The sequence below is a fragment of the Ananas comosus genome, linkage group 19, assembly GCF_001540865.1.
Source record: "Ananas comosus cultivar F153 linkage group 19, ASM154086v1, whole genome shotgun sequence".
In the NCBI taxonomy this organism is placed as follows: domain Eukaryota; kingdom Viridiplantae; phylum Streptophyta; class Magnoliopsida; order Poales; family Bromeliaceae; genus Ananas; species Ananas comosus.
The window spans coordinates 2,275,331-2,419,509 of NC_033639.1; the positions used below are offsets into that span (position 1 = coordinate 2,275,331).

Here is a 144,179-nt window from a genome sequence, read left to right on the forward strand (position 1 = left end):
ATCAAGTTATATGTTTTCCACCTTTAATCAGCATATTTAAATAAAACTACTAGATTTTATTAGAAGTTATATGTTTATTGCTTATAATATAATATTTTTAAAAAAATAGTTTAATTGTGTTTTTGAAGAGAAAAAAAAAGGTGTAGAAATTTTTTTCAAAAAATAAAAAACTAAAGCAAGGTGCAGTATAGCATAATTAGGCCAATTTTTGAAAGTTGAGAAAGTCTTTAATCAAAAAGGTTAAGGTTGGGGTGTCATTTCAGAACTCGTTATATAGGTGAGGGTGTCATCTACAAATTTAAGTCAGTGATTTCAAAATATCCTAAAGTTCAAGGGGTTCACCATACTTTTTCCTTTTTTTTTTTTCTATTTCCTTCAGGTGAACAAAAATTCTCTCTCATTTCTACATACCATCTCCATTAATAATTGTTAGTCTTCTGCATCGACCGTTTCTAGTGCAAGTGATAAAGAGCTTGATGGTTGATACTCGAGACCCAAGTTCAAATCCTAGTTGATTCATATTTTTAGCTAAATTTATTTCTAAATGAAATAAACGAAGCAGATAGCATGGTATCTTTCTCTCAAAAAAAATTTGTTAGTCATCTACTAGTAAACAGTCTCATATTTGGACTCTCCTTTTCTTTTCTTTTTATTTTCTTTTTTATCCTTTTATTATTCACGTAACTGTTTAGTCTTCATTGGTGGGTTGGGGATTGAAAATTGCGAGTTTATTTATTGCGAGAAAGAAATTTATTTTTGGATATTCGAAAGATTTTGACAATCATAAATTAATAGAATAGCATATTTTATTCAAAAAATGGCTTATTTTATTATGCACAAGATGTTCTTGCATCCAAGTAGACCCTAATAAAAAATTGTTTGGACGAAAACAAAAAATATTAATAAAAAGTATGATCAAAAGTCTAGAAAATAATATTATATTTGACACAAATCTCTTTTTAAAAAATAAAATAAGTTATTATCAAGTAGGTAAAATGAATTGGTATACCAAATTATGGCACTCTAGATCATGACTTAGTAGCACCTGCACCAATAACTTGGTACTATTAGTAGACTAGGGTTGAGTAGTTTCCACCCTAGTTAGTAAATTCGTGAATTATTCATGAATTAGTCGCGAATTATTGAAAATCCGAATTAAACGGAGACCGTTTACGAATTTTTCCAAAGAAAGAGAATTATTCGCGAATTTTTGGGCCGGCCGAATTATTTGCGAATTATTACCGAATTATTAAAAATATGAATAAAAAACTTATAATTTTTATTTTTAAATATAAATTATCTTATATTTTATATCTTATATTTTATATTTTATACCAAATCCGTTTTTTAAGCCGAATTTTTCAACGAATTTAAAAATTAATAAACGAATTTTATGCGTATTATATCCACACCGAATTTTTGCCGAATCCGAATTAACTAACTATGGTTCCCACAAGGTAATAATATTAATCCAAATATTAGAAATAATTAAAGGGGCTGATCTAAAGGTCAAAAATATATATTGATCCGACCTTATGATAATTATCGTGGTTATATATATATATATTGATCCGACCTTATGATAATTATCGTGGTTACTGAACCACGATAATTCAAAAGATGGGAACCTAATTTTTTACACACCAACCCTACTACATCCGAGAGATCCCAACTCACCCACCAATCAACTTATCATATTAGCTTACCAATTTTTACTATTTTCTTCATGTAGATTGCCGTCTTTTGAACTATCGTGGTTTACAGAGCATGATAGCTATCATAGGGTCGGCCTGATATATATATATATATATATATCGATCCGATATGATAGCCATCGTGCCTCGCGAGGCACGATGGCTATCATATCGGATCGATATATATATATATCGATCCGATATGATAGCCATCGTGCCTCGCGAGGCACGATGGCTATCATATCGGATCGATATATATATATATCGATCCGATATGATAGCCATCGTGCCTCGCGAGGCACGATGGCTATCATATCGGATCGATATATATATATATCGATCCGATATGATAGCCATCGTGCCTCGCGAGGCACGATGTCTATATATATATGTATCTATATATATATATATACTCATCTCGATGATACGATAATCTCTATATCTCCTATACTATGAAAGCTGNTAAAAGTACCAAGTTGTTGGTGATATATATATATATATATATATATATATATATATATATATATATATATATATATCCCAATAATTCCACATCGGATAGGAATGGAGATGTGATTGGGTATATAAGAGGCTTAGACAATAGTAATAATAAGTGGGCTTAAGTATTTTGGACCGGTGTTAGGCCCCAACGAGTTATTATTGCTAGCCGGTCGAATCGTTATATTTGCTATCAGAACCGGTTCACCAGCTAGAAATATATGACGAGTCTCGGCTGAGCCGGGATCTGGATGACAAGGCTAGCGAGACAAGCCTCACATCGCCAAATGATCTTGGGCTGTGTGTGTGATTGGACTGACGAGGACGTCAGGGCCTTAACAGGGGGAGTCTGTCACACCCCAATAATCCTACATCGGATAGGAATGGGGATGTGATTGTGTATATAAGAGACTTAGACATTGATAATAATAACTGGCTTAAGCATTTTGGGCCCAACGAATTATTATTGCTAGTGGGCTGAGTCGTTACAATATATATATAGTAGGGCTACTATACTCTTATGAGTATTGGACCCTTCGTACTTATAAGTTGTTTTCGATTATGGAGCTTCCAAATCGACGATCCACTTCGTTAAATATGATCTAAAGTATTTGAAACTTCTAGAGAATAAATTTTGTATTTTTTCGAAATCATAATAAAATCCATCAAGCAGGCATAAAATAAACGGAGTCCTAAAAATGGATGATCGGACCCTTCAATTTAAGACGGGAGGTTATTGATCTTTATCTAGATAGTGAATAAAATTTTCCATCAAAAATTCAACATATTCCAATTCTTTTACAGCATTAAACTAGCAAGTATCCCGTACTAGCCGTTAAAATTTGTCAATTTTGTAAGCTTTTGATCGTAAGATAAATGATGTCGAAAAATTATGAAATTTGATTTCTAAAAGTTTTAAATGCTCTAGAAAATATTTAACGGTATGGATCGTCGATTCGGAAGCTCTATCATCAAAAACGACTTATGAGTACGAAGGCGATCGTACTCTTAAGAGTATAGTACCCGAACTCTATATATATATATATATATATATATATATATATATAGAGAGAGAGAGAGAGAGAGAGAGAGAGAGAGTCAGGCTACTATACTCTTAAAAAAGTACAATCGCCCTCGTACTCATAAGTAGTTTTCGATGATAGAGCTTCCTAATCGACGATCCACACAGTTAAACGTTATCTAGAGCATTTAAAACGTCTAGAAATCAAATTTTATAATTTTTCAACATCATTTACCTTACGATCAAAAGGTCACAAAATTAATAACTTTTAACGACCGGTATGGGTTACTTGTTAGTTTAACGGTGTAAAAGAATTGGAATAGGTTGAATTTTTGATAGAAAATTCAATTCGCTACCTAGATAAGAACAATAACTCCGATCTTAAATTGAGGGATCCGATCATCCATTTTTAGGACATCGTTCAATTTTGACCGTTCATTTTATACCCGTTTGATGGACTTTATTATGATTTCGAAAAATTACGAAATTTACTTTTTACAAGTTTCAAATACTCTAAATCATATTTAACGGAGTGGATCGTCGATTCGGAAGCCCCATCATCGAAAACAACTTATGAGTACGAATGGCCCAATACTGATAAGAGTATAATAGCCCTACTCTATATACAGAGAGCTAGGCTGGTATACTATCGATAGCACAGAGACCTCCGTGCTACCAAGTTGTTTTCAATGATGCGGCTTCCAAATCTACGATCGGCTCCGTTAGACTTGATCTACACTATTAAAAATATTTGAAAACCAAATTTCATAATTCTTCGTCATTATTTGGCTAGTGATCAAAAGGCCTCAAAATTGATAATTTTAATGATCAATGTGATGCATTTGGGAATTTAACGGTGTAAAATAATCCAAATCTGATGAAACCTTTATAGAAAATTCTTTTCAAAACGAAACATGTGTGTGTGACGCCCCGGGGTCCCTTTTTCAATTTAAAATCGATGCGGAAGTGCCCAATTTTTTTTTTTTTTTTTGAAAACCCTGACCACAGAGGACGTCAAATCCGCCACAAATACAGAGAATCCGTTGTTCACGCGGACAGAATCTCTCCTGTATTTGTACGGCGTCGCAGAAGTACAAAATACAACTACACAATATTTTCATATACATGCAATCACCACATCGCATATATCACTATCACATTCATTCCATTCACAAGAGTATTAAATATTTTCATATAATTATTTAATGCCATAATTAAAATTATTTTTAGTCTTTCATTAACCTTATTCTCACATGGGAGCAAACTTGTTTCAGGTAAAAGGTGGAAAAATAATTCCAGCCTTATACCGACTTATTCTAGAAATCTGAGAACTACTGTTCTCGGATATCAAACGGAGTGTTTGAAAACAAAGAGGGAACAATGATTTATTCCCCTCTTTGTTGCCGCTTAATATATTTAAATTATTATTTATTTCTTAAATAATAAAATAATTTATTTATTTATTATTTATTATTAATTATTAATAATTTAATGTATTTATTCATAAAATAATATTTATTGATTGGTCAAACATTAATATTTCTGTTAATTCTAATTAATTTTTTTTACTAGTTATCTAGCTAAAATAATTTACTAACTAAATAAAAAGTTAAATTATTTTTTATAATTAATTAATTAATTAATATATTTTTATTATCTTATACAATATTAATAGCTAATAAATTTACTAATTTATTAAATTATTTTTAAGTAATATTTTGATATTAATTAATTAGTTAAAATAATTTTAATTTAAAATTATAACTCTTATTTTCTTTGTTCCAATCTAACCATTCAAATACTATTTATCTTATTCCTAGAAACAACTCAATTTTCATCCAAACACAAAACTAGTTTAATTCCTGCTTATACCTATACTTGTACCTATTCATAAAATAAGCAGTTCTTACTTATACTCGAACCAAACACAGCCCAGATGAAAATAAATGGATTGATTCAAACTAAACATTACAGCGCAAAAGAACCAAACCACAAAAACTAAACGAAGTGTAAGATTTGGTTCAATTGTGAATATTTGTAGGTACATCTAAAACCAAGCACAACCAGTATATAGTATATACATAAACTAAAGGTTTCAAAACTACAATATAATATTGGGGCAATTGCTTATATACTCCTAAAAAGTTTTCGACTTTTCAATTTACCCATCTTAGAAGGCTAATATTGAAAATACCCTTTCTACGTTCCAACCTATTTCTAATATATTCCTAGAGTTAAAATTTATTAATTAACTCTGTTATTTATGTAAAATTACTATTTTACCCTTTCGAATATACCCTTCCACCATCACTGATTTTTTTATTTGCCCTTAAAATCATGGGCACAAAAAGTATTTTGACTTTTGATCTTTTTCAACATACCCCTCTACCGTCACCAGCATTTTTTATTTGCCCTTAAGTTAAGGGCAAAATTGATATTTTAATTTTTTTTAACTGTGGTATATATTTAATTCACGTTTAACCGAAGTTAACTTAATAGGAGATAACTGTGAAAGTATTTTGCAATAACGGTAGAACACATCAAGAGTATTTTAGAAAGAAAAAAAAAAGAATAAATTGAATATTTTCAAACGTGTGAGGAATATACAGACAATTATCTCTATAATATTTTAGCCGTGATATTTTAAAAAAAATTTGAATTAGATATGATATGCACTGAAACATTTGAATACCCGATAATTAAGATCAAGTACGAATAATCTCTAGTAGGGCTGGCAAATAAGCGAGCCAGTTTGCGTTCGACTCGATATTTGGCTCGTTCGAGCTCGACTCGAAATTAAATGAGCCGAACTTGAACCAAAAAAAAAAAGGTTTGAAATTCATTTCAAGCCGAGCTGGAGCATTACTCGGCTCGTTTGAATTAGGCTCGGAAAGCTCGAAAAGCTCGAATATATATATATAATAGAACTACTATGCTATTGAAAGTATAGAAGATCCAAGCTTTCGATTTTTTGATTCTTAGATCAACCCTTTTAATCATTTCTTATCTTTGGATTAATACTATTATATTACCTTATAAGGACCACTCAATCCTAGGGATATTATTTAATCCTAAGGGGGACCGCAATCATTCCAACCATACAATTCTTAATCAAAAGGTTAAAAATTCGAAAACATCAAATCCTCTATATTTTCGATAGCATGATAGTTCTACACTTATATATTAAAAAATATATAAATATAATATATTTTAATTATATATAGGCCAAGTAAATAATCTCGGTTTAGTTAAAATTGGACCAATGTTGTTGGCCCATAAAAACAAATCCAATAGACAAATAAAAGAGCAAAATTTCACTAAATTTATACATTTTTCCTTTCTTTCTTTCTTTCTTTCACAGAGCTCTAAATTTTCAATATGTTTCTCTCTTTTTCTTTTTCTGTCTCTCACCCTAAATAGCCAAGCCGAAAGCCCTTCAAGTTACCAAGTAACAGCATATGTCCGCCATTGTCTACCTTGCTATTAATTATATGCTTGAAAAAATATACAGAATATTTTTAAAATAGAAAATTATTATTCATATAAAATTTTAATTTTAGTTATATATGATTGGATTAGTTTAATCCAATATTTATCAATATAATTTATTTATTTTTGACCGCATAAATGAAAATGAATAATATGGAGATTGAAAGCGGAAGAGAAGACTTGTGAGGCCGAAAAGATTAGATATTCAACTCATAAATTATTTTTCTTCATATTATAATACTATATTTCATATAATTATTTTGTACTTTGAACTATTAAACATATTTTTGTATCAAATTATAGATAATATTCTACACAAATTAAACTATTGATTGTATAATGTTAAGAATTTCAAGCGGCTCGTTTAGGGCTCAAGCTCGCTCGACTCGAAATTAGGCTCGCTCGAGCTCGACTCGAATTAATTTCAATCCAAACTTGAGCTTAAATTTAGACTCGAAATTAATTTCAAGCCGAATTTGAGCCGAGGTAAGATCGCTCGAGCTTGGCTCGTTTCCACCCCTAATCTCTAGGATCCTTCAAAGCTCTGAATAACTAAAAATTTATTAGTGAATAGTAAGGTCAGTTTTCTCCTACTAATGCAGTTTAAGGTTATTATTCTGATACAAGCAACCAACAGAAGCACTCCTTTCGAATGAATCTTAAAACAGGACATAATAATCACAAGGGTCTACAGTGACTCGCAACGCAATTTATATGAACATTATATCAGAGAATTGATTCTAAGCATCCGCACACAAGTCCCAAATGCACTTCAAATCTTATACGACGGAGAAGGATAAACGATCCAAATTTAGCATGACAGTCCAACCAAAGAATTTCCGTTTAGCAAAGATAACATCAAGTCTGTTTATAGAAAAGAATACTGAAAAGAGATAACATCAAAACTCAGTTTCCTTAAAAACCACTATCTAGAAGTGAAATAAAATGCACTTTCCTGACAAACGATATTGTGTCGAAGTGAAATATAACAAAGACAAACCTAATTTCTAATGAATCAAACAAAAGATATATTAAACTTTCTTTTACTAAAACAAAGAAGCACAAAGCAAGTTTTCTGATGGACCAAACAAAATAAACTCTCTTTTACTCAAAAAAAAAAAAAAAAAAAAAAAAATTCTTTTGAAAACACTTTAGCACTATTTTCCTTGCACCAAACAGAACCTAAAGAGCACATAAAACCTAAAGAGCACATAAAACAGAACAATCCCCATGACGAGGCCTTGATAATCCCATACCTTCCAATAAAATTACTGGCAAGGTAAATTGCATCACTAGCCTCGTGAATTTTTTTTTCGAAAGTTTCACTTTGCCCCCAACCTTTACAAACTTTTAAAAGTAACTCATTTTACCTATGTTCATCATCTTTCATTGTTGGAGTTGATGGCAATGGTAACGTGGGCACCAAGCAAGTTAAATGCACAGTTTGCCTCCTAAACATTTTTTTAAAATTTTGTTTTGCCCCTAAACCTTTAGATTGCATAGCTGCCCCCCTCTAAGTTTTTTCAAAAGTTAAAAGGTATTTAAAAGTTAAGGTGCAAAATAAACCTTTTCAAATGGTTCATGAGGCAAATTGTGCAATTAACTTGGCAATTTGGCACCCCCGTCAGCAACACCGTAGACTCCAATAACGGAAGATGATGGATAGAGGCAAAATAAAACGCTTTCAAAAGTTTGAAGTGTTAGTTGTCCATTTTTAAAGGTTGGGCGGCAAAGTGAAAATTTGAAACAGTTCAGTGGGCAATAATGCAATTTACACCCTTTAACAACACCTGCTTATTCACCCAACATGTACAGTTAGACAGAATAAAGTTAGAATGTAACACACCACAACATTTTAGAATAACAGTTCAAGGATTCTGGTCTTAGTTACTTCTTACATCCCATTGTTAAGGTAAAAGTAAAACGAAAGTTGTTGTGATAGATACCCAAACAAACACTCCAGAAACAATAGCTATTAATTGAACCAGATGGACCATATGAATAATATGAGAATTTCTATTTCTTAATTTGCATGCTAAATGAACTGGAGTGGTCATATTCGAAAGATATGCAGGAGAGAAATGTAACTCCATAGCATAACAGTAATTGTTGCCGAATTTTCATAACGCTATTTTGGGTAATAAATGCAAAATTCATGGTTGAATGAGAACAAGCTTATGCGTAACCCAAGCCCACATGCAGAGATTCAGCTTAGCAGTTAAGAAACAACAACAGGATAGAAACATCAACTAGCCGTTAGAGACATGATGCTGATATTAACTTCTGCACTTATTCTACGAAAATATCAATTATCTTCCAGACCTCGTAAAGTAAAATGAATAGAGGTTCCAGTTTCAATAAGAAAATAAAAAAGATTAATCACTGTTAAATCCCCCAACTACTAATGCTAGTTAAAGAACTGAGGAATAATATGGACAGAAACCACGAAATCTATCTTCTACATAGGGTAAGCTGGAAAATTACAGAAATGCTGCTTTCCATTGCCCGCCGCCATGCCACAATTTTTTCAGTCATTACCCATCATAGAGTATATTAGAATATGACTATAAAACATACTCTATAATATTAGGCCATCAAAGAAAACAAAATAACAGAATAGCATCATAGAACTTGGACCATCAAATATGCGACTACAAAAATATCTTAGTAGTACAATATGCAATTTATATAATGTTAGACCATCAAAGTATATGAAACTACAGAAATACACTTGTAGAAATTAGACCATCAATTGACATAAATTACAGAAAAACCCTAGTGAAAAGGGCATGCAAGGAAAAGTCTAGAAACTAGAAATTATGCTTGGAATAACAAATCAAAACTAAGATTAAACATAGGTTTTGTGTAGATTGTCTGTTTGCTTGGTGGCTGGAAGAAATTATCAAACATGCAAACATCTACTTTAATAGTGTTACATACAAAAATAACAATAGACAATGTCTTTCTCTAGCGATGTTGCAGACTAGAGCAGACCACATTCAAGTAAGAGAAAAACTGCAACTTAGACCTGCTTCCTTGACCCTTGACCCTTAACATTACAAAAACAAGCGCACACAACTAGAAAACCTTGGCACTACAAACCTTAAAAGGAGAATCAATCAGCAAGAGAAGGCAGCTTCAGAATCAACTCTATTGAAAAGACGTACTTGAGACTTTGTGTAAGCTTCAGGAAAAATAGGACAGGCGAACTCAAAGCAGTAAAAAAAATTAACTCACAGGTCAATACTAGTCATAACACTAGACATGTTAAAACTATAATAACACAAAACGTAGGAGAAAACACAAGTCAATCTAAACTTAATGGAAAAGAAAAATAGAAGCTTTCTAGGAAAGCAATACTATTATGTCAACAAACCGAAGCACAAACTAAAAGTGTCTACAAATCAAGCTTAATTTTGTTGGTTGTTTAAATCCTGGAAATAAAACTACAAATAGCATCACTTAAAATGTTCTACATAACTACCAAAGTCAATTGAGAGTTTACAAATACAGCAAACTAAAGAAAACGAACCAGCCTTAGCTCACGCTTCCTGAAAAGGCACAAGTCTAACCTGCATAGAGATACATCTATTCGCCCAGTGCCAGTAACCTTGAATCCAATCTAAGCACCTGATTTTCTTCTATCTAGAAGTTGGTAGGAGTCGGAAGGTAGTTTTCCTATCTTGAGTATGGGTGGTAGCGACCAGCGCCACTACCACCACCATAGCCTCCTCCCCTAGCACCACCGTACAGTGCACCACCTGAGCCATAACCGCTGCCACCTGAAGCAGAATCATAACTACCTCCATAGCTAGAACCACCACCATAACCCCCTGCCTCGCGCCCGTATCCACCTAAGCCTGCACCTAAGCTGCCACCATACCCCCCACCAAACCCTCCACCATACGAACCCAGGCGGCTAGAATAACCAAGTGAGGATTCCCCACGATAACCACCTAAGCCACCACCATAACCACCATAACTGCTGCCGTATTCACTAGCAAGTCCTCCATAACCACCAAAACTGCCAGGCCTAGGACCCAAACCTCCTGGTGACCTATAAGATGACGGCCCGAAGCCGCCACTTCCATAACCACTATAGGAGCCGCCGAAACCATCAAAACTCTCGCCAAAAGGGCGGCCACCCCTAGGTTCACTATCATAAGCATGAGGAGGTGGGTTAGAGGGTTTCTTTGGTTCGGCCTTCTTGATCTCCACCTACAGGCAAAGCAAGAGCGTTAACCTGTATCTTGTCACTTAGCAATCCAAAGAACCTCAACTAAATATCTTAAGACCTGCAGTAAAATCAAACTAGAGGTAAACTATGACTAATTGCTTGCTTGGACTAGGTTCTGCTTCTCTTTTAGCTGTAGCCACCTCTAGTGAAGTGTTTGGCAAATAATAATGTGTAGAGTTCCTGCTCTGGTATGAATCAGAAATAAAAATCTGAGCCCCAAAGCAGAAGATCCAAATTGGACCTTTTGCTTCAGCTTCAGATAGAAGTTGCTAGAGATGTTTTGATACATGTTTCACTCGACACTTCTTAATTCACAAACCACATAACAGCACAACATCCTATGGCAGGGCCAAATAGGCCCTAAGATTACTGAGAGTTTAGTGTTAAAAGAAGTCTGGGTACCAACCACATCACAAAATGAACTGTACAATGCTTGGATCTCGATTTATAGATGATTCTGTAAAAACTCAAGTATGACAAGATGGGTTTCAGACTCTTGACTAAGTAATGAATTAGACTCACCTGTGTACCAGCTAGATCAATCATATTTCCCTTTTTGGCTAACAACTCATCTACAGTTTTTTCGGAGTCAAAGACAATAAAACCAAAGCCCCGAGAGCGGCTGGTTGCATGGTCACGTATAATCTCATGATCCACCACCTTTCCAAACTTGGAGAAGAAATTCTTGAATTCATCTGCCCAGATTCATTTCCATAAATAGTAACCAATCAAGACCTCGTTTGATAACTATGGCTGCCTATCTAATGGGGGGAAAAAAAAGCATATAAATACCTTCTGTCAGAGTAGTCGGAATCCCACCAACAAATACCTTCTTTGTCTTGAAATCTTTTAGCGGAGCAGCACCTTTCGGTATAGTCCTTTTAATTTCAACCTACAATTTTCCCAAGGCATCAGACGAGTTAAGTTGTTAAAATGTTGGAACACAAAAGAAAAACTAACAAAAATCCCTAACTGAAACAATATAATAAGTCACTTAAAATTAAGTACTTGATCTTCTAAAGAGCTGAGCCACCAACCAACTTGCTAAAGATATTAAGAAGAATGTAGAAATTATTTCAATTCACTCTAACACAATCAAATAACCATTTTCACCATCATTGTTGTCATCAAAACCCTTTCCCAATATAGGATTAGTTAACATCAAACATTAAATGGTTCCAGATGAATACAAATATTTCAAAACTGTAATACGGATATCAACTCTTCAAAAATCAATATCAAATCCAAGTCAAAGCATTTTTTGCCATTTCTCTCCCATATCACTCAAAGTTGGAGAGAATTGCCATGAAAGCTTTAAGGTTAGTTAATGGGCATAATAGTCAACCTCTTGGTTGAATTTGACTAATGCAATGAAGATGCAAACAATCTTAGAAGTTAAAATGTTATGCAAGAAGTCTGGCCAAGCGAGAGAGAGAACATCAAAAGCCAAACAAACCTTGAGTCAAATATTTATCTACCTTTGACTATTTTAATGCCCAAAAATCCTAGATAACACCAGTTTGACCTTTTTATTTAATTTTTTATTTTTCATCGGATGCAGTCAAACAAAGATTAGTTAGGATTTCAAAATATTTTTTTTTTGAAATTTTCGGAATTTTTTATTTTTGTTAATTTATTTTATATGTTTCTTTTAGATTTTTAGGATCTTTCATGTAGAATAATCTTATCTCCTAAAAAATAGGGATATGGATTTTTAAGTTTTAAATTAGAATTAGATTTATTTGTTTTAGGAAAGTCCCTAAAATCATGGAATTTGATTAGGATTTGATTTCTTATAAATAGGCTTGACATCTATTGTAGAAAGAGAGTTCTGGTTAATGGAAATTTATCTTAGATTTGTGTGATCTTTCTTAGTATCTATGTGATCTTTATCTAGCATGTGTCATTGATGACCCGCTAACAATTACATTTCCATATTTTAGAACTAAAAATAATTCTATATTCAAATACTTGCCTTAATGAATGTAATCAGAATTTAATTTCTAGAAACTAGCTTTATTTACCTTCTATTTTACATTCAAGATTAAACCAAAAGTTCTTTCATGTAGTCAAAATTTCATGTTTAAAAACTAGCTTTATTTGCATTCCATTTTACATTTAATTGCAGACCAACAGATCCATAACAAGTCTCTGTTTGGGACTGCTGTAAAACAAAGTATTGGAAAGAAACAGAGTGTATGATCTCTCCCTCCCTCCCTCCCACCCTCCCTTTGTCAAAAGGGTTAAATCTACTATCTACTATATAGTTAATTTTAAACTTTTTTTTTGTCAAAACTGTTTTAGATGTATTAATTGGTTACTTTTAGATCCATTTTGTATGGTTTTTTTGGGGGGTCAAAATTGCAAATTAATGTAGGAAAACATCGAGCAAAATGGTTAATTTTAGATGTGTTTTTCCTTTCAAATTGTACAAAAAATTTAACAAACAATCTAGATATGAAGTATTTCTATACTGGAGTAATAATGCATTAGAACAAATGAATTCTAGAGTAAAAAAAAACACTATAAAAATTTACAGAGTTTCCAAACGGGCCCTAATTCTGCCTTTCACAAGAATTAGCACTCATGATGGGATAATAACAGGCTTAAAGATGCATACATGTAGCAACACATACTGGTATGCTGTAGAGTACATGCTATCTATTGAGATATTTGTCAAATTATTCTTAAAGTGGTTCTTCAGCATTGTACTTTGTCCACAGAAAGCTGAAATCAATGTAGTTTTCAGAAAAAAAAAATATGCCCACAAATTTTCAATGGATACCAGACAGTATTAATTTCCCCATTCATTTCTTTTCTGCATTATGTGAAAACGCTAAAAGGCACAAGAGTAGAAAAGAATGAGCAAAGAGACAAGGATGTTTGAACAAGCACAAGATGAGAAACATTTCAAAAGATGAGTAAACAAAAAAGTTTTGGATGATCATCATGTACGGGGCATAAGTGAGGGAATTGGACTACTAGGCTACATGTTGTCATACCAAAAATAATAAGGATTACTTAAGGAAATAGAGAATCACAAAACAAATTGAATTGAAAGGTCTTACACGATTTGTGGCAAATATTTTGGTAGAAATGAAACTGAGGAAGAATTACACAAAAGTACAATATCTACCATTCTTGAAAGAACAAAGATCTAAATGGCAGCAATAAATCTTGTAAAAAAAAAAAGAACACTACCATGATAGTCTAGAAAATGTAATATAAACATACTTGTTTCCCATTGATGACGTGGGTGTCTTCAATGACTTTGTCAACAACTGAAGGATCATCATAGGTGATAAAACCGAAACCTCTCGGTTTTCCAGTGTATCGATCTTTCATTATCACAGCATCTATGATCTTCCCATACTTTCCAAAATGTTCCTCAAATGTCTCTGATAGTAGCAGCAAGATAAAACATTCTTAGAATGCAAACTTGGTTCATTTATGAGGAAGCAAATAGATACCAAAAACATGAGGCAAAACAAAAATGCCAAATAAAGGAGAAGGAAGAAGTAATGCAACACTCAAAACGAATAAGCAATAAATTTTGATATCAGGCAAAACAAAAATGCCAAATAAAGGAGAAGGAAGAAGTAATGCAATACTCAAAACGAATAAGTAATAAATTTTGATACAACTCTTTTGAAGTTTCCCACGAGTACAATTTTGTGCAAACAATGCTATGTCAATATACCTATGCTAAATTAAATGATATGATGATGCTTAGATTAGACATGCTTGACTTACTGACATCTCATGTATAATAGATATCAAGATTTTCTCTTTCTTTTTTTTCCCCTTACGGTAGCAGATCTTGTAGGGTTCCTTTTAGTAAAGGTCAGGTGTGGATGTGGATGTGACACCCCCACCCTCCATTACAAATGGCTTTCTCTCAATTTTATTAAAAAAACAACAACACATATGCAGTCAAAACTATTTTGGGGACAATCTTGCTGGAAAGGAATTTAACACCTAATAAATATGTTAACAAACACTTCAATTCAAAGTCTCATCTGCTGTGACTAGACCTCTACAAGACAGTTTACATTTTTGAATTAGATCATGTGATCCCAACCATGCATCATTTCAAATTTGGAAATGTTGATTAACAAATCGAATCTTATGTCAACAAACTGTTATGTGTTGACAGAGGAGACAAAAACCACCATGAAAGCTGATAATAACTAAAAGAGTTTATTGCTATTTGAGCATTCCATATGGTCACTGCATATACTATTCAAAAAGAATGTTATGTATGAATAAATTATGACCCTAATAAGTGAAACAAAGACGACTACGATTCCCTTGGTACTAAGTAGTAGCACCATTAATCTACATTCCACTTGCCATTTCACAGGTCAGATCAATAGGCTATAAATTTAGACAAGCTTAGATATAAGTTTCTTATTAATACGAGGATATGAAGATTCCTGGATCTAATTGTATCAGTTCACGAACAATACAACTAAATATATTAGAGTTCATAGAAGAGATAATGCCACAGTAACATGTTATTTACTTTACACACTCAACGGAGTACTATATAATTGCACTAAAGCCTTACGAAGAGCAAAAGTTTATTGATGCATCTAAACAGTCAACTGCATTGGATATCTCCAGGATAACTATTGATTGACGATAACAATTACTTAGACAAGCAATCAGTGAGTAGTTACACCCATTGCAAGAAAACATGCCAATGTTGACATCAATCATTTTACTATTTACAAGAGAACCAATATGCAAAGAGTAAATTTATGTACACAAAAGAGTTTAAGTGATTTCAGTTATTTGAAAATGGCATGGAATATTAAAATCAGAAGCCACAATTGTTCACTACTATACTGAAATGCAGAAAATAATATAGGTAATAAGCAACTCTTCCAAATGATAAACAATCAATAAATCAAAATTTTGCTAAATGACAACTGGATTATCAGACTACACATCTAGCATATGTAAACTAACCGTACATATCACAGTCACAGCAACTCGTTATCTTAACCTCAACAACATACAAGGACATATGTGCAAAAAAAAATAAAATACTTAAAAAAATAAAATAAATTGCGTACCATAAACTATGAGCTAAGCATTCGCTCAAATATTACCTCTACAAATAGAGTTTATAATAAGATAACATAACAAGCAAGAAATTCCATAGAACTAGAATGGTCCACACTGCTTAGTGAATACAGTTAAGACTATCTCGATCGGTCAAAGGAAAAGGCAAACTTTAAAGAACCCTAGATAGATTAGTTTCTGCAAAAAACCTTTTTTTTATTAATCTAAATTCTATCATGAGATTTTCCATCACATGACACTAAAGTACCATCTAAGGATTGAGACAGAAATAACTACTCTACAAAGACAGGAAAGCAATAGCATAAAAGAGAAGCAAGAAAACAAAGAATCAAGATTATAAACAAGCTCCGTATATATCAATCTTGATAATAATCTTAAGACCATAAACAACCTCAAATATATCGGTCTGAAGAGACCCGGATTTCTTATAGACAAAGTAAGCATCAATTTAATGTTACTGTAAAGAGATCTGTGAAAAGGACCAAAACAATCGCGAATTTCTAAAATAGTTAACAAAAATTACAATTGACCAGATCCGTAAAATGTCACAATCCACTATATGTCCACAACGATTAAGCAAACAATTAAGATATGAATAAGATATCGACAAACTTCACGAACCCTAAAATCTGCACTAAAAGAAACACAAAAACTCAAGAAGAAAAACACAGATTTACGTTTTCAAAAGATGAATTAAAGACACATCGCAACTTACCCATGGTGGTCTCCTTCGCAAGGCCCCCGATGAAAATCTTCCTGTTAACAAATCGAATACGGGAAAAAAAGATGATCAAACTCCACGAAACAGGAGGCAAGAACGAGGAGAAAAAGGAAATAATCTTACGCTGGGCTAGCGCCATCGTATTCCTTGAGCTTCGCGGCCATGGTCGTGACCTAGGGTTAGGGTTTCGTGCGAGAGCGGAGACAGAGAGAGAAGAGGGGCGATTAGGGTTTGAGATATGATTATAGAAACTTTGTTGTGTTGGAAACGAAAGAGGGTCTGCTTTTAAAGGTTACTGAGATCATGAAGCCACCGCGTGGGTTTCTCTAATGAAAAATCGATAGGAGCCGTCCGATCAAGAAGCGTCGGTTAGATTTTAGAGGGTGAAAACACAACGGATATAGATCCGATAACACTTAAACCCGTCTCCGCATCCTGAAGATGGTTTGGGTTTAGTTTGGTATTGAGGCCAAACTAATGCTATTCGATGAAGGCTTAGTTTGATACTGAGATCCATATGACGTCATTAGATAAAATAGAGTTGGGATAAAAGGGCTTCTCCATTTTCCGGTAGGATCGCAAAAAATATATCGTAACGGATTCATCGCAATATGTGGAACACAATATTACGTACGGAAATAAACAGGGTATTTTTTCATCGTACTTTCTTACCCCATATAACACAATCTCCCTATAATCCCCGATGCCAAAATGGAGTTGGAGTAAAAATATATAGAGATATGTTTCTGCGTTCTCCAGTGGAACAGCAGAAAATATATCGTAACCGACTTATTTATCGCAATATACGAAACACAATATTACATACGGAAATAAATAGGCATTTTCCTATCGTGCTTTCTCACTGCATGTAACGCAATCTCCCCGTCATCCCAAACGAAGCTTTGGCTGATGTTTAAACTGCATTTGAAAGAGAGAATTTTTATTATTCTTGGGAATAATTACGAATTTGTGTTTAAATATATTCAGAAATATTTATCAAGGATTTGTTCTTTTGCAGAAAGTATAAAACTTTAAGACTGCTAATTGCATTTAAGTTATAGAATCTGTTTTAGGAGTTTTTAAAGAGTTTATGATTATAATTTTTCTGGAAATGATCATGCGAGGAATTAGTCATTTGATAATTACAACAATTTTTACTTTTTTATTATTGGTGATGCGAGACTTGTGAGCTTTTGTTATATATTTTTAGTTTTTATCATGAAATCGCCAAAAGAGGAGATTATTACGGATTTGATGTTGGTAGTTTTTTTGAAGTCTGTCAAAATTTTAAATGGTTGAAAAATGAAAGATGAAGAATAAATACGTGAAGACTTGGACAACCAAGCTCACAACTTCTAATATAATTTTATAAAGTTTTTTTTGAGAGATAGGTAGCACGCTACCCGCTTCGTTTATTTCATTTAGAAATAAACTTAGCTAGAAATGTGAATCAACTAGGATTCAAACTTGGGTCTCGGGTACCAACCACCAAGCCCTTTGCTATATGCTCTAGGGACGGTCGGTTACAATTTTATAAAGTTAATAGTGATTTATGAATATATTTAAATCTTACAAAAATAATATAATTGAAAAACCAGAATTGAAAAGAAATTTTAAATAACAAAGCTAAACCTTCTTGTATTATATAACAATAACATATTTAGAATCAATACCTAAATTTTAATTTTAATTTTGCTACTTGAGCTTATATTATTTTACAATATGATTAAATTTATAAAATAAACTATGTAATTTTGTCTTAGTAAAATTTATAAATGACTAAATTACAAAAATCCTTGTAAATAACCGTTTTTTCACTTTCTCATCCCTAACTTTCAAATACTTATATTTTTCGCCCCTTAAAATTTTAGAAATATTTTCAGGAGGTACGGCATTAATGGAGAGGGCAAAATGATCATATTGCCCGTACTTCTTTTATAAGAAAAAAAATAATTTTTTAATATATTTTTGCTATTTTGAAGGGTATTTTCGATATAAATTATAAGAAATAGACGGAATAGTGATGGAACTCTAATAGAGGAAGCTAAATGCAACAACTTGAAGTATTAAGCGTATAAAATATAGGTTTTTGTAAGTTAGGAAGAAAAAGTGAAAACATAGGTATTTATAAAAAGTTTTTTGTAGTTTAGCCTTTATAAATTTTACAATTTGACAAAATTATGTTAGAAATCCTACAAATACTTTAAAATCTATAAATATAATAAATCTTTAGTTCTTAGAAGCTTGCGTGCTGCTCGCCTCTTTTTTCTCGTGTCTCTTCCTTTTTGCCTCGTGCCATTTTACTCTCGCCTCTTTTCTCCCGCGCCTCTTCACCTCGGTTCCTTCTTCATACGCCTCAGATCGATCTAGATTTATCAAGTACGATCTCATCTCCCCTGTCGTATGCTGAGGTCGCGCATATCCCGCAACCAGTAGAGGGTTGTCACACTTCTACCACGCCTCCCCTTCCTCTCCATAAGTACGGCTCGCGGTGTTGCCAAAGAGTGATGGGGTACGAAATCAGTGGGCACACATTCCGCTCCCCCACCCACTATTTCCCTTTTCTACGATGACTCTCCTCCTTTCTCTCTACTTTACCGCCTTCCTCCCTTCTTCTCTGTCATCTCCGCCACCACCAGAGTTTGGTCGCTTGATGTCAATAGCCATGGGTTGCCGCTTGATGTCAATAGCCATGGGTGGCAATAATGGCAGCCTACTCTAATTTTTCACTTGCCCTAATCCTACCCCCCCTTCTTCCCCTCCATTTTCCCCCTACAATGGCTTCCTCCCCTTTTCTTTCCTTCGTATTTATTTCCATTGCCCTAATTCTGCTTCACCAGGGATATGGATGGCCATCCTATAAATATTTTTACACTGTAAAGAAACTTCAACCTGCTAGCTTTCATTTTAAAGGTTGTTTTTAAGATTTTTTTCATTTGTAAAATTTTTATTTTCTATATATACATTTTTAATAGGTGCAAAAAGTTAATGTTTACTATTCTCATGTTCTTCTAGGTAGTCTGCCAATACTCTTCTAGGTTGGTATTTGCCTCGGCCTACTCCATGACAGGCACTTCTTTTCTTGTCTCTAGACTTTTTTTTGTTTCCACTTTTGGTGAGTAAGATGATGGTCTTCTTCCTCTAAATTATGGTATGCATTGCTGTTGGTGTCTTGCTCCTGTGTGGTAATTATTCGTGGCTTTGAATAGCTGAGAGTTTTTTTAGGAACTACCACATTATGGCTGATTTGTGGCTTTAAATAGTTAAAAAAATTTTGGAGGAACACCATTTTTAATATTTTGCTAAGTACTTTCGGATATACTTACCTTTGACAAATAAAAAGAACAATAGGGCTACGTATACTAATCATATTTTATCTTTTAATGTATGTTGATTAATAACTAACTACGCTACGGTTGAGAGCATAAATAAAACAAATGGTTGAAAAAAATAGGGCTGTCAATCCTATTTTATCTCTTAATATATGCCAACTAATAACTACGGCATATTATAATTTATCATGTAAACTATGGTTGAGAGTATAAACAAAATAAATGGTCGAAAAGTTCTTTCCCATTTTCAGTCAAAAAAAAAAAACTATATTTTCGCATATCTCCTACTCATGCACACCTATGATCCGCACTCGCCAGCTTTGAATTTAATTTTTTTTGTGGCGATTTATTTGTGGCCATTTAGAAATTGCATTTAAATATTTCGCTTTTGTGGATAAATTTAATAGTTTGTCACTATTTTAATTTGATATGAATTTCTAGATATTAATTATGAAAATTTTTTTAAAATAGCCATAAATTATGGGTACTTTTAGTGGTGAGATTTAAATTTCGCCGCCGAAAAGAGAAGGTGATTTCTGTAAGTGGCAGACTTTAAATTTGGCCATTAAAAGTACTGTTTATTTTTGTTTTATATTTTGCCACTATTCTATTCTAGTATTATTTTATACACATTATTTGTAGGAGTTTTTAAAAATAGCTGTAAAATATATTTAATTATAATGGCAATAGTTTAATTTTGCCACTAAAACATGTCGGTTATATTAGGGGCCATATATGTGGCAATAAATTTTGAGTATATTTGTGACAGTAGTTACTTTTGGCTACTAAAAGTAGTAGCAGTTTTTTATTTTGCCATTATTACTTAGGGCAGAATAAATTTTATCAAAAATATCTTAAATATTTTTATATTTTTTATTTGAAATTAAATTAAAATTTTTAACTTTAACATTTAGTTAAAATATAAGTTGAAATTTAGAAATTAACTTTTTAATTTTAGATTCTAATTTGAACGTAAATAAAAAATAAAAAATTTAATTTAAAATTTATCTTAAATATTAAATATTAAATTTTATATAGATTTTAAATTAAATTTTATAGATTAAAATTGGAATTTAAATTGTAATTTCAAGTGCAAATTTGAATCAAACCAAAAATTAATTTATCTTTTGAATAGTCCAATCAGTTTCAAAGTTTAATTTTTTTAAAAAATTATATATTACATAGAAATTCTTAATTAAGGTGATAATAAAAATCAAATTTATAAATGTTAGGGGTGAAAGTGGATTTATTCTAAAAAAGAATCTAAAGTTCTGTGTGCGTGGGGAATAATTAATTAGCCTTAATTTGGTATTGAGGTATATCTAACGCTATTGGATAAAATGGAGTTGAGAAAAAAGTATATAGGGATACGTTTCTGCGTTCTTCGGTGGGACCACAGAAAATATATCGTAACCAAATCATTGCGATATGCGGAACGCAATATTACGTACGAAAACAAACAGTATATTTTTCCAACATACTTTCTCATCGCACGTAATGCAATCTCCCCGCAATCCCAAACGAATTCTTAATCTCCTTTGCAGCCGTACTAAATTACTAATTATATAACCATATATATATATATATATATAGAACTAGGCTACTATGCTATTCATAGCACCAAGTAATTGGTGCTATCAAGTTTTTGGCCATTGGATTAGGAGATGTGTGGTTAGGATGATATGGGCCCCCAAGGGTTAAGTGGGTGGTTGGTTGAATAGCATGATCCAACGGGTGAAAATGATCAAAAGGATAGATCTAACGGTGGAAAACTTGGTAGCACCAAGTGATTCGTGCTATTAATAGCATAGCAGCCGGACTCTATATATATATATATATATATAGAACTAGGCTACTATGCTATTAATAGCACCAAGTCATCGGTGCTACCAAGTTTTTGGCCATTGGATTAAGAGATGTGCGGTTAGGATGTTGTGGGCCCCCTAGGGTTGAGTGAGTGGTTGGTTTAATAGTATGATCTAACGGGTGAAAATGATCAAAAGGGTAGATCTAACGGCGGAAAACTTGGTAGCACCAAGTGCTTCGTGCTATTAATAGCCTAGTAGCTGGACTCTCTCTCTCTCTCTCTCNTCTCTCTCTCTCTCTCTCTCTCTCTCTCTATATATATATATATATATATATATATATATATATATATATATATATATATATATATATATATATATCCATCTCCATATCTCTCTCTCGCCTTTTGCTTCATGCGATACGTATCCTAACCCCTCGCTCATCCTGCCCCTTCCCTCCTCTCCACCTCCTCTTTCTCTTCTATTCCTTTAAAACCCCCACTCGCCCCACCTGGCAAGATAGCCATAGTAGAGACTGGCCTCAATCTTCACATAGCGCTCACGTTGGCAACACCGCCCTCACCGTCGCGCGTTTGCTCCTCCTCAAGGTAACAACAATTGCAACCACTATTGGAAAGAAAAGTATTTGAAGAACTTAAAGATTATGTTTCTTGGTAATCTGTAATTTACAGTTTTTTTACGCATTTAGGGTGTGTTTGGTTTGATGTAAAAGTGGGTGGAAAAAATATTTTGATGGAAAAATAATTTGCGGATCGTTTAATTCTACGTAAAAATTTTTTTCATGAGAACTAAATTAAGTTATATTTCAATTAAATGAGTTGAATAACTTCAAGTTAAATTAAGTTGTATTCTATTTAAATTATCAAATAAATTACTAAAGACCCTTATTACTTTGTTGAATATAAAAATCTTTTAATATTTCACTCTTAGTACAGTTTTAAGTAATTATTTCATTATTTTCATTTATTCATTATTTGGAGTATTAGAAATAGGTAATTGTGTTTATTATGTTTAATTTTAAAATATATACTTAAAGTGTCCATCTAATCTTATAGTATTTTTGACTTGATATGTTTTGAATATTAGTTAATTGTATCTTTTAATATTTTGAATAAGTAAATAGATTATATTAATAATTCTAATCATTTTTCTTTCTCATTTTATATGATTAAACCTAGCGGCTCAACATATTGGATTTGGATTGTGTCAAGAACTTTATTTCATTTTTTTTCGTAAAGTTTTTTCTACCTTGGTTCTCAAATTTACTAGTACTAGTGTTGAACCCGCGCTTCGCCGCGGACAGTTTTAACATCAATATTTTGATGTGAATTTTAATATATAATAATTATGAAAAATGAGAAAAAAATAAAATTAAATATCAATACATATATATGTAAGAAAAAGCAAAAGAATAGTAGCCAAGAATGAATTGCTATGCAAAAAATAAGATGGAATAATAACAAAATATGTAATTATGAACTATGCAAAATATATATTTAGCTTGAATGATTACTAATTATTTTAATACATATATAAGTATTTTGGATTGATAACAAACTATGTAATTTTTTTATTTTTAAAGAATAGTAGCCTTTATTTTATTTTATTTTATTTTTTAAATCTTTTTGTTTGTTTTTTTTTAGTGCCCTTCTCTTCTTTTTTCTACCTTCTCTTAACTTTTTTTTTGTGTGCAACCTATGAAGTGTGTGCACTGGTTTGTTTTCCCGAAAAGTGAACAAAGGAAAAACGAAAAGATTTAAATAAATAAATAAGAAAGTGTAGGCGTTGGGAATTTATTAGGGGTGCAATTTTTTTACCTTTTTTTTATTTTGTATTTTTTTTTTACTATATATTCCTTAACAGCGAGTAAAGAAATATATAGTACAATAGATAACAGTTCTCAGAGATAAAAATGTTCATGCTTTCCGGGTACCCTCAGGTACCCAGTTAATTACGCAATTTTTAGTACATGCAGACCACCTCCGATTAAACTGGTCATAAAAAAAAAACCCTCTTCTAAACAATAATATTAATATTTTTTTTTGTTAAACCGTAATAATAATAATAATAATAATAATAGTATGTGCCAATCAGGTGTGTATTATATACATTTATTTAACACCTATATATATATATATATATATATATGTANTGATGTCAAATGGATTAGAAGTGAAGAAGACTTGATCAATTTTCTTAGCAGATATGAAGTAGATCCTTGATTAAAGTTCTAAATTTGATGTCAAGTGCAATTATGTTGTAATCCATGGTAATAGAATGTACAAATAGAATTTTTACTTGTACGAAGGGTATCCAGTTCATATTCTATAGTATACACAGTTTATTCTTGTATAGAGACAATCTTCTTAGATAATTTTATAAACTAATATATTGGATTGTCAAAATTTAATTTAGCTTATGTTTATGAAAGCTTTTTCCTTGCAGAATTTTTTTACTTACCGATTGCATGAAAAGATGGTGAAAGAATACTTGAAAAATAAAACAAAGAAACTAGTTGGTGGATATGTTATTTACAAGCTAAATATAAATGTCTGTATTGTTAGTGTATCCTAATGAAACTTGGCAAATAAGTACAAATTTTTCCACTGATTCAAGTGCTTCTGAGATTATTACCAGTTTGATAACCCTCTGTTTTCTCATTTTTCACCAAAAAATTTGGTTCCAGTTATGTTTGACTAGAGGTGGCCTATGTTAATCTAAGTTGGTTATTTAGGCATTGATGCATTGTTAAATCAAGCTGGCACTAGAGGCAGCCTATTTAGGCATGGTTATCAATTTCTGGTGGTACCTTATCAATTCTCTGGTTCTACCATAACTGTAGCAGCAGCATCAACTATAGCAGAAGCAGCAGCATCAACAACAATAGCACCGGCAACAGCATCAACAACAACAACAACAACAACAATTTCAGAAGCATCAACAATTTCAGAAGGGGGTAACGGCGTTTCCGTTACTTGCTCTGTTACCTCTCTTCTCCATCATATCCTCACGGATCCTAAAGTAGAACTAAGGGATAAGGACTTATGAGTAGTGCAGCTACTATACTCATAAGAGTATAGTAGCTGCACTTTATATATATATATATATTAATTGTGGAAGTTATAATAAAATTGATTTTTTTTTTAAGCTGTAAATAAGTCTTATTATAAAATATCATAATACAAAAGAAAGCAATTGGCCACCGTTTTTTTTTGTTTTCTTTCTTACTCCCAAAGCAATTAGGCTGGTTGATAGGTGCGACCTCTAGTTGAGCAGCGACTTGAGTTGAGCGGCGACGACGGCAATGGCAACGGATGTGGCTCGGGCGGCATCAGGTGACTTGGGCGGTGGATGCTGTGGGCACGGCAACGAACGGCGTCGGTGGCGGGCGTCGTTGGGCGACGTCGGGGGCGGGCACGACAGCAAACAGCGCCGGCTTGGGGCAGCTTCGAGCGGTGTTGGGCGACGTCGGTGGCAGGCACAACAGTGGACGGGGTCGACTTGGGGTGGCTCCGAGCGGCGACGGCGGGGTGATATTTGTGGCAGCCGCGGATGCGGCGGCGACGGACAGGGAAGGGAAGAGGAGCACAGTTCTTCCTCTTTTTATTTTTTTATTTTATTATATATATATATATATATATATATATATATCGCGCAGGTTCTACGCCGTGGAGCTCGTCCTCGGGCTGGAGCACCTCCACGGACTGGGGATCGTGTACCGGGATCTCATGCCCGAGAATGTCCTCATCCAGGACAACGGCCACCTCATGCTCGTCGACTTCGACCTCTCCACGGAGCTCCCCTCTCCCCCGCCAGCCCCCGATCGATCAAAACCCCCTCCTCCTCCTTCTCCTCCGCTCCCTTTTGCCGCGAGCAGGAAGAAAGATAAGAAGAATAAGAGGAAGAAGCGCCCCCCTCCTCAGTTGCTTCTCTTGCGACGCGGGAGTGTCCCCGGAGGATCGGTCCCCGTCCCCGTCCGCTTCCTCGTCTCCGTCAAGGCTAAGATAGAGAAGAGAAGGGAAGAGAGAAAGAGAGAGAGAGAGAGAGAGTATGGGCTAAGATAGAGAGGAGAAGGGAAGAGAGAGAGAGAGAGAAAGAGAGAGAGAGAGAGAGAGAGAGAGAGTATGGAAGAGGAGGAAAGAGACAGAAACAGGAGCCAGCTATTATCTTGGGAAGAGGCTAAACCTCGAGAATAAGAAGATATCTTGGGAAGGAGAGAGGCCTTGGGAAGAAGGCAAGGTTTCTTGGGAAGGAAAGAGGCCTCGAGAAGGAGAAGAGAGAGAAAGGAAAAACAAAGAAAAAAAAATGCAAGAAAAATGCAAGGTTGCCACGTATACTTTTAAAGACTGTCAAATAATGTATTGTTAAGGATTATATTAAATTTGGATGGAATTGAAAATTATGGTTTGATACATACAATACTTGATGTGAACATATTGGAGTTGGTTTAATTTAGTTGCGCTAATTGAACTACTTTCTACTTTTTAGTGAATATATCTTAACTAGTGTAGTGACCCGCGCGATGCGACGAGTAGATATATATTATAATTTTTTAAAATTTATTCTATAAGTTATTTTGTAAAGAGTAGAACATATTTACTTTAAAAGTTTTAGTAAATTTAAAGTATATTGAAAAGTATGAAGATTTTTTTTTTTAATATTCTAATTTCTAACACTGAAGCGTCCCGATAAGTATCGAACTACATTTATTTTCGAGAACTTTATATAGATGTCTTATTATATAGGTAGTAACGTATAGATTTAATCAGAAGCAACAGAAAATATATTTAGCAAACAAATTCCAACATATCCATTAGATTTCGCTAAGTATAGAGTTAGGTTACGTAATAGTTAATCATTTCAAAAATTCTAAACCCGAATATAAACAAATCTATCAAAATTCGCAACACAATTAAATTATTATATAATGGAGAAAATATGATTTGTAAACAAAAATAAACATAAAAACTTATAACATGTAACCAAAATAATGAAAACAAATATTAAAAAAATATAGAAATGTTTAAAAAAATATTTACCTCAAATTGAAAAAGTCTAGAAAAAGAAAAAGGGCCCACAAGCCACAAACCATGTTAGATGGCAAGTAAATAGATACTGGAGATAATAAATCGTACAATGAAGCAATAGGCAATGCACCTCCATTTCAACCGTGACACGGTGAGAGTTGTTTAAGAAGAATTTCTCTATGAGTGGAGAGAATACAGCTTTTGGTCCTTCTCTGGAAATATATAACTTTAAATTTAGCAATGACTCATATAGTAGGCTCAAATGGATCTTACCATATATATATATATATATATATATATATATATATATATCCATTTGATCCTATTCGCTTGCACCATTTTTTTTTATCTTTGTTAATTGAGGCTTTTTATTGTTGACTGGCACTCCAAAGTTGGGCGTATTGTTTTGTAGTTTAATTGGTATAGCTCTATGATGTTCTCTTGATGCATTTATAAAGAATTAGAGAAATGATTTGCCATGTGGCAGTTTTGGTGATTTTTCTGATGGTTTAGAGTTGTATTTATGTTCTAATTTTTTTAGCATAAAGCAGTTTAGGTAATTATTATAGCTAGTTGTAGTTTATGGAGATTGATATTTCAGAGTTTAAGTGTTTTCTTTTTACTGAAAAGTACAACATAATACTGGTTTTGGGATTTTTTGTTTTTTTAGTTGCTATAGATGTTTTTTTTAATGTTTTGTTGGTTTTTGTTTGGTGGTGGCTGCGATCTGTTAATTGCTCTCTCCCATGCCACTAATTATGGTTCTTAATTTTGTATTTGCATTTATGGAGATATAGATGATTACAAAAACACTGGTGTTTAATTAGATGGTTGGTTATGTTATACTTGGATATGTCAATAACCCCTTAATTATTTATTATATTCTGTTGATTTCATTTCATTTNAATGACTCATATAGTAGAGGCTCAAATGGATCCTTACCATATATATATCCATTTGTTCTGGAACATATGAACATCTATTAGAAAAACCTGACTTTAAACATGAATCGTAAAGCTATAAATTTTGTTCTTTCTTTTCAAAAAGTCAGAGCAAAATAAACCACATATTATGGAGCAAAGTACCAAAGATAGGCCTTGAGGAAATGAACCACTATTATTCTCTCTAAGGGAGAACTCAATCGTGTTCATGGAAGCCTTCACAGCATCGAGTGCAAAACCTTCCTCTGTTAGACTCTTAACAGTATTCACAATTAATTCTTCAACTTTACGAACGTCGTCTTTGGAGAGACCATTCATTCCAACGGAAAATATAGGTTGAGGAAACTCATTTCCAATTCCATTACCAATAATATCATCTCCTAAGCCACTTTCCAATAAGATCTTTCTTAGGGAAGAAGCGGGCGTCCCAAGCAAGAGATGATTCAAAATGCGAAGTTTAAGGTCAGTTTCTACATCTAACATCTCTTCAGATAAAAGCTATGATAGATATATCATGTACTTCCTTGCAAAGTCACCTTCTTTGCTGATAGGATATCTCTCAGTAATTCTCTTTGGTGCTTTGAACATTTTTTGATACTGAACCTTCAATGTTTCAGTAGAATCTTCTTTGAATAGATCAAGGTATATTGAAATCAGAAAGAAAAGAAGATTGGAAAAGAATTGTTTAGTCACAGAACAGACATTTAGCTAGAGTTAGTTTGCTAAATTTTAGTACTTGATTCTCAATCCTGTGAAACACCACATATACATGAAAAGATATTTAAAGTTGTCATATTGTCAACCACCTGGAGAAAAGTAATTTCTAACCAGCTAAGATACGTAATCGTTCATTTGGATCATCATCTCCATAAAATCATATCTTAGCATTGCTAGGTTTGTAGTGTTTACGGTGGAATTCCTGAAAGAAATGTCGAGCATATTTTAAGCATCCTCATACTGAAAAGATCATACATGCAGTAATGTAATTAACAGTATTTGAAAGACCTTGAACAGCTCTACGGATATTTCAAAATAATTATCAAATATCGACCCACATACCTTTGATAAAACAAAGATGCTCATCCATTCAATGTTATGATTAATTCCTCCATATAGCAGCCGCATTCCATAGCAGTCAATTAAAGAGTTCCAATTTTAATCTTCATGCTCATGGTAAGCTCGACCTCCATTCCTTCATCTTTACACAGAAGCAGGATCATTAATTACCTTTTATTGAAATATGTATACAACATAAGCGCGCAGGCATGAAGAAGGGAAACAAAGAAGTAAATGCCAAATATCAATGGCTCTTATAGTGAAGTCAATATAGTCAAACTACGGAAGAGAATATTGAGTAAAAGTAAAAACACATGACTACTATGATCATTAATCAGGTAGTGAATGTAAAAAGGGTGCAATTTGTTTACAGATGCTACGAAATAAAAAATGTGTGCTAAAATGTTATATCTAAATTTCGGACGGAGGGGTCGCACTACAACAAAAACGGTTTATAGCGACACTTTTAAATATAGGTACATGGCAAAAAAATGCTGCTAGCTAAAATTACCGACACTTTTAAAAAGTGTTGCTATATGTGGGGTCGCTAAGTATATAGTAACAGTTAAAGAGTGTCGCTATAACCTAAAAGAGTGTTGCTAATTTACCAACACTTATTTAAGCATTTAGCAACCGCCGAAACTCTATCTCGTTGGCTGCGGTGGCGGAGGAGGACGACAGGAAAGGCTCTTCGTCTAAAATTTCAGTAGATTGAGTGAAGAGAGAAGAAAAGATGGTAATTGATTTTTTCTTTTTTTTTTCTTTTCTGTTTGTAATCGGACCAAATAGACTGGGTGTGGTGGGTTGAGTAGAGTAATCTTTTATTTTTGGTTGGATTGAGCTTTATATTTAGGCATTAGTGGATATTTTTTTAAGTTTTAGCATAAATAGGACACTTACTCAAAAGTGTCCCAAACATGTGTCCCTATAACCTAATTCTGTTGTAGTGTCGGTGAGGGCGTGGCCGCGCGAGGGCGGCACAGCCGCGGAAAGCTCATCGGGCCGCCAGAGCCTCACGGTCTCGTTGAGTGAGCCCGTGAGGAGGAGCGCGGGGCGGGAGTGGGTGGCAGGGACCCACGTCACCGCCCAGATTGACTCGTCGTGGGCGTTCTCCACCGATCTGAGCCCCGCAAGCTTCGTGGCCGCACCCCACCCCCCACGATCGAGAAAGCTAGGGTTTCAAGGGAGGGGAGAGATCGAGGGGATAAAGGGGATCGAAGGAAAGGGGCGGAGAGGAGAGGAGAGGAGAGATAGGGGAAGCAACCGGATCGAAGCGGCGCAAGGAATAATAGGCGCTATCGAAGAGGCAGGAGGTACAGGGTGGAGACGCGTAAGGAGATGAAGTGGTGGATTCAATTAAGCTAAGACTTAAGGTAATTATGCCACGTGGATTCAATTACGGGGATTAATAGGTTTATATAGATTGTTGTGATTAATGATTTGTTTAAATACTAATTGAGGAGTATTAAATAGTTATGGCATGGTGATTACGCGTAAAATTTTTTTTTTTTGGATTACAAATGTAAAACATTAAATAGTATTGCGAAAATTTTGTGGCCAAAAAATAAATAGTAATAATTTGTTATATAATAGTAATAAAATCTGAAAATTCTAAAGTAAGCAAAATTAAAATTGGCCACAAATTACACATAACTATTTATGTCCAAAAATAAATTTTGTCATAAAATATATAATATTATTTGTAGCCATATAGAATTTTGCCATAATATGTTTTAAACCTTGTATGGCGAAATGTCAAATTTCATCATAAAAATAACGATACTAAATACAGTATAGTTAGAGATGCATGCAGTTGAAAATACAACAGTTATAACTACATGAATCTTGTTTGGCTGGATGTAGTAGAAAGCGCTGCAAGTATAAATAATTTATTTGGTTACATGCAGTTGAGAAATAATTTTTAAAATTTTATTATTTTATATATATGATGGTGAGATTACCTCCAATATAAAAAAAAAAAAATTTATTTTAAAAATATTGAGGAGGTAAGCATACCTTTTATTTAAAGTTACTCTCTCCAATTGCTGTAGTTGGAACTACGACCAATTTGTGCGTAGTTCGAACTGCTGCAGTTGGGCCTCCTCCTGCAGGAATTGGAGTTAAATACATTAAACGAAACACGAAATTTGCATTTATATGCAGTTACAACTGCAATGCAGCTGCAACTATATGCAACCAAACGGCCCCTATATGTAGCCGATATTAAAATTTGCCACAATATGTAAAGGATTATTTTTGACCAAACAGTAGATCAATGCTAATTGTGGTCATTTTTAAAATTTACCATAAATTATATGTTACTATTTGTGGCCAAAACTATTTTGCTCACAAAATATCATATATATTTTTTTATTATTATACATATTTATGGTCATCAGATTTTTTACTGCGGCAAATTTGGAAACTATTATGTCCAATAAAATTGCCACAAAAAGTATGTATTTTTGTAGTGAAATTGTTTTAACCACCATATCTTTTTTGTAGCGGTTCTACTATGGCGAGCCTATAGCGAAATTATTTTCGCCACAAAATATTTTTGTAGCGAATTATTATAATTTTGTGACGATTTTGTTCGCCACAAAAAATCAATTTTGTTGTAAGTATTAAGTGAGCCGACTTCGCTAGATGCGGAGTGTCTTGGTGATTATTTTACCCTCATCGGCCATACCCGACCAAGTCGAGCCGTGTGCCTTTCACTTATAGTCCAACTTTTTGTTATTAATAAAATACTCGTTATTTGTGCCAATTTGCAGGACCCCTTTACGTGCTTTCTCTCAATTCTCGGTCGTTGCCAATTTGCAAAGATGTGCTTCAGGATGGATTGGCTGGCTCGTTTGTGCAGGTGACGAACGAGAGTCGCGCGGGCTTTTCAACAAAAAGTCATTAGACCCGTGATAGTGCAGCTCCAAAAGCACATTTGTAGAAATGTCCTCTCAACTTTTACCCTCTTCCTCTTTTTCTTCCTCTTCGAGCCGCGGTAGCAGACGGCAGCGGTGGCAGATCATCGACGATGACGACAAAGAAGAAGAAGGAGGAGAAGAGGAGGATGCGAGAAGAAGAAAAAGGAGGCGGCGGAGGCCGTTGTCGGCCGACGGCGCCGCCGAGGATGGCTCGCGGGAGCAGACAGCGACGGCGGCGGCGACGATCGGATCATCGACGATGACGACAAAGAAAAAGAATGAGAAGAATAGGAGGATAAGAATAAGAAGAAGAAGGAGGAGGCGACGTAGGCTGTTGTCCGGCCTCCGCCGCACTTACCTCGCCGGCGGTGCTGCCGGGGATGGCAAGGTCGGCGTCGATCTCCTACGAGGAGCACCGCCCGATCTCCCACAAGGAGCACCGTCGACGTAGCCTCCATCGGCCGCTTCCTCCGCGACCGCGGCTCTTCCTTCTCAGTCGCGATCACCCGCCGCATCTCCTCCTCATCGGCGATGAAGAAGAGGGAAGAGGAAGAGGGAGAAGAAGAAGAAGGGGGTAAAATTATCAATTTATTTTGTTAATTAATCATGGTTAAGTATTTTAACCAAGGAAGGCAGTGCCGCCCCGTGCCGTGCGGCACGGGGCGTGCCGTGCCGTGCCCCCAAGAAGGGGGCACGGCACAGGGGGGGTCTCGGACCCCCCCCATGTGCCTCGGCACATGCCCCGTGCCGCTCGAGACAAAGCGGCACGGGTGCATGTGCCGCGGCACAGTGCCGCCCCGTGCGAGCTTTTTTTTTTTTTTTTTTTTTTTTTTTTTTTTTTTTTTTTTTTTTTTTTTTTTTTTTTTTNATTTTTGCTGTGGGCATCTATCACATGCCCACAGCCTTTGTTTTTTTTTTTTTTTGTCTTTTTCTTTAGCATTTGGTTGATTAGTTTGGTGTGGCCCATAATCACATGCACACAGATCAAAGAAATTTTTTTTTTGTCTTTTTCTTTTCCATTTGATTAATTGAGTTGCTGTGGGCATCATATCACATGCCCACAGTATAATTTACTTTGTCGTCTTTTTGTTTGGCCTTTGGGTAACTCAAAGGCTGGACTTTGATAACACAAAGGCCAAACAACTATAATGCACACACTCGGAGCTGTGAGATTATAAATTCATGCAAACCCGCCTCCTAACCTCTGCACGAATCTTTCTTTCCTTCGTATTCTTTCTTCCCCTTTCTTTCTTTCGCCGGTGCTTAGCAACCTTAGCTATCTTCTCCTCTCTTTTTTTTTTCTTTTCAGTTCTTACATATCTTCCTAAAATTATTTGTCCTTTTTTTTTCATCGCTTGAAAAGAAGTCACTTGAAAAGAAGGCCAGGACATCTCATATCGCAGATTTGCTTATTAGGTAAGTCAAAAAAAATTATAATTTAAATTTTTTATTTATAAATATAGCGGCTAATTTTTAATTGACATATCTGATCAAACACAGACATCCACTTTCTTTGAGCAAATTATTTTATCAAAATTTCTCGCACTGCAAATTATTTTATCTGATACAACATCAATTATAATTTCTTTTTTTGCATCATAAGATATAAAATATTGATAAAATTAAAAGCCAAATGAAATCAATTGATATTTAAGTTTATTTAATTTATTTGTCATTTCGTTTTATCTGTTATAATATTCTATAATTTTATCTGTTATAATTTTTTCAAACTTATCAAAAAATAAAAATAAAAATAAAAATTTTTTCAAATTTGGTACTTAATAGATATGATACCTTTTTCATCATATGATTCATATCATTCTTTTTCTTATTTTTCTGGAATAGATTTTATTTTATTTGTTTGTATGTCAATAATTATAGATCATAATGGCACCTAAACGATCAGAAGATTATGGTTGGCAACATGGACAAATGATTGATACGAATAGGTTTCATTGGAAGTGCAATTATTGTAATATGGTCGGAATGGGCGGAGGTGCCACTCGCCTAAAGAAACATATTGCTGGGGGTTTTTCTGAAGTATCAAACTGCCCTAAAATCCCTCAGGAAATAAGACATGCAATGAAAATTGAGTTAGAATCTTCAAAATTAGCAAAAAAGAAAGTAAGAGATGATCGAGATGAACTAGATAAACGAGCGGCAGAATATCCCCCTATTGACCCATATGAAGGTATAGGTGATCAATTAGATGCTGATACTAGAGCTGCCGTGGAAGCATCTGCACAAGAAAGATGGCAGCAAGATGAAGTCCAACGACATAGAGCACAATTTGGACGGTCTCAGTTTGATGCCGATGGTGGGTCTGGGTCTGGGTCTGCACAATCTGGTTTAGCTCGCAGTGGTTCTGTTAGCCGTTTGTTCGACAGATTTAAAAAAAGACCAAAAGAAAAAAGTGGAAGACATCCAAATATTATAGATATAGACCCAATGGCCATTCCACACTCAGATGCTCAACAGCAACGTATAGATACAATGTTAAAAAAAGATAAAAAATGTAGAATTGGTAGAGCTATAGCAAAGTTTTTTCACTTTAGTCATATTCCTTCCCATGCAGCAAGTACTCCATATTATAGATCAATGATTTCTACCATACAAAAAGAGGGTCAAGGAGTTGAACCTCCAACACCGTATGAGCTCTCTAACAAATATCTTGACGCCGAGGTCAATGATATTCATGAATGGGTAAAAAACTTAAAACAACTGTGGGAGATGTATGGTGTGACATTGATGTGTGATAGTTGGACAGGACCAACAAAAATGAGCATTGTAAATTTTTTAATTTATTGTAATGGCAAGGTGATATTTCACAAATCAATCGATGCAACCGGTCGATTTGAAGATGCTGACTATATATATGCATTATTGGAACAAGTTTTACGTGAGGTTGGTGAGAAATGTGTGGTACAAGTTATATCGGACAATGGTGCAAATTTTAAGAAAGCTGGCAAACTATTAATGCAAAGGCATCCCCATTTATTTTGGACTCCTTGTGCAGCGCATTGCATCAACCTAATGATGTCTGACTTTGGTGAGATAAATCGGGTGAAAAAAACTGTACATTCTGCACAACGTATATCTAAGTACTTGTATAATCATCTTTGGGTCCATGCTTTAATGGTTAGGGGTGGAACTGGGCCGGGCTTGGGTCGGGTAATACTATGCCCAAGCCCGGCCCAAAAAAAAATGTTGGGCTTCGGGTCGGGCTTTTACCCAATTTTATTTAAAAATTAAGGCCCGGCCCAAGCCCAAGCCCAATGCCCAATACCCATCGGGCTTTGTGAAGGCCCAATTTATACATTTATCATATAATACATAAATACTTTTACTTGTATAATAATATGTACCATATATTTACTCATAGATATGTATAATTAATTAATTATATAGAATAATACTATTTAATATATCCTAATATGGAACTAAATATTTTGTTAATATATAATATATCCTCATATATATATAAGTATATACCATTAATAACACTATATACTATATATGATATATTATATAATTAATTCTTTTTATAAAAAAAATATTATATATATATATATATATATATATAAAATTAAATATTTTATGTTAATAATTAATATATCGGGCTTTTGGGTCGGGCTCGGGCCGGACTTGGACATGCCCAAATAGGCCCAAAATTTTTTGGGCCTAAATTTTGAAGCCCGGCCCGAATCCAAAGTTAAATTTTTAATACCCAAAGCCCGGCCCAAACATGGCCCATCGGGCCGGGCCTTGTTTAGGCCCGGGCCCAGTTCCACCCCTATTAATGGTGAAATTCACAGGACGAGAACTCGTACGTCCTGGTATTACACGATTTGCAACAAATTTTATTGCTCTAAACAGTATCCTTCAAAATAAAAATGGATTAAAGTCCATGTTTGCATCAGATGAATGGCAAACATCTCGTTATGCCTCCACGGCTGATGAAAAATCGATTGAGCAAATAATTATGTCTACCAAGTTTTGGGATTATGTGAAAGAGATTGTTGATATTGTGGAGCCGCTATATGTGGTCCTCCGTTTAGTGGATCAGGAAAAAATACCTCAAATGGGACATGTTTATTATAAACTGAGGATGGCTAAAGATAATATTAAAAAAAATAATCCACTACGGTGCCAATCTTTTCTAAAAATTATTGACAGACGTTGGGACATCCAGATGAGCCGGGATCTACACTTAGCAGGTAAGTTAGATAAATTATAACAAAACTATTTATTACTGATTGTTTATTAGTAGTCTTGTATTGATGATGAAGTGATTTCTTTCTTAATGATAGGTTATTATCTTAATCCGTCATACCATCATCGTTATAATTTTGGATTTGATGATGAACTGTTGAAGGCATTACGAAACGTTATCAATAGATTGGAGAGGGATCCAACACATGCTGCTCTTGCCATAAGTGAGGTATAATATTTTTTCAATGTATTATTAGTTTGCTAGATGTTAATATGCTGATTTCTGATTATTATACTACCATAATAAAGGGAAAAATATTTCGTGAATCCTCTGGAACTTTTGGTGAAGCGGGTGCAATTAACGGAAGACACAATACCGATCCCAGTAAGTAACTCCATAATTTGGACAGTTTACAGCTGATGATAAATCTTATTTGATATATTTTTAACTTTTAATTGTACAGCTGAGTGGTGGCTACAATATGGTGGATCGGCAAAGCACTTAAAAAAGATTGCTGTGCGTGTCTTATCACAAACAACAACGTCTAGTGGATGTGAACGCAACTGGAGCACGTTCGCACTTATACATACCAAAGTGCGTAACCGATTAGCGTACGCTCGATTAGAGAAGCTAGTTTATGTCCACTATAATATGAGGCTCCGTTTAAGATGCATGCAAGAGGAGTATGATAAGGAAAAGGTATTAAAAACTTATGATCCCTTGGATGCAAGTTTTATCAATGATGAATCAGACCCCGTACTTGATTGGCTACAAGATAGAGACAATCAAGAAGACCCATTACTCGATGAGCCTGGAGATCCACCACGACCATTCAGAATAATTGCTGATGAAGCAGGAATTAGTGATGCTGAAAGATGGGCTGACGAGAACATAGGAAGCTCTCAAGGTAATGTGCAAGAACAAGCGGCTTTGGACGAAGAATCCCAAAATCCTGCACGTGACTCTGATGCGGAATTCGAACGTCTTATGCAAGGACCTGGATATGGTCGTTCACGTCGTACTCAGAGTCAATCTGGAAAGGAGAAAACGTCTTATACTGCAAAAAGGCCTTCAACGACAGTCCGAAGTGGTAAGAGTAAAAAAAGTATGACATCGATGGATCCATTAGATGCAGCTGATGCACTCCCACAAGATAATGATAGTGATACATCGACACCAGCAGATTCTGGATTACCACAGTCTAAAGATGAATGTAGTGATGATGATGATACCACTAATAGCAGTGAGGATGGTGGCGACTTCATTCCACCAACACAACAGGAGAGTGGAGGTGGTGGTGGCCTTATATTTACTGAAGAGCAAAACTTCACACATGCCACTCAAGATGCTGATCATGGGTCTCGACCACGTCAAACATCCGGAATGGTATATGACCGTCGAAAAGGTAGGAGGTCCTCACAACAAGATTATGGGGAGATGAGAGAAGGTTTGGAGGCAATATCAACTAGACCTCCACGAAGGGATGATACTTTGCAAACACAGTTTGATAGTACTTCAATATCATCGCATCCCTCATATCGACATGGTCTATATGGAGAGATATTTGATTATGATTCATCAATTTATGGCACTCAGAGTGAATCCCAATCCATCCCTGGACATAGTGAAAGCTCATACGGCGAATCTACATCCACTCATGCATATCCACATTATGGTTCTTCTTTTCCATACAATCCATATCCTTATGATGCTTCAGTTTATATGCCGCAGATGACTGTTGTCCATTATATCCACGATCCAGTTGCATATGCAAATTATCTCCGACAATACAATGACCTATATCGGGAATATATGACTTTCTCACAATACCAGCAATACTTATATCAACATTGTCATATAAATCTTGTATCTGCAACTGACAGTATGCCATATGATCAAGCGCGACAATCTATGTGGAATTAAGCAGTCATCTCTATGTAAAGATGTAAATTTAAATAATTATTATACTTGTGAATTTTATTATTGTATTTTAATTTTTATTCTACATCAGGTATAATTGTATTTTACTTACAAAAAGCTTACATGCATGTTAATTGATGAGTATAATAAGGTATATATAGCAAATATAAATAATTATTTATTTAAATCTTTCAAAATAATATTATAAGAGTTTATTGGAATCAAAAAAACTGAAAAAAATCCGTGCCAAAGCGTGCCAGTAGGAGGTCGTGCGTATCTGTCGGCACGCAAGCGTGCCACGTGTCGGCACGCAAGCGTGCCCGTGCCGTACCGTGCCAGGGCTGTAACGGCACGCCCCCGTGCCACGGCACTTTAAACCTTGATTTTAACTGTGGTTAATTACATTTTTTTAACGGAAACTAACGGTAGGGACATATCTAAATACATTATGATTTTTGTAGGGACAATTTATAAAACTTGAACTTTGCCGGAATATATCTATAATTTACTATGTTTGTAGAAACATGTATGTAATTAATCCTAAAAATTTTGTAATGTAATAAAGTAAAGAGGGTTGAATTATGAATTTATAGTTCAACCTATGATTTTCGTGCAATTGTTCTCCCCAAATCTCTCTTCCCGTTCTCTCTTTATTTTTTTCCCCCTCCTGTCCCCCTCCGCCCTCTGTTTCTCTCTCCTCACTCCCGATTGGAAGATGAGCGGCGGGGCAGCTAGGGTTTCGATCCCGGCGTCGGTGAAGAAGACGATCCAGAGCATCAAGGAGGTCGTTGAGAAGCATGACGACTACGAGATCTACGCCATGCTCAAGGAGTGCGCCATGGATCGCGACGAGGCCGTTCACAGGCTCCTCCTCCTAGGTCTTTCTCGTTCCCACCCTTCCCCTCTTTGGATTCGATTGCGACGCGGGGGGGCTTGTGTCAGATCCGCGGGATGTGGGTGTTCGCCCCGTGATTCGGCTTGAATCTTTTAGGGATTCATGTTATTCTAGCCTTTTATTTTTATTTTTTATTTTGACATGTAGATAATAATATAGATGGTAGAATGCGTGATCGGGGAAGAAGAAAGAAGTGATTTTTGATTGCTGATGCGTGATTGATTGGATTATATCTACTGCGTTTTGAGAACAGGGAATTTTGGTGCTATTAGGTTCCTAACAAATGGATTATTGTTTCAGGTCAATTCCATGAGGTTAAAAGGAAGCGAGACAAGAAAAAGGAGGTAAGGTTCTACCCTTTTGTTTTACTTTTTCCCACTCTTTTCTTTTCATGGTTTGAACTTTGAACCCTGTCAACAATCTCTCTTTGCTGTTTGAATAACCCTTTTTTTATTATCTATACTTGCTGTTAGATCAGTGTCTGCTTGTAATTTGAAAGAAAGAACTTGCTCGAGCCAAGCGATTAATCTTACATGGTTAATGCCATTGATTTTAAGTACCTTCTTTTTCCTTGTTTAGCCCATATTTTATGGTTTATTTTGGGATGTGAGTGGATATTCTATTGAAACAAAGAATACCATGATATGTCAATTTACCATTTGGATGGAGTAGTAAAGACCAAAGAGAGCCAAGGTACTCTTAAACTTCACCAACTTCTGTAGGTTGTCTGTTGATCCCTTTTAGTCTTACAACATTGAAGACGTAGCTTATTAGCATTTTGGCATTCCATTGGAAGAATATTTTGGACTGCATGATGTAGTGGCTAAAACTAGATAAAGGAGAAAGATGATTGAAGTTGCTTGTTAGCGTATCTACTTGAATAATTTTCGAACCCTCTTATTAAAATAACTGGAATATGACTATCCGACGGACGGGTCTTAAGATGGGACACAGATATGTTTTAGAGATGAAAGGATCATTTCATATTGTAGATTGTGCAGTTTTGGCATATATACATTTCCTTTGCCGACTGTTGTTTCATGTTTGGTAGCTAGCGAAGATGGATCATTAATTTGAGCTAACTTGCAGGATGTCAAACAAGTTGTCGGCTTGTCGCTATGTTGGGAAACTCAAATGTTTAGTTCTATTTTTTTTTAGTGCGTGTTTGGTTCGCACTATGAAAGATTACTAGGAATGAAGGGATTCCTAAGAATTTAATTCCTACTTATCCTATTACTAAGAAAATGGCATTTTAGTGTTTGGTTTGCACAGTTATATTTGTTGAGATAACCGGAAATATAAAATTGATGTTTTTGTTTCATCAATTAATTTCAAGTAATGTTAGTAGTATGTGAACATATTTTTCTTTTCAGCAATCATGAGGAATTTGTTTTTGGTTAAATTGAGAGAGCTTAGCTTAGAGAGAGAGAGAGATTTGAGGTTAAAGGTAGAGATAGTTGAAATTAGAGAGAGGGAGACTGAGAAAGGGAGAGTTTTTAGGTCAGAGATGAGAGATAAAGAGAGGGAGACCTTAGCTTAGAGAGAGTGAGAGAGAGAAATTTGAGGTTAGAGGGAGAGAGAGATTTGCAGTTAGAGGGAGATAGAGTTGAGATTAGAGAGAGAGAAGAGAGAGCATAGGTTAGAGAGAGTATAATTAGAGAAATAGGGAGAGAGATAAAGTCAAGATTAGTAGAAGAGACGTATAGATGGTGTTAGAGAGAGATAGAGTTTAGGTTTAGAAAGAGATGAGGTTAGAGAGAAATGAGATTAGAGGGCAAAGAGGAATGGTGGGTGATGGAGGTGGGCAGGGAGAAAAAGAGTCTGTCGAATCCATTAATATGATGATACCCACCCTCTCCCAAAGGATAATGATTATCCCAATTCATTAATATTTGGAATTTTATGATTATCCTAATCCATCAATATTAGGATACCCACCCTCTCCCAAAGGAATTAGATTGTCATTTTGGGGTGAATCTCATTCGCAAAAGAATCTAATATTACCAATCTGATTTTGTGGTGGATTTAGCTAAACACCGTCGTAGTCCTTCATTCCTGTTGGATTACCGGGAATTTTAAAAAGATACGCGAACCAAATGCACCTTTATATTATAGAGAGTGAAATGTGTAATCATTGGTGCGACGATGATCCAAGCCAAGAAATTCAATGGAGTGGAAATGATAAATAGGGAATCCATCATATTAGACATAGAAAATTTCTTGAATTTGTTTCTTTATTTTAATATCTTTTTGTTCTGCACATTTTAATCTGCTAGTTATAGCATTAACATTTTGGTAAACTTGAGTACAAGATTTTCCAGCATCCTTTTGATTGAATCAGTGTTTTCTTCATTGTATATGGATGGTTTGCTTAATCCTGCCAGCACAGATCAAAATTTCTGTTTTGAGCCATGTTGGCGTCTATAATGACAATCAAGTAACAGGAAAGAACCTAATCTTTCTACTTGAAATAAACTTGATATTTTGCCTGCCTATTTTTTCCCTTGAAGGCAAGCATGTGATTTACACAATATTATGTGTCAAATAAAATCGCCAACTGTGGCTTATGATGCTTGCTTGAACCTTAGGGTGTGTTTGGATCCTTGTACAAGGATCCTGAAAAAAAATTTTCGCTGGAAAAATAATTTTCCAATGTTTGGTTGCTCGTAAAAATTTTTTCCCGATTTTTTTTTTTTACAGATTTTCAGAAAAGTGGGCGTGTCTGAGCGGAAGACGAAACTTGGAGCTGAAAAAATCGCGGCTCACGGGTGGTCTAGCACGTGGTCCACGAGGTGAACTTCACCTCGTGGACCCGCGTGAGAGTGTCCACCCGTGGACCTACTCTTTCTCTCTCCCCTCATTCATTATATATATATAATGTTCTATTTTTATATAAATATATTATTATATAATATTTTATTTATAAATATTATTTATAAATATATAGTAATTTATCTTATAGTATTAAATATATATACTATCATATATTATATTATATACTTATTTTATAATATATTTTAATATATTTTATTTGTAAATATAAACTATAATACTAATATATATAATATGATAATTATTATATATCAATAATATATAATATATAGAATAAAAGAAAATGCATATAATTGTTTTCTATTTGTAACTTTTCTTTTTTTTTTTCCTTTCAACCAAACAACCGCAATGGAAATCTTTTTTTTTTCCTACAAACCAAACATTGCAGAGCGTAAAATTATTTTCCTCCGAAAATTCTTTTTCCACCGAAATTTTTTTTCAAAGTTTTACGTGGAACCAAACACACCCTTAATATCTTAAATTGGGATTTAGCTTTGATTAGGGTATTTAAGGAAAAAAAAGCCAACTGATCATTTCCTTTAAACCAAAACGCCATGACTAATGAACACTAAATGAAAATTAATAGTAGTCTACAAGTCACTAATGGAGTCTAGTAGCAGCCACCCTTATGCCACCCTTATGTCAGTTACTGAAACTGTTCTTTTAGCCTATCCAAGCTTAGAAGAGTAGGCGATACTTTTTTGGCTTTCTGCAGTTTTTTGATGAAGGTTTTAAGGTGGTATTTTGGAGGCTAAAAGAGGGAGTAGAGTGAGGTAGTTAATGAACAGTGAGGTAGTTAATGAATTTCATTTTTGGTTCCGCAGCACAACTAATTTGAAGAAGGAAACGAAGCTGACTTTGCTGCATCTAGCATTTGAATCAGCAAATAAAATGTTGAAACTCTGATTTCATCAGATAGTTATGCCGGAGAGGTTTTTGTTCTATCAAATGGGATTGTAACAAATGGCAACTGGCCAAGATCTGGATAGCAGATAAATTCTGCAAAGTTTAGTATGTGATACCAGGTTGGAGTATGTGAGCTTCTTAGTGCTGATTACAATTTTACTCTTATTTTGTAGTTGCATCACTGCGAATCAGATTGATTTTTTGTCTGTGTTTGGGGTGTTTTCGGTTGGACTGATATGGATGGCTAAGAGGTGATTCGATGGTATTCTGGCTTTTGCAGATTGATTTGTGGAGCTTCATGGCTATTTGATGGAAGAGAAGTGCTGCAACAATGTTTGATTTGAGAAAACAGGGAAAGTAAGAGGAAAGGAAAAAAGAGGATAAAAAAAATGTAGGAGAAGAATGGATGTTGGATGCACTCTGTTGTGTGACATCAACCTTGTACAGAGAAAATCTAGGCAGAGAGCTAAGAGGTTACTTCTATTGCAATCATATCTAATGCAACAGTTTAGTACTATACGAGGCCCAACCGCATGTTCTATATTTGATTTATAGAAAATTGACCAAATGCCCCTTCATTACATGACTAATGTGCTCATCTGCCATTAAAACTGCATCAAACTTTCTAATTTGCTAAAGCTAAATAAAGCAAAATTTAGTTGGGGTAAACTAGACTTGCTGATCTTGTCCGTATGGATTAGATACTCTATGCTTAATTCTTCCATTTGAAGGTTTAGTATCTGATATTTGATAAAATAAGTCTCGATTCGTTTTTGATTGCTGCTTACTATTGGAAGAGTTTGGTCACTCAAAAAATATTAAAATTCCAGAGCACAGTAGTCCAATGTAAAATTACTGAATTTAATTCTAGGCTGCCATGCATTGACAATCCTTTCTATAGTATGATGCCGGTTTGAATATATTTGATGCGGCCAATTTAGGGGACGTTTGGTTTGGCGTAAAATGAACCGAAAGATTATTTTCGGTATGAAAAAATGCTTTTCCGCTTGTTTGATTCCGCGTAAAATATCCATAAAAGTATTTTCACGGATTTAGAGAAAAATTGAAGTTTCTGTTTTTTGTTGTTTTTCGGCGGAAAATGAAAACTCTCTCACTTACCCTCCTTTGCTCTTTATATTAATATACTATTATATAATATTTTATTTATAAATATATATTTATATGTTATATATTATATTATATAGGTGATATTATATATTATGTGATATATTATATATTATATTATACATATATATATATATTAATATAATATAATTTTGAATATGTTAATTTTGAATATATGTAAATTACTAATATATGATGATAATAGTAATATGTATAGATATAAATTTTAATTATAATTTATATAATATGGTAGTTATTTATATAAATAATACATGGTATATAATAGAAGAAAATTATATAAAATTATTTTCATTCAAAGTTTCCCTTTCAGCCAAACAAGTATGGCTGGAAAACTATCTTTTTCCCCCAACAAACCAGATATTAAAGAGGGTATTTTTCTTTCCCACGGAAACTCTTTTCCACTGAGAATTATTTTTCATAGTTTTATGTTGAACCAAACATACCCTTAGCGTTAAAGTTCATGGAAAAGTGTGACTTAACCAAGCTGGGCTAAAAATCTCGTTGAGTTCGGCAATTTTTACAATTGACGCGGAAAATTTAAAATGGCCATAACTTTTTGCTCTAGCGTCTGTTTTCAGGATGCAACCCCAATTCAGAAAACACTTTTAGAGATCTATGTGTCAAATGGCAAAGCCGCTTTGGCCAAATTTGGGACCCAAATTCAACTGTTTAGGCCTCCGTTTTTGGATTTTTAGGTAAATTTTGAGAAGTTTTTTATTTTTTCTATTTTTAGTTTGGTTTTTTGGTTATTTTTGATCGGTTTAGGTTTTAGAGATATATTAGAATTTGTTATCTTCAGTCCTTCTAGGATTTGGGTATTGACCTTATATATATGTGTGGCGTTTGGTTAATGTAATTAGTTTTAGAGTTGATTAATCACATTTTCCTTTTTGTATATGCAGTAGTGTATGATCCCATCAATAATTTTTTACTATTTACATGCATTTTGGTTGGCTTGTTGCCTTACTAGCCAACTAGAATAGATCCACTTCTTTATTCATTGGTTATGTAGTGTTGAAAATTTTGCCGTTTTGACCTATGGCCCAGTGCTCCTCAATGTGGATTTATACATATGTACATTTTTGTTTATTATTGCAAGATCGGATGTTTACTAACTCTAAAAGCATCTATGTATACGTTTATGTGTGTTGTGAAAGTCTGTATTATTATTTTGCCATTATCTATTGTTGTTTTCATTTGATAACTTGCTAGCCTTTTTTTGATAGTATAGACAAGAATATATAGTTGGAACAAGGGAGACGAGATCCAAAGATTTTACGATAAACTAAAGAAGAGTAAGACCTGATATATATGTTGCTCTCGAGTTAAATAAGCTTTGGAATACAGATTAGCATACATCTGAACTGGCCTTATTATTTCCATTTTGAGTCTCCCTGCTATTTTATTTCGTTTTGATGATAGATGAATGCTGATTTATCGTCTGATGTCTTGTTGATAGCTGTTGTTAGAATTGTTTGGGTAGAATTGGTCCGTTATGTTATACCCTTATCTTTGAGTTATGATCTAGCTGACTTCATATTGCTGGGAAAGGCTTTTCACTAAGAGTAGGGCTGAATGTATGTGGTATAAATTCAGTTAGATTATGAGATGGGATAAAGGGTTGATAAATATTGGTGGGTAAGACATGAAATTAGCAATTGTAGTACTGTAGATCAACTATCCAGCATTCCAGAAATTGAAGATGTTGGATGAAGCGGAGGGGCTCAATTGAGATCATGTGGCCTAATTGAAGTCCTACATGATTCAGAAGAGCTTACAGATATATTTTGTACGAGGGGCTATATTGTTGCTTTATAGTGTCGATTGTTAGACCAAAATGAAGCAGCATCTTCACGACATGAACATTGTGGAGATGAGAATGCTATGGGTGGATCTGTGGTAATGTCGAATTGATTATGAGTGAAGATGTTCACCGTGAGTGAATGTTCTCAATTTACTATATTATGAAGGACTGTTTGTAATGGTATGGCAGCAACAATGTAGAGACTTTCATGTTACTTCCATAACGAGACAGTCTAGGCAAGTGATATGAAAATAGGGAGTGGGAAGCTGATAATGATTGACTTGTATAGAAGTGATTATGCAGTGAGTGATTATGCAAAATTTAGTCCTAATTGATTTAGGAGAGGAGATGGGTAAAGATGTAGGATAACTATGGACTTGAGGCTGAATCGACTTTTGTTTGTTTATGATAGTTTTGTACATGACTATTTCAAAATGTTTTCATGCTGTTGCTGTAATGTAATGTCTTTGATCTACTAAGAGGTTATCTTTCTTTAAAGATCTTATATTTTAAGTATTTATTAGTAACCTTGTTTAAAGTTGGAACATCATTTTCCTAATGAGTTAATGCTCTAGCTTCCTGAACCAGATTTCTTTTCAATTGTCACCTGTTCTTGGTGGGCATGTGTTAAAATTTAAAGCTATTTCAGTATAATCATTGCACTTTCCTCATATTTATTCCTAGTATTTCTTTTGTGACCAACAGAGCAATAAAGATACAGCTGATACTAGATGGAGGACAGGGGGGCAGGGTCGAGGAAGGGGTCGGGGAAATTTTTCTCCACGTTATATGGAACATGGTACGTACATACTCCACTAGTAAAAAGGTTGATGTTTCAATATTTTGTTTGTTAGCCATATCTCTTTAACTGCCAATTACTATTTATGGTATGTTCTTCTGTTTTTAATTTACAACACAATTAAAAGAAGGTTTTTTGTTGGCATGTCTTTTGACAGTTCTTAACCCTATAACCTGATGAAGCTAATAAATAGATGGAAATCTTAAAGTAATAATCCATGAGAATTTGTCCTGCTACTTTGCACTTCATGTAAATACAAATAAACATACTTTGATCTCTTTGCACAATGTTATCTTGAAAAATTTCTATCCATAATGCATCTTGTGCTGAGTAAAAGCAGCATTCTTTTGGCATTTTGTATCATCATTATTTTGCATATAGATTATTTTCGTCACATTGAATGTATACACTATGAATGTAAATACATTGTTATGTTGACAGCTCGGGCAGGTGTGGTTGCTGAAAAGAGTACAATTTCCCCAAAAGAGAACGGAATAGATCAGAGCAGAAATAAAGGCCATTTATCTTATCCATCCATCAGTCCTGACTCTGAGAACAAATCAAGGTATATCTTTTCAGTATATATCATAGGAATATGATTGACATTGTACTTTCTATGAGAATTTACAATCCCTTAATATTTGTTTTTACTGTTTCTCATTTGGAAAATATAGTTGATTGGATTTACTATGCTGATGAAGCATGTTGAATATCATATTGTGCATTACATTGACCAAGATCCATTTTCCTATCAAGTAGTTAGCTGTTATTATACAGTTCATTGCTTAGAATTGCTTGAGCATTTGTCAAGATCAAACCTTCATGATCAAACAGTGATTCAAGAATATAAGTGTGGATAGGAACTTTAGTGATATTTTGGAAACAATATGAGCAACTTCAAAAGTCATTAAACCTTGAAAAGAATGTTGTGCATTTATGTTTCTTCTTGTTGGGTATCTGCTTGTCTTTGTTTATGTCTTTATGACAAAATTTATGTTAATTTCTATAATTTTTGAAATCTTTCAATCTTTGGTTCGACTCTACTGTTCGAAATCGACTATTCCGAGTCGATCCTACATAGGATCCCAATATGAACAACCTTGGGAAAACTGTGTAGGCCTTGTATTTTGATGTACAGGCAGTGAAGAATTTGTTGGTTGTCATTCTTCTTGCTCAAACATGCTTTGCAGATGAAAGCAAATACCAAACATGGAAGTTCTTTTATATATATATATATATATATATATATATATTCCATTGTCCTTTGGCATGCGAGAATGTAACTTCAGTTTTTGCAATTGAAGAGTAACTCCAGTAAAATTGGGAACAGTACTTCCCTCCCTTACTAGGTAGCGGAAATTATCTTAACAGGCAGTATTTATTGCATACAATATAAAAATCTGTATGGATTTTATAGAGGTTAATATTATGAGAGCTGAAAAGGCTCTGCTCTTGTATCTTATAGTCTTCAAGTTTCTTTCTCTTGAGATTTCTCATCATTATCTCATTTGCATATGCCTACATGAAATAGGCTGTTTGGAGTCGACCTCTTGTTTTGCAGTTTTCTTTCCTACTGTTTCTTTCTCTTTAAATTACAGGTTAGTTTTCTCTCTAGTGTTACTAGTTGTCCTTTGTGTATTATATAGACAAGACTGAATTTCTTCTTATCTTCTTTTCAGCTCTTCAGCTACCCTGGTGAATGGTCCCAGCAGTGTTATTGTTTCAGTCAAAGAACATGGTGCCTCTAATGGTAATAAAACAGGCCCCATCCCATCAGACCTAGTTGTATCAACGAGAAAATCAGACTCGTCTGTATCAGGAGTGTGTGCTTCGGCTTCTGACCCAGTTCTGGTGCCGTCTGTTAATGTATGCAGCCCTAATAAAGCTGGCACTATCAAACGTGTCGTAGGAAGTCAGAGAACTGTTGGTGAGATATCCTTTAACAAGGTTGCTTCTCATGATAAATCCGAAACTGAATTGTCATCTGTTAGTGGTAAAGGTAATTAGTAAATGAGACATGCATATACAGATATCCCTGGTAGATTACCATTGCACATATATATCCTTGCAAAATTTGAATATCCTACACAGTATGCTCTTTTAAAAATGTCATTATTTTCATTTATTCTTTTATAACATGAAAAATGTTGCCCTCTAAAAAACTTATTCTTTTGCAAGACTAACATTTCCCATGAGTTGGACGAGTCCCCAACTTCAAAATAGTATACTATTGTAAGAAACCGCACTTTCGGGGGAATACATGAAACTTAGATTTTATTATGGTACAATGTTGATAGCTGATTTTTGCTGTGTTATATATGTTAAAGTACTGTCCTGCAATTAGCCTTATTCAATGCAAAACAATTTAACCGAAAATCATGTAAATATGAAATCTGCTAATTTTCAGGTATGTCTCAAACTGCTGCTGCATCTTCTCATGGTCGTCCCAGTAGTAGACCGTCTTCAAGTCAATCACAGAAATTAAGTGGTTCACAGAAAGGTATTTTTAATGCAGTCCTTAACGTTTGTGCCTTTGTTCCATTTGCCTTTGTTCCGTTTGCCAGTCTTCAAGTCAACCACAGAAATTAAGTGGTTCACATCAGTAATTTTTTTTGTTGTTGTTGTTGCTGCTGCTGCCTATGTAAGATAGTTTCATGTTCCGTCTTATTATATCAGTACTATGCTGGTCATCGGTAATGCATTTTAAGGACTTTTAAATGTCTAGTACAATAGACTAAGGATGAAACTAAATTTTTGGCGTTTCATCTTTTTGTGTTCAATGAAGTTTATGTTCCTCAAAGCATGAAGTACATCTGGCAGCTTTCTTGGTATCTGAATCTTGAAATAGTTGCTTCTTAGTGTTTTTGAGGAAGAGTCGAGAAAAATTCAAATTTAATCAAGGTCATGCATCCAGCATGGTTGATCGCATTTAAATGTTCACGGTTTCTCGATGCTGTTTCTCAGCATTTTAAGGCTAAATTATAGAAAATCCTTCTGTAAATACCCGCTTTTCACTTTCACTCCCTGGCTTTCAAAAACCTATATTTTGCCCCCATAAAATTTTAGAAATGTTTTTAGGGGGATACGATGTTAATGGAGAAGGCAAAATGACCAAATTGCCCTTACTTCTTTTATAAGAAAAAAATAAAATTTTAATATATTTCTATCATTTTGAAGGACATTTTCGTATAAATTATAAGAAATGGACGGAATAGTGATGGAACCCTAACGGAGGTGGGCTAAATGCAATAACTTGAAATATTGAGGGGTTAAAATGTAGATTTTTGAAAGTTAGGGAGGAAAAATGAAAAAGCGGGTATTTACAAGGGGGTTTTCTGTAATTTAGCCTTTTTTAGAGTTGTCAATTTTGAACCGCCTTGATCACATTTATATCTTCAGTGGATTTTGCTTTGTTGCTACATGGTATAACTAAATAGGAGGAAGGGTCAGTGAACTTGATTGTAAAGATGAAAATCCATAGCAATACATAATTTAAGAGTTCTCACCAATCCATGCGGCGTTGTCTCTTTTGTCCTTTCCCCTCTCTCTATCATATCTTCTAAGATCTCTCTCTCCCCTTTTCTCTCTCTCTCCTAGGCATACTCTAACTCTCTCTCACTCCTGCAACTCTTTTTCTTAGATTTTTCTATCATATCATATCTCTCTCTATTCTCCCTCCTCTCTCTCCTCTCATTCTCTCTCTCTCCCCTCCCCTCTCTCTTTATCATCTATATCTTCTATATATATATATATATATATAGCTAGGCTGGTATACTATCGGTAGCACGGAGGCCTCCGTGCTACCAAGTTGTTTTCAATGATGCGGCTTTCAAATCGACGATCGGCTCCGTTAGACTTGATCTACACTATTAAAAGTATTTGGAAACTAAATTTCATAATTTTTCGACATCATTTGGCTAGTGATCAAAAGGTTCCAAAATTAACAATTTTAATGGTAGATATGATGCGTTTTTAAGTTCAACGGTGTAGAAGTATCCAAATTAGATGAAAATTTAATAGAAAATTCTAGTTAACATCAATAGTAAGACCAATACTTCCGATTTGAATTTTGAATTCTTTATCACTGTTTTTTATGAGATTTTTATTTTTAGCCGTTCATTTTTAGACTACTCGTTTGATAGGTAAATGATACCGAAAAATTATGAAATTTAGTTTCCAAATACTTTTAATAGTGTAGATCAAGTCTAACGGAGCCGATCGTCGATTTAGAAGCCGCATCATTGAAAACAACTTGGTAGTACGGAGGCCTCCGTGCTACCGATAGTATACCAGCCTAGCTCTATATATATATATATATATACATTATTTGGACGCTTCCCATTGCATTGTAAACTGACTAAAAAATCTGCATCAAAAATAAATTTGTGTAGTACAATAAATGATTTAGACATTTTATATTATATATATATATATATATATATATATATATATATATATATATTGTATTATTACATTTTATTTTACAATATTAATTATCAAATATTACATCAATCATCTGATATTTTGTGCGGTGTATGGAGCATTGATTTGCACCAGGTGCAAGCAAAGATTTCTCCTCTCTCTTGGAATTATGAGTGCATCCTATTAATTCTTTGTACCAAGTGTATATTTGTACATACACCACATGCTTGAAACCTGTTAATAGAGATTTTAAAATTAATTCATCAAATATAATTTACATTATAAAATTTTATAGATCATATATATTTAATTAAATTTGATATTAGAACATTAATCATCTAATATAAGTTGAGGTGTATGGAGTATTAATATACACTAGGTGCATGTGATAGTTTCTTTCTCCAATCAATTTTAACAATACAAACACACCCTCACCTATTCTTCAATTTGAAATAAGTCCTCCAATTTTAAATTTTTTGTTAAATAATTTATTAAATAAAATTATTAGTATATTTTCAAATACTGAAAGTTAAGAAAATATTAATTAAAAAGTTATTTTTTATAATGTACATAATACTGCTTTATAAATTTTTTTAATACTTTTTTAGTCATACTTTTTTCAATCTTAAATTTTTAATAACTATATATTTTAATTGTCTAAAATACTAGCTACCCGCAGTGCAGTGCGGGTCTTATACTAGTAAACATTAGAGTAATGAATTGAACCTACTGAATGGGAAGTAGCTTCTTTACACGCTTAGAGAGATGGTAGTTTTATTATGTGTTCACTTATGCAGTGACAGTTGCTAAATGGAGTCGGAATACTATATGGTCCCCTTAAAAGCTGGTGGGCCTGATCTCTGGCTTTCTCATCCCTTCATGCTGTCACATATGAACCAAATATGGGTTCTGTATCTCTGGCTTTCTCATCCCTTCATGCTGTCACATATGAACCAAATATGGGTTCAAATACAGAGTGGTGTCTTAGTGATGTTCGAGGGAGAAAAAGGGACTTCTAGTGAGTGGTTGTTGAAGTTGGATCTTCATTTGCCTTATCAGTATTTTGTTGTTTATCAGCTTTTATACCTAAGTTAACGGCCATAACATTTCATTAGTTATGCATAGTATTGAATATTTTTAGTGCTAAACTTCTTATGTGCTTGGATACCAAATCATGCTTTATGATGGCTGACTACCTGATGGGTGCTTTTAGAACGTTGAGATCAGCAACTCCTGGTTCAGATTTCAGGTCATAATATACTGTAATACATGAGTTACTAGATCAGCATATAGAGAGGCACGTACAATGGAATTGATGCAGTGTTAGAACGACTTAAGTCGTTTGACATTCAAGGGAAATGATTAAATGCCTGTTTGGCCTGGATTATTATAATTGCTTCTTTGATGCAAAAGAGCAACATCCAGGCTTGTGGCGAATAAGCTTTGGGGCCGCATATATGAAAGCTTCATTGAAGCATGTCCCGTTACTGTAGTGGGAAGCTGTGATGCGATTTTACAGAGGAAGTTGCTAGACTTTCCCTTCAGAACTCTAGATGGTTAGGCGCATAACTAGGGAATGAAACCAAAGAAGAGGTCTCAAATTCTATTTTAGACCTGAATTGTTGCTAAAAACTGCATTAACAAGTTGATATTTGAAAGAAAATTATATTGGCTTATCAGGATGTCTTCAAAATCTAATTTTCTGGCTGGATGTGACACTGGCAAAGTAGAAACAGAAATAAAAGCAATTTCATATTGGATATCTTGCTTTTTATTACAATATTTTCCCAGTAAGCTTGTGTTTTTTTAGATAATAAATCCTATTTGCAGGTGTACTTTTTATCTCAGAACATGTCCATCGTGCCGAAATTGCACTCATAGTCGGTCTACCTGTCAGGAAACAAAACTGATTTTTGAGATGCACTAGTTTTGCTACTTAATCTCTATCATTTGTTTAACATTGGGTTAATTGCACTATTGGTCCTTCAACTTAATGTTAAGTTTCATTTTTGGTCCTCAAACTTTGGATTTTGACATTCAAGTCCCTGTACTTTCAATAAGGTTTCATTTTAGTCCCCGAGCTTTTAATAATGTTTCATTTTAGTCCTTACCTTAGTGTAAAAGTTATTGTTTCGACCTTGTCCATCTATATATCTGTATACCATGAATATGTCCGTTTTTTACCCATTTCATATTTTTAATTTGATGGTCTAACTTTTATGTGGAGAAAAGATTGTAACTCAATGTGTAATAGCATTGAAATATAAGATGGGAAAAGAGTTGATAAATCTATGGTACATCGATTCATAGATGCACTAGGTTGCTGTCTAATAGAAAATATCAACAAAGGACTAAAATGAAACTCTTTTAAGATATTAGGGGTAGCTAACGTCGTACTTGTAAGTTTGAGGACCAAAATGAAACTTGGCTGAAAATTCAGAGACTAGCAGTGCATTTCATCCTCTAAACAATTTATTTGTCAATGCTCTTGACTGTAACCTGTCTCTTTCAATAATTTAGATAACGCAAAGGAAGAAAATGAACTAAAGAATCATAGTCGTCTTTGATAAAATTCTATCATTTATTGATAACCATAGAGCTTCTGTATATCTTCACTGATCTCTTTAATGTCTATGTAACTCTTCTCAACATCTTGTGTTGATCTCTTTGATTTTCTTCTGTTCCTTATTTCTTTTACCATTCATTTTTGATGATTTCTTTTATTGTATTTACTAGGATCAGCTTTGATTATTTAATTTAATTATGACTTGAAGAATGTGCCTTCAGTTGTCAATCATGCTTTGCATTCTCTTTTTGACTTTTTTATTAGAAACTTAATTTGATATTTGATATATTGTGCTTTATGCCTTGATTTAGTGGTCTTTGTGAACAATTTATTGTTAAGCCACGTTTGCGATTTACATGATTAAGGCATATTTATAAGTGATATGCATGCCTCCCTACTATTGTCAGAATGCTTGTTGATAATGAGCAACGTATCCAGATGCTATGAGGGAGAAATGAAATGAGAAATGATTCTAAGATTAAAAAAATCTTTTATTTTATATGACTGCCTCACACCAAAGGATAGCATAGTGTCATCTCTGTGTAATGTTGTTGGCTGGGAGGGCAGAATAATTTTTATCGTTGATACCTTTGATGCATAAGCTTGGATGGATTGAGTTTAACCTGATCATTTGTTAAGCCTGATGGTCACAATGTGGTCCCCATGCTTTTGTAGATAATCATATCCAGTATCTGTTTCAATCTTTTTTTGTAGTTGGAAAATAATGCCTGTAGCTCTTGATTAAGACTTGTGTCATTGGTATTATCTGTAAACACTCAGATTGGTTTTGACATGTTCTCTTAGATACAGTGAAGCTTCAATCTGAGTTTTGATTGTATTGGCTTTCTTAGAAAGTTTATACACAAATACCTACAACTGCATGCATGTATATGGCTACTAATTTTTCCAGGTGAACTTAGTCAACATATTCATTTTTGTATGAAAGTGTTCTGTAGATAATGTCGCATGACTAGTACTAATTTGTGTCGAAGGATGAATTCAATGTCATGGTTTCTTTTCCATTGATCTATGTATAAACTTTCTATCATTTGTTAGTTTCCATTTCTTTATTAAAAACCTGTAGACAACGCTCCTTTTCAAATAATGGGGTGACCACGTCAATTGAACAAATTCTCTAAAATGGTTTTCCAGGTGCTGGTACAAACAAAGAGTGGAAGCCAAAATCAACAAATGCAATTCCTGCTCAAGTGCCTGGGATTTCCGGTACTTCTGATGTTAGATCTATTCCTGCTGATGCTGTTACTCTATCACTGCCTGCATCAAATTCGATGCCTACGGAGGAAACTAATTTGAATGTGGAGGAAAAGCTCAATTACTTAAAGTTATTGGACAGGCAACATGTTATCATTCCAAACCACCTGCAGGTCCCAGAATCTGAAAAATATGTACTCAGTTTTGGGAGCTTTGATGTTAGTTTTGAAGAAGCTGTGGGTTTTGTGAATGGTCTAGCGAGTGTTAGGAACTCTACACCATCTGGCTCTGATTCGTCTCAGGAGGTTGAGCAATGTGTGGAGGAGCCTTCTTCAAGGTCTAACTACCTTTCTACTTTCTTATCCATGTCAGAATAATGTACAAACTGTGCTTCTGTGTGCTTCTTTCTGTTTGTATTTTTGACCGACAATAGGATGGCATGAGGATCCTTATGAATCTCTTGGGAACATACTGTATATAGGTAGGCTCAAATGTTTTCTTGGGGTTACTAATTTGGGTTCTCTCTTTACTAAATTATTTGATAAGCCATCTAAATTGATTATCAACCCTGTTCATCATCTTCTAAATATCCAAACACTTCGATGCCAGAATTGAGGACTGTTGAGTGTAAACATATTTGGATATGTGAGAAGTAGATTATCCATACNACTGTATATAGGTAGGCTCAAATGTTTTCTTGGGGTTACTAATTTGGGTTCTCTCTTTACTAAATTATTTGATAAGCCATCTAAATTGATTATCAACCCTGTTCATCATCTTCTAAATATCCAAACACTTCGATGCCAGAATTGAGGACTGTTGAGTGTAAACATATTTGGATATGTGAGAAGTAGATTATCCATACATATAGCTTCTTAAGCCACCCAATCCTCTTAGGGGTATTTGGATTGATGAAGTTGCATTTTAGTTTTAAATAAGTTTATTAAGAATAGAAATATTCGTCTTGCCATCTATCATGATGGCGCTGAGAAAATCTGGTAGAGAGTTCACGGGCTTAACTTCTCAAAAAACGAATTCCCTTTGAAATGATTGAAGTCCATCTTTTGGATAAAGACCCAAAATCTAGTCTTCAAATAAATGGAGAATTTCACCTGCATTATGTAGTTGATGGTTAGATCAATATTTTTACTCTTACCAACTCGATTATCATTGGAACTACGATTACGTCAATCCAAATGTCCCCTTAGTTGGTCTCATTTTTCAGTTAATTTAGCTTATATGGTGATATGATCAAATATGGAATGAACCAAAACTATCCTTCTAGTTTTTATATTCATAAAATGTTAGAATTGGCAATAAGAAGGGATAGAGGAAATAATAAAACAGGATTAATACCTATTTAGAGTAGCAGCGTGACGGATCTCTTAATTTTGTTCTAATTATCTGTATTTGTAGTTTTGGTTTTTATTGCTTGTCGGTTTCTTCCCGTTACTTGTGAGATATTCCCCATTATTGGTGATTTAAATGAGAAATGCAATTGATAAAGAAATAAGGGTCCGCATTCTCTAATGAGTCTGGTGAAGTATTGTTGATACCGGTAAGCTCTAAACATCCTTTTGCTATAGTGCTAAAATTGTAGCAATCAGGAGACTGTTGTGTATGGAATGTTTGGTATATTAGACATTTTGTAGGCATAATTTCAGAGCTGTGAAATTCCTCTTATCTGATGTCTTCGAGTAAGAGTAGCTCTTCTTTCATGTGGATGACATTCTAAAACTTTCTCATTTTTCGAGCGCCACCCATTTTCTATAGTCAAGAGTTTCTTTGTCCTTACTTTGTTACTTTTGTACTCATGCACAGCATTCCTAACGGATCCTCAACTATCGAAGGAGCTGTGGATTTGGAGCATCAACAGTCACCCAAACAAATATCAGAAAACTTACCATTGAGGGATTCAGAGAGGCCCAACATTTCTGAGAAGGCAGAAGAGAATCATTCCAGAGAAGACACTGCCTTGGCTCCGGAGGTCCCACAACAGTCTGTTGTTCAAATTACACCATCTTATTCTAACTTTGGATTGGTACCTCCTGTGCTTGGAAATCAGTTGGCTGCCTTTGAAGGTTCAGAGGCACAGGCACATGACACCAGCCGCTTAGTGGTGAATATCTACAACTTTGAGGATTGTGCATCTTCAATGCTTCATTTTTTAGGTCCTTTGTGCAAGTTTGCTAGTCCTATGGCATCTATTAAACAGTTTGTGTTGGTGGATTTAGTTTGTTCTGCATGTGATTGTAATCATGCAGAATGTCCCTTCTTTAGATATTTTCTACTGACCTATCAGGTGGCGTGAGATGTTATCGCACCTCCTGCTTCTTCCCTTGATTCACTTGTCGGTTTCTTATTTGTCTTCTGTATATCATTGGAGCGAAGTTGACTGTATTTTCTAATGTCCTGTAGGCTCGAATGTATTGATAGTTTCTCAATTTTTTAACAAATTACACTATGATCCCCTATTTTTCCCACTTAAGCATGTACTCTCCTATCTTATCTAACTTTCATAGTGTTATCCTATCTGTTTCTCTCTATTCAAAATTCTTGCTGTCAGCATGTGAATATAACTAATAAGATAGAAAGTGTAATCATGATGTATTGCAGCTCTGGTTTTCTGCGAAGAGCAGAGAAAGCGTTTTTTTTCTCTATTTCGCAACTGTAATCGTGGACATAATAGGCATTTCTCGAAATTCAGACAACTGCTAGCTCACATTATAAATTTGGTTTATCTATTTTGCAGGTTCAGCAACCATTCGATATGCCCCCAAGTTATTATACCCATTCTTATCAGCCCACTGCCGGTACTGGCGGTCGATTCTCTCCTTTTGTTGTGCCTGGTGCTGCAACTAAGTACGGTGATAATATTTCAGTCCTACCTACTCAGACCAGTCAGCCTACTCAAGAGGTTTGTATATCAAGGGTTTCTGCTTTCGTTTATTGTACTTTTTTGATCACTGAACTAAAAATTTCTTTTTCCACTTGTTTATATTTATAGATTTAATCATCATTTGTATTTTCCATCAACCCATTATATATATATATTTTTACTTTAAAGCTGCTATAATTCAAATCTGAACAAATGAAAGGTGTAATGTGACAAAATCGCACTTATACTGCTGTTGAGTTTGCAATTTAACTTTCATTTGTCTTCATTTCGTAAATTAGTACTTTCCGAACTAGATGCATTTTTGTTTCGCTGGTTGTGTACTAATGCCTCGGGCTATGCAACTCCAGAATGGAAACTCGGTGGTCCTTCCTTCATCTGCGTCAACTCCTCCTCCCACCCAAGCTACAGGCCTGGTACAAAGTTCCATTCCTATTCCACCACAACCACTCCCTGTCTTTCGCCAACCTGCTGGTGTACATATGCCACACTATCCCACCAACTACATTTCAAACAGTCAGTACTTTTCCCCCTGGTTCTATCTTCCTCCACCTACCCTTCACCATTTCTTGAGTAATGGCGCCGCATTCCCTCAACAACCTCCAAGCGGGAGCTTATATGCACCTGGTGTTGCTACTCCTGCTACTGGTGTCAAATACTCTGTGTCTCAGTACAACAAACCTGTTTCTAATGTTGGTAATCCGACCCATATTGGGGTGCCTGCTGGCTATGGGACGTATAGTATGAACCCAGGAGGTTATAATACTAGTTCTGCTCCGGCCAGTGGAAGCTCAGTTGGAAATGATGATCTCAGTGCATCAAATATCAAGGATAATAATAATGGTTATATTACCGCACAGCAGGTAAAATTTCTGCTTCTTATTTTATATTTCTATTAATCACTGTTGATACAGAAATTCTTACTGTGCTGTTCTTTTTCAACCTGAAATCTATCAATAGATCTCTGCTTTTATAAGTTTGGTTTTCCTGATTCTACTCTTCTATCATTAGCTAAGATAGGACTTTTTGGCCAATGCCGTCAATGATTGAGAAACCTGAAACCTTGAGATGTTGTTTGTGTGTGACTCAATGGAATGTCACTTCTTTCGTCTTTTGTCCAAGTTAGCATACAAGTTTTATAATAATTTGCGTACCTCTACTTTTTGTTCACCGAATGGTTAACGGAGCACTTTACTTATATAAATTATATCAGTCTAACCGGAGCCGCACTTGAGAAGCTTAATTTGCACTATCGGCTAACGAGCGCTTGATAGTAGTGAGCTGGAAGAGAACATATCATAGGTTTTGATATTTGGAGTCTACATTTATCATTTGATCTGTTATGTGAGATTTTATTTATTTATTTATGTTTTTTGGGGGTGGCGGGTGGGGCGTGGGCAATTCCTGTTTTATTTTTTTCGAATAATAATCTGTTCATGAATTGTAGTTTTTCAATCTCCAGGCTAGTTCCTTCTTCGGCCTCGCTCCCCAGGGACAAGCTGTGGCTTTTGCACCAGCACAAGCCGGTCTTGGTGCTTTCGCTGGAATCTACCACCCGACTCAGACCGTTCATCCTCTATTGCAACAGCCTCAGACTGTAGGTGGAGCTGTTGAAATGGTGGGCCCCCCTTCTGCTGTTTATCAACAGCCACAACGTTCGCAGATTAACTGGGCCAATAATTACTGAGAAAAGAAATTTAGCAAAAGATACCTAATTTTGCCAGTGACATTTATCGGCTAGTTCTTTGGCTTCTTCAGATCTCGGAAGATATTCATAATGCAGCATATAGAGAGGTGGCCTGATCGAAAGGGTGTATATAACTTTATTTACATATTAAAGGCCCAAATTGCGGGAAAAAGGTTTGGGATTTTCCAAATTGAAATAGGTCGATCCACTGACTACTATTTCTAGGGACCATTTTTAAGTTAGTAAAGAGATCTTCGTCGGGATCCTTTTTATTTGCTTATTTCCGCTCTTGTTGTCACTTCCTCTCTCTTCGAAAGTTCTGTGGGTGGTGAAGTGCGGTTTTTCTCTTTCTTTGTCCATTCTTACGAGTTTACTTGTGGGGAAACTTATGCTAGGTAAGAAATTTAAGCCTCAAGTGGGATTTTCATTCTTTCGACTCTCTTACCTGTAAAAGTAAATTTTGATTCAGTACGACGATGTACCAAAACCAAACTGTTGTACCTGGTGTAATGGAAATAGCAACACATTCACTTAATTCTCATGTTCTTAATCCCGCATCTGATGCTCGCTTGGAATAAATTCATTGTTTTTTTTTTTTTTTTTTTTTTTTTTTTTTTTTTTTTTTTTTTTTTTTTTTTTTTTTTTTTTTGTTTCCTTTTTATTCCCTTAGGCAAGAATGTTAATGCAACAGAATGTTGGACTTTCTCATTAGTCAGATGAAACATTTTGAGTTTCTTTCTTCTCTTTTATTATCTTTTCTGTACCTCTAACTTGCATTGTTTGGTGCTGGTGCTGTTTGTTCGATTTGCGGATGCATGCTACACCTTTTTATAGGCTAATTAAAGCATAGAAAGCCTTGGTGGTGTCTGGTTTACTTTTTAACTGGATCTTTGTTGTATTGTGGTTAAGAAGTGTCCATTTGGTTTATTAAGGTGGACATGGATATTATTTGAATTGGCATATTCTTTTGCTGGTCTTCTTAATAATAGACAAACTGATGAGGTGTTCAGCTGTGGTTTTTTATCCCATTGGCTAAAGGTTGGAGGTTCGATTTCTAACATTCTGCCATGTTGTTTGTATTTTGAGGGGTAAAAAAAAAGAAATTAGGAGTTAAAAAAAAATTCTAAGGTCTTGTTTGGTGGTGCTGTTTTATTGTTTGAAACCTCAAATTATATTATAACTAGACATGATTGTTTAGTTTGTAATGCATCTCAGCTCGAACATGAATGATAATTTCACAAAAAAAGCAAAGAAGAAAAAAAAGTTGCTTTTAAGATTTTGATTTTGATTTTGATTTTTTGCCAAACAAATCTCTTCGATTGAAAGAATTCAAGTTATTCGGCAATATTTGTGATAATATCTGTTATATGTACTTCAAAATTTTAATAATATTTTATTTATTTCTGAAGGACTAAAATATTTTTTGTTGATTTTAACAAATTTTTTAGATGTTCCTATTTCTCCTTGGATTTGCTAATGAGATCGGATTTTAGGAAGGTATATCGGTAATTTTAGGATAAATTTAAAAATTTTGATTAGTAGTAAAGAGTAAATAAGCAAATGCCTCATTTTTATTATAGTAAAATTTTATTTTTTAAAGGAAAAAAAAGAAAGAAAGAAAGAAAGAAAGAAAAAGAACAAGGCCTCTCTTGAGTTATTCCTTATTTCGACTTAGGGATGATGCAAACGGGGGCGGATTCAAGGCCGGGAGGGTTCCTCCACCTCCTGCTTCATTTCTTGTCGGGGTGGGGTGGATTTGGGTTGGGTTATTTTTTAGTTTATTTTTGGTTCCCACTTATCGTCTCATTTGGGGCGGATCAGGGCGGGAGCGGATTTTTGACAGATTTTTGACGGATCGGGACGGATTGAAGAAAGAAAAGGGTCTTCCGCCTCCCGCTTCATTTACTCGGCGAATTCGGAGCGAGTTATATTTTTCGATATTTTATATTCCCACGCTGTGCAGATCGGGGCGGGAGCTCCACTAACCCGGATCCATTTGCATCCCTATTTCGACTATATAAAGGAATAAAAGATACGTGTCAAAAAGAAATAATAATAAAGTCTAAATTAGTGATTTTTCGACCTTATATTCTCTTACAACACGTAACTCTTGTGATATTAATAATTAATATTTACCAAGGATTTTAGTATCCTATGATCTTCTATAAATACGATAGGATTTTAGGGTTACAATGAACTCATACGAGTAAAAAATAGCAGTAGAAAGATACCAATGTTAGAAATATTTATTTAGATTATTCAATGTATAAGGAAAAAGTCCTTTCTCGAAAATACATGAACTTAAGTTTCTATTTTCTTCAGTGATGATCAAATGGCTTGTGTATAACAATGCAATGTTTAAAGAAACAAAAAGAATGCAAATATAAAGATGTTACGTTTAATGTCTTTGGAGGGCTACATATGGTGAAGTTTCTATCCAAAACATATAAAATTTTTGAAAGGGTAAATTACAGCACTGGTCCTCAAACTAATGTTAATTGGATTTAGCCCTTATATTGTTATTAATTGGTTTTATTGCTTAGTCCTAGAGTAAAGATGACCCGGCGTTCTCGTCATCGGTTAATAACAATATAAGTCCTGATATTATTATAAAGATGATAAAAATAATAGAATTTGATTTCCACTTGTCTAGTTCGAAAACTAAGTACAAAAAATTGAAGTTTTGTAACTTGAAAACCATTGAAGGAATTTGTCCATTAGAAAATATACATGTAGGTAGCTACTCAACTTCACATCTACTGTTTCTTCCGTGCAAGAGAAAGAAACCCTTAGGCTTAATTACACTGCAATTTATAATTTTTTTTATTTTTATCATCTTTTTTTTTTTTTTTTTTTTTTTTTTTTTTTTTTTTTTTCCAATGACACTAGTAGACTATTTTTTTCCCGATCCCTATCCTATAAATAATAAACATATAATTTTAGATGAAATTTGTTAAAAAAGTATTGGTTGAAAGTGGCAAAGCACATACGCAGCTCATTTTGATACAAAAATAGAAAAATGCATAAAAATAAAAGAAATAGTAAAAATAATTTGATAGAAATTTTCAACGGGTAAAAAAAAAAAAATTAACTAGTGTCTCTTAATAAAATTATTAAGGAAAAATTTCAAATATCACCTTTGTAGTTTCACACTTTCTCACTTTAGTACCCTGTGGTTTAAAGTGTATCAATTTAGTGCCCTGTGATTTTATTTTTATCTTTTTATTATCAATTTCACTAATTTTTTTTGTTAAATTAATGACAAAATTAAAACTTAATGGTATTAAAGTGAATATTTGATAAACCTAGGTGGAATATCTGAAATTTTTTTGTATATAATTTAATGAAATATTAAGAGAGAAGCTGGCGAAAAGATAAAAATGAAACCACAGGACACTAACTTGATACACTTTAAACCATAGCGTATACCCAATTATTAAATTTCGTCTAAAATAACCGATTTGTTAGAAATAATATACTAATGGGCAAAAAGAAAATATTTTACTAATATCTCTAAAAAACAAAATTGTGCAAGGTAGAAAAAAAAAATCTAAAATGTAGTGTAGAGATTGATAAAATTTAATAATGCACAACATCTTTGAAAAAAAAAAAGAAATATAGCAAATAAAAATAATATTAAAGTACAATATAATATTAATATAATGTAATTAATATATATTTTTTTGTGTACTTACACCAGAATGTTGGAGGACATATATATATTTGGAAGAGAAGGTTCTTCTTAGGAAATAGAAAGGTTGTGGGTCACCAAACAGACTTAAGAAAATGAGGAAGGGGCTAATTAATCTAGGCATGGCTTTGGTTGTTAGTTGTTACTCATGCTGCCTTTGTGTCATTATATCAACACATGAGGAAGGTCCTTCATGCCAAGTTCCTTAATTTGCTAGAGCTCCCACCTCTCTCTCTCTCTCTCTCTCTCTCTCTCTCTCTACATGCCATGGAAATCAATAGTGGAGAGGAGATTGAGCTGTCATTGGCTAACGCAGCAAACACAGTGGCCATAGCTAGGGAGACTAGTGTAGAGATTGACATTGAGGAGGACCGTTCATGGTCACCAAAAAATGGCCCACTTCCTATTTTTGTCAAGGTCTCTCTCTCTCTCTCTCTCTCTCTCTCTCTCTCTCTCTCTCTTTCTCTCTTTAGTATTTTGTAGCTTTACGTTGTGAGTATACTTTAAACCAATAACATATATTAATTTCACACTGAACCCCATATCCTTTTTTTTATTTTATATATAAATGTAAATTCTAAATATAAATTCTATGTGGTTGGATACATGAACTTCTATACTCAGGCATGCAATTCTTGGTGAGTTTATAAAATGAGATTTTCTTTTTTTTGAGAAAGGTAGCATGCTACTGCTTCATTCATTTAGGGGATGTACTGGGCTACAAACTGAGACAACCAGACCTCAGGGAAAAAAAACTAGTTAACACAAAAGTGGTCCCATTGCTCCCTGAGAGAGTGGATCTTGGCCAACAAATAACCCGGTGAGTGCTTAGTATCCTGAAAAATACGGCAATTCTGTTCCAACCAGATGACCCACCACGTAGTGACGACCGTCGCTAGCTCCCTCCTCTCTAGCGAATCGCCTTTAATTTTGTTATCGTCCCACAACCAGCTTATAGACGAACAAAGGGTGAGGTACCGTTTGTTTGGAAGCAAGACCTCCAGCAAAGGTTTAGCACTAAGGCAGCTACCGAAAGGGTGATCCATTGTCTCCGACGATGACAAGCAGAAGACACAGTTCTCCCCGTCACTCCATCCCTTTTCTAAGAGGTTGTCCATTGTGGGCACCTTTTGTTTCATGACTAACCACATAAAGATCTTTACTTTCGGCGGGAATCTAACCTTCTATAAGTGATTTACGCTTCTAATTCATACCCCGCCATCTTGTAAGAATTTATAAAGTGATTTGACTGAGAACATATTAGATCCATCCTATCTCTACCTAATCTTGTCCTTTTTGTTGAGCATTGGGATCTCAAGGATCAACTCTTTAAGCTTCAAGATTAGTTCCCTGTCCTAGTGAGAAGAAGGCGAGAAGCCGGATAGGATCTTACTCCACTTCCATTCGTTCCTTCTCTAATACTCTGTCACCCTGAGGTTCTTACTTGCCACTTGATCATATATTCGAGGGAATGAGGTTCATAAGGGCACTTGGCCATTCCAGATGTCTGTCCAAAAGCTAACTGTTTGCTCGTTGCCAACTGAAAAGGACACCACACTTAAAAATATTCTTGATTTTTAAAATGCTCCTCCATGCTCCTCCACCATAAGGAGTGTGGTCTGAAGGACACCTTCTTTTAGCGGTTTCCTCCTAGTGTAATAAGTGCCCTCAATTAAAGGGCTCCATTGGTGATTGCTATCTGATAAAAACCTCCACCACCATTTAGATAGTAAGGCTAAGTTCATGTTCTCTAGGCCCATGACCCTAGCCCTCCCTCTTTTTTGCTTCTACAAATCTCCTTCCACCTAACCAGACAGAGACCACCCGCTATAATTCCTCCTCCATGCCAGAGAAAATCCTCCGTAGTGCTTCTATTCACCTAATAACCTATTTAGGCGCCCTAAAAATTGAGAAATAATAAAGAGGCAAGCTCACAAGTACCGAGTTGATAAGCACCAACCTTCGTCCACGAGACAAGAGTTTAGCTTGCCACCCTTCAATCTGTTTCTCTACTTTACCGATTACAGGCCACCAATCCTTCATTCGCAACCTGCCGTTTGTAAAAGGGAGTCCTAGGTATCAAATCTGGAAAGATCCCAGCCTACATCCCAAAATCGCGGCGAGTCTCTCACCTAGTTGTTTGTTTCCCCCTAGGTAGAAAAGTTCAGACTTATTATGGTTGATCTTCAACCTAGATGCCCACTCAAACAGTTGCCAAATAAAAAGGAGATTTGTAATATGCTTTCCTTAGCTTCCTAGAAGAAGATCGTATCATCGGCATGTAAGTTATGAGGAGCCCTAGGATCTATCTAGATAGTATCAAACACCTAGAGGGGGGTGAATAGGTGTATAGGCCAAAAACCACAAATCTCAATGTGATAAAAATTATATGCGAAAATTAAAAATTACGTCGAGATTTATGTGGAAAAACTTTAACTTGGAATAAAAAATCCACGGGACCAATACGCGAAAAAATAATTCACTAAGAGAAAAGATTATAAGTTGATTATCGACTCCACAGACTCGACTTTTCTCAACCTCCTATGAATCTCGCACAATCCTCCGGGTTGTCCACGCCCTCACGCTCGAATCTACGAACGCCTCGCACACGTCCGAATCCACGAACGCCACTCGAATCCACGAGCACACGATTCGAATCCTCGAACCGCCTTCGATCACACCAACTCCACGACGCCGTACATGAAGAATATCATGCTTATGGTGATCCTTTGCTTAGAGTATCGATGAAGAACCAGAGAATAATCTCTAAGCGAAACTTAGATCAATTCGACATATAGATATTAAATTTTAATATCTCGAATTGACCTAAAAGAGGTTAATTTGTGGAAAATAGGTTTAGAACGAAAACCTAGCCTCTAGGGTTTCTCAAACATATATTCTTGTGATGTTCTATCAATTAGAGAACCCGAATAGCTTATTTATAGACCTTAGAATTAATTAGAGTCGAATTAGAAAGATTAAGAAATTTTACATTGCTTACCGATACTGCATCAAGTTGGTACGGGTACCAAAAGACGAAACAAAAAATTCCTTAAGCTGAGTACAAGTACCAGGCCAATGCAGTACTGGAACCAGCCGCAGTACCGATACCAGGCCAATGCAGCACCGGTACTCAATGCAATTTCCAGAATTGCATCTTCTCGGGTTTCAAAAGTATCAAAACCACTTTCTAATCCATAAATCATTTGATTACATGATTCTAATGTCACAAATAAGTATGAATCACCATAACATAATTCAAAACCTTACCTTAGCATCGTGATTCACACCATGAGATGTTTCTGAATTTCCTTGAAGTCTTGGATTCTTCAAGCTTCGACAATCCACACCGAACCTTGCAAGACTCCGACTCAAATCACGAAACTTGCCAACACACAATACTTAACACGGCGTACTAAATGATGGCTACCTTAGAGGTCTTGGTGGGTCCGGCACTTCTTAGCATGCCATTTCTCATCGCTCTTTCCGTCAATCTTGCCAACCCTTTTACCACCAGCAAGAAGAGGTATAGGAAAAGTGGATCGCCTTGCCGCAGGCTCCTTTTAGCTTTTATCCAATTTGTCGGTGCTCTGTTAACTAATACTGCTACTTTCGCATTGGAAATACATTGGTCTATTCATCCGCACCATTTATTGTTTGATCCTAACCACTTTATGACCTATTTTAGAAAGTCCCATATCACTCTGTCATACACTTTCTCAAAATCAGCTTTGATTTCGACACTTTCCACACCTAATTGCGAGCACCAACTAACAATCTCATTAGCAGTATCAAAGGAGTCCAGAATGAACCGCCCTTTAAGGAAAGTGGACTGGGTTGGGGAGATGATATCCTGTTGGAAAATCTTTCTAATCTTTTAGTAAAATTTTCTTTAAAAGCAATTCAAAAGTTTAACTTTAGTTTTAGAAAAATTCCTAAAAAAATTAAATAATAAATACTGTAGAGAAAAGGATTAGAAAAGGCTTGTGGATCGAGGCATGCAGGTTGGGAACATGGTGGACTCCATGTAAGGTTAGGGTCTTCCCGGAGGTCAGCTTCAAGTCCACTCGACCTGTCCTTCGCACGTGAGAAGAGGCTGCATTCCCCATGTTCACGATCCTCCACATGAGTCCTGATAGGTGGAAAAGCACGAACGATCAGAACAAGCATGAACATTAGCTCTAGTATCTATCCACCAATCAGAAGAACTATAGGCAAGATTAACTTCATGTAAACTAGATCCTAACCTGATAGTGAAATCAGATGGGTCAGACCCAGCAGTCAGCATATTCATCTGGCACTTAGGTGGAGCTCTCTTCTTCTTCTTTAGGACGGAAGGTCGAGTCATGCGGAAGTAGAAATCTTTCGCAAAGTGGTTCGTCTTCCCACATACAAAGCAACCAGAGTTGTCTCCACTTTTCTCAGGTTTGGATTTCTTAAAGTTTGGGTTGAACTTCCTATGGTGGAAAGACTTCTTCTTAAAGTTCATATTAGGCTGGAAGTTTCTACTCTTATTTTTGGGATGCTCTACTAGGTTGGCTTGAGTTGTAGGTTCACTGGACTTTTTATCCCTAGCTTGGTTTGACTCTTCTATCCTAATGGATTTTAGAACATAATTCAGGAATAGCTATTTCTGATTGTAGTTAAGATCATTTGTATGGTGCGACCAAGAGCGTGGCAACTTATCTATAAGGGCGACAACTAAGAAACTCTCATCAAGATCTACACTACTAGATCTAAGCGGCTCAACTATATACTCAAAATCATGAAGCTGATCAGACATAAACTTATTATCGACCAACTTAAATTTAATTAGATTTGATGCCTAATATCTCTTTTGGGTAGAATCAACCCGACCATACTTATTTTCTAAGGATGTCCAAAGTTCTTAGCTGTTTTAGCACTACAGTAGATGTCATACAATTTGTCAGATAGGGTACTAAGAATCCAGTTTAAACAGTGATAGTTGATCATGTTAGGGTCAACAGGAGGTACAGTTTTAGGTGTAGATGTAGTAGCAGTTTTAGTGGAGGGAGGAGTGGATCCAGACTAGGCTTGGCTTCGTGTAACCGGTCTGTTTACTGCAGTCTGGATTGCACCTTCAGGTGTAGATCCATTGGTATTCTCAGCAGAATCTAAGATAGCAGAAACCAGCTCAAGTGTGGTGAGCCAGAATCTCATTTGGTTTTGCCACCTCTTAAAATTACGACCATCAAAAGTGAAAGGTTTCACCAAATCCTCAATCATGAAAAGTCTGTTCACAAATAATCCTACTGTAATATCACAAGACTGTTTTGAATTTCAAAAGAATAATAGTAAGATATTCTACGTTTTATTCAGGGAGATTACAAAATATATATACTGAAAAATAAATATACTACGAATTATCAGTGCAGTAACTATAGTATATATATGTTCAGGACTATAGCAATGTTAACCACAATATATATATATATATATATATATATATATATATATATATATATATATATATATGTGAAAAGAAAAAATTTATTTACTATAGTAAAAGAAACAAAAAGATTAGAAAGCTCAGTGAAAATCAGCGCAAAATATCAATGGCGAGAAAATGGAAGAAGACGAGGTAGATATTAGGGTTTTTGCTCTCAAGTAAGCCCATGTTCAGGTTGAACTCATGCAACCTCCTTCAATTTATATCCAAGGCAAAGATCTTGTTTCAACGTGTCAATTCCATGTAGCGCAAAATAAGCCTACGAGTTCATAATATACGGATACGGGTTAGGGCTCCTAAAAGATAAAGATAAAAAAAATAAAAATAAAAATAAAATAAAATAAACCGAATGCCTGGACCGCGCGCACCGCCACCCGGCCTGGCTCGGCTTGTGCTTGTGCTCATGCCGTGTGTGCGTGTGTTTAATTCAGAGCATAACTCTCATATTTTTTTTCCAGCAATTAACTTGAGAAGGAAGGAATATATAAATAACAATAATATACTTTTAGTTTCCAATGTGAGACTAATCTTCACATGTGGCAACCTTAGTATGGTCTCCCAGGCAAAGCAGATGGAATATTGGGTTTTCTAGGAAGCCCATGAAGTTTTAAATCACCAAAAAACACAATAAATTCTAACATATACTTCATAACTCCTAGTCTATTTGCGAGCACCTTTGAAATGATTTTTTGTGGCCTGCCAATGAGGCTAATCGGCCTGAAATCACCTGCCGATTTAGCCTCTTCTTTTTTAGGAATGAGATAGATAAAAGAATAGTCCATAGGTCCTATGTCTAGGGTGCCATCGAAAAGGTCCTGAAAAATACTGAGAAGATCGCCTTTGATTATCTTCCAGAACCTCTGATAGAGCCTCAAATTAAACCCGTCTGGTCTAGGCGCCTTATCATTACCTAACTGAAAAGTGGTTTTCTTGATCTCTTCCAAGGAGAAAGGGGAGGTGAGATGCTCAGCACTCAGTAGAGTACTTCCCCTGAAAAGGTAGCTCTAATCTCCCAACAACGCACTACCAGTGGTGTATGGGGCGAGAACATTTGTGAACTTGTTGTAAAAATACTCTTTTTTTTCCCCCTCACTGTAAAGATTCCTGCCTTCGTCTTCAACCACGCTTATGGTATTCTTGCGTCTCCTTCCATTCGCCCATGCGTGAAAAGAAATTTGTGTTACCATCACCTTCTTTTAACTACTTTTGCTTAGCGCGAGTTTTCCATAAAGTTTTCTCATCCGCCACTATCTGCAAAAGCTGTTTCTTGAGCAGGCTTCGGTTCTCAAGATGTTGGTGGGTCAAGCGTTGGCGTTCCTCCAATTGATCCAGCTGCTGGATCTCTTTTGAGATAGATTTCTTTGATTTTGAGACGCTGTAGTAACTCGTGGAACACTATTTTTTAATTCTCTTGCGACAATGTCTGATCTTAGCTACGAAGGTAAGGATGCTAGCCCTTTTGCTCGATACCACCTTCCACCATGTGGGTATAAGATTGTGGAAATCTTCACGTGCAAGCCGGAACTCTTCGAATTTGAACATTCCACTATTCAATTTATTGCTAGTGGAGGGCAGAATCGGTGTGTGATCAGATGTAATTCTTGGAATAGCCAGAACTTTGGTCAGCGGAAAAGATTGATCCTATTCAGTAGAGATTAGGAAACAATCTAGCTTGGCTAGGGTGGGGCAACTTTGCATATTAGACCATGTGATGTTTTGTTTGCCCATAGGTAGATCAATCATCTGCAAGCCATAAGCCATTTAGGAGGTCTGTGAGCATGGTCATAAGTTGTCCACACCAGCTTCTACCCCTTCTCTTCTGTTGATTCCTAGCTAGTAAGATTGAAATCTCCGCACATCACCCACAGGCCGTTGCAGACACCTTTAAGCGTGGCTAGTTTCTCACAAAACTCCTTTCCATCCCATGAAGGTGGGCCGTTGACGTTTGTAACATAGAATTGCGAACCACTGGTGCAGTGATTTAGTCGGATAGTAAGGAAAAATTTGCTCATTAATACTTCACTACACAAGAAGAATTTAGAGCTCCAGCAAGTGACTCTGCCACCTAACATTCTCCTTGCTTTAATAAAATGGCATTTATCAAAAAAAGTTCTGGCAAACGAGTTGAGGAATGAGCGAAAGACATCTCCAACTTTAGATTCTTGAAAATATAAAACAGACCTCTTAAACTTAGAAACCACAGACTTGACTAGACACCTTTTTCGCGGATCATTTAGACTCTTAACATTCCAACTACATGTTTGAAACATGATAACAAAAGCAGACCACCTACGTCAGAGCCAAGCCCAAGCTGCATACTCTATGAGGTTGTGCTCAGGAACTCCTTGAAATTGCATGCCTCGTTGTCGCTAAGGATAATCTTGCACTTAGCAATTTTCTTCTTAATCTTATTAATGGTTGAGGCACAAAAACCATTGGTCATTTTGATAATCATCTCCTGAGGATTCTTACACAGCACGACTTGAATTCCAAGTTTGTCCCCTCCTTTAATTGCAGTTTACATGCTTTCGCTCTTATAAGTGAGTGCTCACTCTGATGCGTGGCCAGTCGAACACTTTTTCTGGGCGACAAGGAAGCATTTCCACTAGTTCCCTCATGGTCGCTGCAAGTGATCGTCTTTTCCCTCTGAATATCATTTTTAGAGCACGTCAAACTCACGTGCAATATATCAAGGAGCCCGCCTTCTATCCCCCCATTAGTGCCAGCGGTGTTACTACATGCCTCCACTGTCACCTTGTCGTCCCCATAAAGCTCCAAGTAGTTTTCCCTCCAATCGCTAGGACCCTAGTGTTCAGTGCTGACGTCGACCTATAGGTCTAGACGGAATCAAGTCTCCTCAGTAGGGAGAGGTAGGGCCCTACGAAAGGAGAACGCTAAATCAAAGACTCGGAGAGTCAAAGGCCCACTATAGATTATAATCTGCGAACTGAAGGCTACTGGAACGCCCGATTGGGCCCACAGAGAAGGCAAAGGATCCAGAAATCCAACATAATTATAGGCTGGGCGGGCAGGAGTAAGGGCCCGAAACCCATCCAGATGGTTAAACAACCTGCCCACAGAACTGAGCTAGCTGGAAAAGTGTAATGTGCAGGGGGACTCGACACCCTTTCCCTCTGCCCTAGAAGTTTCACCGCATAGAAGACTGGAGGACCCGTTAGCACCTCTCTCATCATCTCTGGCTCGCATATGATCACCTTCGGTGTCGTCCCGACCCACACAATGCTTATATTTCCTGTCATTGCAAGGATATACACATAGCAGCCGAAGAAAGTATTTTGAAAATAGAAAGAAAGATGAAAATGTTGAGCTGCATGTGTGGAAGGTGAACGGTGCCGGAGACTACGGGGGTGGTAGGGAGCAGGGCAGCAACGGGAAGAGACTCAAAAGAGAATCTACAGCCTCCTCAGCAATCGAGAGCTAACTACCAAGGACTAGAGTAGCTTGGCGATTGACACCTTAGTTTCTCGTACTTGGCTTGGAGTTAGCAGCAAGGTTCCAAAAATTGAAGAAAAAGCTACAGAGGGGAGGAAGAATGATTTCACCTCACATGATAGGCATTCTGGAGAAAGCTCTAAAACCACAGGGACAAAAAGTAAAAGACAAACCTCAAGGTCTCTTGGGCAGAGCACCGGGGAGATTCCATAGCCCCGTGTCATTTCTTTGATGGCGATCTCCCCTCAACTCACATCGGTTTTTATAGAACTCCTCTTGAGTAGTGCCCCTAATTGGAGAGGAGTTCTAGGGGGTCTAGGGATATCCCCACTTCTACTCAGGAGAGAAATGTGGTGTCTTCTGTCAAGACGGAGATTCCTCGATAGAGGTCCTATAAAAAAGCCCTTCTCAGCCACACTCCACGCCTCAAAAGACCAGCCTATTCTCCCAATTTGAGACATCCGAGGTATCTTCTCCCCCACCGCTTCTCCTTCAAGGGGAGATGTTTTAGGTGTCTTGCTAAAGACCATTAAGTTCGAGAGTGCAGAGACCCTCTCTGGTGCTCTTTGTGCCTCAGGCTCGGGCATTCTGCGTGCTTTTGCAGTGCTTGCAATGACTTGATTCAGGGGAAGATACAGAGGGCTTGTGGATTTCGGCCTACTTTGATCAAAGGTGTTTGTTCCACTAATCGAAGGATTCCATTCTCGTCAACAGATTTGCCGGAATGCTGTCCTTGCGAATGTAGTGGAACCAGCTAGACTGGGTCACTGCCCACAGGAAACGGTAGTGAGCAATCACGCCAATCGTTATGGCGGGCTCTCCGACCATTTTCACGTTGCCTATCACCGTGAGAGGGACTTTGCGATTCTTTTGTCTAAGTGGGTACAACTGGACACGTTTATTTATATAGAGGACATTAGATTCCAGCACTGCCAACTTCGATGCTACGATTAGAACTCCTACGGCACGAGACGTTCCCAGATTACATATAAAGCATGAATCAAGCTCGCAAACTTGTTGTTTGGGTGTTGGTCAGAATACAGAGTTGCATCCATTATTAGCGATTTCGGCAGATACCTTCGAGATGACGACGAGAGCCTCGACATGCTAGATCTCACGGGCTTTCGTTGTCAGATCACCGTTGATAACCTAGTGGACATTCCTGAAAATTTGGCAATAACTTTGGGGGATATCATCCTTTCTATCGCTGTTCTACTGGAGAGATCAGCCCTTTTTGGAGGTGATGATCGTGGCATCCCTTCATCGAGAGTGACCCGAACGAAGGGGGCGATCAAACGGATCCCCTTGGCCGAAATATTGCGAGGGTCAACTTTCAAGGTGGGGAAGCAAGGGCACACAATTCCACAGAAAGGGACACGACCAGAGACACCTAGAACTCGTCGGAGTTGAGAGACAGATGGCGTAATAGCTCCACTAGAATCTCAGGAGATGAGCACCATCCCTGCTACTCCGGCTAGGCACGAGGCGGCTGCGGAAGGTGTATCACAGCTTTGTCCGCTGGTTGGAAACCCATCTTATAGGGTGCAGGAGCGAAGCACTCTTCAGGAGAAATAGAACTCGACTTGATGGTCCGATGGTCTCCTCGAGAACCACGGAGCTACTCTTTCTGGTAAAATTTCAAATGGGGACTTGAGGCTAGACCTTACAAGGCTGGCTTGTAAGGGGAAAGAGCAGTTTGCACTCTTGGGGAGAGTGGAGGTAGAGGAGGAGGAAGTCCCTGTAGTAGTGGAAGCAGGACGCCGCCTGGATTTTCGAGCAGGGAGGGGCGTTAGAGGACCTCGCGAGGGGCGTCTCGTCGAGCGGGTGACGATATAGAATGAGATCTTCAATAAAGAGAAAAGAATATAAAAATAAAAATAAAAGAAACTATGCTTTTGTCTTTTCTTGCAAAACATATGGCTTGTCTGTATAGAGTACAAGTAATTCTTGATAAACTCGCGTAGTGCATTGTATGGAATTTGTGTTTGTAAAAAAAAGAAGATAACCATACTAAAGTTACTAGACCAACTATTCTCATTCTGAAAGTAGATTTTTTTTCTTCTTTCTCTAAATGCACTTGCATTGTCTTTCTACTATTTATCATTTTATGCATTAATCCCGCACTTACCAAGAATAAATTACAAAAACCTGAATATAATATAACTGAACAAATTTGTTTATCAACTATTAACCAATAGATTATTAATTTACGACGAAAGTAGGTTTTCTAACACCGTTCATTTTACTTCACAACTTGCCTTTTCCAGATATTCTGTATTGAAATCGGTATTTGCACTCATACTGATTATGTAACTCAGAATTTAAAATTCTAAAATAAAATAACATGAAAAAGAGATATTAAAGGAAAAAGATAACTAAACTAATAGTTTATTAATAAAAAATCTAAAAATACTTCTCGACCCTGGGGATAGGTTTTTAATCCACAGGCCTCAATATATAGACCTCCAAACAATGTATAAATTCTAATCTAAATATAACTCCAAATCCTAATAACAATGAAATAAAAGATTTAAATTTATCTCTAACTATATTTTGAAATTAACTTTTGGATTACTTATTATTCTAACATTGTGCACATAGTATGAACTTAATTAACCTCATTTATGTGCTAAATAATCAAATAGTACTTCCCATGCGCTTCTAACTTTACAATGATATAACTAAGTGCATGCTAATTATTTCCACTTCAACTGAATTAAGTTATTAGGACAGGGACTAATGTATTTTTGTAACTAAAATGTCTAGGTAATAAATCATTGGCCAAGGTGAATAACTAGAGGAGAATTATGCAAAGAATTTACTCAATAATTTTGAAGAGCACATTACACTTCCCCTAACTATGCTACTAATAGGGATGCAAACGGGGCGGATCTGGGGGCGGGAGCCCCGGCCCCCCTCCCGCCCCGAATCCATGACGGATTAAAAAATACATTCCATAATCCGCCCCGCCTCGTAACCTGCCTCCCGCCGGCACCCCGAATCCACCTCGCCAACTAATATTTTTTTATAAAATTATAATATTATTAATATTTTATAAATTATAAATTAATAATTTTTAATAATATTATATATATAATTTAACAATATCAATTATAAAAATCAAAAATATCAATCGCAATTCAAAACAAAATTCAAAAGTTTCAAATACATTAGAAATGAAAGTACTAACTTATTTGTATTTTTAACTTGTTTTGTAAATACATTATTTTTTAGAAATATTTTTTTAAAATATAAATAATTCTCAGGACGGATTCGGGGCAGGTCAAAATTTCTCCCGTTTCCTGCCCGGAATCCGTCTTGAATCGTAAAATTTACCCCGTTTTCCGCCCCCAATCCGTTTATTTTCTTCCATTTACTGCCCCCGTCGGGACGGACCGGGGCGGGAGCTCCACCAACCCGGATCCGTTTGCATCCCTAGCTCCTAATCAGTGAGAAAGTTTCATATTTTTAACTTATTTATGCCTGATCAATGCATGCCTTCCTGATTTGTGTATTGCCTACGCACAAAGTGTAAAGTGTTACAACTGACACGACTGAAGTATATATCTATGCATTTGTCTCGCAATTAGCAAGTTTATACTCAAGTAATAATCTTGCTAATTCCAGAAAATACAGTAAACTTTGAGACAAATAGTAATTTCAATTAAATTGAGTTATTTTAGAATAACATATATAGTTTCGGCCTCCCAGGGAATAAGTTGTCCCTCCCTTTAGCTTTATACAATGATCGACTAATATTTACCTATAAATTAAATTAGTACATTTATTACTCTTCTGATGTCAAACAAAAAAAATGAGATCGATCGACTTGCTCTAGCCTGAGATTCCAGTATGGAGGGACTCGAGATTTTTTAGAATAAATTGAATTTGTTCTTGGTAATTATACCAACAAGCCGGCAAAAAAATTGGGTTAATTTCATACATATCTAAGTAAAGATATCGAATAGCAAACATATCCCGACAAATAATAAGTTATCAGATTTGTCTCTCTAAAAGTTCCAACACGTTTATATTTGTCCTTCTGATTTGTTATTGTTGGCGGCCGAAAGTCCCGACCCTTGACCCGGTCAAGAATCCTCCTCGGGAAGAGTGTCGGGAATGATGAGCGGCCGCGGATGGTGACCCTCGAAGTTTGCGCCCACGACGGATCAAGCGATTCGGCCGATGAGGGATCGAATCAGCCGGGTTCGAAAACCTTCACAGTAAATTCACTTCGGTGGGATGAGCCGAATGAAGAGGGGAAGCCCAGAATTCGACTGGGAGATGAGCCGAATGGCTAAACAACTCGAGATCTGATCGGCGAGAAGAGCCGAAAATGACTTTCTATTGAATATACGTACAAGAACAGGGGAGTGATGTCCGTAGGGCAGACAGACTCCAAGTAAAAGAACAGGGGAGTGATGCCCGTAGGGCAGACAGACTCCAAGTATGCTAAGTTACGAGAGCTACTCCTATGAAAAGCGGTAAATGTAGAAAAAAAAGATGCAGGCAAATAAAGGTGGTCTTTTGTGCGCAGGGGCGAAGACCCTTATTGCAGGCTTCAAAGTTACTATTTATAGCCCACATTATTAGTTGGTTGAAAGTAGTTGGGGGGAGTGGTTGTAACCATGATCGTGGAAGTTATACTAACTCCCCATGGAAGTTATGCTAACTCCTCATAGAAGTTACGCCCCAATCTTCAACCGTTCCCGCCTTCTTGTCCTTCAGGCGCCTTATTGCCGACTCCTGGTGTACCACGTGTCCTTATTGGCTCATACGTGGGTTAGGTCGGCTCAATTTTGGTATCAACAATGCCCCCCCAATAGTCTTTCGAATAAACATTCGGATGACTATTGGTGCCAAATCGACTGTTCAAAAGCACAGCCGAGACCCAAGCTTTAGTTTCGCTGGTCTTGGTCGGCTTTAGGAAAACGACGTTTTATCATCCCAGCCACATATATCTCGGCTTCATCAGCCGATTCTTTACTTTTATTCGATTAGTTCGGCTCTTCTTGAACCGAATATTTTTCTATCCAGAAATTCTTCTTAAAGAAAGTGGCTATATCTCGGCTTTATCAGCCGATTCTTCACTTTCACTCGATTGGCTCGGCTCTTCTTGAACCGACTGTTCTTCTAGCAAGGATTTCTCCTTGCCTTTGCTTTGATTTTTATATCGGCTCCATTGCAGCCGATCGTCCTCACTTTTCTTCTGAAATTGCTCGTATTGGGCAACTCGAACACCTAGATCAAATAGGTTAGAAAAATACTTATCTTCAAAATGGTCTTTTATCTTAAAATGCAGACCATTTAACGCCATTTTGGCGAACTCTGATTCCGGCATTCTCATAAAGCACCGGGTTTTGGCTACTTTGAAACGATCCAAATACTCTTCGACCGTTTCACCTGACATTTGTCGGTATAAAGCCAAGTCGGCGACCGATAATTGTGGCTCCGATCTATAGAATCGCTCATGAAATTTTCTTTCCAATTCGTCCCAATCTTGGACGGAATTGGCTGATAAACTTGTATACCAAGTAAACGCCGTTTTAGTTAACGACGTGTTAAATAATCGAAGTTTCAAAAATGAGTCAGCGGCCGCTTCTCTACATTGGGCCGTGAACCGGGCTATATGCTCGACCGTATTCTCGGTCTCATCGCCCGAGAACTTGTCGAACTTCGGCATTTTCCAGTTTGCCGGATACGGATGCTCTGTATCTATATTTGCTGGATACGGGGATCGAAAAACAGGCCGCATAGCCGGCCTGGCCCCTACTCCGAAGGTATTCCGAATGACTTCCTCAATCTGAGCATACAGCGGAGCTTGTGCTTGAGCCGAATTTGGCCCTTGAGGAACTCCAGAATTCTGTATTGCAGGGTTCGCTCCTTGCATATCATTAGGGGCCTGCCCCCCAGCTCTAGCCCCTACATTTTGGGGCTGGTATGCTGCCATCGGCGGAGGTGGTGGCAATCCCCATGTAATTTCCGGCTGTTGACCGGTATTGACGACGGCCGGTCTGTAAGCCGCTTGGAATGGTGCCCCCTGGTATTGGGGCTGTCCATTTACCGGTGTCGCAGGATTTTGCAACACTGGTGTCATCATAGGCCTTTGTAAGCCTGTCATTGGTTGCTCATTTCGAGTCAATAATTGCCCTATTCGTGCAATATTTTCATTATAGGCCGTGATAGCGGCCAGCACCGCGTCTAGTCGAGCGGTACTTTGATGGATATTTTGATCTAAAGTTTGCAGGACTCGGCTCATCTGGCCGAGTGCCTGAGTTAGACTCGGCTCTTGATGAGCCGACTGTCCACTAGTTTCTCCTTCAACTGGCAAAACTGCTTGACATTCGCCAGCATTGTCTGAATCACTAGGTTGATCACTTTCAGAATTTCTAGGAACAACCCTATTACGTAGATCATCATCCATAATTTATATAAAATATAAATTTACTTAAAAATGTGTCCCACCGGGCGTGCCAAAAATTTTTTGGCGGCTGAAAGTCCCGACCCTTGACCCGGTCAAGAATCCTTCTCGGGAAGAGCGTCGGGAATGATGAGCGGCCGCGGATGGTGACCCTCGAAGTTTGCGCCCACGACAGATCAAGCGATTCGACCGATGAGGGATTGAATCAGCAGGGTTCGAAAACCTCCACAGTAAATTCGATTCGGCGGGATGAGCCGAATGAAGAGGGGAAGCCCAGAATTCGACTGGGAGATGAGCCGAATGACTAAACAACTCGAGATCTGATCGGCGAGAAAAGCCGAAAATGACTTTCTATTGAATAGACGTACAAGAACAGGGGAGTGATGCCCGTAGGGCAGAGAGACTCCAAGTAAAAGAACAGGGGAGTGATGCCCGTAGGGCAGACAGACTCCAAGTATGCTAAGTTACGAGAGCTACTCCTATGAAAAGCGGTAAATGCAGGAAAGAAAGATGCAGGAAAATAAAGGTGGTCTTTTGTGCGCAGGGGCGAAGACCCTTATTGCAGGCTTCAAAGTTACTATTTATAGCCCACATTATTAGTTGGTTGAAAGTAGTTGGGGGGAGTGGTTGTAACCATGATCGTGGAAGTTATACTAACTCCTCATGGAAGTTACGCCCCAATCTTCAACCGTTCCCGCCTTCTTGTCCTTCAGGCGCCTTATTGCCGACTCCTGGTGTACCACGTGTTTTTATTGGCTCATACGTGGATTAGGTCGGCTCAATTTTGGTATCAACAGTTATCATTAGTTTACTGTTTGTTTTTAATAATTAGTAAGTGAAATGATAATTTTGTCATTGCATATTTGTTCCTTCAAACGCGCTAGTGGTGTGGTTAGGACCGAGCAAATATGCCCTCTCAAAACACCCCAACAATCAATTTCTTTCTCTATTAAAATCCATCCAACCTTGCATTATCGACACCACTTCTCAATCTTGTCGTGCTCCTTCTTTCCTTCACCTATCTCCCTCACCTCCAACACTTATGTCCTCTTCTCCATTGCTGGTGAAAGTTTCACAAGAGGGCTTCGCAGGACGACAGAAAACTTCATCTTCGAGCAGCTTCCTCTTCGTCTTACCTTTCGACCCTCCAGATTGCCCAGGGCCATTAGTTAGTTAATGAAGATTGTAAGAGAATAAAGAATTTGAAAAATTGTCTTATGTCCTCTCTCGGAGGTGTTAGTTATTTATATTGTAATACATTAGTTTAAATTACAATAGAATCAATTCAAATTTTGTAAATTCTCAAGTTGTTACAACAACTTGCTTAACCACTAGGATGACTTGGAATTGTTATAACATATCTCCTCAATAGAAATTATATATAAAAGAGATAAAAGCACATTTTACATTCGTGACTAACTATCGTTAAGTACCCATGATTAACCAATATTTTCTGATGGAGGCTAATAGTTGGGATATATACGCAACAATATTACACTTTGGAAGGACAAATATAATAACTGAAGCTTTTTACTGATATATTTACTATTCGATATTTTTATAGGGACACATATAAAACTGACCCAAAGCTTAATGCCACCTAACTTTATCCCCAAGCCAAACTCTGCCTAACTTTTCTTTTTATGCAGTTTGAGGATGTGGAGTATAAAGTCAAAGTCATTCCAAAGAATCCAATAAAAGCTGCAATGGTGAGTACAATTTCTAAGTTGAGGATGGAACAAGGGAGGAGTCACAAGCAAATCTTAAAGGGCATAACAGGAAGTGTGGGTCCTGGTGAGATCTTAGCCCTAATGGGGCCCTCTGGAAGTGGCAAGACAACCCTGTTGAAGATACTTGGTGGGAGACTTGGTGGTGACATCAAAGGGCACATTAGTTACAATGATACACCTTACACTCCCTCCCTTAAAAGGAGGTAAAACAAAGGGTAAAATGTATGGTTAGTCCATGTACTATTCTGATATTGCAACTTGGTCCTTAAACTTTTCAGTTACATTTGCTGTAAAATGACCATTCTTATCATATTCGAAGTAACTGAAATAATGACGGTATTTACAGAAAGAATAAATTAGTTTATGTTATAAGAAAACTTGGAAATTTTTTTTTTCTTTTTTTGTTCTATGATAATCTGAATGGAATTCAAAACTCTGTAAAGTTCAGAGACTAAAGTGTTTAAGTTCAACGGTGTGGGGCCGATTTGCAATATCGGACAGTACAGAGACTTTCCATTAACTTTACATGAAAATTTACATGAAAACAAATGATCTCTCTCTCTCTCTCTCACACACACACACACACACACACACACATTGAACATACATTTCTTTTTACAGCAATCTTTTCTTTTCCTTCTACAGGATTGGATTTGTGACCCAGGATGATGTTCTCTTTCCTCAACTGACAGTGGAGGAGACCCTTGTCTTTGCAGCATTGCTAAGGCTTCCCACCAATATGCCTAAACAGCAAAAACTTTCAAGAGTTGATACTATTATAAAGGATCTAAATCTAGAAAGGTTAGTCTTTCTAGAATTAGTGGAAACCTACTGCTGGAGTTCATTAAGCATCTTTAGTAAATCAATTGGGTTTTCACAATTTCATGAACTCCAATTTGAGAAGTCCCACAATGTGATCTTTAAAGTGATTTATGCTCAATCTATGCCTCAATAACCTCTGCAAACAAATAGAAAAAAAAAGAACTAAACTTCTATATTTTCACTAAGTGCTTCAATTGTTTTAGTATATACAAGTGCTACTCAAAGAAATACCTCCTACTAATATGTTCATTTGGAACAATTACATAGATCAACAAATATTCGATGATTTCGTTGCATTGTAGATGTCGGCAAACCAAAGTAGGTGGGGGATTTGTAAAGGGCATATCAGGAGGGGAGAGAAAAAGAACAAGCATAGGTTACGAAATCCTCGTAGACCCATCATTGCTGTTGCTTGATGAGCCCACATCTGGCTTAGACTCTACTTGTGCAAGCAAGCTCTTGATGATTCTTCAAGGCCTTGCAAAGGTATTATTCTTCTTGTTTCTATTCTTGCAACATGTGATTTTCATTAATGCAAACTATTTACGCAAAAATATATGAACTCCCCCAATTATAGGCCATTCTCCACTCTTTTCTTTTTCTTTTTAAGTTAATGTGCGAGTTAGCATGTCGTTTGATTTAAAAAATCCCTCCAAAAGTTTCTTTTGCTGCATTAGAGATTATTCTATCAACAGAGTTACTGAGTACCATAGATTGTTAAGTTCCCTCCATATTTTCTGAAATCAAACAACATGCAATTTGAGGCAAAGTATCGGGATCTGTTTCCAAATGGCATACATATTGGTTAATTGGTGTCCATGCGGTTTACTAATTATGTATGATTGATGCAATTTTAAAGAGGTTGTGATATTTTGGGGTGTAGACCGGAAGAACGATTGCTGTCACGATTCACCAGCCATCGAGCAGAATGTTCTACATGTTTGACAAACTCCTACTTATCTCAGAAGGCCTTCCTATTTACCATGGAAAGGTTAGGGAGTCCATGCAGTACTTCTCAACTTTAGGATTTGTTCCTGAGATAGCAATGAGCCCTGCTGAGTTTTTGCTGGATTTGGCATCTGGGCATGTCGAAGATATTAACATTCCTGCAACTCTGAGAGGATCTCCAAATCCAGAAGAATTTGGGATGCAAGTAATCAAGGTAAGTCTCTCAGACAATTGAAAAAAAGGTTAGGTTGCAGAATAAAACATGCTATACGCTTCGCGATTTCATTTTGCGCCCTAAAATATTCAAGCCTAATACTTACCCCTGAAATAACAAGATTTTCATTCCATTTGCATTCTTTGTCAGTGTTGATTAAGCAATATCTATGGCTTTGCTCATAGGTTAAAGGGGGTCAAATGTAGGTTCTAAATTTTCATGCACAATGTGATTTTGTTCCGAAATTTATACGGCACTTCTTGAATTTTACCGAAAAAAGAAATTTAAATGATATTATTTGTAATCCGCTACATTTTCCTTTCTAAAAGTATTGTCAATAAATTTGAGCTGGTGTTTTATAGAAGCACATAGTATTATATAATTTCTTTGGTCAATATATGTAATGCTTAAGCAAGAGTGAATCTTAGTTATTCTTATTATATAAACTCTCAATCTCGATTTTTTTTCCTGTTATTGGTGCCCTAGTTTCTTCAGTGGAAGTACAAGAGTGAGATTGAACCTAAAAATAAAGAAGTGAATAATCAAGCAAGTAAAGCACCTGGAGATCTCAGATTAGCAATTCAGATAAAAAAGGATTGGACTATGAATTGGATTGAGCAATTTGTTATACTGTCAAAGCGAACATTTAGAGAGAGAAGCAGGGACTACCTCGACAAGTTGAGGCTTGCTCAGGCAGTTGGTGTGGCAATTCTACTAGGCCTTCTTTGGTGGAAATCTAAAATAGGAACTGAGGCTCAGCTAAGGGATCAGGTCATGCTCTCATTGATAATATCAGTCTTATTCATCCTATTTCTAATGGTTAGGTTAATTTGACATGAAAGTATTTCGAAAACTATATTGCAAACGTACGGTATTATGTGTGACTTTTTAGGGGTTCATTACAAATTTAGTCCTTGTCGGATAGAGTTCTCTTTCGTTATTGTTTCAATTTTAACAATTTAGCTGCAGAGTTTCATCCTGCTTATATAACTGCGAACACCAACATCACTATCAAACTATAACGACAATGATGATATAACATATTTACAGAAATGGTTTAATTCTTAAGAGCAACAAAGTTTAGTGTCCAAATTATCAATATTGGAAGTTTGCGGATGCAACTAAAGTTAGGAGCAACTTTAAGCACTAAATTTTTATTGTATTTTTCTTCGACTAAAGGTATCATGTAAATCTGAAAACTTTTCTTCTCAATGTACATAGATTGGCTTGATCTTCTATATTTGTATATTCTGGACATCATCTTCATTATTCGGAGCCGCTTATGTGTTCCCGTTCGAGAAGCTGTATTTGGTTAAAGAAAGGAAAGTTGATATGTACCGACTTAGCGTATATTATGCAAGTAGTACTCTGTGTGACATGGTAGCGCACATATTCTATCCAATCATCTTCATGCTCATTCTGTATTTCATGGCGGATTTGAGAAGAACAGTGCCTTGCTTTTTCTTAACGGTGTTTGCAGTTCTGTTGATTGTCATCACAAGTCAGGTCAGCCAATTTAATTTAGTTTGATTTCGTCAAATTGGATGGTCAATTTTTGATTTTTTTTTCCTGCTATCGTGATCTAATGTCTCTTAAACCTTGATGCAAATGAAATATATCTATATTAGAAACCTATTGGTTCATTGTGGTTTGAATTGGAGTTTTAACATAAAATTACCGAAAGAAATTTGTTTCAGCAGTGGAATGCAGATTAGTGTTCTGAATTTGTTCTCGTTGTCTTTGTTGGAAACTTTATTGCTAGTAAAGAGGCAAGCTAGACAATTGTAAATAACAAAAGGTGAAAATTTTGCTTATCATTTCATCAGGCTATGCGCCCTTTACTTACATTTTATACAGTTCTAGTAAAATTGGAGTTAGTTGTTATCCTACAATAAGAATTTGTTTCGTGTGAACTAATCGATGACAAAGCACTTATCAAATGATTAGAAATTCTAGTAAATATACATATCCTTCTATAGGGTACAGGGGAGCTACTTGGAGCAGCAATTCTGAGTGTAAAAAAAGCTGGTTTTATGGCATCTTTGGTGCTCATGTTATTTCTCCTCACAGGAGGATACTATGTTCAGGTACAACATGGTAATTACTTTGCTCAGTTGTTTTTTTCCTCTTTTTCTGGTAAGAAGTCGAAAATTGGCCATTTTGATTAATCTTGGAATAGTTAAATAAACTATGTATCTTAGATTTCTGTCTATAAATTTTTTTCTTAGGCTTCTTTAACTAAAACTATGGAATGCAACTCATGGATGGTCCCCCAACTTTCAAAGGATAGCGATTTGGTTCTATTCTTTCACTTGAATGGTTTTTGTCCTTGAGATGTTTTAACTGACCTAATTTCTTCCATGAATGAGATTGTCATGCCCTAGGACACATCAAAATCCTGCTTGAGCGTGTGTGAAGACCCGCAAAATGGATAGATATTTTTTTTTCTTGCCCGCATGAAGCGGTAACATATAACAATCTGTACATTGCACACAAGATTATGAACAATAATGGCATCAAAGTTAAGACTAATTTGCTATTTTAAACTTTTATTGGTAACCTACATTCTTTAAACAAATCCTTTATCAAAATGAAATATCAATTTCTATCTCCAAAGTGGTATTAAGTCCAATGTTACATTCCACAAAATGGTCTACTAGGGATAAATGTCTGCATATAATTTGTGATGCCTTTGCCGCGGTTACCTATCCCCCTATTACAAGATGGCTCTGAAAGAAAACATCAACAAAGGGCGTGAGAACTTATTTATGTTTTCATTGAGAACAACCACCGATAGTGACAATATGCACTCACTCGGTCCAAAGGAGGCATAATAGGAAAGAAATAACTGAGATACATAACATCTAGTAATAGGGAAAATAAACTACTAGTATGGTGCCACTATTATTTCTCAATAATGTTATGACGTTTACCAACAGCATGATCAATTTGACTATTACCCATGCGTCAAGTCCTCATTAAGGAATCGCTAGTGGCATACCCAATTATCATTGACCGACAAAAGTTCGGTCCTAGCATGCTCAATCTAGGCTTGTGGGGAGTACGTACACTTCATGCACTTTGGCCATCTCTTGGTGTCACGCCCGGGCCCCAGCGGAAGCCTATCCGGTACGTGCACAGACCCGCCATATACCCAGAGTATACAAGGCGTCTACAATGAACATGTTAGAAACAATAAAAGGAAGTAAAAACATCTAATAGAATATCAGAGCATTTGACATATACTACTTTCTAAAAGCAAGTAGAAAAGAAAGTAAAACAACTAATATAAATATCTCCCAAATAACAGTACATCCTGTAGCCGAAAAGGACACTAAGTACATATAGTGGTCTCTATATACATCCAGCCAAATACACCTCTCCGACTAATAAAAGGAAAGGTAACCACCTAGTAGAACGCCGAGCAATGCCTAACTAGACGTGACCCCCTTGCCGCGATCCCTAACCTCTCCCACTGTGGATGGCTCTGTGAACAAAAACAACAACAAACTGGGCATGGGAACTATTAGTCAATAGTTTTCAGTGGATAAGCCGCCGACATCAGCGAATTACACCACTAGGTCCCTGAGGCATAAATAGTAAACATGTATAACTGTGATATGATATGAACATTAACAATTAATGAATACTAGTACTACTATGCCTCCAATGCAAATAATATTCAACAGGTATAAACTACTTTACTATGAGTAAGCATGCTGATGTCATGTCCACTAATATCCACTAACTACTAGTGACAATTAATTACTACAATTGATTATCTTTACCCAATTTACAAGGACCTACACAAGTGTAGTCCGGCTTGCGCTGTGCCTAATGGCCCCGTGGTAGTATACACTCCCCGCGGTAATCCACTTCGGTGTCCAATCCCGCACGGGTGAGCATGATGTCGCGTAGGCCAACTCCGGAGTGCCGGCTTGTGGGGAGCGACCCTCACAAGCATGTGCGAATAATCACAATGGCAAGCAAGCATGATCCACAATACAAAGCTCTCAATCGTCATGTCTAAAATACGGTATGTCCTCTAACGACCCATAGGTCGGAGTCTATGTCACAATGTCAAGTTCTAGTCATTAACTAGGTTATATACAACAACATGAAGTTCATGCTAGTTCTGTCATAAAAATACCAATTTCAACTTATCTACACAAGTATGCTAAACATCATATAATGTATGCTTCATGAATTTAATGCACAATACTCTCTACTACATAGAGATATGACTTTGCCATATGGTATATTTATAACTAACACAACCAACAACTCATCTAGAATGCCACTAGCATAAGTATGCATGATTTTCCATTTCATAATAATAACAAGAACATAGGGAGAGTTCACCTATTTCGGTGAGGTCAAACCCACCGGAGACTCCTTGGATCCCTTCGTTTGCTCGAACGAAGATGCCTTCTAGTCTTCTAACACTCTAACAACAATTCTAAATCCATTAGGAGCTTCTAATAAGCTTCCTACATGAACCTTATAATTCAACCCAAAAATAGGTAGGAAAGATACCTAAAATAGAGGAAGACTCTATTCCACACTCTACCTAAGGTTGGATACTTCAATTCCAACCTAAAAGAAAGTTAAACCATCACCAATTAAGTTCCAAAGCTTAGCCAATAACAATTCAAAACTAAGCTCCAAATCAACCATAAATCATATACAAGCTAGCAATTAAGAAGCTAACCTTTCAAAACTCCAAGCCAAGCCCACCCTTGAGCTAGGATTGAAGTTATCCTCAGAAATATCTCTTTCTTCACTTCTACAACTCCTCCAAAACCTCAAAACCAGCTACCATGGAAAGAAGAGAAGAAAAGAGCTTAATTCCTTCAATTTTCCACCAAATATTGGAGTGGAATCTAGACAGAGAAAGATAAGAGCTTACCAGGTTTGCTCCAAGCTCCAACACAAAGAAAACCAGCTGGGGGTTGGTTGGGGAAAAAGCCCACTGTAAAATTACCAAAAGACCCCTCAACAACTAATCTGCCGCATTGAGTACCTGTACTCGAGTTGAGGTACTGGTACCAGGCACTCAAATATGCCAAACCCGAGCGTAGGACAGCTAGGTTTAGTGCAATGTACCGGTACTAGCTTAATACAGTACTGGTACTCACCGACTCGGTACCGATACTCAGCACCAACCTCTCAAACCCAAGAGCTACCTATTCTGGCAACCCTCTGGGGTACCGGTACCCCACTCAGGTAACGGTACTCAACACCCAGAACCCTGCAATTTGCAGAATTTTGTGTCAGTAACCCAATCTCGCACTTATAAAACTTAAGTTAGGTGTTGGTATACTCCCAACAACCCTCAAAACCACTAGAATAGCTCTAATTACTATTTTCACACTGGAACCTTGTAATTTGCTATCAGTGTACTACATTCTCCCCCTCCTAAAAAGAAGTTTCGTCTGCAAAACTAAAATCAAGTACCTCAAGTCTCCATCTGAAAAATATGGAGATAGTGCTCCCGCAATGCATTATCCAGCTCCCAAGTGGCTTTGCGCTCGTCGTGGTTACTCCAAAGTACTTTCACATAAGGTACATCGCGATTCTGATGCCTTTTCACTTCACGAGCTAGAATCTGCACTGCTTGCTCCTGAAGCTCAAGTCCTTTTGTAGCTCCAAAGGTGTAGAATCCAAAACATGAGCTGGATCAAATATGTATTTTCGAAGTGCTGACACATAAAATACATTATGTACTCTCGATAGGTTCGGCGGTAAAGCAAGCCGATAAGCTACCAGGCCTACATGCTCCAAGACTTCATAGGGTCCAATAAATCGAGGACTTAACTTTCCTCGAATGCCAAACCTCTTAATTCCCTTTGTCGGCGAGACTTTCAAAAAGACATGGTCTCCCACTTGAAATTCCAATTCTCGTCGACGTTTATCTGTGTAGCTCTTCTGTCTGCTTTGAGCCGCAATCAATCGCTCTTGTGCAAGTAGTAAATAGACTCCGTTGCCATTCATTTGTTTTCGATGAAGGAGCTTCCAAATTGATGATCGGCATCGTTGAACATGATCTATACCACTTGAAGTATTTAAAAATCAAATTTCAAATCTGTTCGACATCATTACCCTATTGATCAAAGGGTTTTACAATTTGTAATTTAATGGTCGATATAAGATATTTTCTCACTTAATGATGTAAAGATATCCAAATCAATTGAATTTTGGTTAGAAATTTTTTAAACTATTGAGAACAAGATCTATACTCTTGATCTTGATTACAAGACTCATATCATCACTTTTTAAAGGATATTCATTTTCAGCCGTTCATTTTTTTGCCTGCTTGAGGGACAAGAGAATAATATTAAAAAAATATGAAATTTGGTTTCTAGATACTTCAAGTGATATAGATCATGTTCAACAATGCCGATCGTCGATTTGAAGCTCTATCATCGAAAATAAATGGGTGACAACAGAGCCCGTTTGCTACTAATAGCATTCCGACTCATCTCTCTCTCTCTCTCTCTCTCTCTATATATATATATATATATATATATATATATATATAGGCTGGATTGTTTCTAATAGCACCAAGTTATTGGTGTAATTAGGTCTTTGGCCGTTGGATGAAGGGATATGCGGTTAGTATGATAGTGGCCCCCTAATATTGAGTGGATAGTTGGTTGAATAGTATGATCTAATAGATGAAAATGGTCAAAGGGGTAAATTTAACGGTGGAAAACTTGTAACGACCCGACCCGCTAGTAACAATAACTCGTTGGGCCCAAACTACCGGCCCAAAATGCTTAAGCCCAGTTATTATTACTAGCGTGTAGGCCTCATATAAACCGATCAAAATCAGTATCCCACCCAATGGGTGGGACTATTGGTCGGGTGGGACTATTGGGGGCATTACAAACTCCCCCTGTTTAGACCCTGATGTCCTTGTTGGGTCCAAACCAGATCACAGACAGACCAGGGCCAGTATTACCAGGCAATATTTAGACCCTGTCGTCCTCATCGGGTCCAAACCAGATCACAGACAGACCAGGACCAGAATTACCAGGCGATGTGAGATTCTAGAGGTGGCTCCTACGGGTTCAAGAGGTGGCTCCCACCAAACCCAATAGTCCCACCCGTTGGGTGGGATACTGATTTCGATCGGTTTATATGAGGCCTACACGCTAGTAATAATAACTGGGCTTAAGCATTTTGGGCCGGTGGTTTGGGCCCAACGAGTTATTGTTACTAGCGGGTCGGGTCGTTACATTTGGTATCAAAACCTAATAACCAGCCGGAAGTGTGAGATAGATCTCACATCGCCTGGTGAACCTGGGACCATATATATGATTGGGTCGGGCTAACGAGGACGTCAGGACCTAAACAAGGGAAGTATGTGACATCCCAATAGTCCCACATCGGATAATGTGGGAGTGCCCACATCGGATAATGTGGGAGTGTGCCTGCTGGATAATGTGGGAGTGCCCACATCGGATAATATGGGAGTGCCTGCTGGCTTTATAAGTAGCGGATACACTAGACATAATAACTAGGTTTAAGCATTTTGGGCCGGTGGTTTGGGCCCAACGAGTTATTATTGCTAGTGAGTCGGGTTGTTACAAAACTTGCACCAAGTGCTTAGTAGTACCAAGTGTTTGGTGCTATTAATAGCATAGTAGCTGAACTCTATATAGAACTAGGCTACTATACTATTAATAGCACCAGTTCATTAATTGGTGTTATTAGGTTTTCGGCCCTTGGATTAAGAAATATGCGCTTATGATGATAGTGGTCTCCTGGGATTAAGTGGGTGGTTGGTTGAATAGTATAATGTAATGGGTGAAAATGGTCAAGGGGTAGATTTAACGGCGGGAAAATTAGTAGCACCAAGTGTTTGGTGCTATTGATAGCATAGTAGCCAAACTCTCTCCCTCTCTATATGTATGGAACTAGGCTACTACATCTATAGTATCGGAGTTTCAGTATTGTAGTCTCGTTTTTTATTTTAGGGTGTTCAAATCAATGATCCATACGGTTAAATATGAAATATTATATATGAAGTTCTTAGAAATAAAATTTTAATTTTTTTTCGACATCGTTTACTTAGTAAGTAAATCATGTCAAAATAAGCTGTAGAAATTGAACAATCCTTAAAATTTGAGGATAGGATTTTTGAATTCAAGATCAAGGATGCTGACCTTGATCTAAATAGTTTAAAGTATTTTCCATCGAAATTTGAATAAATTTCGATTCTTTTACGCTGTTAAACTACAAACTCGCAAGATTGATCATTTTGAAATGGTTTGATCATAAAGTAAACAATGTCAAAAAAAATAAAATAAAATATGATTCCTAAGAACTTAAAATACCATAGATCAGTTTTAATAGTGTTGATCATTGATCCGAACATTCTATAATTGAAAACAAAACTACAGGATCGGAATCACGGTACTATAGATAGTATAAGAGTCCAAGTATTGTAAAAGATGTTTAGGGAGATGATATATATAGCAAGGATTGTAAATTTTGCAGGCTGGGGCCTAATATCACCTTCTCCACCTGACTCTTACAAGAGGGAAGGAATGCCCCCATACTCATCTAGGATGGGAACAAAAAGCATCCTACCTTGCTTCTGCAAGCAAGGAGGAATTCTCTCATACCCTCATCTCGGAAGGGGACAAAATACATCGCAAGCTCGACCTAGCTAGTTAAGGCGGATCCCTACGGGAACTAGTGGCCACAGAAAAATTTGTCATCCGTATACTTAAACCCCAGTTTCAAGGATAATTAATCTTCTATATATTATTATTAAATGGACGGTGGGTGTGGGAATATCTACCGCCATCTAGTTAATTAATTCCACAACCAAGCATGATTTGAGAATTTTATCAATCTTTGATGCCAAATTGGGAGACAAAGATTAGCTTCCTTAAACACACGAGCAATTTGATACTCATTTTCTTGTATTGAAATTTTTTTGAATCTCTTTTAGCTGCTAATTAACCATGTTGATTTTTTCCCCCCTCAGCACATACCAAAATTCATGCGATGGATGAAGTACATTTCTTTTATGCATTATGGATTTCGACTTCTGTTGAAGGTGCAGTACTCTGGAAATCTCATGTATAATTGCCAAAGTAAAGGTGGCTGCCAAAGTTTGCAATCTTCTCCGTCATTTGATACAATAGGCTTGGATAGCGGGTTGCAAGAAGTTTTTATTCTATTAGCCATGACTTTAGCCTATAGACTTCTGGCTTATTTCTGTCTTCTTAAAAGAATTAGTGCTTCATCTTTTTAAACGTTTAGCCTTACTTATACTCCTTAAATCTGATGGTTTGGATTAAATATATAAATATATTAGAGAGAGGTTCATTAATATAATCTCATGATGTAGTAAGATGAAATAATGATTACCAATGCTATTAGTGCTTAAGCTAGCTAAAGATGTGAGATGACTCAGAATTGTCCCTCTTTTTTTTTTTTTTTTTTTTTTTTTTTCTTAATATGCTATGATAATTGAGAAGTGCAAAAGAGTACATGAGAAAAAATTGATAAAAAAAAAAATAGTAAATATTTGAGTGCAGTGCCACGGATACACCGAGCTCAGGAAGAAATGTCTCCCTACCCACTGAGAAACAGCAAACATCTGTAGATAGCAAATAGAATTTCGACACGTGTCCTAGGTACAAGTGTCCTATCTGATGATCTCTCTCTGTGGACCTTTCTCTTCAATGCGTCTCTTTTTTTTTTTCTTTTTTTTTTTTCTCTCTCTTTTTCGCTCTCCCGCGAAATTACCAACGAAAGTTAAGGAAAAAAAAGGAAACAAAAAAAAAAAAAAGAAGAGAGCGCGAGAGGGAGCGAGGCGGGAGCAAGCGATGTGCCAAAACCCTAACCCTAGCTCCTCCCCGACACCTAATTCTAACCCCAGCGCAAACCCTAGCCCTAACCCTAACCCTAACCCTAGCGAGCGCGGGGAACCGAAGAAGCCGGCGGAGGTGCATGACGGGGAGGTGCGGCGCCTCGCCCGCGCGTCGTCCCGCGCCCGCTCCGCCTTCGCCGTCGCCGCCGTGGTGGAGCCCCTCGTCGCCATGCTTCCCTCCCCCGACCCCGCCGCCCGCGAGGCCGCCCTCCTCGCCCTCCTCAACCTCGCCGTTCGCAACCAAAGGTGGCACCCCCCCACCCCCCCCTGTTTTTACTATTTTTGCGTTAATTGCATATGCATCAGCGCAAACTAATGGAATTGCACATTTATCCCCGGAAAGTTTCTATAATTGTATAGTTTTGCAATTGTATTCCTTTTCCCTTCATCGACCGGCTAAAAGCTTTCTCTTGCGCGCGCGCGCGCGCGTGTGTGCAATTGTTAGTTCGAATGTTGAAAAATTAACGGTCGACTAATGGTAGTCAACTTGCAGTGAATGAATTTGCATGGTTTGGATTTTGGAGCTCTTAGAGGAATATATTTGATTGTTAGAACTGTGGAGGAATAAATTCATAACTTCACAATTCTATGGGGATACATATGAAACTGTCCCTTGTATTTGTGGTTAATCAATGAATCCAATTAGTTGGCGATATGAGTTAACTGTCCTTCATCAACTTTTTTTTGTAATGCGAGTTAAATCTGTTAAGACTACTTTCTGGACCTGTTTCCAATCATATCGATTTTTTGGGATACATGATATCAAAACCAGTCCTAAGAACCCCCCGACTGTTGGATAAATTGTGCAGAAAAAGTATATAAAGTAGAAAGATGAAAAAGGCTGTGTAGCTATGCCCACTCTCCTTAAGGCTTTATCCGCCCCCACCATTCGAACAATTTGGTATACACTAGGTCAACGAATAGCCTCCCAAGATAGAATGAAGCATAAACCTCAAATATCTTTACACACACGAAGTCGAGCCTTTGAACACTCACTCGATTAAGTTGTTAAAAAAAGAAAAATAGAATAAGAAACACGAAATTATTATGAATGGAGACTTGAACTTTCCAACTGTTAGTATTTTAGCAACCAACGCTATGGGCTTATATAGACTACGATGGATGTTTATGAAGTGACTTTTCAAGTTTTGACTTTTTATTTGATCATAACTACCAAATAGTTATATGAGTCAAATTCAATGAATGTAAGAATTAATTCCAACGGACATATGCACGAAGTGACACATTATAAAGTTGTGTCTTTTCGTGCTAATCATTTTACCAAAAGTTACCTCTTTTCACATTCACTTACTAAGAGTTGCACCTTTTGATTTAGAGTCACATCCACTCATTAAGAGTTTGCATCTATTCACTAGGAGTTGTATCCATTCACTAAAAATCAAATAACAAAATATATTATTTTAAAATTTTCCTTACACCAATGCCCTCTCTTCCTCTTCGTTTCTAGGATAGCTGAGTTCAATTCTCACATCCTTCATTTTATGAAAAATATTTCTGTTTGTTATTCTGCGGTCTCTTGCTACCTCTTTAGTCAGTGTTTGTGGCATGGTTCACCTGATATCCATCACGCACGTGAGAGAGGATGTTGAGAGTATTTCATGGATCTGTATACTATCAGATCACTCTTTTGGGTAACAGAATCTTCTACAATATTGAGAAAATTATTATTATTATTATTATTATTTTATAATTATTTTGTCTTGATGGGAAAAATATGGTAGACCTGCCCAAACATTTACTCAATTGCAGACAATCATTCGAGCTTCAAATGGTTATAACAAACAACTTGAACAATGTAATTATTTCCTTATTAATCTTCATGCACATGAAAACCAAATGACTCAAATAACCCAAAATCATCCTGGAGGGCATTCTAGTCATTAGGTTTTATATGATATAGATATGAAGGAAGCACAATAGAATTTAGGGTTTGGAGTTGCTTGAAGTGATTACAAAGTTCATGTTGTTTATTACTTTATTTTAGCTTTATTACGCTTGGTTGACTATTTGCAATTTAGAACAAGACAATAAGAAATTATTCCTAATTTAACTAGATATAACCAAACTTCATGCCAGCATAGGAAAAGAAAAAAAAAATTGAAAATTCGATAATAGTGTCATGCTGGGATTGTATTATCTGATCCTACTCATCACGTATAGGTATTTAGATATGGCAACATGCCTAGAGGTTGAATATTTTACATTTTTACATGCTAATAACCTTCAAAATATTTGTAACTTTCTTCTGGGACATATAGGTTGAACAATTTTTGTACTCACAAGCTTCAAAATATTTGTAATTAGCTTTGGAAGGACACTTGTTAGTCTGTCTGACCATGCATATCTAACCATGCTAATTGAATATTAGAATCTAGTTTGTGGCTCAGTTTAATCGATGTATTTTTCTTTTTTCTTTCCCTCTGAGAAAGAACTTAATAGATGGTGATTGAAGGTTGGTAATCATTGTGTTTTCTAGTGTCTCTTACTCCTAAAAGCAAAGCATTTTTATAGAAGTTCTAATTTGACTTATTTCTCGGTCATTTGGTGTTTAGCTTTTTTGCTTGGAAATCTTCTATCTTCTCCGTAAAACTTTGTTTCGTGGTTCTACATGCATCGAATCTTTTAACTTGAAGCTGCAATTTTGTGTAACTTCCTAGAATCTTAATTGTGATGTAGTCAATATCTAATATATGTAATGGACATACTTCTTTCCTTATGCATGAAGGCCATCTTTATGCAGAAGAGACCACTTCATTGAATTGCTCGCGATATATCAATAGGCAATACAGGAGTCTGTTAAGTTATCAGTGTGAAATCATCTGATCTGGGTAAAATTTCTTTTCATATGCTTGCCTACAGCAAGACCAATATCTTGCTTATTAAATCACTCAACTAGAACCATATTTTGACATGCTTGCTTGATTGGTACTTCCCATTTCCTCATTTGATGCATAGTCGAAAGAAAAGAGATTACAGAAGAGATTAGAGGACATGATTTTTAGTTTCTGGACATCTCAAAACATTTTTAATCATGTTTAATTGACAGATTTTTAGTGCAAATGTTTCATCATCATTCTTGACTTGATAGGTTTAACATTTCACTCACAATTTTTATTCTTTTGCTGTAAAAATGTATAAAATTTATCTGAACTATGAATCATTTTGATTCGACTATTAGACCTTTCAAAGTTTTGATTTTACTACCCAACCTCTCAATTTGCTTGCTTTGACTCAGTCAATGACACTTTATTTTCAAAATTTTAATGCATCGTTTACCTTTACAAGTTTAGTTAGCTTATTTTATACAATTTTCTCAACTATAAATTCGTTCAAGTACGAAATTAGCTTAAATTTTAAAGTCAAAGTGCTGTTGAACAGTGTTTGAAAAGGCGCGCCTCAGTGCCTAGGTGCGAGGCGTAGCGCCTAGGCGTGTGGTGCGAGTCTCAGCGCCTCAGGGAATGAGCCGCGCGCCTTAGACGCGCCTCGTGATATTAGAGTTTAATGTGTCTAGGGTTTGGGTTTTCGGGTTTTGAGTCTTTTCAATCTATTCTAAAATGTGAAGAATTTTTTTAAAAAAAATTCCTAATTTAAACACTTTTCTTTCCCTTTTCTCTTTTCCATCCCCCAATGGCAATAAGTAGTAGTGGCAAGAAGTAAGAAGCACAGCAAGTACTTTTAAGTTGAAAGTTGAAACATAATTTTTTTTTAATTTTTAGGCTGAGAACATTTATGCATGCAGTTTCTTTACTTTTTTATAGTTATTTTGTTTTTATATAGCTATTTTAGAATTTTTTAACATAAAGAATCCATTTAAAATAGGCTTATTAAGAGTGTTTTATTTTTATTAGATATGCGCCTCACCTTCTCGAGGCATGCGTCTCGCGGTGCTCCTCGCGCTTAGGCTCCATAAGGCCTCTACGCCTTTTTGCGTCTTACAACTTTTCAAACACTGCTGTTGAATGGCTCAAATCAAACAAATTACCTTTTCTTTTTGGTCAAAAGAACATTTCAACCACTATTAATATTAGCCTACTTTAAATCAAATGTACTTTTCCTAACTTAAATTTCATTTTTATTTACATTATACAGAAACAAAGATACTATTGTGAGGATCGGTGCTCTTCCCCATCTAGTAAATCTCCTAGGATCTGAAAACAACAGCCTAAGAGAGCTAGTCACTGCAGCAGTGCTCACACTCTCCGCTTCACCATCAAACAAACCAGCAATCGCCACTTCCGGGGCAATTCCCCTTCTTGCAAATATCCTAAGGTCAGGTACCATCCAAGGAAAAGTCGATGCCGTCACAACCCTATATAACCTCTCCGATTGCGAAGACATCTCTGTTACTCTCCCTATCGAAGCAGTCAAGCCTCTCCTCACCCTTCTCAAAGACTGCAAGAAATACTCCAAATTTGCAGAAAAGGCCACTGCCCTTCTGGAAATACTTTCCAAATCTGAGGGGGAAACTGAACTATTTACTGAATTTGATGAAGGCATTCTAACCCTAGTGGAGACCGTCGAAGATGGTTCTCTGCTTAGTGCAGAGTATGCGGTCGGCGTGTTGCTTTCTCTGTGTAGGAATTGTGGGGAGAAATATAGGGAACTTATACTTAATGAAGGGCCGATTCCGGGGCTTCTGTTGTTGAGCATAGAGGGGACAGAGAAGGCGAGGGAGAGGGCCCACGATCTTCTGGATTTGCTGAGGGACCCGCCGAGGAAAAGGACCTCAGAGGAGCTAAGGAATATAGTTTGTCATATAGCTTCGCGGGTTGATCCTGGCCCGACTAAAGCTGCAGCCACGTCGAAAAGATTGTTGCAAGATATGATTAAGAGAAATATGGAGCTTACCGTTGCAAGGCTCCAGCGTGGAGCTTTTTTGCGCTCCCCTTAGTGTTGATATGAAGGGCCTTGCGTCGCTTACTAATTAGTTATTGCCGGATTTGCGCTTTATGAAGAATAGGAGTTTGTAAAAGGTTAGTGAAATGTAAAGGCCTTTTCGGTTTTTTGAATTATAAGTTGTTGTATCATTTGTATCATGGTGGTGTTTTCTTTTCTTTTCTTTTCTTTTCTTTTTTTTCGATCTTTCGTATATTAAGTTGTTTTTGACATACATTGATGTGCATATTTTTGTTCCAGAGGATTAGGCAGTGGTTTTCTTATCTCATTGTATCTTATGGCTGAGCTACTTTGGGCCAATTTGGATGAATGTACATTTTGTTTTAGCACATCTCTTTTTTGTTTATTTATTCACAAGAAGCGTGCAATAATTAGCACTGAAGGAATATAATTGGATGGATATAGGGGTGTACTATAACCAGCCTTCAGATTTTTTGTTTTTAGGAATTATGATAAATATATCTCCTACATAAAATGCATTATTTTAACAAATTATGTTTGTCATTTCCTCGTGAGGAGTAAAAAACAAAAAATTTATAATGGATTCACTGATGAAAAACTTTAGGGCCTATTTAAATTTCAGAACAAGTTATGAACTTTGTTCTATGGGTACTCTCTCTTGGTCCTATTTGAATACATAAATATTTTATTTGGTATGTCTCTTTGATTTACTTAGAAAATATGTATATTTGGTGATCAATCATCAATAATTATATATGGTATTCGCTTTCAAGTCAATTTGTTACAGAATTAAATATATTATATTGTGGGTAAAGTATGTTATTCCACCAAATTATATATATTAAAATCTTATAAAAGAGTAACAATCAAACTCCTTTCTTATAATCACATTAGAAAATTCTTATATTGAAAGAGTTATACTTATATAACTTATTTTGACGTCCAAATAAGGTCTTTATTAGTTATAAGCCGGGGGATCGTTACTAACTCTTTAAAAAAGAGTTTAGTTGCCATGATTTATTAGAATAATATATTTATTAGAAAAAATAATTTGGAGGCCAATATAATATACAATACTAGATATTCGAGTGTACGTTTTCATTTACCAAAGAGAGCTGCCACAGATACCCCAAGTGTCAACTACAATGTTATTAATAACATGCGATGTCATTATTATATCCTAAATATTCGTTACTAAATCTCAAATATTATTGTTAAATCCTAAGTATCATCATTATACTCTAAATCCTAAACTCTAACTCATTCACATGTATATACCAACACATCAATAACATACTAGTATTCCCAAAAGTAGAGTAAAGGGATACAAAGCAATTCTCTTTACCAAATTTCATATGCTTCAGAGTAAAAATATCCAAAAAAATCCATAAAAGTCCAAAGAGGCCCTTACAAAGCTAAGAAGCACTACAGTACTACCAGCCTACATCCAAACATGCCCGAGCCATCAATCAAGTGTCAATTGATAATTACATTGCGCACCAATCATTTTTTTTTTCTAAAATTTTAAGCTAATTTTAAGCTACCTAGACTTGTCTCCTTTGGGCACTCTTTCTTGCACTTCTTTCTCAAGTGAACATACTACTTTATAGAGAAAAAAATGGAAAGAAAACCACAGCAATGAATGGAATCAGGATACATGAAATAAGCCGGATAAAATATATTATTGTTGCATGAAATAAACTCAAATAACATGAAGTGCCAACATGGCGCAAATAGTTGTAAGAGTACATCTGGCGCGGATACATTAGAAAACACAATGGATATACGATATTATATATATGATTTCTAGTTTTTGTCTAAACAAGATGAATAGGTTCAGCTCCTAGGGCGTTCAACCGAAGAATGGCGAACAATGCTACATTCTGATAACTAAAATCATAATCCTTCTATTATTACATTCGAGTTATGTTACGCTAAAGAAGATCTCTCATGATTCCTACAAAATTGAAACATAAATTCAGAAAAAAAAATTTCGTACAACAAATTAAATACATATGAGCGGAAAAAGTATCTCTTGAAGAAGTCAAAGATATGGATAGCTTGCGAAAGAAAGGCAAAATTGTAGATAACAACAGCTAGTAGGGCTTCTAGTGCCACATAGCAACGAGGTTGGTGATCTTTTTCATTTTCCTCGGCTCTTCAATTTCTTGATGGGGAAAAGAGTGAGTTTGGCTCTTGGAATGTGATTTCTTGTTTCCGCAGGCCATAATCGCGAGATAGTAACCTGTTGGTCATCATCTACCTTGTCGTCGGTGAATGGCCTGACCTCGAACGTCCCACGAGAAAACCCCCTTGCTACCTGAATTTATTACACAACTTTTAAAGGCCACTTTCAGATGGAAACATTGCATTTCCGTGAATAAATAGAGTGCTGAAAACCTTCTCTTATTTCAGAAAGGATATTTGTGGCAACAAATTCAACTACGAGGAATTTCTCAAGTATGTTCTTTACTAATACTTTGAAATGATTTATCTTAATACATCTATAAACCACATAGGCATCCCCCAAACCTCTTCATTATCAAGTTGTTTGATTTTAGAAAACTCAGGTCAGAACTTCATGGTTCTCATGACTTTATTAACTAAGCATTGTCTACTGTAGTAAATATACTGAATTCACTAATGGAAACCATTTTATTTCTGACCCAACTTCTATGGATTATTCTGAAAAAAAAAACATAAATTGAGGGTTTCATAATTAGAAATATATGTTGACAAATAATTATAGCGCATGTGGAGGGGATGCACATAGAAGTTAGATAATACCTTTAATAGAATCCACACTTTGAGAGAACTACTCAAAGCTGCTAGTTTAGTCTTCTTCCCAGATGTGAGGTAGTTGCACATGTAACGGTCCACCCTTAACACAAAACGTGGCCATGATTTTGGATTTTCAGGATCCGGCTTCTTATTTGAGGCAGCCTGATTTGAACAATAAAATGATGATTATGTATTGGAACACAAAACAAGATAAACATGACTACGGCTAGTGACACCAAGCACGGTTTGTTACGAGTTTTACAAGAAATGGTCCCAATAGATAAAAAAAGAAAAAGAAACCAAATATACACAATAAATAGGTTTGGGTAGATTGATCAAATGAACAGCAAAACTAGGATCAGATGATGTCCTGCAATTAAATTCTATAAATAAATGAACAAGAATAAGTTTAGCAGAACCCACCAGATAGAACTCGTTAACTACGACATTATTAGGAAAAAGGTGATTAGTTTAGTTCAGTAAGTGCGCTGTATACAACTTATATTATGGACCCATGTAGCTCCATTTCACTGGACCGTAGGAGAAGTGGGGCCAGATCAAGGATTTGGTTTATATGCCCTGCTTCTGCATACAAATCGTCTCCGTAAGGACCAAAGAAACTGATATACTGTAACGTCCTGATCTGAGTAGCACCCGTTGATGATGAGGTTGCTCTGAGATCTGGATGGCTATGATGAAGATCAGGGAGGATTACCAATCTTGCTGCACTCCGAAGCTTCATCCATGAGGTAGAAACTCCATGAACTCAGAGGATCTCAGCAATAGTGAGTGAAGAAAGTGGGGGGCCGAGTGTGTGGAAAGAATTGTAAATTTTATATTCTAATTGTTTTGTTACATCTAACTGTATTTATAGTCCTCATTATGGACTGAATCAACTTCTTACAGAGAAAAGGACTAAAAGCAGTAAAATGCTTCAAATGAGTTGGGTCACCATTGGTCCCAACTCAATATTGAATCTGGCCCCCAAATTGGATTCTGTTCAATATTAGCCTGGGTACCCGGTGGTTGTTGGGATGGTTGTTGGATTGGGCCCCCACCTGCATGGGCCTAGGCCACCACTTCTTCGGCATATCGGTTCAGGTTACCGGTCGGATTCCGTTAACCCTCAACCCATTTCCTTCACCATATAATGCCAGAAACTTCTGGATCCTCCCCTACTCTACTCCTATCTCTTAGTTCCCATCACCTCGTTTCCACTACCTTCCTCGTTGCTGTCGCCCCTACCGTCAATGGTCGTTGCTGTTGCCCCTACCGCCAATGGTCGTTGCTGGTTCTCCCTCCTCTCTCCAACAACCTCTCTACATCTTAAGCTATGTTCCCAGATCTCATTTCTTCTTATGATACTCTACTTCCCATACTTATTCCTTATCCCCCTTATTTTCTCACTGTTACAGATGTTACAACTCCTCTCCCCTTCAACCAAACCTTGTCCCCAAGGATCAAAGTATGGAAACTACTTCTTAAGACCCCAATAGTCTTGCCAAGTGGCTAAATCGGCTGGAAGGTTACTCCATTTTACTAACACCTTAGTTGTGGCCCGATTTCCATGCCTTACCATGCGTAGCCCTAGGATCCGTTCCGGTTCAGCTAGGAGTTGCCCGTTCTCTCCTATCAGAGGACTGTTGGCGACACCTTGGCGGCTGAAGTGGGGCTTTGCTTTAACAGAGAGACATGAAACACTGGATGCATCTTTGATCCCTCGAGTAATTTCAACTTGTAAGCTACTGGTCCAATGCGCTTGGTGATTTCAAAAAGCCTATAATACCTGGCAGCTAACTTAAGAATTTTTTTTTTTTCTTAAGGCTACAGAGGTTTTCCTGTAGAGTTGTAACTTAAGAGAGAGCCACTGCATACTCCTCCATTTTTTTGTTTATTTGCTTGTTGCTTCATCCGATTTTTGTGCCATTAATAGCCTACCCACAGAGTTCAAGTGAGACTGTCCCTTTCGAGTACCCACTCCTTGACCTCCTATGAGGTAACTGCTCCCACATTAGCCAATAGGGGATTAGGTGGGGGCTGTCCATACAGAGCCTCATAAGGTGCCATGCCAATAGAAGAATAAAAAGTTGTGTTGTACCACCATTTAGCTTGTGCCAACCAATAATGCCATTTTCTTGAGTATTGGAAGAACAGGCACCTTTGGTAAGTTTCTAGACATCTGTTGAGTCTCTCAGTTTGCCCGTCAATTTGTGGGTGGTAAGCAGTACTCATGTGTAACTTAGTGCTCATTAAAGTAAAAAGCTCAGTCCAGAATTGACTTGTAAAAGTCTTATCCCCGTCAGATACTATGCTCTTTGGACACCCATGCAATCTATAGACCGAGGCTAGAAATGCTCTAGCTACTTCCTTCACCATGGAAGAATGTTGCAGAGAAAGAAAATGCGTGTACTTTGTTAATCTGTCCACCACCACTAATATCACATCCTTCTCTTCTGACTTAGGTAGGGACTTGATGAAGTCCATGCTAATGTCTTCCCCCCAATACTTTTCGTGGTATGGGTATAGGTTGTAGAAGCCATGGGTATAATTTATTTTGTCTTGTTCTGGACACAAGTAGTACACTCTTAAATGAACTTCTTTAAATCTCTTTTATTCCCGGCCAATAGATGTAATGATTGATCCTTCGATAAGTGGACTGTATCCTTGAGTAGGCCCCAATCGCAAAGTCATGGAATTGTGTCATCAGTTTAAATCGTAAAGCTCCACTTTTCCCAATACAAATCCTCCTCTTATACCTCAATACTCCTTGGCTACACGTGTAGTGCTCATGGGACCCTGGTTGCAAGGTAAGAGATGTCAGTAGTTGGTCATACTGTGCATCATCCTTAAAACTTTTAGCAGCTTCGGCAACCCATGCTAGTATAACCCATGCTGGTATTGCAGTAGTGATAGCCAAAAGGTTACCTTACCCCATAATTCTCCTTAATAAGGCATCAGCTGCTAGATTTTCCTTACCCTTTCTGTACTGAATTATGTAATCAAATCCCATCAATTTTAACATTCCTTCCTACTGCATAGTGTGTAATCTTCTGCTCTAGCAAATATTTGAGGCTCTCATGATCAGTTTTAATTATAAATTCCCTAAGACTTAGATAGTGCTTCCATTTTTGGATTGCCATTAATACAGCTAAGATTTTCTTCTTCTTGACTAAGAGAACTAGAGAGGCAAAAGGGCTATCGCTAGGCTGAGTCAGAGACTGTTCCAACATTTCCTTAATTTGTTTCTCAATTCCACTTTCTGCTCATAGTACCTGTAAGGTCTGATGTTCACAGGGGCGGCCTCAGGCATTAAGGATATCCTATGATCTTGAGATCTTTGGGGAGGTAATTCTTTGCGTTCCTCAAAAATATATGAATACTGTTCCAACACTTATAGTGCAGACTCTAATTTTGTTTATCCTCCTCCTCCATAACCAGACAATGGCTAAGCATACAATATTCTCCTCTTTTGGCTTCTTGATACCATTGCCTAGCAAGTATTAGCTTTAGTTTGCCACCCTCAGTAATTCCTTTGAGTATCAACTATCGCATCCCTTCTTAGTAATAGTTATGGAGTTCTGCTCAAAGTCAAATATGACTTGTCCATAGGATTTGAGCCAGTCAATGCCTAACAGTATGCTAGACCCATCCAATCTGATGACTCTCAAGTCCGTTTTAAAGCTAAGTCCTTCCATTAACCAATTAAGCTATGGGCATTTCAATTTACTCTATCTTTTGTCCATGGCCATCTATAACTATTCTATTTGACGGTACAACGGAGCCACGTGGAGAGCAGAGGGAAACCAAATCCACGTCGCAGCCGTTGAAGGTGGGGCTGTGAACAAAAAAAAAATGAAGAAAAAAAAAACAACTATAAAACCACCTCTCCTCTCTCTCTCTGGCTCCCTCAACCCGTCTCTATCTTCCCCCATCTCTCTCTAACCACGTGGCAGGCATTGAAGAGGTGGGCTGCGAACAAAAAAAAAAATAAAGGAAAAAAAAACAGCTGTAAAACCCCCCTCTCCTCTCTCTCTCTCTACCCCTCTCTCCCTTTCTCTCTCTCCCTCTCTCTCTCCCCATCTATCCCTTTCTCTCTGTCTCTCTCTCTCTAGTGCGCGTGCGCGGGCGGCGCGGGTCGCGCGCACCCCCCCGGCTCTCTCTCTCTCCACCTCTCTCCCTTTCTCTCTCTCTCTCTCTCTCTCTCTCTCTCTCTCTCCCCACTCTCTCTCCCTCTCTCACTCTCTCTCTCTCTCCCACCTGCTACAGCTGTCCTCTCTCTCAACCTTATTTCTCTCTCTCTCGCTACAGCTATCACTCTCCATCTCTCAACTCTCTTTTCCTCTCTCTCTCTCTCACTAACTCCCTCTCTCTCTCTCTCTCTCAACCGTTCTCTCTCTCATGATTCCTCTCTATCTTTCTCTCTCTTTCTCACTAACTCTCTCTCTTAACCCTTTCTCTTACTAACTCCCTCTCTCTCCAAATGGTTCCCCACTGTCTCTTTATTATGCTCCTTCCCCATTTTCTCTCTCTCCTCAAAATCCCTCATTTGCAAAGGATCAGGTTGCGGTGGTTAGGGTTTCGGCGTACCTATACCCGGTGTTCTAGGCGGGGCCGAGGGTGTGCATGGGGATCGGAAGGAGATGGCGATAGTGCAGATAAGTACGTCGCAGCGGCGGTGCTCGGGAGGTTCGAGCTGCGGCGGGCCGAGGAGGCAGAGGAGGAGGTGGCCCGGGGACGCCTCGCGGTGGTGGTGCCGCGGCTCACGGCGCACATGGAGGGGGGGGCTGAGGATGATGGTGGTGGAGAGAAAGAGATGAGATGATATGTACTTAAGCTTTTGATTTAGATGGTTAAATAATTATGAGTAATGATAAATTAGTTGTGTGGTTAATTAATTAGTTAATGTTATTTTGTTTATTTAATTTTCAATCATATATAGTAGCAGTATTATAATGCATCATTATTTATAGTAATTGTATACAAGTTTTTCGGTATCTCAAAAGTATTAGGCGGAGACAGCGGCGATCACGGCGACGACGGTGGCGATGGTTTAGGTGGTCACGTTGACTGCGAAGTCTTGGGTATAGAGCGGCGGCGATAATGGCGGTCACGACTTAGGTAGCGGACACGGGGGCGACGACAGCAGCACCAGTGGATGCAATGAGAACTAAGAGAGGAGACAGAAAACTTCGTTTAAAAAATTTTTGGTATTCAAAGTGTTCGATCGAATTTTTTACTTACTAATCTTTGAATTTTTTATTTTTTTAATAAATTTTTTAAATAAATTTTTGACATTAAAATTAATTTTTTTTTCTTAATTTTTTTTTGTGTGAATTTACATAATTTTTAAAAATTTTGATTTTTAGAAAAATAATTAGCAAATTTATATCTGATTTAAGTGTCTATTAAAATTTAACAATTTTATATATATATANATATATATATATATATATATATATATATATATATTATTTTTTTCCAGTTTTTCAATATCAAATTCGATTTTTACATAATTTTTTTACTATGTTTTGTGATTTCTACATAATTTTTTTAGGTGAATAGTTAAGCTATTTTGCACTCCAAAACAAGTATCTTAAAATACTATTTTTTTAAAATTCATTATTTTTTTATATTATTATTATTTTTATTTAATTATTTGATCGAAAATATTTTATTTATATTAAAATAAATAATATAATTTTATATTTAAATATAAAAATATTTTATTTTTATATTTGTCCGCAGCGAAGCGCGGTGCTTCACTAGTAGTCACAATGAGGGAGGAGCAGCTATCATCTGGGTCTTCATATCCTTGGCAACATGAAAGTCAATGAAACTGTGGGGGCTAGGAGTGTCAACCAATATGGTTAATGTTTGTTCTGTGATTCCTATTGTATTTTAATTGTATCCTGTTGTTTTTCTCCACTCAAAGCATGTACGAAAACCCCATTTCCTACACCTCTACTATCCCATTTGTTTTCTCTTCTACCATAAACTCCTCTGCTAAACATTCTCCATTATAAGCTTATAATACTTCTCTACCCCCTGTAGTGCATTGAGGGCTCTATTTGAGCAACTGTAGCCTAGTTGGTATTTGTCCCCACACCTAAAACACAGCCCAGCTGTTCTTCTTTGATCAAAGAATTGCTTTCCCTCTAGACTCTGATTGGTAGTTCCCTTATGCTGATTGGAAAACTGGGGTCTAGTAGGCTCCACTGACCTACAGATGGTGGTTCCTAGAGGTGTTTTTAGGTGTAAGGGAAACTGATAGGGCAGTCCTGGTGGTCTGGAAGTGATCCTACCCCTCTTGTTCATCATATACAGTGCCCTCTCATGCAATTTAGCCTGTTCATATACCTCTAGTGAGTTTGGGTGGGCAATGTCTATAAAACTAGTTCTTCCTTAAGACCATTGATATAGCAAGAAATTAGGTGCTCCTTTGTGATATAAGGGGTTGTAGTACAGTAAGTGACACCTTAATTCCTCAAACTTATCCTGATACTTTTCTGCAGTCCCTAGCTGTCTGAGGTTATTGAATTCCCTGATGAGGTATATTTCACCAACATGTGAAAACCTCCTACAGACAGCCTCTTTGAACTCTTTCCTAGCTACTCTAGGCCTACTAATGAAATATCCTTGTTTTCAAGTCCGGGCCCTTCCAACTAAATGCATGGTGGCAATATTAGCCATTGAGCCTTTGGAATCTGGAAAATTTCAAAGTACTACTCACAAGTCTGTATCCAAGCCCTTCGTTCATCTCCACTGAAAGCAAGAAACTCTAATTTCGGGTAAGGTGTGTGTTGGTGTGGTGGGTTCCTGTTATTATCGTTGTGTGGTATGTCCTTCTCATCAATATCTACATCCCTTGGGGGTGTTGGTAATATTCCCTTACCTTTACTCTCCCTGTATTCATAAGGGGCATCACTGCTACCTAGCTTGCAGTTGGGATCCTTAAGGCCAGAGGGAACATTTCAGTTCTAAAATTGGCATACTTCGGTGGAGAGTGTTGGCTTGTTAATAGCTTCAGCAACTCCTCATGTCTCCTAGTTGCTTCTAACTAAAGAGCTTCATAGTGCTTCTGCTCTGCCTCCTTAACCTTAGTTATGTGATTTGTTAGCGCCCACAACTTTCCTTGGTAGAGCTTTTGCATTCTTTCTTCTAAAGAAGTCATGTGATCACTAAAGTCCTTCAGCCTGGTTCCTTCTACTATTTTAGTCGTTATTGAGGTATATTTGAATATATTTTGTGCCTTTTTCCCAATCTTTTCTGTTTGATGGTCCTATTCCCCATTTTTTAAAAGATATAATGATGCATCAGTGATGATTCCTGAGTTCTAATGACTACTCGCTCCCCTAAAGAACAGAAACCAGTGGATATAACCTGAATATCTTATATTACCCTACAACAACTTCTAATTCTTTTTCTTGCAGCTATAGAAATTGGAATTCTCCTATGCTACTACAGTTTTGTTGCTTCTTATCTCTGTAAAAATAGGAGGGAACATAGTACTTACCTGTTCCCGGCTACTTGAAGGTAAGATCCATCTCCTATTGATCCTTATGAGCCCCTTGTGCTTGCTTGTGATGATACTACTAATTAGGTTGGTTCTGATCGACCTTGCGATCACTGGGTAATCCCTGGGATCTGAGCTGCTCTGATACCAATTTGTAATGTCCCGATCCGAGCAACACCCGTTAATGATGAGGTTGCTCGAAGTTCTGGATGGCTACAATGAAGATCGGGGAGGACTCCTAATCTTGTTGCACTCCAAAGTTTCATTCATGAGGTAGAAACTCCATGAACTCAAGAGGATCTCAGCAATGGTGAGTGGAGAGGAGGCAGAGATAGGAAGGGAGAGAAGGGGGGATTGGAAATTCTATATTCTGTTTGTTTTGGTACAACTACCTGTATTTATAGTCCTTATTATGGACTGAATCGTAATTTCTTATAGAGAAAAAGGCTAAGCTGTAAAATGCTTCAAATAGAGTTGGACCACCGTTGGTCCTAATTCAATATTGAATTTGGCCTCCAAATTGGACTACGTAAAATATTGGCCTACGTAGCGGTAGTTGTTGGGTTGGGCCCCCACCCTGATGGGCCTGGGCCACCACGTCTTCGGCGTATCTGTTCGGGTTACGAGTCAGATTCCGCCAACCATCAACCTGTTTTCTTCACTATATAATGCCGGAAACTTCTGGATCCTCCCAACTTCTACTCCATCTCTTCGTTTCCATCGCCTTCCTCGTTGCTGTCACCCCACCGCCAATGGCTGTTGCTGGTTCTCCAGCCTCGTTCGGTGGCCTCTCTCCCTCTAGAGCTAAGTTCTCTAATCTCGTTTTTTTTCTTGTGATATTTCCCATACTTATTCCTTATCCTTCTCCTCTTTCTCACTGTTACAGACAATACATATGTGCCAGTGAAATATTGCAGCATACAGCAGCACTTTCCATGCCTTCTTGTGATGGAACGCTCTGTGCCACGACACAGCCAACTTTGTAGTGAACAACAAACATCATTTTTAGCTTCAAGCTTTCATGTATTGTCGCAAAGCTTGATCACGAGGTTATGCATTTTACATGATAAACCTAGAGCAACGTAATTAATCAGCAAAATTGAAGAACTTACCAGAAGACGGCAAATTTCATGCTCAATCTTCGAAAAGGATGTTTCTAAGCCTTCAACACGCCCGGTAGCATGGCAACAAACGCAGGGCTCACTAATCATGAATGAAACACTCGGACGAACCTGTAACATCATTAATGGAATATCTAAGTATGATTAGAGCATAACATAATTGGAAAAGAATCAGGCAATACTTTGTCTATGTTCATCCAGATTATTGTAATATTTACTTAATATAAAAGGTAGGTTAACTGCTAGGTAACCAACAGAGCAATCCCAACTTAAAGATATACTTTTTTTTTTTAGTAGTGAAAGAAGGTTTGCAGAATTTAGTAAAATATTTGGAGAACAAACTTGAATCTGATAAATGTGTAATCCAGCCAAACATGCTGAGTGACGAAATGATAAATATTTAGCCAAATGTCATACCCTTTTTCTGGTTATTTCCATCAATCCAAGCTTTGATAACTCTGAGACTCTCACTGTCGATCGGTCTCTCTCAACTGCCTTCTTCATTTCTTCATAAACTAACCTTTTGTTTGCTGAGAAAAGCAGTTAGACGTTAAAGCTTTTTGCTTAAAATAATAGCGAGAGAGCAGAATTGATACTACAAAGGCTTATGAGGAAGTCTTTTACTTAAAGTAATAGCGCAAGAGCACCATTAATACTACAATTGCTTAGTTAAATCTGGTTTCCAAGTGCAGGATAGGTGGTAGATTCTCATATCTTATTATTTAGCAGAACCTTATTAACTAGCTGTTGGAGCTGCTACATGAATCCTTTTCCTTGCGGCTTAAAAAGGCCGAGAAAATGGACACTACCTCTATTAGACAACAAAATAATATATCTACATTGCAGGTTATTGCATGGCGTTTCTTATCAAGAAATGGATAAAAAAGAGGGAAACTAGCACCAGTCGATAAAAAAGAAAATGATGCGAAGTGAAAAATGGTCCTCAAAGATCATCTTACTCACAATCATCAACCATATCTATAAAATCCACAACAATGATGCCGCCAATATCCCTTAGGCGCAACTCCCTCGCGATCTGAGACCCGAAAAAAAAGGAAAGAAAGAAAAAAATATCAGCAAGGTCAGTGATTACATATATAAGATTTAACAGGACACTATAATTGACATCTATTAAAAGAAATTATAATGCAATCCAAGCATTTGTCTTTTGCAAGATTTGATGACTGTTGCTATTAATTGACTTTGTGATCATGAGCTCTAGGGCATTGTTTTCAGCTTTGTCCTGTTGATGACTCCACTTCCTGCTAGTCCTAGAATATGTGAAGCAACTTATTACTAATCCTAACATACTGAACCAGCAACTGACGCGCAGTGTGATGTGTGATACAGGATTATAAGGCAAGACAGGTGCTAAGCAAGCACTCTTTTTGTCATTTTTCGTAGCCAATATTTTAAATAACACAAAAATAAACTAATACACCACATAGATTGATTAATTGTTTATAGTTTTCTATCGAAAATGGATTCAGTGTAGGATGCTGTAGCAAAGCTTTAAATCTGTTTTAAGCCTAAGACATTTCATACAAAATACAAACAAAAAGAACAAAGCATGAACAATTAAAAAAAACGATTATAAAAAAACCAAAAACAAGAGAGAGAGAGAGAGAGAGAGAGAGAGAGAGAGAAAGAGAGGAAAATTAGTAATAGAATAAAATTATTAACCAATTAATATAAGTTATAACAATATTAGATATCATTTTTCTTTTTCACCAACCAAATCACACGAGTTCTCATGTTAGCTGCCAAAATGTAAACATACTTGTTTTGCTGCTGCAAGATTGACATCTAAAACAGCTCTCTCTTGGGATGTTCCCTGTCCCAACATACTGTGACCGCCATTTACATCAATTGAAACTAACGCCTCAGTCTGTTCTATCACTAAAGAGCCTCCATTGGATAGTGAAACCCTACAAAAGAAAAGGTGATAATAAGCATATGGTGAAACTACAGCTATGAACTTTGTATTGACTTTGTGTTATTGAGATATGGCTCGTAAGAATGTGCCAAAGGAATAGAAGAAAGCACAGCTAGGACTAATTAGAAGGAAACCCTGCTGCTAACCCTCACATGTGACCACTCAATTGCAGATAGGATTATCCACAGACACCATAAAAGTTATCTTATCTAGTTCACCGTGATTCCACTATTATAAGCAAGGACCCCTATATGTAGCATGTCATACACAAAGTCCTAGTCCTATCACCTCTTTTAAGAACCTGATTTCTAAAATTTCCCATAAAATACCACTTTAAGGCATGGAAATTCATTTATATATGGTGGCTTAAATCCAGTAGTTGCCATTGCAAGAAGTTCTTACCACATCAATATTCATAGTGACAAGAGTTCTATGTATCCATTATCACTACATTTTATTAGAGTATCCTCATGCTGTCTGCATAAGGATCTTTAGCAGACTGTTCATCGACCATGTGATAATGCTAGATATTTCAGAAAAAATTAACAATATTATGGCTTATTAAAGGATTAAGGAATTTTTATGTGGATCATGCATATTAGCATAGAAGCATTTAAGATCTGTTAGCCGCTCATAGCCAGGAACAAGAAAAAAAAGCAAAGAAGGCTCCATGCTACATGGTTCTAAGAGCAACAGCACACTCGGTATCAAATTTCTCGAAAGCTGGTTCCAAGTTCTAAGCCAACAATGGTCAAGAAAGAGAAAGGCATGCAAATGAACACTACGGTTGCATGGTCCTCTCCTGTTATAGTACTTTGGCTTACCTTACTGGTGCAGTGAACAGTCGTCAGTTAACATGTCGAAAACATTTTAGACGGTTTCCTTGTCTCTAACCTTTACAGCCGATATTACTCATCGCACTCTTTCCTAATATGCTTCTAATAGTGCTCGTCCATTAAGATTCTCATCTCAATTGTACCCATTTCCCATCCAAAATTGGAAAAGATATAGCATCTCAGATCGAATATATAAGTCTTAGAGTATGAATATAACCATCCTAGGATGGAAAGGAGTATATATGCCCAATCCCAATAGATACGTCATGTCAAACAGAACACCGATAGTATGCCAACTATTTTAATTATAGATTAAACAATGCTATAATGATTGGTCCATACTACATACAAAAACTAGAGGCACGCTGGCCATGCCAAAATATGGAAGGAGTTTGCTCTCAGAGCAAACAAATCAATCTCGAGGTCAGATAGGTAATAGGCACGTTGAATAATGAGGATGCCAAGTGTTGAAATGAGAATTCCAACTTAGCACAAAGCTGAGTAAGCAGATCCCAACATCCATAGTAAACAGAAGGGCATTCTATATGTACTTCATCCAGAAGAGTTGAATATTCCAAAATACCCTCTAATAGCATGAATAAAAGTGCAAGGGGTGAAGTTGTTTTCAGCCACAAATGCTCACTTCCATTGTTTGGTCTGGCCATAAATTAAATTGGCCTGTAACTCCACTTTCCCAAAACGCCATGATTGACTTCGCCCTGGGTGGCGGCGAAGCCAATTACAGGAGAGAATGAGATTAAAAAATAATAATAAATTAACTGTTGTAACTATTTTTCACCCTCTAATGTGTTTAGTGTGAAAATTTTCAGTAAAACAAACACAAAAAGTGGGATAACTACTTCCTACCAAACAAATAGCGGTAGAAAAATAATTTTCACCTGAGTTAGTTTGATTGAAAGTCATTTTTAATCCGAAAATCAGTTATGGGCAAACAAAAAGGCCCTAAGCCAAATGACATCTCTAGGGCATAAAAAATAATAATTTGCAAGCACAAATATCCTGAAGATCTAGGAACTGCAGGAAATTCTATCAATATCACTAATATTCTAAACGTTGAATTCAAAAGGGAGGAAAACAAAACCATTACCTTCAAAGCCATTAAGTTAGGAGCAGTATGTACAGATTATCAAATGATTTTACCTTTTACTAAGAATGCCATTTATCTCTTCTTCAACATTGTATTCATCAAATATTGGAGTTTTCTTGTCATACAACTCGACCCGTTTACAAAGGTCAGGTGCAATTTCCTGGAGATACCTGGTGACCTGAAAAATACAGAATAAGTTATACCACTTTGGTAGAGAAGTAGCAAACTCAACAAAAAAAAATTAAAAAAATAAAAAAATAAAAAAATCCAATTAAACTATTTACTGCTGAGTAATGTCATTGTTTCAGAAATCTTTTTATGTATATTATTTAAATATGTATCGGCTGACAAAATATTTCTCACTAGAAGTTAGTCAATGAATGATTAATATAGTGGCCAGATTCCTTACTTCATGATAAGTTCGAGGAGAGTCAACAATCATACTCTTTACCTGAGGCAAAGAAACAATACATTAAGACTAGAATTCCTCAAATGGGTCACGACTCACAACCATTTAGGAGGGAAGGTTAGTTGAATTTTTCATCTTATAAAGATTCGAATATAGATAATTTACCTTTTCATTAAAATAATCTTGCACAACTGATAAAGTCTGACCCATTGCCTTGTGTAATATTACTGGAACAGCACCTTCTACCCCCTCTTCCGCAGCTAGTGCAGCGGATTTCGCATGTTCGACTATGCCTTTCCAGGTAGAAAGCAGGCCATCAAGGTCTTTCTGTAATTCCTCCAAAGAATGGCCGGCAGCAACTGTTCGTACAGTTAAACCGAAACCCGGCGGTTGCAATGTTTTTGCAATGACTTTTAAGCGTGTCCGCTCAACGCCTGTAATCTTTTTTGAGACTCCGATTCTGTCGCACCGAGCTATCAAGATCTGTAGAATTTAAAGGAAAATTTCTCACTGATTCCTCTAATCAGTTAAAAGTAATGATAAGAATAATAATGGGAGTGAGGTAGGGCGGTGGGTGAGAGATTGAATTTTGACTTACAAGCTCTCAGTGGAACTGGGCACGAGATAAGAAAGTACAGTAATATAGTCAGCTTAAAAGTCTATAGTTGAAGCAGAACTTGCATAGTTAGTCAACAAGGTTACATCAATAAATCAATTCATAAAACAAAGCATAATTCCAAAAATTTATTGGTTATAAAATAGAGAATGAGATGAATATGGATTTCTTTAAAGGGGTATTCACTGTAAAAGTTGTCTGAAAATGCTTTTCGGCTCAAAAACACTTTTCTGCTTGTTTGGCTCATCATAAAAGTCTTTTTCTCGTAAAATACTTGTACAAATTTTGCAGAAAAAGAAGGTTTTCGTTTTCCACTTGTAAAAGTATGGATTTTGTCGTAGTGAAACCTTTCTCGGTGCATGAGGTCGATTCAGAGTGTAATGCTTAAAACGTGTGGACGCATGCACTTCTTCCGATCTTAATATGGTACAGTGCTTCAATGTTTTGCTCTTTTAAATATAGTATTTATTCATTTGATTAAAGGGCAAATTACACTTTTGGTCGTCAAACTATGAAGCATGTGACACTTCAGTCCTCGAACTTTAATTCCTAGCAAATTTTGGCTTGAACTATGAGGCATGTGTTTTGTCTTCAAACCTTAATTAGTTGCAATATCTAGCTCGAACTATCAGACGTGACGTTTTAATACTCAAACTTTCTGAATTGCAGCAATATCCTACTTGATGATGCAACAATAATTAAGATGTTACATCACTTCGATATTAGCAATTCGTCAAATATTTATTCAAAAAAAAAAGGTTGTGGGACCTAATTGCAACAATTCAGAAAGTTTGAGGACACATTAGTTCGAGCCAGAAATTTCAATTAATTAAAGTTTGAGGACTAAAGTGTCACATGCCTCATAGTGCGAGCTAGAAATTGCAATAAACTAAAGTTCAAGAACTAAATTATCACGCGCCTCATAGTTTGAGGACCAAAAGTGCAATTAACCTTTTATTCAATTGTTAATCTAATATTAAATTACATGACACAGTATATTATATATAATAATAGTAAAAAAAACATAACATTTAGTACATAAACAAAAATTTGTTATATATAAAAATAGTATATTATATATAATTTATAATAGAAGAGGAATATAAAATAGTTTTTCAAATAATGAAATAATATATTAAGAGAAAATGTAAAACAAAATTTTGAGTTCTTTTTCTACATATCAAACAAGGTCTGAAAACTGCTGTTATTTTCCTATAAAACCAAACATTTGAGACTGTCGAAGTTCTTTCCACTAGGCACTCTTTTCCTCCAAAAATTACTCTCCATAGTTTAACGTAGAGCCAAACACTTCCTAAACTTATGTATGCAGTAGCAAGAAAAACGAAAGACATTGGTTGTCTAAAGGAGATGCTTAAAATTTATTAAATAATTACTTTTGATTGACAAATCTATAGAGTTTGTTCCTTGTACTATAATGCAATAAATATATGATTAATAAAGACAAGCAATTTTGCATTCATCATGTATTCAGGTTAATTTTCCTGCAAGCTAAAGAAGTTGGTTCTCAGAGAAGCTGCAGTCTGAACCATTATTCAAAAAATGATAAAAAAGAAAAATATCGAATTTCATAAAGTTATTATCCAGCAGAACCAAGAACTACTCAGGAATCATGATGCATTTAAATGAGATTATTCAGTAGAGGTGAGAAATTCAATGCCTATGTATATGGCCGAGAAAAAATTGTGCATACCCAGAATCTGCTTCTTAGATTTGGGTAAGGACTGAGAGCTGGACCTTTAGTCCCTAACCCTTCTTTAACTACCTGAACAATTATTTTTGTGCCTTTACGAACATGAGACCACTTGTTTTCATTCGTATGTGTTGTAACCACAACTTTCTTATTATATTGTTGGCTAAGACCTGCTGAATCCAAATCATTAGAGCTTTCTGCTTCTAATAACATAGCATCTTCCTCATCTTCATCTTCAATTTGATCACCATTTCCTTCGAAATGAGCATCGTGTATGGATAAATCAATAGCCCCATTAACTATATTGGGTTTACTATCATGTGATGGACTCACGTCATCTTCTATTTCATGGTACTCAATGTGCTCCTCTATAAACTCAGTTGAGTCATCTTGATGGTCTACATCTAAAAACTCATCAACAACATCATCCTCATCATCTGAAGACAATTCATCTTGATTGCTAATAAAGTTCTCCTTCAACTCGCTTTCTGAAGAACAACCAATGGATTCATCATTATCCTCATGAAATGGAGGATACACAAATGGCTCCCTATTCTGCTTTATCTCCATGAGCGAAGGCCTTGAAATCCCAATATCAACAAATGCGCCACCCATGTGAGGAACAAGTTTCGTAACAACACCCAAGTATATATTGTCACACTGTACATTATTTTTTACGGGTTCCAATAATAGCTCCACAAGTTTTTCCTCTTCCAAAACTGCAATTCTTTGCATGGTACATACAGAAGAATTAATCAATATAACTGTAGAAGCCGGTTTCTCGACATGGGCAATTTTATGATCGTCAATTGGTGCTAATTTTTCTTTGTCTTGATGAGATAATTCATCGAGTTCACTTGAACCCGAGATTGCGGAAAATATGGATCTAAGCAGCCAGGGCTCTTCGACAGGCTGATCCCTTTCGGTCAAATCTTCTCCTGCATTAGTAGAATTTTGTACCAAAATCTCTATATCTTCACGAATCTCCTCATGATGACAATCAACTGATGAATGTTTTGATTTTGAGGGAACGCCATTGTGACTTTGCAGTATTTCTTTTTCACCTGTTAATGCACTGGAAGCATTTAAGTGTTCAGCACAATGGAAAAATTTCATCTGAATGACGGATATATCCACATGATATATTAATAGCAGAAGAAAAGAAATCCATTCCGGTCTCAAAATTTTAGCAGATTTTAGTTTGATCCCCAACCCTCAATTGTTACAACTGGGTCCTAGCTTTTCCAGTTTGTTGTAATATAACTCTTTCAGTTAAGTTCCTCTAGAATTGGACATAAATGCCCATGTGGCAATCAACCAACTGCTAGAGGTGTTTCCATTCCAATTTAACAGAGGAATTTAATGAATAAGCAAAAACTTGCAACAAAAAATTTCAACGTTAAGGACCAAATTGTAACAGTCGAAAGATTAGGGTCCAAACTGAACTGATTTAAGAAGATTGAGAACCCCCAGTGCATTCACCAAATTGGTTATGAGATTTGAAGACTTACCATTTTTGAGGCAGTCTTTAAAAAGGCTTATTTCCATCAACCATGAACCCCAGGATGGAATAGGTTGTCTGTTTATTTTGGTACTCATCCAAGAATCTCTAACTACGATTTGTTCATCCTCTCTTCCAGTAAAAGGTATTGAGAGAGAAAACTCAGGCCCTGGCCTCCATACAAGATTGGAAGAGCGGTGTTTGTCCTCTTTTATGAAATAATTATATTTGAAATTAATTCCAAAAGGTACCTAAAAGCATAAAGAAGAACTCAATCAGATAAAGATATTCAAATTCAAATAAGCATATCTAATCACGATCTTTATAGCTGATAATTAGAATCTAACAAATATAAGTATTACAAATTAGAAGAATTTCATTTACAATAAACATATATGTAGGAATCGCAAACCAACTAAAATGTATCAGTTTTAACTGGTTAATAATTATTCGTCTCACTTGCTGATGTGAACAGTACAATTGTTTCAATTACTATGAAATAACAAATGCAGTTTGTGAATTGTATTGAAAAGCTACCTTTATTTCCGTCTTCCATAAGTTAGTGTTTTCAATACAAGGGAATAAAAGAACAGCCATCTCTGGTTCCCAGCAGCCTAAGGAAACAAGATCCCCTGTTATAAAGATGAGGTATCTGTCCAAAACATCGGCCTCTACTGTCCAAACTACCTTACACAATCCTTTACATGTTATAGCTGAGTCACCTGAAAGATAGACAAGTAATATATGAGGATTGTGGTCGACTATAGTAGCACCATTTCGAAAGGCACTACCTGACTTCTGTAAACAGTTCAAGACAACTAATCTATAATCAGTACTCAAGGTTCATAACTGTTTTATAAATAAAAATCACTTCACTATAGGAATATTTTCTAGACAATGCTCATCATTTTAAAAGATTTCTTATATGCTTCAGGCCTTGTTTGGATGTCAAAATAAATTCATAGATGATAACTTATTCGGAATGAAAATTTTCTTGTATAATTAGAAGGTCAGAGTTTGATTTTTGCTCTTTGAAATACCTTTGGATCCAAGATTTGGTATGTTAGCATATTTCACCTATAAGGTGATTTATCTTATTCTAAAAAATAACTTGAAGATTGAATATGCTATCCCACTCTAGACATGACTACACTTCTAGCTTCCAATCACAATAGAAAATTCTCATACTGAATAGGATATTATTGGTTGACTATTCCAGCATCCAAGCAAGGCCTAAAGGGTACTACAGAAATTAGAATACAAGTATGAGAAACTGAGTAGCTGGAAAACAATTATTCGGGGGAGAAAAAGAAGGGGAAAGGCAATCTCAACGTATAGAAGCCCAAATGTAGCATTTATATGCCGATCAACTAACAAGATGGACGGTATACCAGGATTTCGTGAGTGAAGCAAAAGACCGATGAGCGACCCACTCTTACTTTTAGGATTATAGGCCTATTTGGCCTAGCTTTTAAACCAACTTCTTTGTTCTGCAAAACAATAGACCGGCATTTGGCAAACAAAAAAGCCTAGAGCTTTTGCTATGGTGGTGAAGCCAAAATGAGTTCTAGATAAGCCCCTATTTGGAGCTTCTGCTAGTGCATAAAGCTATTGAGGGAGATTTTAATGAAAAAGTTGTTAGTGATTCTTCACACTACTCTATTCCAAAAGTAGTTCTACACAACCTCTAGAGCCCTTTATAATGATAACATTAGTGACCAAAAATAAATTCAAAAGGGAGCAGTAAGACAAGTTAGGTAGTATTGTTGTCAACGAAAAGCATACAAGCAAATCATTTCTAACAATGTAATATAAATAAAATCTATCTAAAATTTAATGAAGAAGAAATTTCCAAGTAAGAAGGATACCATAACTCACAGATGCCGCTGGTGATCTAGGAGGAGGAAAGTGAATCCTTGGGTGAAGAGTAGTCTTGAGATCATTCTGTAACTGCATTGAATGCCAGATATGTCTACAGAGAAAGGAACGTCTGACAGTTCTCAGCTTGAATAATAAACAAACAAATGCTTGTGCAAATTGTTCTGTAGAATATCAACACGCAATATATCTCAAGCAGGAATTACGACACATCAAGTTTATTGCGATATGTCACCAAGGTTTGGAGAGATAATAATGGAAAGTTTTTGGTTAAGAGTATAACAAAACAATACTCCACATAGTGATACAAAAAGGTAGCAGTAAGCAAACTCCTTGCTTCTCATTCCTCTTGGAAATAAGTTGAAATCTTTTATGTAGATTGAATTCTCATTACAATGGTGTCATTATCCTCGGAGTTCACACACTTAACCTAAACCAAATGAGTTTGCATTACCTACTGCTATGCTGGAGAGCATAGATCAACCTCTTGTCTATCAATTCTTCAGATACATAATCTTATGATATAAAAAGATCTAGGCATGAGATAAACCACTGTTAAATATTGTTGGTAGCTTATATCTATCAAAGAGCATGCCGAGATCTTTTTAGTGCTCATGATGAACAAAAAGCCCGGTATGATCAAAATACGCATTCAAAATTCTAGAATTACCAAACTATCCTTATATTTATCACTCTTTCATTTGAGTTACAAGAAAATGTGGTTTAAATTTGTACCCAAAACGCTCAGGCGGTGGCGATTGATTTGTATAAAATTTCAAGTCAACAGATATAGGAATCAGATTGAGCATCCAACGCAACTAGTAGAAAACAAGCGCGCACGCCAGTTAACAGAATAATCACCAAGTACCATACAAACTACTGATGAGAAAAAACAGAAAAACACAATAGACTCTGGGGTGATATGAAACAAAGGGGTCTGTTTGGCCCTGCATCTGCTTCTGCTTTCAGCAGTATAACAGAGGATTCAGCAATCAGAAATGCCTGGCACTTGTGCCTTAGCCGAAACAAAAGATGTGATTTTGCGGCCCAAAATTAGAAGCTTTGATTCGAAGAAGAAGTTGCTGTGAGGGGATTTAGCGCGGAGGCTCTCCTAAAAGCGCTTTGCAAACAGCTCTTCATCAAATAGGACCCAACTCAAGTACACACAAAAATGGCGAAAATTTTAAACAGCAAAAGCAGAGTATGCACCAAAAGCGTCTCAAATTTCGTTTCTCTGAAACATTCGGGGAGAATAAAAAAATAAAAAAAAAAAAAAGGAAAAGGGACAAGGAGAAGAAGCTTACGGGTGTTGGAGGAGGCTTGAGGAGGAGGGAGTGAAGCGAAAAGAGGGGAAGGGCCCCCGCCGCAACCCGGTGGGGAAGAGGTGGGAGGCGTCGCAAAGCTCCATCGAAGAAGAAGCGCTTCTCGGAGAAGCGGCAAAGCGACTACAAGGAGAGAGAGGAAGCAGTGGGAAGAAGAAGAAGAAGAAGAAGAAGAAGCATTTTTTTTAGTGAGTGGGAGGGAGTTCGGAGAATTTCGGAAGAAAGAACGAAGGCGAAGGCGACGCAGGAGCAGCGAGTCGATGAGGATAAGAAAAAGGGTGGGTGGGAGTCGACAGTCGTGGTTATTTGTTTGTTTCGGGAGTAGAGATGTCAATGCGTCGGATTCGGGGCGGATTTTTAAAAACCCGAAACCGAACCCGACTCAAAACCTGAGATCCGAATCCGAACCCGAAGGATTTTAAAAATTCATATCCAAACCCGAATCCGACCAAAACTTCAAAACCCGAACCCGAACCCGAACCCGAACCCGAAACAATTATTTCTTTTTTCAATATTTCAAAATATATTATATTAAATCTAAATTTTTAAAATACAAATTCAAATATAAATCATATATATATATATATATATATATATATATATATATATATAATACAAAATAAATTCGGTTTCGGGTCGAGTTCGGATTCGGGTTGGGTACAATCAAAATCCATATCCGAATCCATATCCGTCGGGTTTATATTTTTGATATACATATCCGAATCCATATCCATATTCATCGGATATATCCGTTTCATTCGGATTCGGGTTCGGATAAAATTTCGGGTATCCATACCCATTGACATCTCTATTCGGGAGGGAGAAGAGACGGTGCGTCCAGATGGCTGTATTGTGCCAACACCGAGTGCGGGAAGAATCCGGTTGTTTTTCACATTGAGCACCGCTACTGGTACAACCCATATTGGGTTGTACATCCTACAACTGAGAGATCCAATGGTTGATATTAATTTGCTTTTGAAAAAAAAAAAAATTAGTGTTATTCTCACTCCCATTTTCTAGCTCCTCACCTTTACCCCCCTTTTTTGACCTCTCTCCTCTTTTCTGTCGCCTGCGAGCTAAAGAGAGAGGGCTATGAGGGATAGAGCGAGAGAGAGAAGAGCTCGAGCGAGAGAGGGCGCCTCACTCCCCTTTTCTGTTGCCTGCGAGCTAGAGAGAGAGAGAGAGGCCTACGAGCGATAGAGTGAGAGAGAGGCCTGAGAGCGATAGAGTGAGAGAGAGGAGAGCTCGAGCGAGAGAGGAGCGAGGGCGCGAGACAGAGCGAGGTCAGTGGCTCTGTGCGAGAAACAGAGAAAGCAAGAGGCAGCAGTGAGTAAATTATGGAGGTGACAATCGAGGAAGCGGCAAAATTGACCGATGTTACTCCGGAGCACAACGATTCCTACACCGCCACATACACAATTAGGTATGAGATGTCTCATTCAAACACTTGGTGGATGATAACAAAGGGAGCAGTCCTGAGATCATAAATTACAAATGTTCTTATACTGTAAATAATAATCCTATTAGTTATTAAAATATGCATATGCTTTGTTGTGGTCAAAGTTCCCAAGCTAGCCTGATCACTATCCAATATTTAGAGTTTTATCCTCAAATGATATCATGATTTGTTGTCTATTAGTGAACTGATGTTGTGTAATATACCGAAAGCTCGGTAGCGATTATTAGACTTTAGCCAAATTGACTAAAACATCCAAGAGAATTAGTTGGACAAGTTCCAATTAACATTCCAACAATGTTGGAAGGATTAAAAATGAGTTCCAAAAGGGTTAGTAAGGTTTTAGTATTGATCGGCGCGAAATAGAATAGAAAAGATGCAAAAACTGCAGTCTGGGCAAAGTGTACCGTTACAACATCAATGTTGTACCGGTACAACAGTGTTGCTTGAGAGGAAGTTGCTCTCGGGTTTGAGAAAACTTGAAAGTGTACTGGTACAAAATATTTTGTACCGGTACAAATGCTGCGTACCCAAGAAACTTGCTCTCGGGTTTGCCTCTGCGCGATCGTGTTACCGGTGATAGGATGGAGTATACCGGTACACTTTGGTCTGTCAGCAACATTGAAGTTTGCTGCAAATATAAGTTGTTGGGGGGCCTAGTTGCTATTATTACACACTATATAGCACCCCAACACCCCCTCCACACCTGTTTACACAGTACCTCACCCTCCTCTTTGATTTCTCTCTTTCTCTCTCTAAAAACCCTCTCTAAAGGCAAGGGAGGAGCTAAGAAGAAGGCTTGGAGAAGATGATCTTGGAGGATTAGAGGATCAAGGAGCTCTCCTACAAGGTGGACTTGGAAGAGCTTAGGGCTAAGGTGAGTTTTATGCAAGAACTCTTCTAGGGTTTGGATTTTTACCCTGAGTTTTAGAGTTTTGATGTTCTTGCAAACTTAGAAACTCTTTTGAGACATTGTGACACCCCAATAGTCCCACATCGGATGGGAATGGGGTTGTGGGTTGTCATTGGGTTTATAAGAGACTTAGACACTAGTAATAATAACTGGGCTTAAGCATTTTGGGCCGATGGTTGGGCCCAACAAGTTATTGTTGCTAGTGGGCTGGGTCGTTACAGACATGAGCTCCATGAAAATCCATGGAAGCTCCATGTGCTCTAATGGTGGTCATCTAGGGTTCATAGTAGATACCCTAGGAATGGTTCAAATGGTTTAGGAATGGTATTAGAGAGCTTCCTGATGATTCTAAGCTAGTATTTGCTTAGTTACGAGATCAATTTAGGAAAAAACCATATATGGCATTATTATGGCACCAAATTTGGGGCTTTTGGGTCCGATCGTTTCCGAGGTAAATTGACCTCATAGAAATCTAATTAGGGGTATTTCCGACGCGTTTTTGCGCTTGGTTCGGCGAAATGAAAAGACTATGTAAAGGTATTTAGTAGAAAGGCCTAATTTGGCTCTAATTTGGTACAGATCGTCGTAGCACGCAGGATAGGAGTTTAAAAATCCCGAGAATCGAATCACAACTCCTCTACTACTATTCGAGGTGGGGAGTGCACTCCGGAATCGTTGGATTCGCTTCTATATGTATATCACCTTTTTATTGAGCATATGTCAATAGTTATTCATGCATGATAGGGTAGAACACATGTGAATGTTGGTTGGATTTCAATTGCATGCTTATAACGGAGATGAACATAGAGATTGATATGAACCATAGTGGACATGTATGTGGAACCCTATACTTGTATGAATGTGAGACCCGGACTATGAAAATAGTAAACAAAGGTGACATTGACAATAGAGACAAGATTGGCATTGAGATACAAATTGTTAAGCATAGTTTAAACAAAGTTGGCATTGTGGCTAGTAGCTATATATCCTCAAGTTGAGGATTGGATCGATACTCACAATAAGTCTTGGCTTGAGGGAGGTAGCTCTCCCTCGAGTCTCCGGAGTTGGTCACCACTGGGCAAGGTAAAGTCCCCCCAGAGGACGGTCTTTATGGTGGTTCGAGTCCCCTATTATTAAGGGATTTCGGGTTATGAGTTATTGGGGTTAACAAGGTTAACCGGTAAGATTGGGTAAAAGCCAAAGTAAAACTATGGAAAGATCATGCATGCATAATCATTCTTTATTTGATTATATATCTTCTGACAGTTTTTTTGCAAGTATAGTATTAGCATTAGTATGGTTACTATTTTTCTTTCTTAAAATACTTATGCCTAAATAGACCTAGTGGGTAAGTCGGCGAGGTCAGTTGCCGAACCCACTAGGAACTTCGTTATAGTTCTCACACTACTAACCCTACAGATCCGAGCGCGAGCGGGACGGCGGAGGATCGAGGCAAGGGTATTGCGCCATAGCTAGTGGCCACCGGAGTACTTGCATTTTAGTCACTCCCATTTTGTCCATGTATCAACTTTCTTTTGTTGATCTAGTGATGTATAAGTTGGAAACATTCATGTATTTTGAGGGTGAATGATTAAGATGTAAAATATATTATAAATGAAAGCAAAATGAATGTAATAGTTTTAGTTTGCTTGTATTTGGTTAAAATGTAATCAAATATCATGTATGTGGATGTATGTTGCAGTTTAGAGCTTTCATTCTAGTTGTTACTTGCCTTCGTGCAAGCCTTGTATAATTACAAATCTCTTTGTTTGATTGCTTAATTATACTTGTTGCTAGAGCCTTGGGTGGGCAGTGGAGGTCCTGTCCGTTCGGCGTCTGTTGATGTGGCCCGAACCCGACCAAATAGGCGGGGAGCGAGGCGTGATAGATATAATGGTATCAGAGCGTGGTGAAAGCAAAAGTCTATGATGGACTTAGGGACCTTAGGATTGGAGACCTTAGGGACTTTGGAAACATTCAACGTAGACATGGATATGCGGAAGCTAATTGATTGGGTCAATGATAGGGCTTCTCTAAAAGGAATTAGAGATGGATTCAAGTGTTTACTTGTTTTCTAATTAAGGAGTTGTGTGGGGCGGCCGACCACATAATGCAAAGAGTTGGAAATAATTACACTTGATTGCTTTTGCTTAATTGGGTAGCTATTGGAACGTGTTGTGTCTTGTGGGTCTTGATGATTAACCCGATTGTTGCGTTTTAGGAGCTATGGCACCAAGGGGATGCCTTAGGACGCGATCTGCACCAGCACCACCTCCTGAGGTGCCCGAGTAGACGGGGACGGACAAAGTACGCGAGTTGCTAGCCCAGGTGGCGGCTTTGGCCGGGGCTATGTGGCAGCAGGGGGAGCAGATTGGACTGCTCCATGACTTGGTGGCTCGACAGGCGGCGGCGGCTACACCTGTACCTCAGGACTCTCCCGCACCTGTAGCACCACCTCCTATGGTGGCGGCGGCACCGATGACGGCGATTCCTCCGACGGCCTCGGGTTCTTCGGCTCCTATACCCGACGCGCTTGAGGCCGAGCGGGAGCGGTCATTGGCGGTGTTGACGGCTTTTAAGAGATTCAACACTCCGACCTTCAACGGTGATGTGAAGGAATCGTGGGTGATGGAGAGTTGGCTAGCCGCGATGGAGGCGTTGTTCGAGGACATCTACACCCTCGAGAAGGATAAAGTCCACTTGGCGGCCCATTGCTTTGAGGGGTCGATTCGATTGTGGTCGACTTAAGCGAAGAAGAATCGCTCGTTGGATCTCGCTTCCATTACTTGGGAGGCGTTTCGGGAGATGCTACTAATGGAGTATTTTTTTGAGAGTGACAAGCGAAAAATCAAGGAGGATTTTCGGAAACTAAGGCAAAGTAGTAGGACGGTGCAGATGTATGAGAAGGAGTTCACGCACCTTATCAATCGTGTGCCGAGCTTGGTTCATGGTGATAGGGACCGAACGGAGGCATTTGAGCGTGGGTTGCGACCCAAAATTTTCAAAGTTGTTCATGCGTTCTGCTTGAAGACCTACGAGGAGGTACTTGATTGCGCGCTGCGGGTGGAGCGCGGCCATGCCATAGCACGAGAGGAGCGCGAGGCTTTTGAGAAGGACAAGGAAAGAGACAAGTCCAAGAAGCGGGCGTCTAGTGGATCCACGGGGCAGTCGAGTGTAAGATATGGATCCCGAGGATCTAAAAGGTAAGTAACACCTAGAGGGGGGTGAATAGGTGTAAATCCGGCAAACTCGAAAAATCTCGATGCAAACAAGACAAAATAACGGAAATTAAAACAGCACACCGAGAATTTAACGTGGGAAAACTCCAATTCGGAGTGAAAAACCCACGGGACCGATCACGCAAAGAAAATCCACTAAGAAAACTTGAGTACAAGTGATTTCGACAAAAACACACGACTCAATTTACCGATTTCTCGTTGATGGTGATCTTTGCCGGTCCTCGATCGATAGGAATCCACCAATCGACCTTGCTGCAACTCCTCGCAGCGTCAACGCCTCAACTCCTCGAAGCGTCCACCGAATCCTCGGCTTCACGCGAGATCCACGCGCCGAACCTCCTTCCGGAGCTTGTAGAATCGAAGATTTGTGGTGATTTAACTTTTGAAAACCATAAGCTATGGGAGTTCACCTTTTATCAAACATCTACTTGATTCTCGTAAGAATTATTGAGTAACAACGAAGAATCAAGCCGATGTTGATTGCTAGAAACTCATCATGTAAATCTAAGCATTGAAACGGAGAGAAATAAGTTTCTAGGGTTTAGAATTGGTAAAATATTCAAAGCCTTAATTTTAGATGACCCACATAGCTTATTTATATGTTTAGAAGACTTAGAAGTAGACTAGGATTGCAAAAAGTCGTTTTCAAAAACCTGTGTCGTCCTCAGAGACCGGTCCTCTCGAGGAGACCGGTCTGTGAGAGACCGGTCTCTCAAGTGAGGAACCGGTCCCTCTCTGCGTGACCAAAAACCCAACGTTCGGGAACCGGTCTCTCAAACTTGAGACCGGTCCCTCGCTGCGCGACAGAAGCACCATGGTTCGGGAACCGGTCTCTCATCACAGGGGACCGGTTGCATCATGGTTTACGCAGTGAGGACCTTAGGGGAACCGGTCTCTCCATCTCAGGGACCGGTCCCAGAACACATGAAAGTTCAGAAAAGTTGTTTTAAAGCAATCTAAGCCTTCTGAACTTATTCTAATTATGTATCTTCACCACAAATGATCTTTTCTTCATACCTTAGGTGTCGATCTTTCCGAATGAGTCTTCGTCCTCCAATTTGAATCTCTTCTCAAAAACTTCTGCGACCAACTCTTCAAGACTCCAAACAACTTTACGAAATTCGCCAACCTATAAAATCCTTAACAATCTCCCCCTTTGGCAATTTCGTGACAAAATATAACACAAAGTTCGTATACAACCAATAAGTCATAAAAAGAAGATCATCGCAATCACCAAACGATAATCTCCTGCATGATCAATCCAATAAACGAAATTTACACTTTTACACCCTTAATACAAACTCTATGACTTAGACATGGAGTCTTGAAGTCTTGAATTATTCCTGCAAAAACATTCTCAAAGCATAATCAAGATTCAAGTATCAAGATCAAACAAACTATCAAGTCATAGTTCATAGTCACAAACACCTAAAGCACTAAGTCAGACACCTAAAGCATCATAGTTAGTTCATAATTAAACATCTTAACTAACTAAACATCAAGAATAATGCATCATCATTATCATTAAGACCATCCCATCCATCTCCCCCTTTTTGTCAGAAAGCGCCAAAACGACAAAAGGAGAAGCTCGGTAACTCCTAGTCAGAATCATCTCCTGGAGGTAAATCTGCCCGACAACATCCTAATTTGTCAAAAATCATATTCAACAAGCGCTTCATTTTGCTCACATCCTTACGAATCGCAGCTTGTTCGGCAGACAACTTCTGGAGCTCCTCAGATAGACGTTGCTGCTCACGATACACCGATGAAACGGAAATATCTTCCTCAGAAATGTCCATAGAAGGACGTGAAGAAGTAGCAGTAGCAGGAGGTGGAGCTGCAGGAGGGGAAGAAGCACGTTGAGACGGCGTACGAAGCTGCACCGAGGACTTTACAAACGTCCTTTCATTGATCCGACCCAAACTGTGCTCGTATGATGTACACCGAACATCCACCTCACGAAGTCGCAAAACCCGCATAATTATCAAAGGAAATGGTAACCTCTCATTTTGTCCAGAGGTTTTGATGTCTTTCGCAATCCGCCGCCAGATCAGAAACGGAATATTCATGTTAATGTTTTTCGCACTCACAATATCGGGCCGTCCCAAGAGATACATATACAAAATACGATCCCATCTCAAGATTTTTGTGTTCGCGAGAGGCATGATGTTGTAGCAAACCACAAAGTTCAGAAACTTGTACTCCATTTTGAAATCTTTGGACATAACCATAATTCCGTTTGATTCAGTACCCGGCATGCAAATAGTGTTCACGACACGGTTCCAATCGCGAAGTGAGTCGAACCCAGCCTGCAGATACTCCACTCCGTCAGTCTTAGCTTCCATCTCTAGCACCGAAGCTATTGTCTCAGGAGTGATGGATAACTCAACACCACGTACGGAAGTCTTAAACACGTACGGACCGCCGTCGGAGTCACTGAGGTGACTTGCTCTCATGTAAAATTCTCTGATCAACTCCAAACAATAACCGGTTTGTTCCGGGAAATCACAAATCTGATGAAGATTCCCCTGTTCAAATAAATCCTGAAAACCCGGCACACAACTAATGATACTGGCCACCCCAACATCTCGCTCACCAATGCAATGTTTCGACGAGTACATCGACCGTCGATTAGATGGAACATCCTGTAGACTGTGACGTGGTGGCTCAGAGCCCGGTTCTCGAATTTCAACACCCCCGGACTTACGACGACTAGGACGCTCAGTTGCCTTTCCTTTGCCTTTATCCACAGCTTTTCCTTTTCCTTTGCCCTTCCCAGTATCCTTATCCTTAGCTACTTCCTCGGGAACGAAGGTCTCCCAATCCGGTTCATCCTCCTCAGAATCGTCCCCAGGAGCATATTCGCTCTCTTCATCATCCGGTTGATACTCAATTGGTCGTTTAGCTTTAGAGCGCTGTCGTTTGCTTCCACGGCCACCACCAGCCATAAGAACCACAAGAACAAGTAACCACGAGTACATTTTCGAAGAAACCCCTGTTAAACATAATGATTTATACATATTGAACATAAGAACAATCGATTTGTGATTAAAAAAAAAATTTTAGCAAATTGATATGTAATATTCTAAATAATCCTAGAGCCACATAACCATGAAAATCATGGACAAATCAAGCATCAAAAACCAATAAATTCACAGTTTTTTTTTTAAAATAAAAAAATTGAAAAGTTAGGTTTTGATGAAGAAAACATAGCAAAAACACCCAACAATTGTATCAAAGTATAGAATAATGCATGAAAATGTTGACTAACATGTCAAGAGGTAAGATCAGGGCAAATATGAAGAGATTTACCAACATAATGAGTTCAAATCCTCAAAAAAAATTTAAAAAAAAATATAAATTCGGATTATAGAACAACAACGAAATAAAATCCGAGAATCATACCAAAATCAAGTGTAAATTGATGAAGAATGGAAGCAAAAGCACCCTAGAGATATTAGAGGCCCTGGGGAGAAGTTAGAATGAAGTTGGTAAAGTGAGAAGAAAACGGACCGCAAAACCCTATATCGGTCCGGGCGGAGGGACCGGTCTCTCCAAGTCTGGGACCGGTCCCAGAGCCAAAACCGAAAAATCCATTTTTCGTCCAAAAATTTCAAAAATTTTATATAATATCCTCAACATATCCAACATCAAAAATACATAATATCCATCCCCAAAGACTTCCAATAAAATTTCATAAATAAATTTTGAAAATCAATCTCAAAGATATTCAATTTGTCAAATATTGTTGATCCGAAAATCAAATAAAATTCTAGATAAGTATCAAATAAAATTCCACACATCATGCAAGATCTAGGAATTAATTGTATCATTTTATCATCATATTTGTTAAGAAATTGAATAAATAAATCTCATAATCATGAAATTAAAAGAATATTCTCAACTTGAGTTATGCACATAATTCGAGATAGGAGTGGCTCTTTGAGCATCTTTTAACAAACCACCTTATATCGCCTAGGTGATGTATTAAACATAGTATTAGAATTTTACCATCTCCACAACATCTCATATTGATTTATTCTTTATTGGCTTTTAGCTCATAGAGATATATTGATCATCATGTGGTAGCTGCACACACTGACCGGACGACCGGGGTGGTAGCTCTTTCCTCCATGTGGTGGTAGTTTTCACACTCCCAGCAGGGATGTAACTCTTTCCACATCTTGAATTTCAGAAATTTTCATAGCTAAAATCGGAAAGACTCCCCCTAAATTAGTGCAACCCTCAAGTCAAAAATATTATAGCAATTTCAAAACAGAGAAAGATTTACTCATCTCAAAACTAATAATCAAACAAACAAATGCAATATTCAAAGTTCGAAGCATGAGGTGCTAAATTTGATTCAATATGATAAATAGAATTTCAAAGATTTGATCGTTCAAAAATATGTCAATAGAGAATAACCCTGACATTGATCAATCAAAACTTAAATATGAAATACTTAAAATCACAGATCAACTCATTTCCCAAAACGGCAACATCAAGCAAGAAAATCAATCAACCCTTAAACACCAAAAAGCATGCAAGAAAAGAACCAAAATATGCAACATGCACATGATCTGTGGCTCAATAGAATATATCTAGATTGATGGGTTCATACCAATTGCCGTTCTTAAATGCAGAAAACGTTTTTGATCCAAAGGTTTGGTTAAAATATCTGCAAGTTGATTTTCAGTTGAAATGTATTCAAGTTGTAAAACGTTTGATTCTACCAGTTCTCTTAAAAAATGATATCTTAGTTCAATATGTTTTGTTCGAGAATGTAAAACAGGGTTTTTAGAAATATTAATTGCACTCGTATTGTCACACAGAATAGTCAGAGTGGTAGAAGGAATCCGATAGTCGCTTAGTAAGCTTTTCATCCAAATTAATTGAGTAGAGCAACTTCCAGCTGCAATGTATTCAGCTTCTGCAGTGGAAAGAGCAATGCAATTTTGCTTCTTACTGTGCCAAGCGACCAAACAATGTCCAATGTAAAAACAAGCTCCACTAGTACTTTTCCGATCATCTGCGGAGCCTGCCCAGTCAGCATCCGAGTAGCCGATTAGGTCAAGAGACGTTCCCATAGGATACCATAGTCCATACTCGGTTGTTCCTTTAACATACCGAATAATCCTTTTAACTGCTTTCAGATGTACTTCCTTAGGATTAGCCTGATAACGAGCACATATTCCAACACTAAACGCAATGTCAGGTCTGCTCGCAGTCAAATACAAAAGGCTACCAATCATGCTTCTGTATTGTTTCTCATCTACATTCTGACCTTCTGAATTTAATCCCAGTCCTTTGTTGCTTGTACCCATGGGAGAATCAAAGTCCTTTGCAGTGTCCAATCCAAATTTCTTAACCAATTCCTTTGCATACTTTGTCTGTGACAAATGAATTCCATCTTTTGATTGTTTGACTTGAAGCCCGAGGAAATAATTAAGCTCTCCCATCATTGACATCTCAAACTCACTGGTCATTAACTTTGCAAAATCAGCGGCATCCTTATCTTTAGTAGCCCCAAAAACTATGTCATCCACATATATTTGTGCTACAATGAAATTATCCTTCAGGTGTTTCACAAAAAGAGTTCTATCTGCTCCCCCTCGGTTATAGCCCTTTTCCAAAAGATATTTTGTCAAGCGTTCGTACCATGCTCGCGGAGCTTGTTTTAGTCCATAAAGTGCCTTTTTCAGTCGAAAAACGTGATTTGGAAATTTTGAGTCTATAAAACCTTTCGGTTGTTCAACATAAACTTCCTCTTTTAAAAATCCATTTAAAAACGCACTTTTGACATCCATTTGAAAGAGCGTGATTTTAAAATGACAAGCAATCGCGAACAAGATACGAATAGATTCAAGACGGGCAACCGGAGCAAAGGTTTCTTCAAAGTCTATTCCCTCAATTTGAGAGTACCCCTGAGCCACAAGTCTAGCTTTGTTCCGCACGATAGTACCATCCTCATTTTTCTTATTCTTAAAGATCCATTTGGTACCAATAATGTGTTGTTGCTCAGGACGAGGCACCAATTCCCATACATCATTGCGAACAAATTGACCAAGTTCTTCTTGCATGGCATTTATCCAATATTCATCAACAAGAGCTTCGTCAACATTCTTTGGCTCAATCAAAGAAACATAACATGCAAATTCACATTGTAACTGACTTCTTGTTCGCACACCAACATTAGGATCCCCAATCACATTTGACAAAGGATGATCTCTTGACTCAGTCAGGGGGATAGTTTCAGGAGATCCGCTAGGGATTTCAGGCGTGGTGTTTTGTGGCTCAGATGAATCATTTGATGCAATGTTTTCAGAAGATGCAATGGAATTATCAGGTATAGAAACATCATCATTCACAGGCATTACAAACGGAGAATCATTATCATCGTCATTCATCAAAGAATTAGAAGAACCATTCACAGAAGAACTTACAGAAGAAGCTTCATCTACTTTTATATTGATAGACTCTATCACCGTCTTAGATCGTAAATTGTACGCACGATAAGCACGACTTGTAGTAGAATAACCAAGAAATATGCCTTCGTCACTGCGAGAGTCAAATTTTCCAAGATTTTCACGATCCCGAAGGATAAAACATTTACTCCCGAAGACACGAAAGTATTTAATGTTAGGTTTTCTACCAAGCCAAAGTTCATAAGGCGTATTCAAAGTGCCCGGACGTACATAAATCCGATTGATAACATAGACAGCTGTGTTAACTGCTTCGGCCCAAAAATGTAAAGCAATTTTCTTACTATGAAGCATAACACGAGCCATCTCCTGTACAACCCGATTCTTACGTTCAACCACTCCGTTTTGTTGGGGTGTATAGGGGGCCGAGAATTCATGTTTTATACCGTTTGAAACACAGAAATCAACAAATTTAGAATTTATGAATTCTCCCCCTTGATCGCTTCGAATGCGTACAATTTTATCATTTCGTTCAGTCATAAGACGAAGACAGATTTCAGAAAAAGAATTAAAAGTATCAGCTTTTTCCCGTAAGAAAGCACTCCATACATAGCGAGTAAAATCATCAACAATAAGCAAAATATAATGTTTTCCACCCAAACTTTGAATCCTAGATGGTCCCATCAAGTCCATGTGAAGTAACTCTAGAGGTTTAGTTGTCCTTAAGTGGTTCAAGTTCTTATGTGTGGATCTAGTTTGTTTCCCTAATTGGCAACCCCCACACACAGTGTTTTCTTTAAAATCAATCTTAGGTACACCTCTAACTACCTCCTTCTTGGTTATCTTTTATAGCTCCTTAAAATTTATGTGACCTAGTCGTTCATGCCATAAAGTTTCAGTTTCTAATGACGCTAGGTTGCAATGTTCAGTAGACGAACTAGGAACTACATAACAATTATTCTGAGATCTAATGCCCTTTAAGAACAGATTGTCATCACGAGTCACATGGCATTCTTTATCAGAGAAGTTCACAGAATACCCATCATCACACAATTGGTTTATGCTTACGAGATTAGATTTAAGCCCCTCAACATAAAAAACATCATTCAACGTAGGGCCGTCTGAGATAGTCACTGTTCCTTTTCCAACGATTTTTGACGATCGACCGTCCCCAAAGACAACAAGTCCTCCGGAGATTTTGGTCAAAGAAGTAAATCAATTTTTATCTCCGGTCATATGGCGGGAACAACCACTATCCAGATACCAAGATGAGTTATCGTAAGCATGAAGTGAAGTGTGAATGACTAGGCATGGAAAGAGTTCACCTTTGCGCACCCAAACCTTACGTGTTTTGGGTTGTGTCAGTTCGCTTGCTTTTGTTGATCGTGGCTTGTCGACGATTTGAATTGACTTCCTCTTCATGTCCTCCTTCTTTGGTTTCCATACTTGTTTTGCCTTTGACTTCGGAGTATTTGGTGTCCGAATTTGGCTCTTCTTATGTTCTATCTTCTTTGGAGTCACAATTGACTTCATTGTCGTTTTAGGGTCACTCTTCAAGAGAGCTATTGAGCTCTTTCCCTTTTGGTAGCAGAATTTCTTTATGTGTCCTAAAACACCACAAATATGACAAGTTTTGTTAGCCAAATTATTTTTAGGAGAGACAAACTTACCATAAAGTTTAGGAACGGCCGTTGACGAATTTCCATCGTCTTTCTTCGTAGCTTGATCAAGATAAGTCCTGTCACGCCCCGCCCCGAATCCACTACCAATTTGGCACGGTTTGGGCACATCAGACGGACCGCCGAACGGACAGTACCTCTCCTGTCCGCCCAAGGCCAAGCAACCAGATCATGTACAATTAAGCGCCCAGGAATTTGCTTAAATAACATACATGATCAAATACGATGCACACAAGTGCAATACATCTAAGAGCAAGAACCACAAGTGATATACAAGTGTATAAAGAGAGATAGTCTAACTATCACAATCATTCAACATTTACATTATTTGAATATATTATATTTTCATCTTCCAAAATGTAAGTACATGTTTTCTTCAAAATACAAGTAGCTCTCTGATATCTATCCAAAATATCAACTAGTACACGAGGGTACTCTAATGCATAAGGAAAAGCTACTAACTAGGCTCACTTAGGGCGCTATGCCCTTGCCGCGGTCCTCGCTCGGCTCGCCTCTATGTGTACCTGTACCCCAAAACCACACGGGGTGAGAACTATATAAATATAGTTCCCAGTGGGTTCGGCCGCCGACGCCGCCGGTTTTCCCACTAGGTCTAAGCTGGCACAGATAGAGAGATAGATAGATAGATAAAAGTAAACTGCGACTACTCTATCATGCCATCACTGATAATAATGCATGCAACAACTACCATCATGCTAGTATCATGTCATGAGTATAGAAAAGTACATAGCAATGCAATCTACAATATGCTACTATGTCTCAATGTCAACTCAAGGTATGAATGCAAATCTGCTATGCCATTCATATTCTTTACCCAATCTGCTTGGAAATGAGCTACTACATAGTGATGTATCTGCACATGCTACTATGCCTCAATAATCCAAATGAACGAGCTACACAGTGCGTCGTGCAACTATGCCTCGGTAGTATCCAATCTCATGGCCAACCCGAAGGTTGCCACCCCGGGGTCAACCCCGACTCACTCTCAATCTCATAGGTGAGGAGAAACTGCACTCGCACACCGAGACCGTCTGCGGGACAACTACGTCTGCCCCTAGTGAAGTACTCCGGAGACTCGTACCTCGGTGGAGCGACCACCGACAAGCAAAAACAGACTAGTGAGTATGATCCAATCCTCACAAGAGGATACCCTATCTACAAGGGTCAACGTGCCTCTGCTGCACAATATACAATGTATCCAAGATGCCGGGATCTCTACTATCCCTAGAACCATGTCACGTTTACTACACTAGACTCGATGCCACTCGTTCGATCATTGTAGTAAGTTTTCTAGTTAATTGACATGCCACTCGTTCTAGTTTAGTGTTTCTACTACACTAGTTCAATGCCACTCTACTAGGCTATCATATGTCCAAGTTCGGCTCTTTATACCATTATAGGATTCCCATGTCACAAAACCCAATCCTCATGCTACCCTAGTCCATGTGTCTGACTCATAGTTACACTACTAAGAAGCATGCAAGGAATTAGAATTGCAACTATCTGCTAATCCTATAATGCAATATGATCAAGTATATATATAATTTAGACATAAAAGGAAATCTGGATGCTTCGGGATGACACCCCCCACCTTTTACCGCTATCACGAGGCTAGGTTCTCAATTGCACGTTCCCTAGTCGCCGCTTTACTCTTCGGTCGCACCTGCTCGACGAATCGACGAACCGACGCTTCACACGCGTTTAGGCACCTCAAACACAAGCTTTTCCTCAAACCAAGTAATGAAGAGGATGAAGACTTCACCTCCAAGCAACCTTTTTCTTCTCCAAATGCACCTCCAATTCCTCTCTTTGGTGGAGAAATTGTTAGAGAGAGAGAGATATTTCTCTTTGGTTGCAAGTGTGAGGGAGAAAGAAAGAAAATGCTCAAGTCCCCTATATATATATAGGAAACTTGGCCTCCAAGTTTCATAGGAAACTTGGTCTCCAAGTGTCATGGAAACTTAGCCTCCAAGTTTCATAGGAAACTTGGCCTCCAAGTTATCCAAGAACACTATTCACATTCAGTTTAGCAGCACGTACAGATATTTTTCGTCTGCCCTGTCTCTCACAGAAAATTCTAAATCTTCTGTTTTCGCTTCCATTTCAACACGGGTCACTCTAGACTTATAATTTATGTCTATAAGTCCAATAAAAATAGTATCCCACACTATTTTTATTTATTTACACTTTTACATTTAAAATCCGGTATATTACATTCCACCGCAACCTCACCGGAATTACTTAAATGTACACCGTAACTTCATTGTTTTTAGAAGTCCGGTACCTTACAAGTCCGTTCATAACCAAGTCCAAGTTTATTTGTTTGACCAAGTCCAAGCATCTTGTCTAGTTTGCTCGAGCCAGACGAAAATTGGTTCAAATCCGACTTCAGTTGAATGATCGTCTTGGTGAATTCCATATTTGCTTCTCTAGCTTCTGAGTTTTTCTTGGTAAGATAATTGATGTTCTCCGCCTGAGTCTCCTTTTCTTTTTCAAGTAACGAACACTTCTCAAGCAAAGAGTTGTAAGCCTTGGTCAACCCGTCTCTTTCTTGCTCTAGATCCTTTGTTAACGAGACCAATTTTGAATTTTCTTGTTCCAACTCATGCAGACTTCGCCGCAGTCTCTTGTTATGTTTAGCAATCTTCTTTGATTCAACAACTAATTGTTGATATGCTGCGACCATGTCATCTTCGTCCGATTCCTCATCCGATGAGTTCTCCGAAGATGACTTCTCTTGTATAGATGTCGTAGAAATCGAGTCAGCAGATGCTAGACACATGAAGGTTGAATCCTGTGCAAACAGTGCCGTGGCATTTACATCCTCTTCACTCGAAGTAGAATCGTCAGATGAGGAGTCGTCCCAAGTCATAGCTTGCATAGCTTTCTTCTTCAACGACTTTTTATTTGGACAGTCAGATGCTATATGGCCAAAGCCCCTACACTTGTAGCATTGAATTTGACCTTCACCGCTTTTCTTCTCTTTTGTGGAGTCCTTTTGAGAGTTATCAGATTTTCTGTATTTTGACGAGGAAGAAGAAGACGGACCCCCTTTAGATTTGTTTGACTTTGATGAAGTAGACTTGGGAGGAAACTTCTTTCTAAAGTTCCGACGAAACTTCTTTGTTAGAAGTGCGAGTTGTTTCTCAAAGTCCTCCAAGCTTTGCTCCGACTCTGAATCTGATGAGGTTGACGAGACATCTCCTTTTGTTGATTTTAGAGCCATCCCTGAGGCTTTAGAAAAAGACTTGGAAGAGGACGAATTAGAAGGAAAAGTCATTTCATACGTTTGAAGAGCACCAACTAATTCATCTACTTTGAGTTCATCCGGATGTTTTACCGTTTCTATGGCCGCAACCTTGGGACGAAAACGTTCGGGAAGAGTTCTCAAAATTTTTCGAACGATTTTTGGTTCAGAAATTTTTTCACCCAAATTTGCACAAGTATTGACAATATCTTGAAGACGAGTGTAATACTCGGTAAAGGTTTCATTTTCTTCCATACGAATAGCATCAAAACGACTAGTCAACATTTGTAATTTCTGAACCTTTACCAAGCTTGTACCCTCGTGAGTGATTTGTAAAGTGTCCCAAATTTCTTTGGCGGTTTCACATGCTGATACTCGTGAAAATTCAGTTTGATTCAACGCATTGAACAAAGCATTGATACCCTTCCCATTGAACGAAGATAGTTCGTTTTCGTCTTTTGTCCACTTATTTCTAGGTTTCGGACCGGTAACATTCTCGACCACTTCAGTAGGATGTTTCCATCCGAATTCAACAGCTTGCCAAACCCTTTCGTCGATAGCAATAAGAAACGCCCTCATACGGACTTTTCAATACGCGTAGTTAGTGCCATCGAAGAGAGGGGGTCGATTAACGTTGCCGCCCTCGGCCATAGATTACAACCTATACCCGCTCTGATACCACTTGTAAGATATGGATCCCGAGGATCTAAAAGGTAAGTAACACCTAGAGGGGGGTGAATAGGTGTAAATCCGGCAAACTCGAAAAATCTCGATGCAAACAAAACAAAATAGCGGAAATTAAAACAGCACACCGAGAATTTAACGTGGGAAAACTCCAATTCGGAGTGAAAAACCCACGGGACCGATCACGCAAAGAAAATCCACTAAGAAAACTTGAGTACAAGTGATTTCGACAAAAACACACGACTCAATTTACCGATTTCTCGTTGACGGTGATCTTTGCCGGTCCTCGATCGATAGGAATCCACCAATCGACCTTGCTGCAACTCCTCGCAGCGTCAACGCCTCAACTCCTCGAAGCGTCCACCGAATCCTCGGCTTCACGCGAGATCCACGCGCCGAACCTCCTTCCGGAGCTTGTAGAATCGAAGATTTGTGGTGATTTAACTTTTGAAAACCATAAGCTATGGGAGTTCACCTTTTATCAAACATCTACTTGATTCTCGTAAGAATTATTGAGTAACAACGAAGAATCAAGCCGATGTTGATTGCTAGAAACTCATCATGTAAATCTAAGCATTGAAACGGAGAGAAATAAGTTTCTAGGGTTTAGAATTGGTAAAATATTCAAAGCCTTAATTTTAGATGACCCACATAGCTTATTTATATGTTTAGAAGACTTAGAAGTAGACTAGGATTGCAAAAAGTCGTTTTCAAAAACCTGTGTCGTCCTCAGAGACCGGTCCTCTCGAGGAGACCGGTCTGTGAGAGACCGGTCTCTCAAGTGAGGAACCGGTCCCTCTCTGCGTGACCAAAAACCCAACGTTCGGGAACCGGTCTCTCAAACTTGAGACCGGTCCCTCGCTGCGCGACAGAAGCACCATGGTTCGGGAACCGGTCTCTCATCACAGGGAACCGGTTGCATCATGGTTTACGCAGTGAGGACCTTGGGGGAACCGGTCTCTCCATCTCAGGGACCGGTCCCAGAACACATGAAAGTTCAGAAAAGTTGTTTTAAAGCAATCTAAGCCTTCTGAACTTATTCTACTTATGTATCTTCACCACAAATGATCTTTTCTTCATACCTTAGGTGTCGATCTTTCCGAATGAGTCTTCGTCCTCCAATTTGAATCTCTTCTCAAAAACTTCTGCGACCAACTCTTCAAGACTCCAAACAACTTTACGAAATTCGCCAACCTATAAAATCCTTAACATCGAGTTCTAAGCGACCCCCTCGACCTCAGCGATCATAGTGGCGGGGAGGCAGGAGTCAGACACAGAGCCAGACTACCTACCCGTGTGTGATATGCGACGGAGACCACAGGGTTATTGGCTGTCCTCAGCGGGAGGGGCGATGTTATCCATGCGGCCAGCCGGGTCACATGTGCCGAGAGTGCCCGGGCGGCGCATCACCTGCCTCGTCGGCTAGACGTTATCAGCGCCTCGTCAGCCGGAGGCCTCTCGAGCACCTAGTGGGCCGATTTTTGCCACTCAGGTGGAGGAGCAGCCGGCGGTACCCGATGATGTGGTAACAGGTATTATTCTAATCAAAGGCATTAGAGCTAGAGCATTATTTGAAATGGGTGCATCTCATTCATTCATTAGCACATCATTTGCAAGAACTCATGACATGGAGATATCTCACAATGAAGATTATTGGTGGGTTAATGCACCCGAGCACTCATTTAGCGTACACGAGGAGTGCTTGGCTTGTCCTATTCAGATCGGTGACTGGATTATGCCGATAGATTTACTAGTGCTCGACCGAATGTGGGGCTTCGATGTGATTTTGGGGATCAATTGGCTCTCCAAGTATTACGCAGTTATCGATTGTGAGAGCAAGGTGATCACTTTTCATAAGCCTAACCAAGAGGAGATGGTTTATAGAGCATGCAAAAGCTCGCGCTTTGCGGCGACCATATTGGCGGCGAGGGCGAGAAAAATGATCAAAGGAGGTTGTGTGGCATATATGGCGACCATGGTGGATACTCAAAAGGAACACCTGAATTTGGGGAGTATTTGTGTAGCATGCAAGTATCCGGACGTGTTTCCGGCGGAATTACTGGAATTGCCACCGGACCGGGAGATCGAATTCGTCATAGATTTGATTCCCGAGGCAGCGCTAATTTCGAAGGCTCTGTATAGAATGGCACTAGTGGAGCTAGTGGAGTTGAAAGTCCAATTGCAAGACTTGCTCGATAAAGGCTTTGTATGGCCGAGTGTGTCTCCGTGGGGAGCTCCGGTGCTATTTGTGAAGAAAAAGGATGGCACGCTTTGACTTTGCGTTGATTATCGCAAGTTGAATAAAGTGACGATCAAGAACAAGTACCCGTTGCTGAGAATTGATGATTTATTCGATCAGTTGCAAGGGTCAAGGGTATATTCAAAAATCGACCTTCAATCGGGGTATCATCAGTTGAAGATACGGCCCAAGGATGTGCACAAAACGGCGTACCGTACACGGTATAGCCATTACGAGTTCATGGTTATGCCATTTGGGCTTACCAATGCCCCGGCGGCGTTTATGGACTTGATGAATCAAGTCTTTCGACCGCTATTGGACCGGTTTGTTGTGGTATTCATTGACGACGTATTGGTATATTCGAAGACCGAGGAGGAACACGAGGAGCATTTGAGGCTCATGTTGGACACACTCCGAAAAGAGAAGCTTTATGCAAAATTAAAGAAGTGTGAATTTTGGCTTTCGGAGGTTATTTTCTTAGGTCACGTTATATCCGGGGATGGCATCTCGGTAGACCCGAAGAAAGTTGAGGCAATTAAAGATTGGCCTCGCCCAACAAATGTAGCGGAGATTCATAGCTTTCTTGGACTTGCGGGCTACTACTGACGGTTTGTGGAGGGGTTTGCTAAAATAACTACTCCACTAACGTGCCTTAAACACAAAGGGGTGAAGTATGTGTGCAGCCCCGAATGTGAGCGGAGCTTCGAGGAGCTAAAGGAAAGGTTGACATTTTACCCCGGTGCTTGCCTTGCAGACACCGGGGGAGAGCTATGTAGTGTATAGTGATGCTTCATATATCGGTCTCGGGTGTGTCTTGATGCAAAATATCCGAATTATAGCTTATGCTTCGCGCCAATTGAAAAGTTATGAAAAAAACTACCCGATTCACGACCTTGAGCTAGCAGCGGTTATCTTCGCGCTAAAGTTATGGAGGCATTACTTGTACGGTGAGCATTGTGAGATTTACATGGATCATAAGAGTCTCAAATACTTGTTCACCCAAAAGAAATTAAATATGCGACAGCGGCAGTGGTTGGAGTTGCTAAAGGACTATGATGTATGTAATATACCGAAACTTCGGTGGAAACTATCGAACTTTAACCAAATTGGTCAAAGTGCGTGGATGGGATGCTTCGGAAAGGCCGAATGCGTCAAAAAGGGATAAAGTGCATTGTGGAAGGTATCAGAGAGCAATCTAGAGCAATCTGCACCATTGCAGATTTTGTGCTCTCGGGGATCGGTCCCTGAAGGAGAGACCGGTTCTCGTACGCGCAGCCAGTGAGAAGAGATAAAATCGGCTAAGTCCTGAGAGCTGTGCTCTCGGGGACCGGTCCCTGCGGGGAGAGACCGGTCCCCGTGAGACTGGTCCCTCATTGGGAGACCGGACCCCGGCTGCGTAAACTGCAAAGAGTGCTCTCGGGGACCGGTCCCTATTGGAGAGACTGGTCCCCGTGCCCGAAAATGGCCCAGTCTGGGCAGAGCATTGAGGTGAGAGTTGAAGGGCCTAAATGCAAATATGCCATGGTGGGGTTATGAATACCGGAAAGAGAGCTTTTTCTCTCATTTCTCTCCCACACCCTCTTATATATATATATATATATATATATATATATATATATATATATATATATATATATATTCCGATCATTGATTATTAATCTTTAAAATGATTAAATTCTCATTATCTTCTCCCTCCCCATGCTTGTCCAGCCCAGAAAAACTTGCTTTTTAGCCCGGGCTCATGCGATANAAGTTTTTAGCCTTTAGATTAAAAAATATGTGGTTAGGATGATGTGGGCCCCCTAGGGTTGAGTGGGTGGTTGGTTGAATAGTATAATCTAACGGGTGTAAATGATCAATAGTGCTGATCTAACGGTTAAAAACCTACAAGCACAAAGTGATTGGTGCTTTTACAAGCACCATAGCCGGACTCTATAAACCCTAAACCCTAAACCCTAAACCCTATATATATATATATATATATATATATATATATATATATATATATATATATATATATATATCTCAAGAAGAAGGAGAAGAAGGAGGAGAAGAAGGTAGAGAAGAAGGTTAAGGAGTCTAGTAAGGGTTAACCTCCAATATACGTGACTCTATTTTACTAAAATATGATTGTTCTATCTATCTGTATACCTATGCAAGAAACCACATATTAGGTATTCTTTTAGTATACATAGCAGGTATTTATTCTGATGCCAAATACCTTTAAATTTATTGCGACTATCTAAATGAATTCGTGATATGTCTTCTCCTGCAAATCTGTACCTTCTTTGACTTGATGTAATCCGCAGGTGCTGACAGAGGGTGTAAGATTCCCTATTCCAGCATTCTATTGTATACAAAGTTAATTATAATCAAGTATAAGTATCCTATTTGAAATTAACTGGACATATGGGTTGGGTACACTTCACGCCATATCTGGAACACCTATATACCTGACAGTGATAAGTCCCTCTTATAAAAAGAAGCTCCGGCTATAACTTAACTGAGGTGCATCTATAGTGCTTTAGGTCACACCCATATATCTAGTAGTGATATGTGCACGTTTATAGGAGAGACCTGATTTTTCACATTAATTATAGCCACGTTCGGTACACTTTAAGTCATGTTTGGAACACCCATATACTTTTCTATTCTAAATGTGCACTTTTATAGGGTCGACTATGCTTTTGCAATTTTGCCTTAAAATGGGACAGCTGTAGAGGGGCCCTATACATCTGTCATGTTAAAAGGCCCAGCCACATACCTCCCTACTCTAAATATGTAGTTTTATAGGGTCGGCTTTGCTTTTCCAATTATGACTTAGAATGGGACAGCTTTAGAGGGGCCCGATACATCTGTCGTGTTTAAGAGCACAGCCATATACCTCCCTACTCTAAATGTGCACTTTTATAGGATAGGACATACTTTTGCAATTATGGCTTAGAATGGGACAGTTTTACAGTGGATCAGTACATCTGTCGTGTTGAAGGGCACAGCCATATACTTTCCTCATCTAAGTGTTCACTTTTATAGGATAGACTTTGCTGTTGCAATTTTGGCTTAGTATGGAACAGCTTTAGAGGTACCCGGTACATCCGTCATGTTGAAAGGCACACCCATATACCTCCCTACTCTAAATGTGCACTTTATAGGGTCAACTTTGCTTTTGCAATTATGGCTTAGAATGGAACAGCTTTAGAGGGGCCCAATACATCTATCGTGTTTAAGAGCATAGCCATATACCTTCCTACTCTAAATGTGCACTTTTATAGGGTAGGATATATTTTTGCAATTATGGCTTAGAATGGGACAGTTTTAGAGGGGCTCGGTACATCTGTCGTGTTGAAGGGCACAGCCATATACTTTCCTCATCTAAGTGTCCACTTTTATAGGATAGGCTTTACTGTTGCAATTTTGGCTTATAATGGGACAACTTTAGAGGGACCTGGTACATCTATCGTGTTGAAATGCACATCCATATACCTTTCTACCCTAAATGTGCACTTTTATAGGGTAGGATATACTTTTGCAATTATGGCTTAGAATGTGACAGTTTTAGAGGGGCCCGGTACATCTGTAGTGTTGAACGGCATAGCCATATATCAGTAGGGCTGGCAAATGAGCGAGCCGGCTCGCGTTTGATTTGCGTTCGTGTAAGGATTGAGATTTTGACAGTGCAACTAAACTCTCTGTTGACGATGTTTATGTGTGTAATTTAATTACATAAGCATTCGTCAAGTTTCAGGAGAAAATGAGCTAGAATGGAGAAGTTACGCGATTATTAGTTTTCACTTAAGTGAATAGTAACTCCGGTTTTTCGGAGAAGCCACGGAGTAGAGTTGGCTTTCGGCGCGTATCGGACTCCATTCATAGCGATCCAATAGCTCGTTTTGATCGGCTCGACTATTCTGGAACCAATGGCACTGACGGATTTTGGATCTGACGCACGGTTTTCGAGAAAAATGAGTTTTAACAAAAGAGGGTTTCCGCTCTTTGCTATTCGTGCATTTTAAAACTCCTCGTGCTTTGTACAAGTGATCTGGAGATGGGTGAGAGATGTTTCAAGTACCTACTGGTGGCAGGGAATTCAAATACGAGTTTGAATTAAAGGATGTCGGGTTTCCACCAAGGCCTATGTATGATATATAGGTTAGTTGGAGAGAGGTCAGATTTTGTCGCAAATCGGCAAACAAATCGGATGAAACGAAATCGTGGTTTCGATGCCCCCGTCGTGCTGAACGCGATGGCACTGTCGGATCGAAAATCCGACGGACGGATTTTCGGAAAACGCGAAATGTTCACTAAGGGGTCGAAGGTGGCAAATCGGAAACTTCACAAAAGTCATTGTATTTTGTGTACCGAATCGCTTGAGATCGAGCGTGGTGGTGCGTATGCGCAAGTTACGCGCAATGGCAGGGACTAAATTATAAAAATAGGGCTGAGGTGGGTTTTTCTGTAATTGTACATATATCATAGAGTTAGGTCACCATGAAACCCTAACCCTGGGTCCCCTCCTCTTCCTTAACCGCCTCCCTCACGTTCCCCTGCTCTCCCCGCGCGCGCTCCGGCCACCAGAGCACGCCGCCGGCCGCCGGAGCTGGCTGCTCCTCCACTTCTCCATTGTTCCTTGCTTCACCACCTTTCACCCCCCCACTTGTGCTGCTACCAGGGTGAACCCACATCCTCGGACTCCACCCTCTGGCCGAGACCATTCTCTAACATCATCGCCGCTGGCCGCCGCCGTCCCGGCCGCCCCCGAGCGTCGCCACCACCACCCTGGCCAGTTGCGGCCAGATCTGAGCAGATTTGGCTGAGGTGGTGGGATCTCCTCCTCCTCGCCCTGCTGCCGCTCGGGATTGGAAGCGCCACTCTCTTG

The 144,179-nt window shown here is 37.4% G+C and overlaps 7 protein-coding genes across 11 annotated transcripts; 5 read left to right on the top strand and 2 right to left on the bottom strand.

Annotated features, from left to right (window-relative positions):
• On the bottom strand, window positions 10,025-17,031 carry LOC109724988 (heterogeneous nuclear ribonucleoprotein 1). The gene is made up of 6 exons (XM_020254014.1): window positions 16,875-17,031; window positions 16,746-16,786; window positions 14,174-14,337; window positions 11,732-11,831; window positions 11,462-11,634; window positions 10,025-10,920 (listed from the first exon to the last, which is right to left on the bottom strand). The coding sequence occupies exons 1-6, from the start codon at window positions 16,913-16,915 to the stop codon at window positions 10,381-10,383; spliced, it is 1,059 nt and encodes a 352-aa protein (XP_020109603.1). The 5' UTR covers window positions 16,916-17,031; the 3' UTR covers window positions 10,025-10,380.
• On the top strand, window positions 33,051-35,115 carry LOC109725031. The gene is made up of 2 exons (XM_020254075.1): window positions 33,051-33,270; window positions 33,736-35,115. Exon 2 carries the CDS (start codon window positions 33,742-33,744, stop codon window positions 35,104-35,106), a length of 1,365 nt encoding a protein of 454 aa, XP_020109664.1. The 5' UTR covers window positions 33,051-33,270; window positions 33,736-33,741; the 3' UTR covers window positions 35,107-35,115.
• LOC109725030 lies at window positions 35,436-38,061 on the top strand. The gene is made up of 4 exons (XM_020254074.1): window positions 35,436-36,071; window positions 36,165-36,295; window positions 36,376-36,451; window positions 36,531-38,061. The coding sequence occupies exons 1-4, from the start codon at window positions 35,600-35,602 to the stop codon at window positions 37,988-37,990; spliced, it is 2,139 nt and encodes a 712-aa protein (XP_020109663.1). The 5' UTR covers window positions 35,436-35,599; the 3' UTR covers window positions 37,991-38,061.
• On the top strand, window positions 38,574-59,702 carry LOC109725027 (GBF-interacting protein 1-like). Of its 3 annotated transcripts, XM_020254073.1 has the most exons (12): window positions 38,580-38,865; window positions 39,183-39,226; window positions 42,901-43,093; window positions 46,276-46,369; window positions 46,811-46,934; window positions 48,049-48,368; window positions 48,777-48,869; window positions 54,510-54,906; window positions 56,391-56,688; window positions 57,322-57,486; window positions 57,816-58,328; window positions 58,928-59,702. In XM_020254073.1, exons 4-12 carry the CDS (start codon window positions 46,360-46,362, stop codon window positions 59,150-59,152), a joined length of 2,145 nt encoding a protein of 714 aa, XP_020109662.1. In that variant the 5' UTR covers window positions 38,580-38,865; window positions 39,183-39,226; window positions 42,901-43,093; window positions 46,276-46,359; the 3' UTR covers window positions 59,153-59,702. The 3 variants fall into 3 exon arrangements, with proteins under 3 accessions (XP_020109660.1, XP_020109661.1, XP_020109662.1); XM_020254071.1 differs by lacking the exon at window positions 42,901-43,093 and having other exon boundaries at window positions 38,574-38,865; XM_020254072.1 differs by lacking the exon at window positions 42,901-43,093 and having other exon boundaries at window positions 38,578-38,865; window positions 48,049-48,296.
• On the top strand, window positions 63,111-91,200 carry LOC109725237 (ABC transporter G family member 26). The gene is made up of 9 exons (XM_020254343.1): window positions 63,111-63,260; window positions 79,837-80,120; window positions 80,563-80,718; window positions 81,042-81,225; window positions 81,623-81,892; window positions 82,388-82,672; window positions 83,123-83,407; window positions 83,881-83,988; window positions 90,903-91,200. Exons 1-9 carry the CDS (start codon window positions 63,111-63,113, stop codon window positions 91,170-91,172), a joined length of 1,992 nt encoding a protein of 663 aa, XP_020109932.1. The 3' UTR covers window positions 91,173-91,200.
• On the top strand, window positions 91,636-97,041 carry LOC109725264 (U-box domain-containing protein 3-like). Its single transcript, XM_020254375.1, has 2 exons — window positions 91,636-92,039; window positions 95,904-97,041. Exons 1-2 carry the CDS (start codon window positions 91,750-91,752, stop codon window positions 96,703-96,705), a joined length of 1,092 nt encoding a protein of 363 aa, XP_020109964.1. The 5' UTR covers window positions 91,636-91,749; the 3' UTR covers window positions 96,706-97,041.
• Window positions 98,433-119,675, bottom strand: LOC109725122 (ribonuclease E/G-like protein, chloroplastic). Of its 3 annotated transcripts, XM_020254198.1 has the most exons (14): window positions 119,386-119,670; window positions 118,072-118,193; window positions 116,741-116,925; window positions 116,214-116,454; window positions 114,703-115,766; window positions 112,541-112,858; window positions 112,376-112,417; window positions 112,020-112,144; window positions 109,867-110,014; window positions 109,050-109,122; window positions 108,504-108,616; window positions 108,078-108,197; window positions 99,459-99,614; window positions 98,433-98,991 (listed from the first exon to the last, which is right to left on the bottom strand). In XM_020254198.1, the coding sequence occupies exons 1-14, from the start codon at window positions 119,487-119,489 to the stop codon at window positions 98,815-98,817; spliced, it is 2,988 nt and encodes a 995-aa protein (XP_020109787.1). In that variant the 5' UTR covers window positions 119,490-119,670; the 3' UTR covers window positions 98,433-98,814. The 3 variants fall into 3 exon arrangements, 2 of the variants coding, with proteins under 2 accessions (XP_020109787.1, XP_020109788.1); XM_020254199.1 differs by lacking the exons at window positions 98,433-98,991; window positions 99,459-99,614 and adding an exon at window positions 107,300-107,923 and having other exon boundaries at window positions 119,386-119,674; XR_002220193.1 differs by lacking the exons at window positions 98,433-98,991; window positions 99,459-99,614 and having other exon boundaries at window positions 109,046-109,122; window positions 119,386-119,675.

Bases quoted from the DNA above. Each gene is read 5' to 3' on its own strand.
- LOC109725027 (XM_020254071.1), top strand. From the start codon at position 38,589: ATGATTTTCGTGCAATTGTTCTCCCCAAATCTCTCTTCCCGTTCTCTC. The intron at 38,866-39,182 runs GTCTTTCTCGTT...TTATTGTTTCAG, and splicing joins TCACAGGCTCCTCCTCCTAG to GTCAATTCCATGAGGTTAAA. The intron at 57,487-57,815 runs GTTTGTATATCA...ATGCAACTCCAG, and splicing joins CCAGTCAGCCTACTCAAGAG to AATGGAAACTCGGTGGTCCT.
- LOC109725030 (XM_020254074.1), top strand. From the start codon at position 35,600: ATGGCCCATCGGGCCGGGCCTTGTTTAGGCCCGGGCCCAGTTCCACCC. The intron at 36,072-36,164 runs GTAAGTTAGATA...TCTTAATGATAG, and splicing joins CCGGGATCTACACTTAGCAG to GTTATTATCTTAATCCGTCA. The intron at 36,296-36,375 runs GTATAATATTTT...ACCATAATAAAG, and splicing joins CTGCTCTTGCCATAAGTGAG to GGAAAAATATTTCGTGAATC.
- LOC109725031 (XM_020254075.1), top strand. From the start codon at position 33,742: ATGGCACCTAAACGATCAGAAGATTATGGTTGGCAACATGGACAAATG.
- LOC109725122 (XM_020254198.1), bottom strand. From the start codon at position 119,489: ATGGAGCTTTGCGACGCCTCCCACCTCTTCCCCACCGGGTTGCGGCGG. The intron at 112,859-114,702 runs GTATGCACAATT...TAAATTCTACAG, and splicing joins ATCTAAGAAGCAGATTCTGG to ATCTTGATAGCTCGGTGCGA. The intron at 112,145-112,375 runs GTAAGGAATCTG...TGTATTTTTCAG, and splicing joins CTCCTCGAACTTATCATGAA to GTCACCAGGTATCTCCAGGA.
- LOC109725237 (XM_020254343.1), top strand. From the start codon at position 63,111: ATGGAAATCAATAGTGGAGAGGAGATTGAGCTGTCATTGGCTAACGCA. The intron at 80,121-80,562 runs GTAAAACAAAGG...TTCCTTCTACAG, and splicing joins ACTCCCTCCCTTAAAAGGAG to GATTGGATTTGTGACCCAGG. The intron at 83,989-90,902 runs GTACAACATGGT...TTCCCCCCTCAG, and splicing joins CAGGAGGATACTATGTTCAG to CACATACCAAAATTCATGCG.
- LOC109725264 (XM_020254375.1), top strand. From the start codon at position 91,750: ATGTGCCAAAACCCTAACCCTAGCTCCTCCCCGACACCTAATTCTAAC. The intron at 92,040-95,903 runs GTGGCACCCCCC...TACATTATACAG, and splicing joins CTCGCCGTTCGCAACCAAAG to AAACAAAGATACTATTGTGA.
- LOC109724988 (XM_020254014.1), bottom strand. From the start codon at position 16,915: ATGGCCGCGAAGCTCAAGGAATACGATGGCGCTAGCCCAGC. The intron at 16,787-16,874 runs GTAAGATTATTT...ATTTGTTAACAG, and splicing joins TACGATGGCGCTAGCCCAGC to GAAGATTTTCATCGGGGGCC. The intron at 10,921-11,461 runs GTGAGTCTAATT...CTTTGCCTGTAG, and splicing joins TTGATCTAGCTGGTACACAG to GTGGAGATCAAGAAGGCCGA.